At 40.0% G+C, this 138,625-nt stretch overlaps 4 protein-coding genes and 5 pseudogenes across 7 annotated transcripts; 3 read left to right on the top strand and 6 right to left on the bottom strand.

Moving 5' to 3' along the window:
* Nucleotides 1-30,881: 30,881 nt before the first annotated feature.
* LOC130743982 (uncharacterized) lies at nucleotides 30,882-32,180 on the bottom strand (annotated as a pseudogene).
* Nucleotides 32,181-32,390: 210 nt separating this feature from the next.
* LOC130743981 (uncharacterized) lies at nucleotides 32,391-33,669 on the bottom strand (annotated as a pseudogene).
* A 2,262-nt stretch (nucleotides 33,670-35,931) lies between these two features.
* Nucleotides 35,932-38,405, bottom strand: LOC130709533 (uncharacterized). 3 transcript variants are annotated; one of them, XM_057558919.1, is made up of 3 exons: nucleotides 37,827-38,405; nucleotides 36,811-37,143; nucleotides 35,932-36,302 (listed from the first exon to the last, which is right to left on the bottom strand). In XM_057558919.1, exons 2-3 carry the CDS (start codon nucleotides 37,039-37,041, stop codon nucleotides 36,198-36,200), a joined length of 336 nt encoding a protein of 111 aa, XP_057414902.1. In that variant the 5' UTR covers nucleotides 37,042-37,143; nucleotides 37,827-38,405; the 3' UTR covers nucleotides 35,932-36,197. The 3 variants fall into 3 exon arrangements, with proteins under 3 accessions (XP_057414902.1, XP_057414901.1, XP_057414903.1); XM_057558918.1 differs by having other exon boundaries at nucleotides 36,811-38,405; XM_057558920.1 differs by having other exon boundaries at nucleotides 35,932-36,299; nucleotides 36,811-38,402.
* Nucleotides 38,406-66,001: 27,596 nt separating this feature from the next.
* Nucleotides 66,002-85,768, top strand: LOC130743980 (uncharacterized; annotated as a pseudogene).
* A 4,049-nt stretch (nucleotides 85,769-89,817) lies between these two features.
* LOC130743979 (probable pectinesterase/pectinesterase inhibitor 7) lies at nucleotides 89,818-91,333 on the bottom strand (annotated as a pseudogene).
* Nucleotides 91,334-106,739: 15,406 nt separating this feature from the next.
* Nucleotides 106,740-109,151, bottom strand: LOC130743978 (probable pectinesterase/pectinesterase inhibitor 7; annotated as a pseudogene).
* A 3,999-nt stretch (nucleotides 109,152-113,150) lies between these two features.
* LOC130749388 (mitochondrial uncoupling protein 1) lies at nucleotides 113,151-118,190 on the top strand. The gene is made up of 9 exons (XM_057602736.1): nucleotides 113,151-113,344; nucleotides 115,344-115,562; nucleotides 115,665-115,743; nucleotides 115,922-116,055; nucleotides 116,157-116,255; nucleotides 116,346-116,450; nucleotides 116,597-116,671; nucleotides 117,049-117,135; nucleotides 117,785-118,190. The coding sequence occupies exons 1-9, from the start codon at nucleotides 113,261-113,263 to the stop codon at nucleotides 117,818-117,820; spliced, it is 918 nt and encodes a 305-aa protein (XP_057458719.1). The 5' UTR covers nucleotides 113,151-113,260; the 3' UTR covers nucleotides 117,821-118,190.
* A 1,117-nt stretch (nucleotides 118,191-119,307) lies between these two features.
* LOC130749875 (serine/threonine-protein phosphatase 7 long form homolog) lies at nucleotides 119,308-123,181 on the top strand. 2 transcript variants are annotated; one of them, XM_057603239.1, is made up of 4 exons: nucleotides 119,308-120,188; nucleotides 120,796-121,832; nucleotides 121,917-122,677; nucleotides 122,770-123,181. In XM_057603239.1, exons 2-4 carry the CDS (start codon nucleotides 120,800-120,802, stop codon nucleotides 123,103-123,105), a joined length of 2,130 nt encoding a protein of 709 aa, XP_057459222.1. In that variant the 5' UTR covers nucleotides 119,308-120,188; nucleotides 120,796-120,799; the 3' UTR covers nucleotides 123,106-123,181. The 2 variants fall into 2 exon arrangements, with proteins under 2 accessions (XP_057459222.1, XP_057459221.1); XM_057603238.1 differs by lacking the exon at nucleotides 119,308-120,188 and having other exon boundaries at nucleotides 120,433-121,832.
* A 1,144-nt stretch (nucleotides 123,182-124,325) lies between these two features.
* Nucleotides 124,326-126,712, bottom strand: LOC130742430 (uncharacterized). The gene is made up of 4 exons (XM_057594535.1): nucleotides 126,148-126,712; nucleotides 125,747-126,057; nucleotides 124,802-125,664; nucleotides 124,326-124,696 (listed from the first exon to the last, which is right to left on the bottom strand). Exons 1-4 carry the CDS (start codon nucleotides 126,684-126,686, stop codon nucleotides 124,511-124,513), a joined length of 1,899 nt encoding a protein of 632 aa, XP_057450518.1. The 5' UTR covers nucleotides 126,687-126,712; the 3' UTR covers nucleotides 124,326-124,510.
* Nucleotides 126,713-138,625: the final 11,913 nt, after the last annotated feature.

The following is a 138,625-nucleotide window of genomic DNA, read 5'->3' as shown; positions in this document are numbered from 1 at the left end:
CCTAAAAGGAACGTCCCCCATAGTTTATCTCCCGGCGGGAGGCGTACAATTAAAATTCATAGCCAAAGTAGTAAAAACTTGGGGTTCTCGTTAAAAAAAAAAAGGGGGAGAGACCCTTGGTACAAAGTTAATCTAAGGACTCCTAACATTTTTAGCTGGCTCTACGTGTTCTTCTGTCAGGAAACGCTCGGCGACGAAGCCTGAAGGATCGTCGTGCCCTACCAATCTCGTGGGTGTAACCCTCTTGAATGCCCCCATCTGGCTGAGATCAATCAGAGGATGGAGATGTTTGACTTGGGCTTTGGCGAGGAAAAAGCCTCGGCCGCATTCAAAAACGGCGGCAACAGCAGCCTCTGACCTCAATTTTTCTTCTAAGGCCTTCGCGTCAAGTTGAGCTTGAGTCTTCGCTGAAGATAAAAGCTCATCTTTCTTCGCCAGGTCAGATCGAAGGTTTCCAAGGTCGGCCTCCATCAAAGCTATTTGGTCTGCCCTCGCGTTCGATTCTAGCTGCGCTTCCTGCCGCAGCTCTGCAAGAGTTTTCTCTAATTCATAAATCCTCTTATCTTGAAACTCTAAGCTAACCTCAGCACGAGTGGACTGCTTGGCTAGCTCTTTGGAAAAGGAGGTTTCCTTGGCGATCAGTTGAGCGGCGAGCACTTCGCGATCCTCAGCAAGTTGGGAATTGAGAACGCGGAGGCGCGCCACTTCGGATCGTAACTCGTCAGCATCCTGGGCGGAGCGCCTATAGTAGTGAAACGCGTGGAGCACTCCCGCCACGGCCCCTTTAGAGACATTATCCAAACCACACTGCTTAACAACTTCGTCCATTCGCGCCATTTGAGCTGATGTCAAAGTTAAAGAGTACGGGAATCCCCGACTCACAGACCCTGAGGAGGGGGCAGAAGTATGAGTAGGTGGAGGAGGGGCGTTGGCGGAAGACGTTAGGTTTGGACCAAGCAGCGATGAGATAACTGTTGGACGGGAAAGTGAGCCGTCGACAAGACCGCTTTGGGCTGGAATCGTCCTTGAAGGCTCGCTGGAATTCAACCTTTTCGGGGAAGGGCGAGAATCCTCCTCGCCAAGGGGCCGTTTTCCGCTGGCCTGAATTCTCAACAGAGACGTCTTGTCGCCTTTCAAATTTATTTGAGGGGAAAAGGAGACGTTACTTTTCTTCTCAAAGGCCGCCAGGAACTCCCCATTGGCATGGTGAATTTGTCCTAAAGGTAAAAAAAGGAAAAGATAAGCTGGTAGAAAATAGAAAGAACGAGAGGGGTAGAGGAGGAAGATTTACCAATCACGCGAGAGCAGTCTGAAACAGCGAGACGGGCCAGAAAGTTGATGACAACCTTATGTTCAGGAGTGAGGGAGTCCTCAGGCGGGTCAATTACTTGGTGCGCGCCCTGAGTCCAGTAGAAAGGAAATCGAGCGGTGCCATCTCTGTGCGTAAAAACCTCAGGATATTCGTGGGACACCACAACCCTAAAGAATTTTTGGGCTAAATCGATGGTGATGCTAGGCCAGATAGGGTTGAAGCGCTGACGACCGGGCCTAGCTTCCAGGGAAACCCAGCTGCGCTGCGGGGAGGGCTGGACAGATACGCGATAGAAGTAAAAGAAGGTCGAAGGTTCAGGTTCCTGGTGAATTGCGTCGCAAAGAATTTCGAAACACCGGAGGAAGGCCCAACTGTTGGGATGAAGTTGCCTAGGAGCCACATTGATATTGTGAAGAACGGAGCAGATAAAAGAGGAAAAAGGAAATTTAATCCTCAAATTTGTGAACATATACCCATACACGTAAAAGAAGTGGGGAACAGCCACGAAGTCGTCTTGAGGACGAAGCCAAGGGCGTTCAAGGGATGAGCAGGCACTGACATACAAAAGTTTGTCAAGAGGCTTCTCATGACAAAATCCGCCGGATTCTGTGGAAATCTCCCAAATGGTCGATTCCTTTTCTAAACTTGACCGTTGGTTAGGCATTGTCCCGGCGGGCAAAGCCCTTGCGGCGGGAGTTCCTAAAGATTTCCAAGTCCTCGTTCGGAAGGCAATGACGTCTTTTTCTTCGAGAGGAACGCCTCTTGGAGGGGGCGGGAGAACATGAGGAACACACCGTAGAGGGGTGGCGACGACGACATTACGTTTGGAACTTTTGGTCTGGCGCTTCGGAGTCATTGCAGAGGGAATGCAAGGAATAAAGGTTACTTTGACACTGGACAAGTTCGCGCAAGGGTGGAGAAGCAAAGGTTCGTAATTGTAAAGGAATGAAAGGGGTTGTTAAGATAATATTGTTATAAGCAGGGAGTGACGTACTGGAGGAAACGTGTAAGAAGAAGTTGTGGAAGGTTACCGAGAGATGTGGAGGAAAAAGAGAGGTTGTGCCCCATGACGTCAAAAAATGACATGATTGCAATTGCGAAATTCTGGGGAGTGGGAAAGACGCATTAAATGAAAAGCTGCAACGGTTGCTGCCGATTGGTTAAAATTCAAATTGTCAAAGTTGTGACGTGACTGGAAAGGACATGTCAAAGGTAGCGGTTGAGATTCTGTGGATTCACTGACCCTGGCGTCACTTCAATGCACGACGCGTGGGATGGACACAACACGTGACAAAATATCACGATTCAGGGAACGTGCATAACTATGCTGAGGCGGGCGAACTAAAAGTCGTCGCCACAAGCCTGCCTGTGGACTTGGGTCACCCGGAAGAAGAGGACGCGGCTGGAGGTTCAAAGTGTTGATTGCAAAAGGCTTTATTTATTAGGCCATGTTGGCCATTTTTTTTTCACTTCTAGATTTTAAGTTTTTAAGTTTTAGTCAGCATCCTTAGGGCTCTCGCCTTATTTCTTACTTAAAGACACACTTAGCTCTCATACTTCGAGCTCGGTGTCTTGTGAACTTGTGGACTGGGCGAGACCCCAGGGTCCCTCGCCCAGGAAACTCAACCTTGGGCGTGGGATGTGTCAGGACCTTGGGCCTCCCTTCCCGAGGCCCAACTGGCCCATTTAGATAGGTTAAGGGCGCCAAAGCCCAACTCTACCTCTATAAATAGGAGGGGAATACCAATTGTAAGGGACTCTTGACTCATTTGAGAAATAATAACATTGGAATTCAGTTACATGTTCTCTCTCTAAGCGGTTAGAGTTTCTCTCTCTAAGCATTCATATCACTTTCCTCACACTTTGGGTTCTACCTTCCCATTCTATGCTCTAGCACAGAACAATATGACACATAGTTATTTATAGGTAAATCAATCAGGACATATTGTTCCAAAGAGTTTAAGGAACTGGTCACCTCCACTGCTATTTCTAGTACCCCTCCTTTCCTTCTCATGTAAAGTGACATTGAAATCACCTCCAGTTGCAACAGGGCCATGATGATTGTTTAGGTGTAGACCCAATTCAGCAAAGAAATATCCCCTCTCATCTGAGTTAATTGGTCTGTAAACATTGATCAGCAGGCAAAGGTCATTTCAGATAGGAAATTTCACAGTCATCACTAGAAATCTTGGGTTCTTCACAATGCTTATCAGGAAAAAGTAACCATTCTTCCACATCGTTGCCAGACCGCCCACTGACGCAATTGCTGGTACCATTTCAATTTCAAGGTTCATACCCCTTGCCCAGCCAACCAGTAAATTCCCATTATTTTAATTGATTTTTGACTCCTGTAGCATAATCAGAGAGGGTTTAATCTTATTGAAGGCCATTTTTTATGCATACCTTTTTTAAGATTGCTCTAGGCCTCTAACATTCCAAGTGACCCAAGCCTTTTCCATCGAAGCTACATCCAAGAAGAGGGACCACGATAACAAGACCAGGAGATAACACTAGGATCTTAGGGACCCAATTTGGTCTATCAGACCTTGAATTGTAGCTTCGTCAAAACAATCATAGACCATCCCCATATACACCCCCATCCTCCAAGTACTTCTTCCTCTGGTAGTAATGCCCAACGCTCCTTGATCATCATGTGGAATCACTATCAACTCATTGACTTGATTTGATCCTTGTGGCGTATCAGAACCCACTGTACTCTTCCTTGGTCTGCCTCTACGAGATGGTGAAGAGGAGGGTCGTCCATGAGAGTTGTTTGGTGTAAGGGAACCATAACCTTGTGCAGTGGGAATTAGGGTATGAGTTGGGGTAATTGTCCCAGAGAATGTCTCAGTATTAGGTTTCAAAACATTGAACCGTCCCCTTAGAGTTTGAGCGCAGGTTCTGGGTGTGCGCGGGGTGGGTGCACAACCCGACCCGACTTTACTAATTTCTTTTTCTGGTCTGCCTCATCCCCTTTTTTCCATCTTCCTTCCTTTCGAAACAATCTCTGGATAAAGAGACCAAGAAACTTTAATATTCCAACCTCTGAGCACTCGACCATTCATTATTTTTTGGCTGATTCTCCCTCCTTGCTTGTTTTAAATCTGATAAATCCAAACTTTAAGGCCCGAAAAGGCTTCTTCTTCCTATGCACATTTATACTCTCCAAGGTGCCAAATTCACTGAATATATCTCTAATATGGTTATAATGGACAAAGTCTGGCAACCCATCGATGAACAAGGTATTGTTCTGTTTTAGTACTCTTTGGCTTGCTCTTGACAGAGATATTCCCATAGCCATCCACATAAGTTGGACTTCCTTCCAAGTTTCCCCATCCTCTAGAAAACCTCCGGCAGCCAAAACCTTTCTTCGATCCTTCTCCTGATAGATTGGTACTTGCCTTTTCCTTATTCCTCTCTAGAGAGAAGTTGGAGCCCTTCTCTCTAGCCATCCATATTAGAAGAAATGTTTATGATTTATGATTACTTGATTTTTATGTTTTTAAATAAGAAAAATATTATTTATAACTTTTTCTTTACGGTTGTTGATGGCCACTCCTAGGTATCCCCGAAGTGCAATGGAGAATTCAAAGCCACGTTGTTCCGGCGGAAAAAAGAGTTTGATATTTTTGTGTTTTTGTTTTATTATTTTTTATCTTGAAAAATACTTGATTTATGGGATTGCCTTGTAGAAAAAAAATTTGGAAGCTGAAGAAGTTGTATTTTGGAAGCTTGAAGAAGCTAAAACTTGATTTTGAAAGATTTAAAGAAGTCAGAACTTGATTTTAAAAGCTTGGGAAAGCTAATTTTTTAAATGATGTTTTTGCGATTTTGATATTTTGAATGTTTTTGGAGTTTTTAAATATTTTATTTTTGGACAACTAACCCTAAACCTAGGAACTGGGTCAGATGACCCAAACCAAATTTTATTGGAAAAAACCTCTTTATCAGAACACCAAGGAAGAAGGGTACTAGAGAGTAGAGACCATTGCTACTAGAGGAAGGAAGAAAGAGAGAGGAACTGACCTGAGAGTATCATGAAGAGGGCTCGAGGTGGATTAAGAGGGAAATGGAAGAGCAGCAGCGATCTGGTTCTCCACAACTTTGATTGTGGTTTGGGGTTTGTGTTAATGTTTTACTGTGGTGGGAAGTTGATGGCCACGGAGATTTTGATTTATTGCTTAATTGCAACTTTAGTCCCTGAAGTTTACTAAAACCACAATTTTAGTCCCTCACCTAATTTAATTACAAGAATAGTCTTTCACATTCTCTCCCGTTTGCAACGTTAGTCCTTCCGTCTAATTGTTAACAGAGAAGGCTTATGTGGCAACGCACATGCCTCTCATGTGACCAAGAAAAATGATTTAACTGCACTTTTTGTCCCTGACTTATACACATTATGTAGTTTTGGTCCTTAAAGTTCAAAAATTGCATTTAAATTCATATAAAAACAAAAAAAAAACCGGAAAATTATAAGTATTCATATTCTTCAAATTTAATTACATATTTATTAAATCATAATCAGCATAATATTAAAAAACTTAATCTTAAATAATTAGAAATATATGTATTGATTTGTTTATACTTTATAGAATAATAAAAATATTTTTAATCAATACATTCAACTTAATGTAAAAGATATCGAAAAAAAAAACATAGAGGATTATATATAAATAATTATAATTTAAACTAAATAGGATAGAAAGAGAAACAATTATGATTGTTATCAAAACATTACTGAATAAGAATTTAAATAAGTATTTTATAAAATCATAATCAGGCATAGCCATAGTAAAATATATTTAAATTTGAGGGCAATTTTTGAAGAAGATGAATAGTTATCATTTCTATTTCTTTATTGTTTTTTATTAACTTGGATGCAATTTTTGAACTTTAAGGACCAAAACTACACATTGTGTATAAGTAGGGGACCAAAAGTGCAGTTAAATCAATTTTCTTGGTCACATGAGAGGTACGTGTGTTACCACATAAGCATTCTCTATTAAAATTTAAACGGAAGGACTAACGTTGCATACGGGAGGGAACGTGAGGGACTAGTCTTGTGATTAAATTATGTGAGGGACTAAAATCATGGTTTTTGTAATCGTCAGGGACTAAAGTTGCAATTAAGCCTTGATTTATTTAATGGTTGTTCTAGTATGTGAGGTCGTAAGGGTATGGTCCTCTGTTTTGAGCTTGAGGCTCTGGTGATGGTTTCCAATGAATGGGATTCATAGTGGTTTGAAGGTGAGGGATGAGAGTGTCATGGATTTTTGTTGGAGGAAGATGTGGATTGGAGAGATGAGGAGTGTTGGTCTTTTGATGATGGTAGAAGGCGGTTTTTTAGTGGTCCAAAGTTCAGAGGTGAAATGAAATATCACTAGATTTTTCACCCGTGCATTGCACGGGAGAGCATATATCAATCAATTCATACTTTATAAACAAATAAGTAAGTATAAATCAGCGCAACAATATGACGACGGCTTTTAAAACGACATAAATTTACAGCAATTGACCAAAATATTTAAACGGTTTCTAGGAATAGAAGAGCATACACCTGTATAAATTAAATCATGCAATGGTATTCTATTGAACGGCGTTTTGTTAACCATATTTCTAAAAGATTAAACAACTTTATTGGTTAAAAAAACGATCCAGATATGATATTATATTTAATTTTGTTAGATATGATTGGTGGATGTTTTTGAATTTACGTTTGAATGAATAGGTCCAACATAAAATTTTATGTTGGTTCCTTTACTAAATCAAAGATTTCCAAGGAATATCTAATAGACTATCAAGTGTAAGATTCATCAAATATTTCAAATAATGACTAAATATTTTTTTTAATTGGACAATTTCTGGTTAAAAAGACGATCCAGATATGATATTATTTTTTATTTTGTTAGATATGATTGGTGGATGTTTTTGAATTTACGTTTGAATGAATAGGTCCAACAATAAAGTTCATTTTACCCCTCCATGTTAAAATTATCAACAATAATTATGAACTTAGAGTATCAATTCATTATGGGGGAGTTTCAATCTAACAAACAATTTAAAGGATAAGGGTTATGAATAATTATCAACTTAGAGTATCAATTTAATATAAAAAGATATAGATATAAAATTTCAGTTAAGTCCATCATTCTATTTTTTTTTTAGTTAAACATGCGTATTCTATTCAAAGGATAAGGGTTATGAATAACAATAACAATAAATAATAATACAAACAGGGTAAAATGGAATTTGAGACTCAAAATAACTTCTTTCATTCAATTCATTTTCGTTCAGACCAAAAGACAACAAATCAAAGACCAGAATAAACTACTCTGCCATACCAAAACATACTACTAATAGGCAGATTGAACATTAAGATTGAAATGAAACTGAAAAACGGAAAACACCACACTGACGAACTAACAAACATCCAGGACTATGAAGGTATGAAAAACGGTAGAAAGGGGGGGTTTGAATAACGTTTTCGGTACAAAACTACCACCTTAAAGATTTTGACAAATCTTTCGAGAACTTAAGTGCTAAAGATAAGAGATAGAAAAGCACACAAGGATTTTATCCTGGTTCACTTGATAAATCACTCAAGCTACTCCAGTCCACCCGTTAAGGTGATTTCTTCCTTCTTAGAATGAAGGCAATCCACTAATCAGGTAAGAGTTACAACTGCACTTGAAACCTACAAGTGACTAACAATTACACTGACTTAGCTCACACTAAGATTCACTCTCTTAGTCTTCTCTAGGATCCGATCAACCTTGATCTCCTAAAGGAACTAAACAAACTGTTTATCAAAGAAATGTTTACAAGAGATTTGCTTCTAAAAAGCTGATAGTAAACACAATGAATTTCAGATGAAAGAAAGCTTAGAATATTTTGAATATGTCTTGCGCGTGTGTTTTTCTTCTAGCCGCTTCTTTCAATCTTCAGCCTCTATATATACTCCAAGGATTAGGGTTGAGCGTTGCATGGGAAATGCTACCGTTGGAGGGCAGTTCTGGAAAATCCAGCTTCTGCTGTGGCTGAGAACGTTAGGTAGGTCGTCAGGAAGGTACACTTGCTTTTGTACTTGGATAGCGACTTGACCTTTTAACCTAGGAGACTTCTGATCAGGGGAATACTTCATATTGGAACTTGTGAAGCCGGTTGATCAGAGTCAGAGGGAAAGCACAGATCCTCTGACCATTGTATCTTCTGATTCTGAACTCAGAGGGAAGAACATGGCCTTCAGAGTTTCTTGCTTCTGGACTTCAGAGTTTCCACTATTCAGCTTCTGGATCTTCAGAGTCTTCTACACCATCAGAACATCTGAACCTTCAGTGTTTCTTGGTTATCAGAACTTCTGGATCTTCAGAGCTTCTAGCGACTGAGTCCACATCAGAGTTTGTATAGCTTCAGAACTTCTGAAGCTTTTCCACTGTTCATACTGAGCATGGTGAATGCGAAAGCGTTGCTTGGGTTACCCTTTATACACAGTGCTTCTGATTTGTGTGAGATTGAGTTGAGGTCAGAGTCTGTAAGTAGCACACTCAGAAAAACACGTTAGAGTACCACAATTGTTCATATCAAAAGGTTAACTTGTAATCATCAAAACATAGAGTTGTACTACTAGATCAAAACTTGATCTTACAATCTCCCCCTTTTTGATGATGACAAAACTAAGATTTTTGATGAACAATTCTTAAACATTAAACTGAATTCACTCAGAGTTTAGAGATATAGAATAAGACTTATCCTGATGTGAATAGTTTATCTTGCTCATTCTGAATTCAAGTCACTGCTTGATTCTGAGCTTAGCTCCCCCTGAATCTAATACTTGATGAAAACGTTAGTAAAGTCTAGATTCTGAGCTAAATGATATAAGAGTTCAGAGTGAAAAACTTATGACAAAGATGAAAAACGAATAATCAGAGCGCATAAGTGATCAGAGTCATGGACAAGGTATCAGAATCTTGGGTATCAGAGTCAACTTAGAATCACTTCAGAAGAAGTGAAATGTATTCCTTGTATTTGCCCAGTGACACATCTATGGTCATGAAGGTGGAACTCTTAAAATCTCCAAAAGAAAAATAAGTCACACTAACACATCTTACACATCAAAAACTGGGTTTACTCCCCCTTTTTGTCATAAGCAAAAAGCTTGGGGTGTGAAAAACTTAGCTTGAAGTACAAGGTACTCCCCCTTAGAGAAGGTCTAAGTTTAAAAGAAAATGAAAACGATGTAAGAATCAGAGTTAGGCGAAAATAAATAAAGGAGTTAATGCAAGGGATGAACGTTTACCACCGGTCAAGTGAGTAAATAGAAGGGTCAGAGACCAAGAACTTAACCTCGAGAAACTGTAAGAGCATTAACTTTCAGAGAGAAAGTGAAGCCTATAAAAAGCGTTGGAGAGAAAGGTAAGCTTCACACCTCGAATAATTTTCAGTAAAAAAATGGCATCATACAACGTAGCACTAGAAGAGCTGAGGAAGAAGGCCTTTGAAGAGGACTTGTTCCTGAACATCAGGCATCCAGAGGGTGAAACTACCATCGCGGAGCTGACACAGACACTGCTGGAAGAGGACCTGCGTCCAGAGTTGGAGAGAGACCTGAAGGAATTTCTTGCCTTCGTGGAGGAGGTGCAAGAACTCAGCCGGCTTGAACTCAAGCTGCTGGAAGAAAAAGAGAGTTTAGAAGAGAAGCTCAAGACTTCAGAAGAGATTCTGGAGAGGGAAGAGCTAAAGATCAGGCTCAGCAACATCCAGCATGTACTGGAGCGTCTGGAGAAGAATAGGTCAGAGCAGCGCCAGGAGTGCAGAAGAATGAGGAGGGATCCTCCATTCTAGATTTATATGATGTAAAGAAATATGATGTAAACATAGAACAATTATGAATAAAACAAGTTTGCAAACATATGTGACATAAGTATATAGTTATGCATATATAATCACAAACGAACAAAAGAGAATAAATAAATAAAAAAGAAACAAAGTTTAAATAAAACAACGTTAGATAAAAAGAAGGAAAAAAAAGAGATCCTAAAACTATGGTTTGTCAGTGCGGCGCAGAAGTTCCATCATCATTTGCTTCATCTCAATCAGCATGGATTCATGAGTGTCAAGACGTTGTTCCATGATGTCGAGTCTGGATGAGCTTGTCTGAGTAGAGCTGGAAGGAACGTTCTGAGCAGCTTGAGGTTCTGGAAAGGAAGCAGAAGCAGCAGGAGTAAACATAACTGGTGCAAGTCGCTCTGCCTCAGCCTCAGCTTCAAGACGCTCTGCCTCAAGTCTGGCTTGTTCAGCCTGAGCTGCTGCTTGACGTGCAGCTTCTTCTGCTTGGTCTTTCTTTCTCTTGGCTTCTTCAATAGCTTCAAGAAGCTTATTTCTCTGTTCTAGTTCATGAAGAGCCACCCGTCTAGCAAACCGTTGCTTGGCAGCCTCAATCCTCTGACTTCCCTCTGCATGCAGGAGCTGCATCATAATTGGAAACTGAGCCACTAGCCAAGTGCTCAGATTGTTCCACTCATCAGCCACATTTTCAGCATTCTCACTGAGGTCAGTCTGACCGTGCACATTGCGGAGCCTCAAGGAGGCTTCATGATAGAAAATATTGATGCACTCAGAGAGAGATGTGGGTTGGAGGTGAGTATAGGGAATGATGGAGAGGTTGGTTTCAGGAGAGGCTGGGTGATTGCTGCTATGAGCTTCAGAGGCACCTTGTGGAGAACCAATGTTAATCATGGGAGCATTGGGTTCAGAGGTTCCACGGTGAGGATCTGAAGTTTCAACCAGAGGGTGAGGCGATCTAACCGAGGATTGGTTAGACACTGATTGTTCGGGTTCAGGGTCTGGTTGAATTGGCTCTTGTTGGTCAGGGACAGGGTGAGCTTGTTGGACTAAGGGGTCTGCCTCTTGGATAGGATTGGCCAAGATAGGTTCATCTGGGTCAACTAGACGTTCAGGTCTAGGGCCAGGATATCTCCTAGGGCTTGGACAGGTAAGGTAATACTCTTCCAAGGCAGACACCTTCTCTTTCCTAACCTCCATGAATTTTCTAATTGATTCAGAGGTATTGGAGGGAGGAGAGTCAATAACATTGATTGGAAAGGATACAGGTGTGAAGGCTGTTGAAGAGTCTGTATCCGTGGTTCTGGCAGCAGGACGTGCTGATGCTCAGGGAGCAGAGTGATCAGACGTTCTGGGTTGTGGTTCTGTTTGGTTGGGCTCGGGTTGGTCATGGATGATGGGTTCAGAAGATAATGGGTCGTATGGAATGGTAAGGAGAGAGGTTGGATCTTCTGACCTAGAGGTTGGGTTCTGAAGCAAATTCCAGAGAGGTGCTTCAGTAGGAGAAGGTTGAAAGAAGGAAGATCTTGGGGAATGTGGTGGAGTGGTGGTTTGTGCGGCTGGCTGGGATTCAGGAATAGGAGTGAGGGGATTTGAGGAGTGTTGAAGCAAGGCAGAAATAGGGAGTGCATCAAATAAATTCAAATCATCATCAGAAGCAAGTGCAGGCTTACTTGAATGTGCTGATGATCGAGTCACTCTGACAGGAGGTTCAGTCCTTCTGACCACTGCAGCAGCTGGTTCCACCCGAGTAGGCTTCACCACGATTCTGACCTTCTTCTGCTTCTTCTTTGGAGGACCATCCTCACTATCACTATCATCACCATCATCAGGCTTGCTCTTCGGCTTCTTGACCAGAGGGACATCAGATTCCTCTGAGGATTCTTCCAGAACCATCTTCCTCTTGGTTTTCTTCTTGGGAGGAGAAGGAAACTCTGGAGCTGGTGGAAGTCTGCTGACGAAATCATCAAGGTCAATCTCGAATCCTTGAGCCCTGAGGTCTTCAACATAGCATCTGATGGCGTCAGGATGGTCTGCTTGAGTCCACAGAGGGTAGTCATTCAGAGGCATTCTTCTTCCTCTGATCTCAGAAGATGTGTCTTCATGAGCAGGAGCAATCTTCTTCTGGATTAAGCCCATCTTCTTCAAGGAGTTTGCAGTGAAGACATCATTGACAATTGTGCTCAGATCCTCTGTGCAACCAGCATTGATCAAATCTTGCACCAAGTTGCTTTCAATTAGAAAGTTTGAGAGCAGCCTCCCAAAAGGGATATATTTGATTGCAGACTTGATGGAGGCGGTGGTGCGAGACTTCCGGATGCATTCCTTCAAGTAGGAGAACAGGAAGTAGGGAAGGCAGATCTTCTCCTGATCTTGGATGAAAAACAGCATCGCCTTCTGGTTGAAGTTGATGTAATCTGGAGAACTGCCCTTCGGTCTCTGATTGATGCAGTTGAGCAGGATCTTGTGCCAGATCCTGAGTTTGGGGTGAAGGTCCATCACCTTGTAACTCGTCTTACCCGGTTTGAAGGTGGTGTACAGGGCCTGGTTGATTATGTCCTTGGTGCTGGGTTTCAGCTTCGATTCCGTCAGTTGGAAACGATACCCATAAGCAGTATCTGCACCTAGCAGATTCACGAATGACTTCTCAGTGATAATGATCTTCCTGCCAAGAATGTGAGAGACCACCTGAGTGTCATCGCAGTCTGCGTGCTTCCAGAATTCCTTTACCAATTTCTCGTACACCGGTCCTCGAAGGCGGTTGAAATAATTTCCCCAACCTTGAGCTTGGACTTCAGGACGAAGATCAAAACCATTTGCAGCCAAGTTATCGAGGTTGAATCTCCATTCTGCCAGGACTTGGAGTTCCTCAGGAGGATAAACACAGTGAACGGCACAGCCCCGTTCTGCAATAGGAACAATCTGCTCTTGAGCTTGAACTTGTTCTTGTGCCGGGTTCTTAGAGCCCCTTTGACCCGTTGCCAAACCGACTACCATGTGAGGGAACTGAGGTGCATCTGCAGTAGATCTTCTGGTTTGTCTCACCATTTTGAAGAGGTTGAAGTTTTGAGGTAGAAGATGAAGTTTGAAGGATGAAGAGAGATCGAGAGAGAAATCAAGAAAGAGGCGGTTTTGAAAAGCAGAGAGTGCGAGAGTGAAAACCGGAAGTGAACGAGAACGTGTGTGTATAGTGGGTTTTATCAAATAACCGTTGTTGATTCAGAAAGCACTTTAAGATCAACGGTTGAAAATTAAAGATAGATAGTAACAGTAAAATACACAATCACACACAGGAGATAAGCATATCTACGCGCAATCATAACAGACTGTTGAAGGTATGAAAAACGGTAGAAAGGGGGGGGGGGTTTGAATAACGTTTTCAGTACAAAACTACCACCTTAAAGATTTAGACAAATCTTTCGAGAACTTAAGTGCTAAAGATAAGAGATAGAAAAGCACACAAGGATTTTATCCTGGTTCACTTGATAAATCCCTCAAGCTACTCCAGTCCACCCGTTAAGGTGATTTCTTCCTTCTTAGAATGAAGGCAATCCACTAATCAGGTAAGAGTTACAACTGCACTTGAAACCTACAAGTGACTAACAATTACACTGACTTAGCTCACACTAAGATTCACTCTCTTAGTCTTCTCTAGGATCCGATCAACCTTGATCTCCTAAAGGAACTAAACAAACTGTTTATCAAAGAATTGTTTACAAGAGATTTGCTTCTAAAAAGCTAATAGTAAACACAATGAATTTCAGATGAAAGAAAGCTTAGAATATTTTAAATATGTCTTGCGCGTATATTGCTTCTTCTATGTTTCTATTCTATTCTAGCCGCTTCTTTCAATCTTCAGCCTCTATATATACTCCAAGGATTAGGGTTGAGCGTTGCATGGGAAATGCTACCGTTGGAGGGCAGTTCTGGAAAATCCAGCTTCTGCTGTGGCTGAGAACGTTAGGTAGGTCGTCAGGAAGGTACACTTGCTTTTGTACTTGGATAGTGACTTGACCTTTTAACCTAGGAGACTTCTGATCAGGGGAATACTTCATATTGGAACTTGTGAAGCCGGTTGATCAGAGTCAGAGGGAAAGCACAGATCCTCTGACCATTGTATCTTCTGATTCTGAACTCAGAGGGAAGAACATGGCCTTCAGAGTTTCTTGCTTCTGGACTTCAGAGTTTCCACTATTCAGCTTCTGGATCTTCAGAGTCTTCTACACCATCAGAACATCTGAACCTTCAGTGTTTCTTGGTTATCAGAACTTCTGGATCTTCAGAGCTTCTAGCGACTGAGTCCACATCAGAGTTTGTATAGCTTCAGAACTTCTGAAGCTTTTCCACTGTTCATACTGAACATGGTGAATGCGAAAGCGTTGCTTGGGTTACCCTTTATACACAGTGCTTCTGATTTGTGTGAGATTGAGTTGAGGTCAGAGCCTGTAAATAGCACACTCAGAAAAACACGTTAGAGTACCACAATTGTTCATATCAAAAGGTTAACTTGTAATCATCAAAACATAGAGTTGTACTACTAGATCAAAACTTGATCTTACAATCTCCCCCTTTTTGATGATGACAAAACTAAGATTTTTGATGAACAATTCTTAAACATTAAACTGAATTCACTCAGAGTTTAGAGATATAGAATAAGACTTATCCTGATGTGAATAGTTTATCTTGCTCATTCTGAATTCAAGTCACTGCTTGATTCTGAGCTTAGCTCCCCCTGAATCTAATACTTGATGAAAACGTTAGTAAAGTCTAGATTCTGAGCTAAAAAATATAAGAGTTCAGAGTGAAAAGCTTATGACATAGATGAAAAACGAATAATCAGAGCGCATAAGTGATCAGAGTCATGGACAAGGTATCAGAGTCTTGGGTATCAGAGTCAACTTAGAATCACTTCAGAAGAAGTGAAATGTATTCCTTGTATTTGCCCAGTGACACATCTATGGTCATGAAGGTGGAACTCTTAAAATCTCCAAAAGAAAAATAAATCACACTAACACATCTTACACATCAAAAACTGGGTTTACTCCCCCTTTTTGTCATAAGCAAAAAGCTTGGGGTGTGAAAAACTTAGCTTGAAGTACAAGGTACTCCCCCTTAGAGAAGGTCTAAGTTTAAAAGAAAACGAAAACGATGTAAGAATCAGAGTTAGGCGAAAATAAATAGAAGAGTTAATGCAAGGGATGAACGTTTACCACCGGTCAAGTGAGTAAATAGAAGGGTCAGTTACCAAGAACTTAACCTCGAGAAACTGTAAGAGCATTAACTTTCAGAGAGAAAGTGAAGCCTATAAAAAGCGTTGGAGAGAAAGGTAAGCTTCACACCTCGAATAATTTTCAGAAAAAAAATGGCATCATACAACGTAGCACTAGAAGAGCTGAGGAAGAAGGCCTTTGAAGAGGACTTGTTCCTGAACATCAGGCATCCAGAGGGTGAAACTACCATCGCGGAGCTGACACGGACACTGCTGGAAGAGGACCTGCGTCCAGAGTTGGAGAGAGACCTGAAGGAATTTCTGGCCTTCGTGGAGGAGGTGCAAGAACTCAGCCGGCTTGAACTCAAGCTGCTGGAAGAAAAAGAAGTCTTGGAAGAGAAGCTCAGGACTTCAGAAGAGATTCTGGAGAAAGATGAGCTAAAGGTCAGACTCAACAACATCCAGCATGTACTGGAGCGTCTGGAGAAGGATAGGTCAGAGCAGCGCCAGGAGTGCAGAAGAATGAGGAGGGATCCTCCATTCTAGATTTATATGATGTAAAGAAATATGATGTAAACATAGAACAATTATGAATAAAACGAGTTTTGCAAACATATGTGACATAAGTATATAGTTATGCATATATAATCACAAACGAACAAAAGAGAATAAATAAATAAAAAGAAACAGAGTTTAAATAAAACAACGTTAGATAAAAAGAAAGAAAAAGAAGAGATCCTAAAAACTAAGGTTTGTCAGTGCGGCGCAGAAGTTCCATCATCATTTGCTTCATCTCAATCAGCATGGATTCATGAGTGTCAAGACGTTGTTCCATGATGTCGAGTTTGGATGAGCTTGTCTGAGTAGAGCTGGAAGGAACATTCTGAGCAGCTTGAGGTTCTGGAATGGAAGCAGAAGCAGCAGGAGTAAACACAACTGGTGCAAGTCGCTCTGCCTCAGCCTCAGCTTCAAGACGCTCTGCCTCAAGTCTGGCTTGTTCAGCCTGAGCTGCTGCTTGACGTGCAGCTTCTTCTGCTTGCTCTTTCTTTCTCTTGGCTTCTTCAATAGCTTCAAGAAGCTTATTTCTCTGTTCTAGTTCATGAAGAGCCACCCTTCTAGCAAACCTTTGCTTTGCAGCCTCAATCCTCTGACTTCCCTCTGCATGCAGGAGCTGCATCATGATTGGAAACTGAGCCACTAGCCAAGTGCTCAAATTGTTCCACTCATCAGCCACATTTTCAGCATTCTCACTGAGATCAGTCTGACCGTGCACATTGCGGAGCCTCAAGGAGGCTTCATGATAGAAAATATTGATGCACTCAGAGAGAGATGTGGGTTGGAGGTGAGTATAGGGAATGATGGAGAGGTTGGTTTCAGGAGAGGCTGGGTGATTGCTGCTATGAGCTTCAGAGACACTTTGTGGAGAACCAATGTTAATTATGGGAGCATTGGGTTCAGAGGTTCCACGGTGAGGGTCTGAAGTTTCAACCAGAGGGTGAGGTGATCTAACCGAGGATTGGTTAGACACTGATTGTTCGGGTTCAGGGTCTGGTTGAATTGGCTCTTGTTGGTCAGGGACAGGGTGAGCTGTTTGAACTAAGGGGTCTGCCTCTTGGATAGGATTGGCCAAGATAGGTTCATCTGGGTCAACTAGACGTTCAGGTCTAGGGCCAGGATATCGCCTAGGGCTTGGACAGGTAAGGTAATACTCTTCCAAGGCAGATACCTTCTCTTTTCTAACCTCCATGAATTTTCTAATTGATTCAGAGGTATTGGAGGGAGGAGAGTCAATGACATTGATTGGGAAGGATACAGGCGTGAAGGCTGTTGAAGAGTCTGTATCCGTGGTTCTGGCAGCAGGACGTGCTGATGCTCTGGGAGCAGAGTGATCAGACGTTCTGGGTTGTGGTTCTGTTTGGTTGGGTTCTGGTTGATCATGGATGATGGGTTCAGAAGATAATGGGTCGTATGGAATGGTAATGAGAGAGGTTGGATCTTCTGACCTAGAGGTTGGGTTCTGAAGCAAATTCCAGAGAGGTGCTTCAGTAGGAGAAGGTTGAAAGAAGGAAGATCTTGGGGAATGTGGTGGAGTGGTGGTTTGTGCGGCTGGCTGGGATTCAGGAATAGGAGTGAGGGGATTTGAGGAGTGTTGAAGCAAGGCAGAAATAGGAAGTGCATCAAATAAATTCAAATCATCATCAGAAGCAAGTGCAGGCTTACTTGAATGTGCTGATGATCGAGTCACTCTGGCAGGAGGTTCAGTCCTTCTGACCACTGCAGCAGCTGTTTCCACCCGAGTAGGCTTCACCACGATTCTGACCTTCTTCTGCTTCTTCTTAGGAGGGCCATCCTCACTATCATCACCATCATCATCATCAGGCTTGCTCTTCGGCTTCTTGACCAGAGGGACATCAGATTCCTCTGAGGATTCTTCCAGAACCATCTTCCTCTTGGTTTTCTTCTTGGGAGGAGAAGGAAACTCTGGAGCTGGTGGAAGTTTGCTGACGAAATCATCAAGGTCAATCTCGAATCCTTGAGCCCTGAGGTCTTCAACATAGCATATGATGGCGTCAGGATGGTCTGCTTGAGTCCACAGAGGGTAGTCATTCAGAGGCATTCTTCTTCCTCTGATCTCAGAAGATGTGTCTTCATGAGCAGAAGCAATCTTCTTCTGGATTAAGCCCATCTTCTTCAAGGAGTTTGCAGTGAAGACATCACTGACAATGGTGCTCAAATCCTCTGTGCAACCAGCATTGATCAAATCTTGCACCAAGTTGCTTTCAATGAGAAAGTCTGAGAGCAGCCTCCCAAAAGGGATATATTTGATTGCAGACTTGATGGAGGCGGTGGTGCGAGACTTCCGGATGCATTCCTTCAAATAGGAGAACAGGAAGTAGGGAAGGCAGATCTTCTCCTGATTTTGAATGAAAAACAACATCGCCTTCTGGTTGAAGTTGATGTAATCTGGAGAACTGCCCTTCGGTCTCTGATTGATGCAGTTGAGCAGGATCTTGTGCCAGATCCTGAGTTTGGGGTGAAGGTCCATCACCTTGTAACTTGTCTTGCCCGGTTTGAAGGTGGTGTACAGAGCCTGGTTGACTATGTCCTTGGTGCTGGGTTTCAGCTTCGATTCCGTCAGTTGGAAACGATACCCATAAGCAGTATCTGCACCTAGCAGATTCACGAATGACTTCTCAGTGATAATGATCTTCCTGCCAAGAATGTGAGAGACCACCTGAGTGTCATCGCAGTCTGCGTGCTTCCAGAATTCCTTTACCAATTTCTCATACACCGGTCCTCGAAGTCGATTGAAATAATTTCCCCAACCTTGAGCTTGGACTTCAGGACGAAGATCAAACCCATTTGCAGCCAAGTTATCGAGGTTGAATCTCCATTCTGCCAGGACTTGGAGTTCCTCAGGAGGAAATACGCAGTGAACGGCACAGCACCGTTCTGCAATAGGAACAATCTGCTCTTGAGCTTGAACTTGTTCTTGTGTCGGGTTCTCAGAGCCCCTTTGACCCGTTGCCAAACCGACTACCATGTGAGGGAACTGAGGTGCATCTGCAGTAGATCTTCTGGTTTGTCTCACCATTTTGAAGAGGTTAAAGGTTTGAGGTAGAAGATGAAGTTTGAAGGATGAAGAGAGATCGAGAGAGAATTCGAGAAAAAGGCGGTTTTGAAAAGCAGAGAGTGCGAGAGTTAAAACCGGAAGTGAACGAGAACGTGTGTGTATAGTGGGTTTTATCAAATAACCGTTGTTGATTCAAAAAGCACTTTAAGATGAACGGTTGAAAATTAAAGATAGATAGTAACAGTAAAATACACAATCACACACAGGAGATAAGCATATCTACACGCAATCATAACAGACTGTCACACGGGCACAAGGAACTATGCATCAGAAATTCTGACGCACGTGTTGTTGTCTCAGCTTCAGAGTCAGTACCAGTGGGCACACACACTCTGATTGAGTTACCTTCTGGACTAGACATCTTCTGATCAAGAAGTATCATAGTCAGAGGTTCTGATCCATCTTCACTCTGGACAAAAGTCCATGTTTAGATTTTTCAGAATAAAATTAAATCTATCTTCAGCTAAGGGCTTTGTAAAGATATCTGCCCATTGATGGTCAGTATCAACAAACTTCAGAAGAAGTACGCCCTTCTGTACATAATCTCTAATAAAATGATACTTTACCTCAATGTGCTTTGCCCTTGAATGCAAGATAGGATTCTTACTCAATGAGATTGCAGCAGTGTTATCACAATAGATTGGGATATTGCTCTCAAGGATCTGATAATCCTCCAGCTGATGTTTCATCCAGAGCATCTGAGTGCTGCATATTGCTGCTGAGATATATTCTGCCTCTGCAGTTGATAGTGCAATGGTTGATTGCCTCTTGCTTGCCCATGAGACTAGATTGCTTCCCAGAAATTGACAATTTCCAAAAGTACTTTTTCTCTCTGTTCTATCTCCAGCATAATCAGCATCACAATAACCTGAAAGCTTATACTCTGATATTTTCTTATACATCAAGCCAAGGTTAGTGGTGCCTTTCAGATACCTTAGGATCCTCTTAACAGCAGTTAAGTGGGTTTCCCTTGGATCTGATTGGAAACGAGCACATAAGTGAACACTAAATAGTATGTCTGGCCTAGATGCAGTTAAGTATAGAAGTGAACCTATCATGCCACGATAGAGCTTCTGACATACTTTACCACTTTTATCTTCTTTCTCCAAAATGCATGTAGGATGCATTGGAGTCTTGGCCACTGTAGATTCCAGCATATTGAACTTCTTCAGAAGTTCTTTAGTGTACTTTCTCTGATGGATATATGTTCCTTCTGGTGTTTGATCAACTTGTATTCCCAGAAAGTACTTTAATTCTCCCATCATACTCATCTCAAATTCAACCTGCATCATCTCAGAAAATTCTTTGCAAAGAGATTGATTAGCAGAACCAAATATAATATCATCAACATAAATTTGCACAATTAAGATATCATCTTTATAAGTCTTGCAAAAGAGAGTTGTATCTACTTTACCCCTTACAAACTCATTCTCCAGAAGGAATGAGCTAAGTCTCTCATACCATGCTCTGGGAGCTTGCTTCAGACCGTAGAGTGATTTCTTCAATTTGAACACATGGTCTGGTTTCTTTTCATCTTCAAAACCTGGGGGTTGATGAACATAGACTTCCTCTGAGATATAACCATTTAGGAAGGCACTCTTTACGTCCATCTGATGTAGAACTATGTTGTGATTTACTGAGAAAGAGATCAATAGTCTGATTGCCTCCAGTCTTGCTACCGGAGCAAATGTTTCAGTGTAGTCTATTCCTTCCTGCTAGCTGTAGCCTTGAGCAACTAGCCTTGCCTTGTTTCTGACTACATCTCCTTTCTCATTTAGCTTGTTTCTGAATACCCATTTCGTTCCAATAACATGAACATTCTCAGGCTTCTTCACTAAGCTCCAAACATCGTTCTTGGAAAATTGATTCAATTCTTCCTCCATGGCCAGAATCCACTCCTTGTCCTGAAGAGCTTCATCTATGGACTTGGGTTCAATTAAGGACACCAATCCTTTCAGACTCAGCAAGGTCTCTTCAGAGGGTCTGAAGGCAGATCTGGTTCTGACTGGTTAATCTTTGTTGCCCAGAATCAATTCCTTAGGGTGAGCTGCAGTGATTCTGCTCTTCTTCAGAGTTAGTGAGTTAGAGGGACCAGCTTCTTCCTCTGGTTCATCTTCCTCTGGCTCAGCTTCCTCTGGAGCTTTGCCTTTGTCAGAAACATTAATGCTTAAATCTGCAAACTTTTCAACTAGCTTTGACTGGTCAGAGTCAAGCTTATCATCAAATCTAACATGAATAGATTCTTCAATAGTCTTAGCATCAGTATTATAAAATCTAAAGCCTTTAGATCTATCAGAATAACCAAGTAATAGACACTTAGAAGACTTAGCATCAAATTTATGCAATCTATCCTTAGTATTGAGAACATAACAAACACAGCCAAAAGGATGAAAATAAGAAATGTTGGGTTTTATGTTCTTCCACAATTCATAAGGAGTCTTATTCAGAATTGGTCTCACAGAGATTCTGTTCTGAATGTAACATGCTGTATTTACTGCCTCTGCCCAAAAGTGCTTAGCCATGCCAGTTTCTTGGAGCATGGTTCTAGCCATCTCCTGAAGAGTTCTGTTCTTCCTCTCAACAACACCATTTTGTTGAGGAGTTCTGGGACAAGAGAAATCATGTGCAATTCCATAGGAATCAAACAGACTCTCAAACTTATCATTCTCAAACTCTCCACCATGGTCACTTCTGACACGCACAATTCTACAAGCCTTCTCGTTTTGCACTTGAGCAATGAAGGTAGAGAACACAGCATGAGACTCATCCTTGCGGGTTAGAAACTTTACCCATGTCCAGCGGCTATAGTCATCAACGATAACCATCCCATATCTCTTGCCACCTATAGACTCAGTTTTCACTGGTCCAAACAGGTCGATATGCAGAAGTTCTAACGGCCTTGAGGTTGAGACAACATTCTTTGCCTTGAAAGGGACTTTTGTGAATTTGCCTTTCTGACATGCTTCACAAAGAGCGTCTGAAGCGAACTTCAGATTGGGTAAGCCCCTGACAAGGTTTAGCTTGCTCAGCTGAGAAATCTTTCTCATACTGGCATGCCCTAACCGTCTATGCCATACCTACTGCTCTTCATTAACAGACAGAAGGCACTTCACATTCTGAGCCTCCAACTCAGATAATCTGATCTTATAAATGTTGTTCTTCCTCTTGCTGTTAAACAGAACAGAGCCATCGATCTGACTTACAGCCCGGCAGGACTTTTGATTGAATATAACATCATAACCCTTGTCAGCTAATTGACTTATAGACAATAAGTTATGTGTTGAGCCGTCTACCAATAAAACATTATCAATGCATGGACTACTATCTACACAAATAGTACCAGTACCAATAATTTTACCCTTTTCATTTCCTCCGAAGCCAACTTCGCCTCCAGGCTTAAGTTTCAGCTCTCGGAACATACGCTTTTCTCCCGTCATGTGACGCGAGCATCCACTGTCCAGATACCATGATTGGTGTTTCAGTGGAGCTATCAAGGATATCTGCAACATAGATAATCTTGTCCTTAGGTACCCACTTTCTGGGTCCTCTTTTGTTAGTTACCCCAGAGGTTCTGATCACCTTGGGTGTCTCAACATAATATTTTAAAGGAATGTTTGCATGATATTTAGTCATAGAGAAAGATCCCTTTTTAAGAGGGTTTTTAGCAACTTTAGCAGGTACAGGATCAGGCAATATGGTACCAGAGGGAACAAAGCATTCATACAAAGATTTAGCTTTAGACACAGAAGGCTCATTTCTAATTGGTTTAGAATAGCCAATGCCATGCATTCCATTTCTGCTTACGCCATAGATCATTGAAGCCATTAAGCTTCTATCCACGCTTTTAGCTAGGAATCTTTGAAAAGACTTTTCATACTTAGATTCATTTCTACAATCAGAGGCATCACAGGCAACAATTTCTTCTAACTTAGCAATCTGGTTCTTAAGCACAGAGTTAGAATTTACCAAAGCATGATTTTCATTTTTCAATTCAGAAATAATTTTCTCATGTTCAGAAGGAGTCTTGGAGACAGCAGATAAGTTCTTTTTCAACTTTTTATGCTTAGACAATAAAGAGTTATACTTATCCATGATATCAGACAAAGCATGTTTCAGTTCAGAGGTAGAGAAAGAAGCAAATACCTCATTTTCATCGTCTGAGTTAGGATCTCCTTCTGATTCTGAGTCAGAGTCAACAGCTTCCTTTGACTCTGCTTCTTTGTCTTTGACAATGGCCATGAGTCCTTGGACTTCACCATCAGAGTCAACATCCTCTGACTCTGATTCATCAAATGTCACCATCAGACTCTTCTTGGTCTTGAAGTGCTTCTTTGGCTTCTTGTCCTTCTTCAACTTTGGACAATCACTCTTGTAATGCCCAGATTCTTTGCACTCAAAACATGTGACTTCCTTGATTGAAGACTTCTTCTGACCTGAGGATTCAGACTTTTCTCTTGCCTTTCCAGAGCCTTTGTATTTGCTCTGCCTGTGCTTCCAGATGCGGTTGAGTCTCTTGGAGATCAGAGTCAGCTCATCTTCATCAGAATCTTCTGATGCTTCTTCAGATTCTTCTTCTTCAGCTTGAAGAGCCTTTGACTTCTCAACCTTAGCCTTTTCAGATTTGGATTTCAAGGCTATGGACTTTTTCCTCGGATCTTGCATCTCTGAGCGTTTCAGCTCATGGCATTCCAAAATGCTGATGAGTTCTTCTAAACTCATATTCTCAACGTCTCTCGTGAGCTCTATTGAAGTCACCAAAGGCATCCAACTTTCAGGAAGACACCTGATGACCCTTATGACATGATCTTTTGTTGTGTAGCTCTTGTTGAGAGGTCGTATGCCAGCTACAAGCAATTGAAATCTGGAGAACATTTCTTCAATGGACTCATTTGGCTCCATGATGAAGGATTCATACTTTTGGATCAAAGACAATGCCTTTGATTCTTTGACTTTCTTGTTTCCTTCATGAGACATCTTCAGAGATTCAAAAATGCCTTTAGCAAACTCACGATCTGTAATCTTCTGGTACTCCTCATAGGAAATAGCACTTAGAAGAATTGCTCTTGCTTTGTGATGTTGTGAGTACAGCTTCTTTTGATCTGCAGTCATCTCTGACCTTAGGATCTTCTTGCCATCTGCATCAACTGGACGTTCATAGCCATCCACAATAATATCCCAGAGATCTGCATCGAAACCCAGAAAGAAACTTTCCAGTCTATCTTTCCAATATTCGAACCTTTGACCATCGAACATAGGAGGCTTTGCATTGTAACCATCTCTTTGAGTTTCACTGGTGGTGGCAGCCATTGTTTTTCACACCGGCCCGGATCACTGAACACTGTTAGGTGTGGTAATCAGAACTTGCGCTCTGATACCAATTGAAGGTATGAAAAACGGTAGAAAGGGGGGGGTGTTTGAATAACGTTTTCAGTACAAAACTACCACCTTAAAGATTTAGACAAATCTTTCGAGAACTTAAGTGCTAAAGATAAGAGATAGAAAAGCACACAAGGATTTTATCCTGGTTCACTTGATAAATCCCTCAAGCTACTCTCCAGTCCACCCGTTAAGGTGATTTCTTCCTTCTTAGAATGAAGGCAATCCACTAATCAGGTAAGAGTTACAACTGCACTTGAAACCTACAAGTGACTAACAATTACACTGACTTAGCTCACACTAAGATTCACTCTCTTAGTCTTCTCTAGGATCCGATCAACCTTGATCTCCTAAAGGAACTAAACAAACTGTTTATCAAAGAATTGTTTACAAGAGATTTGCTTCTAAAAAGCTAATAGTAAACACAATGAATTTCAGATGAAAGAAAGCTTAGAATATTTTGAATATGTCTTGCGCGTATATTGCTTCTTCTATGTTTCTATTCTATTCTAGCCGCTTCTTTCAATCTTCAGCCTCTATATATACTCCAAGGATTAGGGTTGAGCGTTGCATGGGAAATGCTACCGTTGGAGGGCAGTTCTGGAAAATCTAGCTTCTGCTGTGGCTGAGAACGTTAGGTAGGTCGTCAGGAAGGTACACTTGCTTTTGTACTTGGATAGCGACTTGACCTTTTAACCTAGGAGACTTCTGATCAGGGGAATACTTCATATTGGAACTTGTGAAGCCGGTTGATCAGAGTCAGAGGGAAAGCACAGATCCTCTGACCATTGTATCTTCTGATTCTGAACTCAGAGGGAAGAACATGGCCTTCAGAGTTTCTTGCTTCTGGACTTCAGAGTTTCCACTATTCAGCTTCTGGATCTTCAGAGTCTTCTACACCATCAGAACATCTGAACCTTCAGTGTTTCTTGGTTATCAGAACTTCTGGATCTTCAGAGCTTCTAGCGACTGAGTCCACATCAGAGTTTGTATAGCTTCAGAACTTCTGAAGCTTTTCCACTGTTCATACTGAACATGGTGAATGCGAAAGCGTTGCTTGGGTTACCCTTTATACACAGTGCTTCTGATTTGTGTGAGATTGAGTTGAGGTCAGAGCCTGTAAATAGCACACTCAGAAAAACACGTTAGAGTACCACAATTGTTCATATCAAAAGGTTAACTTGTAATCATCAAAACATAGAGTTGTACTACTAGATCAAAACTAGATCTTACAACTGTCACACGGGCACAAGGAACTATGCATCAGAAATTCTGACGCACGTGTTGTTGTCTCAGCTTCAGAGTCAGTACCAGTGGGCACACACACTCTGATTGAGTTACCTTCTGGACTAGACATCTTCTGATCAAGAAGTATCATAGTCAGAGGTTCTGATCCATCTTCACTCTGGACAAAAGTCCATGTTTAGATTTTTCAGAATAAAATTAAATCTATCTTCAGCTAAGGGCTTTGTAAAGATATCTGCCCATTGATGGTCAGTATCAACAAACTTCAGAAGAAGTACGCCCTTCTGTACATAATCTCTAATAAAATGATACTTTACCTCAATGTGCTTTGCCCTTGAATGCAAGATAGGATTCTTACTCAATGAGATTGCAGCAGTGTTATCACAATAGATTGGGATATTGCTCTCAAGGATCTGATAATCCTCCAGCTGATGTTTCATCCAGAGCATCTGAGTGCTGCATATTGCTGCTGAGATATATTCTGCCTCTGCAGTTGATAGTGCAATGGTTGATTGCCTCTTGCTTGCCCATGAGACTAGATTGCTTCCCAGAAATTGACAATTTCCAGAAGTACTTTTTCTCTCTGTTCTATCTCCAGCATAATCAGCATCACAATAACCTGAAAGCTTATACTCTGATGTTTTCTTATACATCAAGCCAAGGTTAGTGGTGCCTTTCAGATACCTTAGGATCCTCTTAACAGCAGTTAAGTGGGTTTCCCTTGGATCTGATTGGAAACGAGCACATAAGTGAACACAAAATAATATGTCTGGCCTAGATGCAGTTAAGTATAGAAGTGAACCTATCATGCCACGATAGAGCTTCTGACATACTTTACCACTTTTATCTTCTTTCTCCAGAATGCATGTTGGATGCATTGGAGTCTTGGCCACTGTAGATTCCAGCATATTGAACTTCTTCAGAAGTTCTTTAGTGTACTTGCTCTGATGGATATATGTTCCTTCTGGTGTTTGATCAACTTGTATTCCCAGAAAGTACTTTAATTCTCCCATCATACTCATCTCAAATTCAGCCTGCATCATCTCAGAAAATTCTTTGCATAGAGATTGATTAGCAGAACCAAATATAATATCATCAACATAGATTTGCACAATTAAGATATCATCTTTATAAGTCTTGCAAAAGAGAGTTGTATCTACTTTACCCCTTACAAACTCATTCTCCAGAAGCAATGAGCTAAGTCTCTCATACCATGCTCTGGGAGCTTGCTTCAGACCGTAGAGTGATTTCTTCAATTTGAACACATGGTCTGGTTTCTTTTCATCTTCAAAACCTGGGGGTTGATGAACATAGACTTCCTCTGAGATATAACCATTTAGGAAGGCACTCTTTACGTCCATCTGATGTAGAACTATGTTGTGATTTACTGAGAAGGAGATCAACAGTCTGATTGCCTCCAGTCTTGCTACCGGAGCAAATGTTTCAGTGTAGTCTATTCCTTCCTGCTGGCTGTAGCCTTGAGCAACTAGCCTTGCCTTGTTTCGGACTACATCTCCTTTCTCATTTAGCTTGTTTCTGAATACCCATTTTGTTCCAATAACATGAACATTCTCAGGCTTCTTCACTAAGCTCCAAACATCGTTCTTGGAAAATTGATTCAATTCTTCTTCCATGGCCAGAATCCACTCCTTGTCCTGAAGAGCTTCATCTATGGACTTGGGTTCAATTAAGGACACCAATCCTTTCAGACTCAGCAAGGTCTCTTCAGAGGGTCTGAAGGCAGATCTGGTTCTGACTGGTTCATCTTTGTTGCCCAGAATCAATTCCTTAGGGTGAGCTGCAGTGATTCTGCTCTTCTTCAGAGTTTGTGAGTTAGAGGGACCAGCTTCTTCCTCTGGTTCATCTTCCTCTGGCTCAACTTCCTCTGGAGCTTTGCCTTTGTCAGAAACATTAATGCTTAAATCTGCAAACTTTTCAACTAGCTTTGACCTTTTCATTTCCTCCGAAGCCAACTTCGCCTCCAGGCTTAAGTTTCAGCTCTCGGAACATACGCTTTTCTCCCGTCATGTGACGCGAGCATCCACTGTCCAGATACTATGATTGGTGTTTCAGTGGAGCTATCAAGGATATCTGCAACATAGATAATCTTGTCCTTAGGTACCCACTTTCTGGGTCCTCTTTTGTTAGTTACCCCAGAGGTTCTGATCACCTTGGGTGTCTCAACATAATATTTTAAAGGAATATTTGCATGATATTTAGTCATAGAGAAAGATCCCTTTTTAAGAGGGTTTTTAGCAATTTTAGCAGGTACAGGATCAGGCAATATGGTACCAGAGGGAACAAAGCATTCATACAAGGATTTAGCTTTATACACAGAAGGCTCATTTCTAATTGGTTTAGAATAGCCAATGCCATGCATTCCATTTCTGCTTACGCCATAGATCATTGAAGCCATTAAGCTTCTATCCACGCTTTTAGCTAGGAATCTTTGAAAAGACTTTTCATACTTAGATTCATTTCTACAATCAGAGGCATCACAGGCAACAATTTCTTCTAACTTAGCAATCTGGTTCTTAAGCACAGAGTTAGAATTTACCAAAGCATGATTTTCATTTTTCAATTCAGAAATAATTTTCTCATGTTCAGAAGGAGTCTTGGAGACAGCAGATAAGTTCTTTTTCAACTTTTTATGCTTAGACAATAAAGAGTTATACTTATCCATGATATCAGACAAAGCATGTTTCAGTTCAGAGGTAGAGAAAGAAGCAAATACCTCATTTTCATCGTCTGAGTTAGGATCTCCTTCTGATTCTGAGTCAGAGTCAACAGCTTCCTTTGACTCTGCTTCCTTGTCTTTGACAATTGCCATGAGTCCTTGGACTTCACCATCAGACTCAACATCCTCTGACTCTGATTCATCAAATGTCACCATCAGACTCTTCTTGGTCTTGAAGTGCTTCTTTGGCTTCTTGTCCTTCTTCAACTTTGGACAATCACTTTTGTAGTGCCCAGATTCTTTGCACTCAAAACATGTGACTTCCTTGATTGAAGACTTCTTCTGACCTGAGGATTCAGACTTTCCTCTTGCCTTTCCAGAGCCTTTGTATTTGCTCTGCCTGTGCTTCCAGATGCGGTTGAGTCTCTTGGAGATCAGAGTCAACTCATCTTCATCAGAATCTTCTGATGCTTCTTCAGATTCTTCTTCTTCAGCTTGAAGAGCCTTTGACTTCTCAACCTTAGCCTTTTCAGATTTGGACTTCAAGGCTATGGACTTTTTCCTCAGATCTTGCATCTCTGAGCGTTTCAGCTCATGGCATTTCAAAATGCTGATGAGTTCTTCTAAACTCATATTCTCAACGTCTCTTGTGAGCTCTTTTGAAGTAACCAAAGGCATCCAACTTTCAGGAAGACACCTGATGACCCTTATGACATGATCTTTTGTTGTGTAGCTCTTGTTGAGAGGTCGTATGCCAGCTACAAGCAGTTGAATTCTGGAGAACATTTCTTCAATGGACTCATTTGGCTCCATGATGAAGGATTCATACTTTTGGATCAAAGACAGTGCCTTTGATTCTTTGACTTTCTTGTTTCCTTCATGAGACATCTTCAGAGATTCAAAAATGCCTTTAGCAAACTCACGATCTGTAATCTTCTGGTACTCCTCATAGGAAATAGCACTTAGAAGAATTGCTCTTGCTTTGTGATGTTGTGAGTACAGCTTCTTTTCATCTGCAGTCATCTCTGACCTTGGGATCTTCTTGCCATCTGCATCAACTGGACGCTCATAGCCATCCACAATAATATCCCAGAGATCTGCATCGAAACCCAGAAAGAAACTTTCCAGTCTATCTTTCCAATATTCGAACCTTTGACCATCGAACATAGGAGGCTTTGCGTTGTAACCATCTCTTTGAGTTTCACTGGTGGTGGCAGCCATTGTTTTTCACACCGGCCCGGATCACTGAACACTGTTAGGTGTGGTAATCAGAACTTGCGCTCTGATACCAATTGAAGGTATGAAAAACGGTAGAAAGGGGGGGGGTTTGAATAACGTTTTCAGTACAAAACTACCACCTTAAAGATTTTGACAAATCTTTCGAGAACTTAAGTGCTAAAGATAAGAGATAGAAAAGCACACAAGGATTTTATCCTGGTTCACTTGATAAATCACTCAAGCTACTCCAGTCCACCCGTTAAGGTGATTTCTTCCTTCTTAGAATGAAGGCAATCCACTAATCAGGTAAGAGTTACAACTGCACTTGAAACCTACAAGTGACTAACAATTACACTGACTTAGCTCACACTAAGATTCACTCTCTTAGTCTTCTCTAGGATCCGATCAACCTTGATCTCCTAAAGGAACTAAACAAACTGTTTATCAAAGAAATGTTTACAAGAGATTTGCTTCTAAAAAGCTGATAGTAAACACAATGAATTTCAGATGAAAGAAAGCTTAGAATATTTTGAATATGTCTTGCGCGTGTGTTTTTCTTCTAGCCGCTTCTTTCAATCTTCAGCCTCTATATATACTCCAAGGATTAGGGTTGAGCGTTGCATGGGAAATGCTACCGTTGGAGGGCAGTTCTGGAAAATCCAGCTTCTGCTGTGGCTGAGAACGTTAGGTAGGTCGTCAGGAAGGTACACTTGCTTTTGTACTTGGATAGCGACTTGACCTTTTAACCTAGGAGACTTCTGATCAGGGGAATACTTCATATTGGAACTTGTGAAGCCGGTTGATCAGAGTCAGAGGGAAAGCACAAATCCTTTGACCATTGTATCTTCTGATTCTGAACTCAGAGGGAAGAACATGGCCTTCAGAGTTTCTTGCTTCTGGACTTCAGAGTTTCCACTATTCAGCTTCTGGATCTTCAGAGTCTTCTACACCATCAGAACATCTGAACCTTCAGTGTTTCATGGTTATCAGAACTTCTGGATCTTCAGAGCTTCTAGCGACTGAGTCCACATCAGAGTTTGTATAGCTTCAGAACTTCTGAAGCTTTTCCACTGTTCATACTGAACATGGTGAATGCGAAAGTGTTGCTTGGGTTACCCTTTATACACAGTGCTTCTGATTTGTGTGAGATTGAGTTGAGGTCAGAGCCTGTAAGTAGCACACTCAGAAAAACACGTTAGAGTACCACAATTGTTCATATCAAAAGGTTAACTTGTAATCATCAAAACATAGAGTTGTACTACTAGATCAAAACTTGATCTTACAGACTACAAAACAACACACTTAATATCTTGAAAAGACAACCACATTAACAAAACATCAAAACAGCCAACACAACAAAAAACAATCTTCAGATCTTCTCCTTTTTCACAACTTTCAGGGGTTTCTTGTCAGCAACTGAGACTCCAACAACTTCAGCATCAGGGGGTGATGGACGCTTGGAGGGAGGGGAAATCGTGCTTTCAACAGATACATCCACTTCAGGCTCTTTAGCAGTTTCAACAACTTGGATAGCTTCAACAGATTCATCACCAACACTCTTCTTCTACAATAAAAAGAGACATGATAACGATGCAATTATTTTGCTGTATATAAAGCCACAAAAAAATTAAATAGAAAACAGAAATATCTTTTATAAACCTTTTCCTTAGACTTCAAATATGTTTTAGTAGATTTCTTAGTTGAACTAAGGCAAGCAAGAGGAACAGCAGTTGCCCGAGGAGATTGCTCGCCACTGGAACCATCAGAATCAACAGACTTATTGATGTCCAATTCACCAGCTGGTTCAACCTCTTCTAATGCCATATCATGTTTTGCAGACTTATCTCCAACAATCTAGAATAGAATACATAAATATCAATGTACAAAAGAGAACTTAATAATAAACATAAATTTAAGAAGCATATTTATAACTTATAAAAAATTTACTTTAGCATTTGGAGTTGGATCAGAAGGGACAGGAGAGATTCGCTGAGTATCCGAACTCAAGTCAACAACAGGAGAATTAGAAGTCTCCACAATCTTGGAATTTCCAGCATTAACAAACTCGCCATTAAGATCCTAAATTTATTTCAAAGATTAAATTAACAATCATTGAAGCAATTACATCAAAACTGAAGTTGAATCCAAAGTAAAGTTTACCTTCACTATAATCAGAGATGAAGATTCACCCTTCAGCACTGAAGTAGGGGTCCCCATAATCAACAATGGAGCCGAACTCTCAATAGAGGGAAGGGATGCCTAAAACTGACACATAACCTCTGAGTCAGAGCAGATTTTCTTAACTCGGTACGATGGTTCAAATATCGAGTATGAGCTGTTATTGACTTCAATTTTGAATAGAAATGTTTGATCAATGAGTTCCAAAACATCAGCAGGAACTTCAAAATCAGCAAGATCCTATAAACTGAAAGAATGAATAAACATCAGCCCCATAACAAATTCATATAAATAAAAGAGTTAATAGGACATTACTTACCTTGGTTGGATCTTTGACCAAAGCAGCACATGGTTTATTCAGAAGGACAGATGCCTCTTGATCAAAGATATCAAAGGTTGTTGATTCTGTGGTATCAACAACTCTGACTTGCAGCTTATATCTGGGGATCGGTAAAACCATATGGCAAACATAGTTCTCACAGAAAAACATTCCGTCTGCGGAATACACCTTCTTGTTACACTTGCATGTGGGATACCACCAAGGACCTTCAGGAATAAACTTAACTGTAGCCAGCACAACACATGTAGACTTCTGAAGAATAGAGTCATTTAGGAAAATTAATGTCAGCATAGTCAGAATTAATAAAAATATTACAATCAACTTTAATATAAGAAAAAATACCTCTGTTAAAACTTTTATCTACTCAATTGTCTTCCCTTCAATAAGGTTCAAGAAATCTTCAGCAATGGGAACTTTGTAAGAGTCTTGTAGCTGACTCAAGACTTGGGATGCAGGGTCAGTCAGTGCAAAAAATCTGCAAGGAAAAAATCCGCATTTCAGTTACTATACTGGACAACAAATGAGAACCAATGCTTTCAACAATAAATAACCTTTCACAAAGTGGAGCTGCCTCTTCAACATCAGGATTAAACAGGATCTTTGTAGCTCCATACACATTTTGAATGCTTGGTATCCCTGACATAAAAAACACATGTTAAAACAATATATAAATTTAGTACAGACTACCTAATAAGCAAATATTGCATGTGACAACCTCTGAATGGTTTCATCTTTGCAAATTTCACAATAACAACTGCATTAGTCATATCTCCGGATGCTAATTGTCCAAGAATCTCTGGTACATATTTTCCAAAAAATGCACACTCAAGACGAACATTGCAAATCGTAAAGGTCAAACATTAGTAAAGAACATATATAAAAAGCAACAGGAAAACCAATAAGTTTAATAAATTATAGGAATGTCGCCTCACCCATCTTGAAAAAGCTCAAGAGTAATTCGCTTTTGCAGTTTTCCATCCTTTTCAAATTCTTGCTCGCCACTGGACCCAGTAAGAATCCCAATAACATCTGAAGTAAAAGGTTGTTAAATAAATGAGAACCAATAATAGAAATTTCAATCAAAAAACAAAATAAGCGAATTCAGAGTTTGCAAAAAGATTTTAACCTGTCAGATAAGATGAATCTAGTACATTGAACCGGATGTCAGAAAGAGGAGTGAAAGAATAAGGACTCATGGTTATCGGAGTGTTTGTGGCCAATCTGACAGTGGTGTGCATCTCAAAGTTAATCTTATAGGTATGCGTTGTTGTCCTGAACTCGCCACCATTTTCACCAACACTAAAGGACGATATCTGATAGACACGAGTACACGACCCTCTGTAATCAAAGGCTGAAACCTATACACCAGGGACTTCCGGACAGTAGCATGGATCTTACAGCCCTAGAATAATATTTGAATTAAATCATATACAATACAACAAAGGGGAATGAAATTATAGCAGAATGTCAACTAATGAATTAGATGTACCTTAGCATCCATGAAAACTAATTCCATTAAGAACGGCAGCTTTGATCCACCGAAGCAAGGACTGACCCACATCCGGTTCACTTTCACAATAATAGTCCAAGTATCCTTTGAAGGGTTAACAACTGAAACATCATCAACCTTGATAGCCATTGAGAAAGAACGCAAAAACAGAAGTAAAGCGATATGAGGAAATAAGAGGCGGAGGATGATGGATTCAACAACAGAGATGGTCCTTAAATAGGGAATTAGAGAGAGGATGGTAGAACCCCAAATTCGAATTAGGGTTTAATGAAATGAATTAAGGATTTAGAGTTCCGAAAACTAACCTCGGGGAAGGTTGAGGGGCGGCTGGAATCAAATAAATGGCCACCTTGGGTAAACATCCACAGGATTTGGATCGCCATACTTAGTGAGAAGCATCACGCGTGTTTGGGTTGATTACGGGAAAATGATGGTGGAGAAAAAGAAGATAGAACAATGCTGTGTTTAATGGCTGAGTGCAGCTTACGTTGGGGAGAGAGAAACGTTCAGAATGGGCCTGGTTCAACGATAAATAATCAATAATCATCAATAATACTATTAAAATATTATAAATTTATTTAAACCCATAAAATTCTGAAAAGTTTGAGATGTAACAAACTATTACGTGAATCACATCTGGAAAGTTTGAGATAATTTTGTTAATTAACAAAATATCATAAATTTATTTAAACACATAATTTCAGAAAGTTAAAAAGGATCCAAATATTTTATTATATAAAAGATACTTTCAAAAAACTAATATAGAAAAGATTGATACATAAAAAAATAATGGATTGAAAAATAATTTTAAATTATGAATTAATTAGTACGAATAAATGGGGTAGCAATTAAATTCAAAGAGAATAATGAGAGAGAGAGGAGTTATTAATAATAATGGGGGAGAGGAAGGAGAGGAGACGTTTAAAAAAAAATCAGAAAAGTTAGGTAAATGCCACATGTACAGTGAAGATGTGAGAAGGGTTGTTAGTTTGACATGTGGAATTCCACTAATTCTAAGAATGCATGAGAGCTTAGATTGCATGAGGAGATGACATCTCAGCATTTGGTCCTTTGAACCTTTGCTCTTTTAATAGTATTATTGATTTCCCCTTTTTCTCTAGATGGGTGTGGTTCTTTTCCTCCTCCTCTTCCTTCAAAAGGCTTCTCTTTCCTTCAAACCTCCTTGTGCAGCATTGGAAAATCTTGGGCAAATTAAATCGTCATCACTTTAGCATAATGCCAAAAACTTTGCTGTGCAAAGTTGTTCATCATTTATGTGGAGATTGTAACATCCCTAAATCTTGGGCTCATTTTATTAATCTTTTTCGAAAATGTGGGTAAATTTCAGCCGAAATAAAAACCTTTTCGAAACATAGCCTACAAATAAAAAGTAGTAACTGGAGAAATAGACTGAATAATTCATTTCATTAGTAAAAGCTTTGGAAGCGTACAATGATTCTTTCAAATTAAAACATAATGATTAAACTAGGAATCGACCGCCCCCGAGCCAACACAACAAGAAGGTCACTAGGTTAGGTTCGAACCCTATAAACAAACTCGGCTCACCCCCAAGTACAAACTCAATTATCACACTCAATACCCGACTCATAGATCGCGTGCCTTCCAAGGCCTCCTCCAACGCTCGCCTCATATCGTCTCGCATCCTCTGCTCTCGCGAATCCCATAGTTGAACCATCAGTCCCGCGGTCGATGTCTCGAGCCTTGTCGTCGTTTCAATCAAGCAGGTATAGGGCCGCATCTCGACTGATCACACGCATGCTTGTTGTCTAGGCGTTAAGCGCCCCAAACTACAACATTTTTTGCCTTCAACCGCGGACGGAAAACCGCGGGGCAATGTGAAAAAACCGTGGCAAAAAGCTTACGCCACGGTTCTGCCACGGTTTCCTTGTCACGGGTTATGTGGCCGTCGCCAAGTTCAACTGCCACGGTTTTGCCAAGTATAAGCCACGGTTAATTAAAATACGTAAGGCCGCGGTTTATGTAGTACCGCGTGTCTTAAACCGTAGCTTTAGACATTTAGCCACGGTTTACACACTACTCTAATGCCACGGTTATTTTCTCACCACCAATTCGTAACCGCGGCCTATATATTTCTGCCACGGTTGTACATTAACTCTAGAGCCACGGTAATATTTACTCCACTTGTTTGTAACCGTGGCCAATAGCTTTAGCCACGGTTGTTGTGGAAGCTTAAAACCACATTTTGGGAACCATCTGGTTTGCTTCCATAATATTTTAATAACCTAATTTATTAAAGTATTATAACAATAACAAATGTACTCATCAACTAAAATAATTACAATCAACTTTTCTTTCATAAGTTGATTCATTTAAAAGAAGCACAAGATTAGTTCAACCAATATCAAGAGATAGAGTCGTTACAAAAAACTGAATCGCATGAAACTAAGACCAAATCTTAATTAACACAAATATTGTATTTAGAACACAAAGAGCCAAAAATAAAGGTACTACAAAAAAAAATGGCAATGTCTAATCATGTTCAACTTGACAGCTTCTAGTCAATTCGTGCCAATGTTAAAATCAACATAAGCATCAACAAAATAAAATCTCAACATGTCATACTAAGTTCCAAACAGCCTTTCAAAATAAGAAAATACTATCAATTCCAAAAGCAATCAATATTCTTTTTCTCCTTCTCCTTCTCCTTCTCCATCTCCATCTCCATCTCCATCTCCATCTCCATCTCCTTCTTCTTGAAAATCATCATTCTCCCCATTCTGCTAAAATGAAACACAATACACATAAATTAGTGAAATAGACAATCCAGATAATCATTTCATATTAGTGAAGAATATAGCAACCAACCAATGGAGAAAAACAACAAATTAGTCAAGAAAAGCACAAAGGCAAAGAACACAAATACAAAATTAAAGAAATAGCTAGATAGGCAGCCCTTGCAACATGATGAGACAACCCAAGGTGAGTAAATAAGCTTCGGGCAGCAACAAAAGCAGGGAAAAACCAGCAAACCGCACCGAGTGCTTAAGGTAAGGCCAGAGAAACAGTAAAAAAGAGGACAGCGACAACATAACATACTTGAACCAACCAACATCATGTAACACTAATCAACACAAACCTGATCTACTAAAGAGAGCCACAAGGTAGCCAAGCATAGAGAGCAAAAACAGCAGGGTCGATGCAGATGAATGAAAGTACATTAAACACCCCCTTTTTGGTGCAAATTTTCCCACAACATACCACAAATTTTAGAAAATTAAACAAGTATACCTTTTCGTGAGGGGGAACATAGATCGATGCAGACGAATGCGGAGCTACACTATTTTCATTGCCTAGAGCAGCTTCCATCATATTAGAGATCTCTTCTTCATCTAAATTTGGGTGTTGTAACTTCAGCATGTTCCTTACAAGTAATGTTAATCCATCCATCTGCCTCTTCATACCAGTCATTTCATCTTTATGTTGCTTCTTAATAGCAGAAATTTCTTCATTTTTTTTCATCGTGGATGGTGTTAACGTTCTTCCATAGCAGCGAACTCGACCAGATTTTTCCTTCCCAAACAAAGACTTAAACGTCTTGGATTCATTTGTGTTATGAATTGGCTTATCCTCACAAGACAAAAATTTAGTTAAAACGAACGAGCCCTCAACTTAAAAATAGGGAAACAAAAATAAAATAACAATTAAACCCCAACACTGAAAAATCATTTAAACCCCACCATCACATTTATCATCAAAACACCAACCCAAAGTCTATTTTGTTCATTAGGAAGGAATAGTTTAGAAGCATATTTACTAATCTTTATTTATCCTTTTTCTTTGTTAAGGCAGATATCCACTTGTTCCTGACAATACTAATATAACATATAGCTTCTCTATGGTGCAAATATAGCAGCAAAATTGACAATGCACTGTTTCCATGAACTGACTAGAAGATTAAATTTCAGAAAAGAACTGGCAATCCAAACAAGAATGCAACAATGTCAGTTCATGGCCAAAAAAAATAAAAGGATCAGCAGCAATATTTTCATATAGCCAGTACCAGTTTTTACAGCAGCTTCAAATTGACTAGATCATTGGCTTATCCTCACAAGACAGTTTATTTTCCCTTAATAGAAAATACCAGATTTTGTAATAGAATGAGACAATGCTGTAGATCCTCATGCTACAAAATTTATGAACATATTCTCATGCAGCAAAATTCTATGAACATGTTAGAGAGCAAACAGAGACATTAGAACCCAAACGCAGGTTAATCAACATGAGAAAAAAAGAGAGGGCTGCACCTATGAGAAAAAAGAGGGCCCAATATACTAATGTTGCTCTGCTTGTCTTTTTGGGGGATTTCGTCGAACACCTGCTGTGCAATGCGAAGAGAAAATTTGGAAAGCGTTAAACAGAATCCTGCGAACACTCGCAAATAGGGCAAAACGTGTTGTAGAGCAAACGCTGAAGCATGACTCGAAAACACCCACAATCTGGGCGTAAAACAAGGTTGCATGACTCCCAAACGGCGTGATGAATGACACAATTTTCAGGTTGAAGGGCGCGACCGGCGAAGGTTTCGATTGGGTTGAAGGAGAACTGGAGCGCAGAGAGGACGATGGAGCCCGAGAAATGCAAGGACGGAGAACAGAGGGCGGGAGGAACCCTGCACACGATAGACAACGCCTGGACAATGAAGGGCAGCGCCGTGAAGGTGGAAATTGGAGGCGTTGTTGTGGGTGACGGCGGCGCTAGGGTTGCAGAGAAGCAAACGATGGCTGCTGGCCCCTTGAGCTATACAGTATATGATTTTTTATGTTTTTTTAATGAAAATCAATCCTAGTTGTGCCAACACTCTAAACACACGCGCGGGATTCACGAAATTTTGGCGGAAGGAACTTTTTTAGTGTTAGGCCCAGTTTAATTAATTAATTAAGATGAAGATTTTTATGCCACGGTAATATTTGTAGGTTTAGGTTGCCGCGGTTGGAAAGCTGTAGCCATGAACCGTCCACAATTGTGGAACCGTGGTATACACCGTAGATTCCACGGTTTTTTTCAGCTGTGGTTATCATGTGTCCACAATTTTTGAACCGTGGCATATACTCTAATTAGACCACGGTTTTTTCTCCGTTGAAGAAATTACCGTGGGCTAAAGTGAAAAATGCTGTAATGACATCACACAAGCAAGGGTCAACTTCTAACACACGCATATCATAAGTAGAGTATACTACCCTATCAATCACAAGTTCTTCCCTAAGCTATCATTCACAAATAGGGGAACTATATTAAGTCCTAAGTTTCACAAGTATAGGGAACTATCTCATAGTTCTAAGTTATTGTTAGTCAATTCTCGTGCACATGCATGCAGACGCTTTGGATATCCATAAGCCAATCCCTCTTGGAAAGGTTGGACGAACACGACTCCACGATCGGGGCTGGACTTCTCCAACGCACCGCTGCCCAACAGCTTCATGATCGGGGTTGGACCTTCCAACGCACTGTCGTTTCACGTTCGTCCTTATTCAGGGCCTCCCCTGAATGTCACCATCGACTAGCCCAGTCCAGGTCACTAGTCGTGGCCATCCAAGCCCAGTCCAGGTCACTTGGTCCACAATGCATGCCATGCAAGTCAGTCATCATCACTAGGCCCTAAGCCTCACATATCATAGCATAGTAACTTGCATGCATATCAATAAATGTAGCTAACACCCTAGGCATATAGGCATGTTCATAATAACACTAGCTAAAATTTATTGCATTATTATCACATAACATATCTAGCATATATATCATCGATAGTCCTAACATCATGCTTTCTAACATTCACAACCACAAGTAATTTATCTAGGCCGAGGCCGAAGTGCCCTTACTAGCATATTCATATATCATAAGGTCCTTAACATTTCATAGTCATACAACTACAATCAACCATAGCCGAAGTGCCCTTACTAGCATGTTCATATAACATAAGGTCCTTAACATTTTCTAGTCATACCGTCACAATCAAGAATCATAGACCATAGCCGAAGTGCCCTTACCTTAGTCACAACAGAACACGTCCTAGGACTTTGGATTTGATGAGATTACGCTCACTTCGAACTTCGGCTACAATAGGGAGAGCTTTGTGAGTTGGTGTGAAGAAATGACAGGGGGAGAGGGTCTATTTATACTAGAGGTTAGGGGATAAAGCATTGAAGGGGTAATTGAATACATTTTTCCCTCCTAAACACTTGAAAAATTCGGCCAAAGCTTGGTCAAACTAAGGGTCTCTTTGCATATTATTTTCTAGTCCAAAATTCCCTTTAAAACCATGCTTTAATCCTTCATATAATTGAAATTAAAACCTCAACTTTTAAGCATTAAAAAACAAGTCATTTTTTACTTTAAATGAAGGAATCTTTATTTTTAAAATAGTCCTTTTAAAATCAAAACATTCAAAGACAAGTCCCTCCATGAAAGCCTCAATTCCTTGATTTTCTCCTCCTCCATAAACACCATAAATCACCTTAAAAACATGAAAAAGACCTCACCTTTCTTCCTCACTCCTCTTGGCCGCCCATTCCCTTCTTCCCTTCAGATTTTTCTCTCAAAACCCATTGAACACAAAACCAAGTCAAGGACATGTGATTAAGTGCATTAACCACCATGTTTTCCCTCTTAATGCACCATAAAACCTCAAATTTGAATTCAAAGGTCTCTTCATCTTTTTCATCTCCAAAAATTCAACCAAGCCTTCATTAAGGCTCCAAAAATATTTACAAAAATATTTATTTAATAAACCATAGGTTTAAAATAATTAAATACATTTTATTTAAATAAAAACCTATTTAATTTAAATAAAACCCTCAAAAAATAGAAGAAAGGAATATTCCCTCCTGGAATATTTTTAGAAATATGCCCAGCACCTACCCATGAGTTATGGCCCACGAAATCGTTTTCGCCGACTCGTTTCGCCAACTTATCGCCTTTGTCGGGCCGATTTTGACCTAAAAGTTGTCGTCGCAGAACCCTAGCAATATTACAGTCAAAACACTCGTAGAGTCGCGTACATCGACGTACAGACATTACTAAAACCTAATATTTCCTCTAATAATAAATCACCTTTTATAAAGGCATCATATCACATCTAGCACAAGTAATTCACTGAAAATTATTAAATAATATTATTTAAATAATAAGCCCTAAACCGGGTCTTACAGAGATCGACTTGTCCATGAAATGTTGTATTGGCGACTTGGTTAGCACCACGAAGGCAAGAATGAAAAAAATCACACAAAGTAGTTCAACCCTTGTTTGGAAATGATCAAATGCAGCCTTTTATCCTTTTGTTTTTGTTCTATTTGTTATTTAGTGTAATATTGTGAAAGAGTGAATAGTGTGTGCAGGAGTGGGGATTGGGGAATTTGACACTATAGAAGTTGTAAGGGAGAAAGAGAGGAATTGCTTGGCATCAATAAGGAATACCAAAGAAACAATGTTGCACAAATGCTCAAAAATAGCAATGCTCAATGTATCACTTTGTCTTTTGTCCTCTTCTATTATTTTTTTTTGAAAGGTGAAATATATATATAAATAACTGGAAGGTCAATAAGCTTGGGAACAATCTCTCCCAAGTGAGATAAATAAGAAGAGAAACAGAAACAACAACAAAGGAAAAAGAAAGATAAGCAACAATAGGAAACAAAACAGCAATGAAAAACAACAAACTGGAAACTAACAGAAAAATAAACAGCAATCAGAAAGCAAAATAACTACAGCAGCACCAACAGCTGGAAAACCGTACACAAGTCTCCAACAATATGCCAACGGTCAAGGCACTACCTTCAGCCTTGCAACCAAGTTGGTCCACACAAAGACCATAAAAACAGCCAACAAAACTAATGCAGTAGGGAAGAAGAACAGTGGGTGAGAAAAATGGAAACAGCTCCAAGAAACCAGATGACTCAATGAGCCCGTTAGAGGCAGCAAAAAGCAAAGAACTGCCAAGTGAAACCAGCCAAGGGACAATATGCAGCTCCATGATACCAGCTTTCACATTAAGCCCAATATTCCCATAAGGGTTATTCTCTATCACAACCCAGTTTCGCGAGGTAATCAGCCATGGAGTTTACTTCTCTATAAATATGACCAATCCCTAGACAGCCCACATCACTCACCAGCCAGTCTATAGCATTTAGCTCATTCAGAAGGGCCCAAGGTCTGTTAGCTTTGCGGTTTACCCACCCTACGACTAGCGAGTAATCACTTTCTATGTAAACGTGGGAGGTGGCATATTCCTTGCAGAAATTTAACGCCCGGTGAATGGCATTAACCTCTGCTTGATAAGCCCAAAGAACCCCGGTAGCCACAACGAACATACCAATGATCTCCCTATCCTGTTTCGTCAACACACCGCCAATGCCACTAACGCCAGGAGAGCCTCTTGTTGACCCGTCAACGTTGAATTTGACAGAATTAGCAGTGGGTGGACACCACACTTGATTTCTGTAAGACCTGGATTTATAGAGCAAGTTAATTTCCGACTCACGCATAGAATCAGTGTAAGCGTGACAGGAGTTTGATGTTTGAGAAAGATTAATGAAGAAGAAAGTTCAGGAATTGCTTGAGGAATGTTGCGTAGTCGTTTTAGGAATTAGTGCGAGTCGTCTGCACACCTGCCTTATGGCGAGAGTGTCCAGAATAGGCTAATTTCGCTTTTAGAGCAACGTATTAAGTGAGATTTCAAATCCTTGGAAAATTTAAAGGTTCTCTTTATTTTTCCTTCGACCAGTGTTTCATTTCGGAACTCTGGACTGTACGCACGATAGTATTCACTTTTCGGAAGTCCGACGACGCTAAATTCTTTGCTTCGGAACCCTAGATTCAATCGCTGGATGAAGACTTTTTCTATTCGGAGCTTTTAACGAAGTTTCCGTCCGCAATGCCAGATTTGTTTCGACGTTTCCAATCTTTCTCCAAAACAAAGTTTTGTCGTCCGACATTCACAGCAAAAAGTAGTTTTTCGGGACAGATTAACTTGCACCGCTTTTGGGATTTTATATATCGTTTTTCCCAAATGTTAGAGATTTATTTTGAGTTCTGGAATTATGTCGCCAGAATCTCTCTTAGAATTTATCGATGAACGTGCTGCAAAAATCGGAATCGCGAAATTTTCATTTTCCCTCGATTTCACCTTCCTATAAATAGCTGAAAAATCAAAATATCTTCATTTTTCTTCCATTTGGGGCCGCGGTTCAAGGAGAGAAAAGGGAGAGGAGATTTTTCGCCGAAACTTGACCGATCTTCGCACAGTTCGTTCCTACTTCAAGGTATCGAGGTAACTAGCTTGATTCTTACCTTTGATCATCGTTTATACTGCTTTTCCTTAGTCGTTTCTGTGCTCAAAGTTTCGAGTTTTTTGTAAAACTGTCCGTTTTTCCCGATTTCTCTGTTGGGGTATCTTCTCTACATGCCCAAGAGCCTAGAACCTTCGTCGGTATTCGCCGATTGTGATCGAGTTGTCAAGGATCTGAAAAACTGTTTCAAAACCCTTTTTGGCGCACATTTCGAAACTTTATTGTCGAAAAGTCGTAATCTGACTTCGTGCCTTTAGGATTAGTTGTTACGAATGTCGTTAGGATCATTGCTGTCAAATTTTTTTTCCGAAGTGATAACTTTGAGGTTTTGAGCTTTTATTTTGGACCAAAACGCCCCTGGATAGCCGTATTTTGATCCGATCGTCCGAAAATTTTTCCGACAGTTTCTTTGCCTTAGTTTTACCCTAAAACTACCTTGTAAACAGATTTGATCGAAGAAAAAGAGCCGAAGCTCTTTTTCCTTTATGGCCGAGAGCTATTTCAAGGGGGGGGAGTTTTTCGTTTTCGAAAACTTGTCTTTTCGTACTTGATTGTTGTATTCTGAAACTTTAATGCTTTGTCTATCGTTAATTCGCTGTATTGTGATCGAACTAATCGATTTTGTTTGGATTCTGCTTTGTTTTCTCCGAGGTTCAGTTGAAGGAACTTTGGGTTTTGCAGAGCATTTGTGTGAAGGAGATTTAAACCACGAGGTTGGAGCAGCTCGAGGTTAGGGCAACTTACCTATTAGCTAATATTGCATGATAGGCGTCGATAAATTCGACTTATGCTTTACTTTGATATTGATTATGATGATGAATTAATGTTATGATGTTTTTCCATAACTTATGATATTGTGATGTTGTTGAATTGTGCGTTCTGACGCGACTTCGGAGTGGGGAATCATTGAACTGGTGATATTTGATAATTCGGGTTGGATGAACAACCCTAGGCAAGTCCAAACTCAAGGGTTGAGACTTAGCCATTTGTTTGTATACTTAGACTTTCTCCGGGAATTTCTTTTGGAGGGCTTTCTTTTGGAAAACTTGGAAAATGGATTTTGAAAACTAGAGACTTTGGGAAACTTAGACTTTGAGAAATAAACTCATAACTTGACTAATCCAATTCGAAACGTTTTTACTAAACGAATAAATATAGGGAACCTCAATGGGAAAATGATTGCGAAAGACGGGGAAAAGTCGACTTTGTCATGGGTTGTGGGGAATTGGGGAAAGCCACTGAGGCGATCCATGGTGATGATTGAAAGTCACCGAGTACTCTAGTACTCTTGTTGTTGGAGTTGTGTTGTATTGACCAACACTAAACTCTTATTCTCGTACTCTTGTTGTTGGAGTTGTGTTGTATTGACCGACACTAAACTCTTATCCTAGTACTCTTGTAGTTGGAATGTGTTGTATTGACCGACACTAAACTCTTACTCTAGTACTCTTGTTGTTGGAGTTGTGTTGTATTGACCGACACTAAACTCTTGAGTTTTGAGATTGAGTTTTGAGCTAAACACTTATGTTGTGAGGACAATTCGATGTTTGGCTAACCATATTGCATCATGTATCATTTGGTGAATAACGGGAATGGTTCACCAATGCATCATTTGGTGAAGAACGGGAATGCTTCACCGATGCATTATTCGATGAGGAACGGAAATGCTTCATCATGCGGTGAATAACGGGAATGGTTCACCAAGAGTGAAGAACGGGAATGCTTCACCAGTGACGAACAGGAACGCGTCACAAATATCCGGATCATATTGATTGCATTTCACGCATACATTCACTCTGACTGGAATTGTGTGCTGTTTGATTTATTGAAGCATTGTTAGGGCCAATAACATGCTAGGATTGCTTATATATATATATATATATCAACATATATATCTATACCCCATATCACATGTTGAGTGTATATCTACTTATTTCCGTGAGTTGACCCTAGCGCCTTGGCTTTGGTTTCATGTTTGTGTTTGGGCGGTCGACCTGCTGCCAGATGTCGACGGTGGTTTGGGTTTCGATGGTCTCTCCCTCGGGGGGGGATCAGGTTTGAGTTGGAGGACCGTACTGATGAGCGTGGACGTCTAACGGAGGGAGTTCTACGACGCATGGAGCTGAGCTTCAACTTGCCGTCTTCAGTTCGCTGTGGACTCGGTTATGTGAGCAGTAATGGGAGGGTAGGTTTAGGCAGGCGTCATATTTTGTGTAGAGCTCTGATTCGTCTTATTTTTGGGACAGGGTAGGTTCCCGATGCATGGCTTTTTGTGTGGTTCTCTTGCTGAGGATCACAGAGAGTCTGTCGGACTATAGGGGTCTTGTGTTGAGGCCATTTTGGGGCCGACTTTCTCATTGGATGGCTGTACGTATGACTTTTACTTACACTACTGGTTCTGTATATATTTGCCTACGGGCACACTACTTGGGAGTCACTGCGAGTGCACGTGACGTGGGAGTGCAGCTGAGGCTGTACATGTCTATATATGTTGTACATCGGTTAGTTTAGTTGCTGGGTTATGTCTTTATTTTCTATCGCTTTAATTTTAAAAGGAATCGAACAAAAAAAAATATACCGGTTTTCGCGTAAAGTTTATTTTTGAGTTACTAAAGTGACACCTGGAAATCGGGGTGTTACATTGTGGTATCAGAGCTTAGTCGAGTCTTTTGGTAGCCTTTGGGGAATAGGTCTTCTGTGCTAGGTTGTGTGACTCTGCAAAGAGTAAATATTGATTGCCTGCAGAGCGATTTTCGCTCTAATTGTTTGCGTTGCTACTTAATCATATTGGGTGGTTTGTCTGGTACTACCTTATGGTCAGTACTAATTGGACGTTTGATGAGACATAGGATGGTGGACCTTAACCGGATGGCGGAGGCAATAGCTATACTGATCGAGGCAATGATGAACCAGGCTGCGGAAGACGCTTACATGCGCGCTGAAGAGGCTGCACGTGAGTATCACCAACGACTGCTGATACTGGAGGGAAGCCAGTTGGTGACAAAGGGGTGACATGTTTTCGTTGTGGAAAGTTTGGGCATTTTGCTAACAAGTGCTCAGGGATTGGACAGAGATGCTTCAAGTGTAACCGAGAGGGGTATCTAGCTGTGAACTGCAAGACACTCCAGGGGGGAACGTCTGACGGTAAGATGAAAGGGAATGATGCTACCGGAGGGACAAGAAACAAGACTTCGGGAAAAACAGTGACGTGTTACAGGTGCAGGAAAGTAGGGCACTACAATAACAAGTGTCCAGACGGGGGACCTCTATGCTTCAACTGTGGGGAAAGAGGGCACTATGCCAGTAGGTGCAAGATCAAGGGAAGTCTATGCTTCAATTGCAACCAACCAGGACATTTTTCCAGAGATTGCAAGGCACCCAAAGGCGAATCATCAGGGCATGCTGGAAAAGGAAAGCAACTTGCTGCAGAGGAAGAGGTTTACACCAAGGAGGGTGCAAGAGCTGAGGAGTTGAACGAGGAAGAGCGTGGGGACGACGGTAATATTTTAACTGTTCTCTTATTCTAAAATAACTTACTCTTTTATCTTCGAAACGAGTGTGACGTGCCTATCTTGTGTTTACTACTTAGACTATGATCTTATGATTATTATCCCTAGTAGGACCTTATTCGAAGTTGCTCGTGATTTAACTATAGAAGTTACACGAGGTCTAGAATAGCACGCTGAGCTAGGAAGTTGTTTTACCGATACGTCGATAAGGAAGCTAGGATCTCAGGGAAATTCCTTATGGGTACGATACGTAGGATTTTGGGGCGTTTAGTTCTGAAGCGGAGTCGTCAAGGATCTAGAGGGTAGGAGAGACTCAGATGTGCATGGTATTCCAAAGATTCGAGATTTTTGCTGATATTGTTCTGAAGACGTACCTGGACTACCGCTAGTGCGCGATGTAGAGTTTGTGATCGACATTGTACCCGGAACCGGACCGATTTCGATTGCACCTTACCGTATGGCACCTGCAGAGTTAGTAGAGTTGAAATCTCAGTTGGAGGATCTTTTGGCAAAAGGATTCATTCCACCAAGTGTTTCACCGTGGGGAGCGCCAGTACTTTTAGTCAAGAAGAAAGACGGAAGGTCGAGATTGTGTGTGGATTATCGACAACTGAACAAGGCGACGATCAAGAACCGATACCCGTTACCGAGGATAGATGATTTGATGGATCAATTACGAGGGGCTGCCGTATTTTCCAAGATAGACTTGAAGTCAGGCTATCATCAAATCAGAGTGAAGATTGAGGATATACCGAAGACTGCTTTCAGGACACGTTAAGGACACTATGAGTACCTAGTGATGCCGTTTGGAGTGACAAATGCACCTGCTGTTTTCATGGATTACATGAACCGCATCTTTCATGAATTCTTAGATCGGTTTGTGGTGGTGTTTATTGATGACATACTGATATATTCAAAGGACGCGAAGGAACATGAAGGACATTTGCGCCAAGTTTTACAAGTGTTGAGAGAGAAAAAGCTGTATGCGAACCCTTCCAAGTGTGAATTCTAGCTGGAGGAAGTCAACTTCTTAGGCCATGTTATCTCAAAGGAAGGCATAGCTGTGGATCCAGCGAAAGTGGAGACTATTTTGGCTTGGGAGCAACCGAAGACAGTGACAGAAACCAGAAGTTTTGTGGGTTTAGCTGGATATTATAGACGCTTCATTGAGGGATTTGCCAAGATTGTTGGACCTTTGGCTCAACTGACGAGGAAGGATCAACCTTTTGCATGGACTGAGGCGTGTGAATCAAGTTTTCAGACACTAAAAGAACGTTTGACGACGTCACCTGTGCTTATTTTGCCACAACCGGAGGAACCTTATGAAGTTTATTGTGATGCTTCGTATCAAGGCTTGGGATGTAATATCAGGATATTTGTGACTACTGGAGGATAGGAACTCATTGTCTGTTCCAGTGGGTTTTTCTAAATTTTCACCTTCGATATATTACGCCTGATCAACTTAATATTGAGGGGGTGATATTCGGAATCACAGCTGGCAATGGACTCTGATAGAAGGATGTGTGAGATAAATTTGAATCGATCGAGGATTAGTCTCGGGTTTGGGAGGAAAGTTCGTGTTAAGTAATTGATTTTCTTTGGGAAGGAGTTGTCGTTTTAAGAAATGAATATTCATTTAAGAAGTGTTGGAGAGTTAAAGGATATTAGAGGTCCAAACTTAGTGAAGGTTTAGATTTTAAGCCAATTGATTTGATCACGAACGCGTGAGACATGAAGTCTTGTCAGGTTCTGATCGAGAGACTAATTATTGGATTGATTGGAGGATGATCAAGTTATAGAAAGAAAAGTGTTAGTATTAAGATGAGTATTTGAGGTTTTTATATTTGGACAAGTTTCGTAGAGTTTAAGAGTGAATGAAACTTTGCTATGGATTTCGGTGATGCATACTGGAGTTAGCAAGTGAATTTTGCTAAGTTGAATGAGAATCTTAGGGTTAAGATTGACTTCAGGAGTTGAAAATCATGTACGAATAAGAGATTTAGTGGTGTTGGCAGGTTACGATAGTAGTTAAATCTCAGAAGGTTGAAGGATCGGATGATAAAATGACTAGTTAAGACCCTTGAGGTATAGTTATGATTTGATCTTCTAGAGGATAAGTCTCGATTTATGCGAAGTGTTAGGGATTTCAGTAAGTGTAAATTGGTTGGAGTGAGGAAAGTTTTGAGGACGGAGACGATAATAATGGATTGTTAGATATTAAGATGAAGATTAGCTTATAAGTTGTTGATAAGTTAATGTTAAAGGGAATGAGTCTTGTGATGCACAAGGTATTAAGACTCAAGTCGAGTTTTAATTTGAATGGTGACTAAGTAGAAGATTGATTTCATGGTGCGAGTGATGATAGTTACGAAGTTGGATGTGACGTTAATGGACTATTAGATTCCAACGCAATATTTCGTCTAGGAGTTATCAAGCGATCAAGTTGAGTTTTGGATCATGAGTGAAGATCAGGAGGATAGGTTGAACATTCACTTTGAAATGGCAGAGATGTACCGAGTTTAAGAAGAATTTCAGACGACCGAAGGTAAAGAAGCAAGTGGTTAAGATTGTGCGACTGCACGAAGTGCCAACTACTATTATTTCAAACGGAGACCCGACACAAGTGGTCGACCCGGACAACATAGAGCTGAAGAATGATATGTCTTTTGAGACGCCACAGGTCAGCATTGAGGATAGAAGACTGAAACAATCAAACGGAAAGCAGATTGCGTTAGTGAAAGTGATATGGAACAACAATACGGGAGACGCTACATGGGAATTGGAAGACAAGATCAAGGAACTGTATCCCAAACTTTTCGCAGAACTCTGAGTTTCGAGGACGAAACTTTCTTTTTGGAGGGGAGTATTTTAAGACCTGGATTTATAGAGCAAGTTAATTTCCGACTCACGCGTAGAATCAGTGTAAGCGTGACAGGAGTTTGATGTTTGAGAAAGATTAATGAAGAAGAAAGTTCAGGAATTGCTTGAGGAATGTTGCGTAGTCGTTTTAGGAATTAGTGCGAGTCGTCTGCACACCTGCCTTATGGCGAGAGTGTCCAGAATAGGCTAATTTCGCTTTTAGAGCAACGTATTAAGTGAGATTTCAAATCCTTGGAAAATTTAAAGGTTCTCTTTATTTTTCCTTCGACCAGTGTTTCATTTCGGAACTCTGGACTGTACGCACGATAGTATTCACTTTTCGGAAGTCCGACGACGCTAAATTCTTTGCTTCGGAACCCTAGATTCAATCGCTGGATGAAGACTTTTTCTATTCGGAGCTTTTAACGAAGTTTCCGTCCACGTTGCCAGATTTGTTTCGACGTTTCCAATCTTTCTCCAGAACAAAGTTTTGTCGTCCGACATTCACAACAAAAAGTAGTTTTTCGGGACAGATTAACTTACACCGCTTTTGGGATTTTAGATATCGTTTTTCCCAAATGTTAGAGATTTGTTTTGAGTTCTGGAATTCTGTCGCCAGAATCTCTCTTAGAATTCATCGATGAACGTGCTGCAAAAATCGGAATCGCGAAATTTTCATTTTCCCGCGATTTCACCTTCCTATAAATAGCTGAAAAATCAAAATATCTTCATTTTTCTTCCATTTGGGGCCGCGGTTCAAGGAGAGAAAAGGGAGAGGAGATTTTTCGCCGAAACTTGATCGATCTTCGCGCAGTTCGTTCCTACTTCAAGGTATCGAGGTAACTAGCTTGATTCTTACCTCTAATCATCGTTTCTACTGCTTTTCCTTAGTCGTTTCTGTGCTCAAAGTTTCGAGTTTTTTGTAAATTTGTCTGTTTTTCATGATTTCTCTGTTGGGGTATCTTCTCTACATGCCCAAGAGCCTAGAACCTTCGTCGGTATTCGCCGATTGTGATCGAGTTGTCAAGGATCTGAAAAACTGTTTCAAAACCCTTTTTGGCGCACATTTCGAAACTTTATTGTCGAAAAGTCGTAATCTGACTTCGTGCCTTTAGGATTAGTTGTTACGAATGTCGTTAGGATCATTGCTGTAAAATTTGTTTTCCGAAGTTATAACTTTGAGGTTTTGAGCTTTTATTTTGGACCAAAACGCCCCTGGATAGCCGTATTTTGATCCGATCGTCAGAAAATTTTTCCGACAGTTTCTTTGCCTTAGTTTTACCCTAAAACTACCTTGTAAACAGATTTGATCGAAGAAAAAGAGCCGAAGCTCTTTTTCCTTTATGGCCGAGAGCTATTTCAAGGGGGGGGAGTTTTTCGTTTTCGAAAACTTGTCTTTTCGTACTCGATTATTGTATTCTGAAGCTTTAATGCTTTGTCTATCGTTAATTCGCTGTATTGTGATCGAACTAATCGATTTTGTTTGGATTCTGGTTTGTTTTCTCCGAGGTTCAGTTGAAGGAACTTTGGGTTTTGCAGAGCATTTGTGTGAAGGAGATTTAAACCACGAGGTTGGAGCAGCTCGAGGTTAGGGCAACTTACCTATTAGCTAATATTGCATGATAGGCGTCGATAAATTCTACTTATGCTTTACTTTGATATTGATTATGATGATGAATTAATGTTATGATGTTTTTCCATAACTTATGATATTGTGATGTTGTTGAATTGTGCGTTCTGACGCGACTTCGGAGTGGGAAATCATTGAACTGGTGATCTTTGATATTTCGGGTTGGATGAACAACCCTAGGCAAGTCCAAACTCAAGGGTTGAGACTTAGCCATTTGTTTGTATACTTAGACTTTCTCCGGGAATTTCTTTTTGAGGGCTTTCTTTTGGAAAACTTGGAAAATGGATTTTGAAAACTAGAGACTTTGGGAAACTTAGACTTTGAGAAATAAACTCATAACTTGACTAATCCAATTCGAAACGTTTTTACTAAACGAATAAATATAGGGAACCTCAATGGGAAAATGATTGCGAAAGACGGGGAAAAGTCGACTTTGTCATGGGTTGTGGGGAATTGGGGAAAGCCACTGAGGCGATCCATGGTGATGATTGAAAGTCACCGAGTACTCTAGTACTCTTGTTGTTGGAGTTGTGTTGTATTGACCGACGCTAAACTCTTATTCTCGTACTCTTGTTGTTGGAGTTGTGTTGTATTGACCGACACTAAACTCTTATCCTAGTACTCTTGTTGTTGGAGTGTGTTGTATTGACCGACACTAAACTCTTACTCTAGTACTCTTGTTGTTGGAGTTGTGTTGTATTGACCGACACTAAACTCTTGAGTTTTGAGATTGGATTTTGAGCTAAACACTTATGTTGTGAGGACGATTCGATGTTTGGCTAACCATATTGCATCATGCATCATTTGGTGAATAACGGGAATGGTTCACCAGTGCATCATTTGGTGAATAACGGGAATGGTTCACCAATGCATCATTTGGTGAAGAACAGGAATGCTTCACCGATGCATTATTCGATGAGGAACGGGAATGCTTCATCATGCGGTGAATAACGGGAATGGTTCACCAAGAGTGAAGAACGGGAATGCTTCACTAGTGGCGAACGGGAATGCGTCACAAATATCCGGATCATATTGATTGCATTTCACGCATACATTCACTCTGACTGGAATTGTGTGCTGTTTGATTTATTGAAGCATTGTTAGAGCCAATAACATGCTAGGATTGTTTATATATATATATATCAACACATATATCTATACCCCATATCACATGTTGAGTGTATATCTACTTATTTCCGTGAGTTGACCCTAGCGCCTTGGCTTTGGTTTCATGTTTGTGTTTGGGCGGTCGGCCTGCTGCCAGATGTCGACGGTTGTTTGGGTTTCGATGGTCTCTCCCTCGGGGGGGGATCAGGTTTGAGTTGGAGGACCGTACTGATGAGCGTGGACGTCTAACGGAGGGAGTTCTACGACGCATGGAGCTGAGCTTCAACTTGCCGTCTTCAGTTCGCTGTGGACTCGGTTATGTGAGCAGTAATGGGAGGGTAGGTTTAGGCAGGCGTCATATTTTGTGTAGAGCTCTGATTCGTCTTACTTTTGGGACAGGGTAGGTTCCCGATGCATGGCTTTTTGTGTGGTTCTCTTGCTGAGGATCACAGAGAGTCTGTCGGACTATAGGGGTCTTGTGTTGAGGCCATTTTGGGGCCGACTTTCTCATTGGATGACTGTACGTATGAATTTTACTTACACTACTGGTTCTGTATATATTTGCCTACGGGCACACTACTTGGGAGTCACTGCGAGTGCACGTGACGTGGGAGTGCAGCTGAGGCTGTACATGTCTATATATGTTGTACATCGGTTAGTTTAGTTGCTGGGTTATGTCTTTATTTTCTATCGCTTTAATTTAAAAAGGAATCGAACAAAAAAAAAAATATATCGGTTTTCGCGTAAAGTTTATTTTTGAGTTACTAAAGTGACACCTGGAAATCGGGGTGTTACAATTTCTCACCGGTCTCACCAAAGATTTGTATTTCAATTTTTCAAAATGTTGGGTGAAATCATGAGCAGAGTAGGGACATTCCTCCCACGAAGCTTTAGTCCACCACATCATCCTCATTAGATGCAGGTCCCAAATAGAGTCAAAATTAAACTCCTTTTGTCCGAAAACTTGATTATTACGAGCCATCCAAATGGACCAAACCACCGCGGTCGGAATCAGATCTCACAGGATCCTATCTGATTTGAATCGGAGCGCTGGCCATTCCTCCAAAACAGCAGAAAAAGATCCCGGAATGCACCAGACAATGCCCACTCTCACCATAGTTAGATACCAGAATTTCCAAGAGACATTACACCACAAAGCCAAATGAGCAACCGATTCCAGCACAAGACCACAAGAATCACACAACCCACCGTTTTCAATTGCAACTCCTCTTTTGATAAGATTCTCTTTGACCGCCACACGATTCTCCTTTAGCTGCCTAACAAACAAACATACTTTGGGTGGGATTATTTTCCGGCAAAGCTTTGAGAATAGCCAAGGTATAGTCCCATAGACTCTGAGTTCACCTGCACTATAACCGTTTTCTACGGAAAAAATACCATCGGGGGCCCCGGTTCAAATGATAGAATCTAGATCATCGCAAGGAATCACCGAGTTGATCACAACCATCAATTCATTAAATTCAGGAAGTTCCCAATCGAATAGACGACGTCTGAGACCCAAGTCTCATTGCCAAGTCCCATTTTGAAATGATCCCAAGTCCCCCACCAATGCATTTTTATTTAGGGCCAATGCAAAGATTCATGGGAACCTGAAATGAAGCGCCATCATGTCCACCCACGGGTCGTGCCAGAAGCGAACCCTTGAACCTGAACCAATTGTGCAGCAACAACCTTCTCTAAAGACTTTAGCCATGACAGAATCACCTAAAACAATCTTGAGGATGTCACGAATTAAGATGGAGCAATGGTTGAAGTTTAAAGTCGCCAAATGAAGGAGAATTCGTTGCTCATCCCACTTGTATTTAATGCAAATAACCTTTCTCCAAAGCACCCTCCTTTCCACATCAAACCTCCAAGCCCATTTGAGTAGTAACACTTTGTTTTTCCACCCCAAAAACCCAACACCCAAACCACCAACATCCACACTTTTGCACACTTGTTCCCATGCGATCCAAGGTATTCCTCGACCCCCCTCCGCTCTCTCCCATAAGAAAGATTTCATTAGTTTTTCCATCTCCCCAATCACACCTAAAGGAGCCAGAAAGAGAGACATATGGTAGATGGGGATTGCGCTCAAAACTGCCTTCAACAAAACTAAGCGACCACTAAGAGAAAGGAACTTTGAGCTCCAAGATCCAAGTCTAATTCTCATGTCTTCAATAACCGGCTGCCAGAATCTTTTCTTTCTAGGATTATCACCAAGGGGGGGGGCACCAAGGTATTTAATTGGAAGCTGCCTCACCTCCACATCTAGCACTGTTGCTTCCCGGATCGTATCTTCCGGGCTGATATTGCAACCGAACAATTGTGATTTGGAATAATTCAGCTTCAGTCCAGAAATGGCAAGAAAAGCCTCCAACACAGCCGCAATATTCTCCAGTTGAAGCATGTCATTTGAGCAGCTAATCAAGGTGTCGTCCGCGAATTGTAAGTGATTAATCCATAGGTCATCCACAAGACGAAATCCACAAGGCGCATCAAAGCTGAGTAGTTTATTTAGCATGCATGCAAGGCCATTCACATAATTGTTAAAAAGGAGGGGAGACAATGGGTCACCCTGCCGTAAACCTTTATCAATGCTAAAAAATTCAGTTGGGGAGCCATTAACAAGAACCGCTAGTTATGTTGTGGATACACATTCCTCAATCCACTGAATTCACCTTCTACCAAATCCCATTTCCTCCAACAGATTCAAAAGGAACAGCCAATCAATATTGTCATACGCCTTAGCAAAGTCAAGTTTCACAAACAACCCCCCTCGCTACGATTTTCCATCGAGTGAAGAATCTCATTAGAAATCAAGATACAATCATCTATTTGTCTCCTAGGGGTAAATGCGAATTGATTTTCTGTAATAATGAGTGGCATAACTCATTGAAGACGTGCCGCCAAGACCTTGGAGATTAGTTTATAAATACTCCCGATCAATTCCCAAGGGTAAATGCGAATTGATTTTCTGTAATAATGAGTGGCATAATAGTGATTCCATCGGGCAAAAGTCATAAACAGAACTAGGATTCCCGGTTTTAGGGATAAGAGCAATGAACGTCGTATTTATTCCCCGAACCAGCTTACCATGTGCATAGAAATCCTAAAAAACTTTCAACACATCACCTTTGAGCATTTCCCAATATACTTTAAAGAAATTTAGGTTGAAGTCGTCCGACCTGGGAGCCTTATTCCCGTCACAACCTTTCAACACATCCCATATTTCTGCCTCTAAGAAGGGTTCCTCCAACATAGCTTTGTCTTCCATGGGAACTCTAAATAGATTGTCACATTTCAGCTTGGCCTCCCACCTTTCGTGTCTTTTAAAGAATGAACTAAAGTGATTTAAAATGGCATCCTCTAAAATTAGATAAAATAAAAATTAGAAAACCGATCATGTCGAAATAAACAATGCTAAAGAATATTGAAGTATAAAATAAATAATTTTATGGCCTTAGGATCCGAAATGCATACACATTCAAAAATCATATTCGCCAAGTTATTATGCGACTCTCTTACTTTACAAGCTTTGTGGAAGAAATGTGAATTGTTATCACCCAATTTAAGCCATCTTAACCTGGACTTTTGCAGCCACATACAATCTTCAGCTCTATACTCCTTCCAAAGGAGATTAAGGACTTCGAGCCTCTCTTTCCTTAAAGCATCTGAAACACCTTCTCTCTCCATTTTCACCACAATCTCATGAAGCTTGTCCTCCAGAATTTTGATTTTCTCTAACCCCTGTTGACCCGGGGATATAAGGGTATTTTTGTGGGTCTTTTATTTTATTTTTAATTTATATTATGAGTTTTAATTAGTTTTTATGGTATTTTTATTTAATTTTCGTATTTTTAACCAATTTCAGATTTTAGAAGTAGTGATGTTGAACACAATAAGTAACACAGAAAATTAAACAGATTTGAGAATTCAGTTGGGAAAAATAACACTCGGGTATGTTTCACATATTTGTCATATGTGAAGGTATGAAAAACGGTAGAAAGGGGGGGTTTGAATAACGTTTTCAGTATAAAGCTTCCACCTTAAAGATTTTGACAAATCTTTCGAGAACTTAAGTGCTAAAGATAAGAGATAGAAAAGCACACAAGGATTTTATCCTGGTTCACTTGATAAATCACTCAAGCTACTCCAGTCCACCCGTTAAGGTGATTTCTTCCTTCTTAGAATGAAGGCAATCCACTAATCAGGTAAGAGTTACAACTGCACTTGAAACCTACAAGTGACTAACAATTACACTGACTTAGCTCACACTAAGATTCACTCTCTTAGTCTTCTCTAGGATCCGATCAACCTTGATCTCCTAAAGGAACTAAACAAACTGTTTATCAAAGAATTGTTTACAAGAGATTTGCTTCTAAAAAGCTAATAGTAAACTCAAAGAATTTCAGATGAAAGAAAGCTTAGAAGAATTTGAAATTGTCTTGCGCGTATGTGAATGCTTCTAGCCGCTTCTTTCAGTCTTCAGCCTCTTTATATACTCCAAGGATTAGGGTTGAGCGTTGCATGGAAAATGCTACCGTTGGAGGGCAGTTCTGGAAAATCCAGCTTCTGCTATGTCTGAGACTGTTAGGTAGGTCGTCAGGAAGGTACAGTTGCTTTTGTACTTGGATAGCGACTTGACCTTTAAACCTAGGAGACTTCTGATCAGGGGAATGCTTCATATTGGAACTTGTGAAGCCGGTTGATCAGAGTCAGAGGGAAAGCCCAGATCCTCTGACCATTGTTTCTTCTGATTCTGAACTCAGAGGGAAGTACATGGTCTTCAGAGTATCTTGCTTCTGGACATCAGAATTTCACTAATCAGCTTCTGGATCTTCAGAGTCTTCAACACCATCAGAATATCTGAGCCTTCAGTGTTTCTTGGTTATCAGACTTTCTGGATCTTCAGAACTTCTAGTGACTGAGTCCACATCAGAGTTTGTATAACTTCAGAACTTCTGAAGCTTTTCCACTGTTCATACTGAACATGGTGAATGCGAAAGCGTTGCTTGGGTCGCTCTTTATACACAGTGCTTCTGATTTGTGTGAGATTGAGTTGAGGTCAGAGCCTGTAAATAGTACACTCAGAAAAACACGTTAGAGTACCACAATTGTTCATATCAAAAGGTTAACTTGTAATCATCAAAACATAGAGTTGTACTACTAGATCAAAACTTGATCTTACACTATGCTTCAATTCTAACAATATTTATATGAAGACAATAAACCTCTCTTCGGCGATCTAACCTTTATTCTAGGATGTTGATAACTCACACGCCCTAGACTTCGAATTCAAATACTAAGTCTGTGTGTTGATCTGGGGATATAAGAGTATTTTTGTGGGTCTTTTATTTTATTTTTAATTTATATTATGAGTTTTAATTAGTTTTTATGGTATTTTTATTTAATTTTTGTATTTTTAATTAATTTAGGATTTTAGGAGTTTTTATTTTGATTTGTTAGATTTTTGTGGTTTTTATCTATCTTTAATTGTTACCTTTTTGAATTTTAGATTTGATTAGGATTTAGTTTGTTTATGTTTTATTATTATGTTTCTAGGATACCTTTATTCTAGGATGTTGATAACTCACACGCCCTAGACTTCCAATTCAAATACTAAGTCTGTGTGTTGCCCCTACTGTTCCTCAGCCCGTCGTCGATACGTCGCCGCAAACTTCGAAACCTCCAGCGATCGTGTTAGCTGCTTCAACCGTTCCTTCGCCCCCGCCGCTATCAGTTTCTTCAAACTCCTTCCCCATCGCCGCTCGCGGCCGTCTCGCCTTGATCAGCTGCCTGATTTGACCCTTCAGCATGTAACAGTTGGTGGTGTTATGGCCCTCTAAGTTGTGGTACTCACACCACCTCAGCAGATTCTTCGCCTTGCGTCCGGGGTCCATTCTGCGCTCGCCGACTCTGTTCATGTCATCAATTTCCGCCTCGAGAAGTAACTTTGCTAGCTCCTTGTTTGAGCATCCCTGCGACCTCATTCGCTAGCTTACCTTCGCTTTTCCGGGAGAGCACCAGTGCTCTCTATCCCTCGTTCTCGGGCGGAGTAGCTTTCCTTTATTCTCCTTTATGAATCGGCCAGATTTCCCAAACCTCTGTTCGCGACTCGCTTCCTTGTCCTGTATCCTTTTCCTTGCCAGCGACACCTTTGTCGCTCGCTCGCCCTTTCTCTTGTGCGCTTTAATTTCCTCTCTTAAGATGTAGTCATGTGCTCGGGCGCGAACTTCCATCATTGAGCATGCCAACTCCCTACTTAGTTCGCAATAAAATTTTCCCCAGGACAGACCGCCTTTGAAAGCGCACACGCACACGCGTGGTTGCAATCCCTCGAACCTCGCGGATATGGCACTGTATCGTTTCACATATTGTTTCAAGGTTTCACGTTCCCCCTGTCGAATATCAAACAGATCCTCGATCGTTCTCGCAGAGAAATGGTCAAGGAATTTTGATGAGAAATCGCGGAACTTAGCTATGGATCCCGGAGGCAAATTCGTGAACCATTCCTTTGCCGCGCCTCGAAACGTTGATGGAAGCATCCTGCATTTCACAGCGTAAAAAACTGCGTACATCGCCATCTTCGCATCAAAACGAGACAGATGATCCTTTGGATTGGTTTGTCCGTCGTAAGCCTCCAACATGAGGTTCGTCATGTCATCTGGTATAGTCACCTCTCGTACTGCCGCCGAGAAATGCTTGGTTCCGGCCGTTGTCGCAGCCTCCTCCTCCTCTTGATTCCACTGCCGGAGGTGATAGTACCTCAACTGCTCCTGTAGACACTCATTTTGCATTTTTAAGTCGCCACTTAGCGCTCGACGTGCTTCTACACAGCGATTTCTATCGTTCCTTGCGGTGCGCGGGGAAGAGACGTCGTTGCCACGTCGTTCGCGAGGCGTCTTCATCAGGCTTCGCAAATGAAAACAAAAATTTCGCCAAAAATCTTCGAATTACGGAGAATCTCTTAGAGGATCGAACTTCTCGAAATCAAATCGCAATAACCTGGGAATCAAGTCCGGATGAGGAAAATCGTACAGAAAAAGCAAGCTTCACTCCACTGAATCACGATCCACGTAGTCCGGGAATAGAAATCTACCGTTCCCCACAAACGGCGCCAATATTCCGTGCTAGAACATAGAATAGGAAGGTAGTACCCAAAGTGTGAGGAAAGTGATATGAATGCTTAGAGAGGGAAACTCTAACCGATTAGAGAGAGAACATGTAACTGAATTTCAATGCTATTATTTCTCAAATGAGCTAAAAGTCCCTTACAATTGATATTCTCCTCCTATTTATAGAGGTGGAGTTGGGCTTTGGCGCCCTTAACCTATTTAAATGGGTCAATTGGGCCTCGGGAAGGGAGGCTCAAGGTCCTAACGCGTCCCACGCCCACGGTTGAGTCTCTTGGGCGAGGGACCCTGGGGTCTCGCCCAGTCAAATCTATCTTTAATTGATACCTTTTTGAATTTTAGATTTGATTAGGATTTAGTTTGTTTATTTTTTATTATTATGTTTCTAGGATGTTATTTTGATTAATTTATTTTAATTTTATTTAGGATTTTCGAAATAAAGAGAAAAGAGAAAATTAGGAAAAAAGATTTGATCCTGCGCTGACGGTCCACTCAGCTATCATGCACACGCACAGATCGGACGGTTGTTGTTTATGTCCTTGCCACGTGATTTAATCAAGCCGAGGGTCTACTGAAAGACCACGCACCCGCAAAGCACTGGAATCTTCACTTAAAGCTTGGACCAATTGTTTGCTGACACGTGGCAGAGTTTTGTCTTTTTCTCCAAAAGTGATACCACGTGATTTTAAACGGAAAAAGCAGTACTATATATATATATATCTATATATATATATATTAGTAGAGGGTTTTTGTAAAAGAAAGTTTTTGGTGATTGGAATTGAGCACAAACTTCTTAGGGTTTTGAGAGCTTTTGCAAGGTTCCTCCTAGAGATTTTAGGTGCTATATTTTCTTTCTCTTGAATTCTTGATTATGGTCATGCTTGGCTAAACTTCTTTTAGTACTTGGGTTGTGAATCCGTTTTGAAATATGTTTTGATTTGAATTTTTATTTATATGAATTCTCTTTTTCAATAATCTTCGTAATTGTATCAATTTATATTGTTTATTCTTGAGTGCATGCAAGGAACTTGCTAATTTCTATGAGAGCAGAAGTTGATTAGGAATTAGGGAAATAAGGATTCGATTTGATTAGGCGTTCCCTACTTCTTGATTCATGAGTAGAACCTAGTTGCGTTGGCTAGTTTAATTAGGACTTAATCTTCAATTCTCTGGTCTAGGTGCTCGTAAAACAGACTTAGTATTTGAATTGGAAGTCTAGGGCGTGTGAGTTATTAACATCCTAGAATAAAGGTTAGATCGCTGTAGAGAGGTTTATTGTGTTCATATAAATATTGTTAGAATTGAAGCATAGGACAACTAGGTGAAACATACCCGAGTGTTATTTTCCCCAACTGAATTCTCAAATCTGTTTAATTTTCTGTGTTACTTATTGCGTTCAACATCACTACTTCTAAAATCTGAAATTGATTTTTATTTTTATAAGTCTAAATAAGAGAATTAATAGTAACTATTATTGAATCACAATCCTTCAGGGATCGATTATTTATTACCACGGGCAACTTTGTACACTTGCAAAGGAGCTATCAAGTTTTTGGCGCCGTTGAGCTGAAGAAAAAATAAAACACAATCACAACACAAGAAAATTACGTGGAAACTCCAAAACCGGAGAAAAAACCACGACCGTTGTCTAAACCAACAACCAGAGAAATATCACTATGTGAAAATTGTTACAACACATAGACTTCTCTCACTCTCACCCCAATGCCCCAGTACAACCACACTCTCACAAAGCAAATATTTAAACTAAGTCAGATATAAGCTTAAAGCGCTACTGACTGGTGCATCTAAAAACAAAGAACCTAGGTCCAATATATAGCATTGGTCTCCCCCTTGCTTCACCACACTAAGCGATGTGAGACTTCTCCAATAGCTAATTTTTAACCCGGCAACGGCGCCAAAAGCTTGATAGCACCTTTGCAAGTGTACAAAGTTGCCCGTAGTAATAAATTATCGTTCCCTCAAGGATTGTGATTCAATAATAGTTTCTATTAATTCTCTTATTTAGACTTATAAAAATAAAAACCAATTTCAGATTTTAGAAGTAGTGATGTTGAACGCAATAGGTAACACAGAAAATTAAACAGATTTGAGAATTCAGTTGAGAAAAATAGCACTCGGGTATGTTTCACCTATTTGTCCTATGCTTCAATTCTAACAATATTTAGATGAACACAATAAACCTCTCTTCGGCGATCTAACCTTTATTCTAGGATGTTGATAACTCACACGCCCTAGACTTCCAAATCAAATACTAAGTCTGTTTTACGAGCACCTAGACCAGAGAATTGAAGATTAAGTCCTAATTAAACTAGCCAACGCAACTAGGTTCTACTCTTGAATCAAGTAGTAGAGAACGCCTAATCAAATCGAATCCTTATTTCCCTAATTCCTAATCAACTTCCGCTCTCATAGAAATTAGCAAGTTCCTTGCGTGCACTCAAGAATAAACAATATAAATTGATTCAATTACGAAGATTGGAAAAGAGAATTCATAGAAATAAAGATTCAAATCAAAACATATTTCAAAACGGATTTACAACCCAAGTACTGAAAGAAGTTTAGCCAAGCATGGCCATAATCAAGAATTCAAGAGAAAGAAAATATAGCACATAAAATCTCCAGGAGGAACCTTGCAAAAGCTCTCAAAACCCTAAGAAGTTTGTGCTCAATTCCAATCACCAAAAGTTTTTCCTTTACAAAAACCCTATACTAATATATGAGTAATGATATATACACACCTCCTTATTTATACACTTCATTTCCACCTATTTTTATTTCTATCTCTCTCCTCTTATCATCTATCACATCTTATACTTTCTCTTTCTTACTTTTTCTTTTTTTCCTATCTCTCTCCTCCTCCACTTCTTTCCACCTCAATTTAGAGGTGTGGACAAATAATTATTGCTAATATATATATATATATATATATATATATATATATATATCCCTATAGTACTGCTTTTTCCGTTCAAAATCACGTGGTATCACTTTTGGAGAAAAAGACAAAACTCTGCCACGTGTCAGCAAACTATTGGTCAAAGCTTTAAGTGAAGATTCCAGTGCTCCGCGGGTGCGTGGTCTTTCAGTAGACCCTCGGCTTGATTAAATCACGTGGCGAGGACATAAACAACAACCGTCCGATCTATGCATGTGCATGATAGTTGCGTGGACCGTCAGCGCAGGATCAAATCTTTTTTTCCTAATTTTCACTTTTCTCTTTATTCCGAAAATCTAAATAAAATTAAAATAAATTAATCAAAATAACATCCTAGAAAGATAATAATAAAAAATAAACAAACTAAATCCTAATCAAATCTAAAATTCAAAAAGGTAACAATTAAAGATAGATAAAAACCACTAAAATCTAACAAATCAAAATAAAAACTCCTAAAATCCTAAATTAATTAAAAATATGAAAATTAAATAAAAATACCATAAAAACTAATTAAAACTCATAATATAAATTAAAAATAAAATAAAAGACCCACAAAAATAACCTTATTTCCCCGGGTCAACAACCCCAAACACCCTTCTTTTTTCTCCAACTCTTTATCTCGCCCTTAAGACCCTTCAGTTTTTGTTGCAACATGAAACCTGACCACCCTTATAGGAGTGTCAAGTTCCACCAATCATCCACCGGTTTATTGAATCCGTCCTCCAACAACCAACAGTTATAAAAGAAGAAAGGTTTAGGGCCGAAATCTTGAGAGCCCAGGTTGAGAGTGACTGCCCTGTGATCTGAGAAATCCCAGTCTTCAGCTGATTGGTTGGCCCCTCCAAACCTTCAGATAGCCTCATCATTTAAGAGTCACCGATCAATTTTAATCTAGAGGCCCTGGTTTCTAGTACTGTGCCAAGTGAAAGCTCTGTTCCTTAGTGGCAGATCCACGAGCTTCCAATTCTCCAAAAAGCCTTTAAAATTTGCATCCCCCAAATTATTAACCCCACCACCTTGTCTTTCACCATCATTGAGTATAGCATTAAAATCTCCACCCAAGATGACTCGACCAGTAACTGCTTGCACTTCAGCACCCAACTCCAAGAAAAAAGACAATATATCCCCCTCATTGTTTGGCCCATAAACGTTGCCCACCACATTCAAGACAGTAGAGTTATCAAATTTAACAAACAATAGGAGGAACCTCTGATTTTTTCTTACCTGAACCACCTCAAAAGTTGACCTCTTCCAGAGACTCACCAACCCACTTGCCGCCCCGTCTGCAACCACAAAATCAAAGTCCATATCAAGGGATTTGGCCCAGCTCCTGATTGTTTTCCTGCGGGTGACGTCTAATTTCGTCTCTTGTATCAAAATCACCTCTGGTCTTGCTTTTCTCAAAGCCATCTTTGTATCCCTCCTCTTTGTGGATTTTCCAAGGCCCCGAACATTCCAGGTTACCCAGCTTTTTCCCATGGAAGGTACCTACTAAGACCTTTGCCTATGAGACAAAATCTGTTTGGAGAAAGCCTCAATTGCTTGTTCTTCTGAGCAATTAAAAACCACCCCCACCGCCGCGCCTACTAAGAAGGCACGCTCAGCTCTCGAGCGAATTGAAGAAGTTGCAGGACGGTCCAGCTCTGGAGCCACTGATTGGGGCACGCTTGTTGCACGCGGCCTCCCCACTACAACAGAAGAGAAAAACGTTGCCCTCACCACACCGCTATTGTTCTTCCTCCCACCCACCGGTGCGACGAAAATTAGCCTCTTGGATCTGGTCAACCGATGGTGACTTAGATTTCTGTTCAGGAATGGTTTTGGTTTTCTCGACACGGAGACATGAGAAGAACTTGCTGGTAACGAGGTAGTCAATATAGCTTGTACGACGTCGTTTCCAAACACCAAGTTACTATTTTCTCCTCTTAAAAAATCACGTGCTCCACAAATATTATTGATACCACCAGTCCTCTCGTGGTTCACTTGTACAGCTTGGGCCGGCCCAAGATCAACAAATAGGGTAAACCCACAATCCATATCCATGACCCTATTCCTAGAACCGCATACCTCGTTGGATTCGCCACCCACACGTTGAACCCATGTCCTGCTCTACAATAGTGACCTTTGATAGTTGTTAAAAAGCCTTTCTAGGTTGACTCTATCAAAGGGGATAGACAGGCTAGGATATAAGCCAGAGGATAGCACTAAGTTGTGAGAAGTGCTCCCCCCAACCCGGATTACAGAGAGCACATGGAAGATACCAACTTGCTTCCCACCCCCTACTTTGTAGACATGATTTGAATTTGAAAATAATCTCACAAGAGGTCAGCAAAAGAGGATCCTCCAAGCTATGAACCAGGTGCTTTTTACTCATATCAACGTTGTCACCCTTGTCAACGTTGTTTGCACCAATAACCATACTACCGGCTTGCACCGTCCCATCATCCAGACTGCCCAAAGAGTCCTCCGAGGTCAACAGCGTCTCCAGGACCATCGTCCCATATTTGCAGCAAGAATCCCCTCCGATAGGAGCTGAATTAGTGGACCACGTAGGTTCATCTCTCATTTGTACGTCCACACCCAAGGAAGGTTCTACCTCCAACCAAATACAAATGGTTTCTCCATCAATAGTTGCATCAATAACCCTATTTGTAATTCTTGGCAAAGAAGATGTGATCAATAGATGAGCATAATCCAAGCGATTGCGAGAGCTCGTGTTCTCATCAAGACACACAAGGCTTCCCATCAAATTCGCCACCTTTGTAAAGAAAGTCTGATTCCAAGCGGCAAGTGGAACATTTCTCAACTTCACCCAATAGAGGTGTCTCGTTGGTACCGAAAGCATCGATGTTGGTTTGATTACCTCACAGAGGTCAGCTAGTATATTGGAATTATTTTTGAGGAAGTGCATCTTATGCCGATTGTCTTTAAACTCCAATGCTACCTCCTTGGCACCCATGGCCCTCACCTTTGCCGACACACCATAATTGTCTAAGCACCTTTGAATATCCTCTACCCTCTGACCATCTTTGACCGATGCAATCAGCAGTGCCTCCACCTAGTGACGAATTTGCTTAGAGTAAGGGTGGGGAAAATGCCCCCACGTGAGTTTTGAAAAAATTTACATACTATACCATATTTATTAATATTATATTTAAATTTCCCCACCATAAAAAATAAATGCCCCTATAGCTACACAACATTACCTCTCATGCCACTAAAAGCTTAAATTTGTCCAACTATGATCTGATTTCATTTCTACTTTTTGTTTCTTTTCTATTTAGATTAGTGCAACACCTATTGCCTATTGGATAATAGAATGAAACAAGTAGCACATACCCATTAAATAATAAAAACAATTTCACCTTTACTTTCTAGTGTTCCAATCCTTTCAGCAAAGCTTTTCTTCTCCAAGAAGCTCTTCCACCAGACTTGTGGCTGTGTGCAGTGTGTTGAAAGCTTGAGAAGTTGAGTTGCATTTAATTTTTGTTGGTAAGTATTTTAAATTTCTAATCATTTAAGCCTATTTCTTTATGATTGTATCCCTTAGTGCCTTTGCTCACGAGTTTCAGAATTTTGCTGGGTTGAAATTAATCATTGAAATTAATCATTGTTTGGCTTTGGTGGGTCGTCTAAATTAATGCATAAATAGTGGGGTTTATGACTTTGTTTTTTGGGCTGGTTACTATCTAAGTATCTATCTATTAGATGCATAAACAATGTGTATGTATGTGTAATGTGTTGGTTGATTTGATTAATATTTGTTTCATTGTTTGTGAGAACAAATGGTTGAGGAAAAGTGGTTTTGCCATTTCTTTACTCTGTTTTTATACTAGACAAATGGTTGAGGAAAAGTGGTTGTGCCATTTAATTTCAGATTCATAACTTTAGGAGAAGTGGTTTTAATTATGTTTATGTTGGTTTAACTCTAGGCTCTATCAATGGAAAAAATTTACAAAAGAAAATCAACATCGGATTCGGAGCAATTGTCTTCTCAATCTCAAGCTCTTGAAAAAACTTCGGGTCCATCCACAAAAAAATGATTTTTGGAATTTGATTCAGAACAACTTCCTAATGATTCTGGTTTAAGGCCAAGAATTTCATGTTATCACCCACATGATAGAGATGAAATTAGAAGATATTATCTACAAAAGGATCCTTGTCAACCAAAAGAGATTAGTTTTCCACAAAGACAATTTGGAAGTGCACTTCGTAGGTTCAACCTTGATTGGTATTTAAAATATGGAAATTGGTTAGAATATGGTCAAAAAGAAGATACGATATTTTGTTTGTGTTGTTATTTTATGAGATCTGATGTTGAAGAACATAAAGGTAGTGGGAATACATTTATAACCGAAGGTTTTACAAATTGGAAGAAGAGTGATAGGTTTCAAAATCATGTTGGAGGCACAAATAGTCCTCACTATCAAGCTTGGAAAAATTGTGAAGCTCTAATGAAACAAGCACAACACATTGATGTTGCTTTGTGTAAACTGTCTCATCAAATTAAGGAAGACTTCCGAGTTCATTTGACTGCTGTAATTGATTGCATTTGATTTTTACTGCGCCAAGGGTTAGCTTTTCGTGGTAATGATGAGTCGGTGTATTCAAGTAATAAGGGAAATTTTCTTGAGCTTCTAGATTTTTTTTCCAACCACAATGACACTATTGCTCAAGTTTTGAAGAATGCTCCTAAAAATCTCAAACTAATTTCTCCTAGTATACAAAATGATATTGTTAGAGCCGCTGCTAATGAGACTACTAGAGCTAAACTTGATGATTTGTGAGATAATTTATTTGCTATTTTGGTTTCTGAATCTCGAGATATCTCAGTTAAGGAACAAATGGTTGTGGCTTTGCGTTATGTGAATAATAAAGGACAAGTTATAGAGCGTATTCTTGGTCTTGTTCATGTTTCTAACACTAATGGTTTATCATTCAAGTTGGCTTTGAATTCATTGTTTGCAAAATATGGGTTAAGCTTGTCAAGATTACGTGGACAAGGATATGATGGAGCAAGTAATATGTGTAAGATCAAGTTTTGATCGAGTAGTACAACTCTATGTTTTGATGATTACAAGTTAACATTTTAGTATGAACAATTATGGTACTCTAACGTGTTTTTCTGAGTGTGCTATTTACAGGCTCTGACCTCAATTTAATCTCACACCAATCACAAGCACTGTGCTTAAAGAGTGACCCAAGCAACGCTTTCGCAACATCTATGTTCACTCTGAACAGTAGAAACGCTTCAGAAGATCTGAAGCCATACAAGCTCTGATATGGACTCAGTCACTTGAAGTTCTGAAGATCCAGACGTTCTGACAACCCAGACACTCTGAAGGTTCAGATGGTCTGATGGTGTAGAAGACTCTGAAGATCTAGAAGCTGAAAAGTGGAAACTTTGATGTCCAGAAGCAAGATGACTCTGAAGACCATGTACTTCCCTCTGAGTTCAGAATCAGAAGATACAACGGTCAGAGGATCTCTGCTTCCCTCTGACTCTGATCAACGAGCTTCACAAGTTCCAACATGAAGCATTCCCCTGATCAGAAGTCTACTAGGTTTAAAGGTCAAGTCACTATCCAAGTACAAAAGCAAATGTACTATCCTGACGACCTACCTACCATTCTCAGCCACAGCAGAAGCTGGAATTTCCAGAACTTCCCTCCAACGATAGCATTCCCATGCAGCGTCAAACCCTAATCCTTGGAGTATAAATAAAGGCTGAAGATTGAAAGATGCGGTTGGAAGTATCTCACACGCGCAAGCTATATTCAAACCTTCTAAGCATTCTTTCATCTGAATTCATTGTGTTTACTATTAGCTTTTCAGAAGCAAATTCTTTGTAAACATTCTTTCTTAAACAGTTTTTTAGTTACCTTTAGGAGATCAAGTTTGATCGGATCCTAGAGAAGACTAAGAGAGTGAGTCTTAGTGTGAGCTAAGTCAGTGTATTGTTAGTCACTTGTAGGTTTCAAGTGCAGTTGTAACATTTACCTGAATGGTGGATTGCCTTCATTCTAAGAAGGAAGAAATCACCTTAACGGGTGGACTGGATTAGCTTGAGTGATTCATCAAGTGAACCAGGATAAAATCCTTGTGTGCTTTTCTTTCTCTTATCTTAAGCATTTTGTTCTCGAAAGATTTGTTAAAATCTTTAAGGTGGAAGTTTTATTCTGAAAACGTTATTCAAACCCCCCCTTTCTACCGTTTTTTCATACCTTTAATTGGTATCAGAGCGCAAGTTCTGATTACCACACCTAACAGTGTTCAGTGATCCGGGCCGGTGTGAAAAACAATGGCTACAACCAGTGAAACGCAAAAAGATGGTTACAATGCAAAGCCTCCCATGTTCGACGGTCAAAGGTTTGAATATTGGAAAGATAGACTTGAAAGTTTCTTTCTGGGTTTCGATGCAGATCTCTGGGATATATTGTGGATGGCTATGAGCGTCCAGTTGATGCAGAAGGCAAGAAGATCCCAAGGTCAGAGATGACTGCAGATCAAAAGAAGCTTTACTCACAACATCACAAAGCTAGAGCAATTCTTCTAAGTGCTATTTCTTATGAAGAGTACCAGAAGATTACAGATCGTGAGTTTGCTAAGGGCATCTTTGAATCCCTGAAGATGTCTCATGAAGGAAACAAGAAAGTCAAAGAATCAAAGGCGTTGTCCTTGATCCAGAAGTATGAGTCCTTCATCATGGAACCAAACGAGTCTATTGAAGAAATGTTCTCCAGATTTCAGTTGCTTGTAGCTGGAATACGACCTCTCAACAAGAGCTACACAACAAAAGATCACGTCATAAGGGTCATCATAAGTCTTCCTGAAAGCTGGATGCCCTTGGTGACTTCAATAGAGCTTACGAGAGATGTTGAGCGTATGAGTTTAGAAGAACTCATCAGCATACTGAAGTGTCATGAGCTGAAGCGCTCAGAGATGCAAGATCTGAGGAAGAAGTCAATAGCCTTGAAATCCAAATTTGAGAAGGCTAAAGCTGAGAAGTCAAAAGCTCTCCAAGCTGAAGCAGAAGAATCTGAAGAAGCATCAGAAGATTCTGATGAAGATGAGTTGACTCTGATCTCTAGAAGACTCAACCGCATCTGGAAGCACAAGCAAAGCAAGTACAGAGGCTCTGGAAAGGCCAAAGGAAAGTCTGAATCCTCAGGCCAGAAGAAGTCATCAATCAAGGAAGTCACATGTTTTGAGTGCAAGGAATCAGGGCACTACAAAAGTGATTGTCCGAAGTTGAAGAAGGACAAGAGGCCAAAGAAGCACTTCAAGACCAAGAAAAGTCTGATGGTGACTTTTGACGAATCAGAATCAGAGGATGTTGACTCTGATGGTGAAGTCCAAGGACTCATGGCTATTGTCAAAGACAAAGGAGCAGAGTCAAAGTATGTTGTTGACTCTGACTCAGAATCAGAAGGAGATCCTAACTCAAACGATGAAAATGAGGTATTCGCTTCTTTCTCAACCTCTGAACTGAAACATGCTTTGTCTGATATCATGGATAAGTATAACTCTTTATTGTCTAAGCATAAAAGTTGAAAAAGGACTTATCTGCTGCTTCTAAGACTCCTTCTGAACATGATAAAATCATTTCTGATTTGAAAAATGATAACCATGCTTTAGTGAATTCTAACTCTGTGCTTAAGAATCAAATTGCTAAGAAGAAGTTATTGCCTGCGATGCCTCTGATAGTAAGCATGAATCTAAGTATGAAAAATCTTTTCAAAGATTCCTGGCTAAAAGCGTAGACAGAAGCTTAATGGCTTCAATGATCTATGACGTAAGCAGAAATGGAATGCATGGCATCGGCTATTCTAAACCAATTAGAAATGAGCCTTTTATGCCTAAAGCTAAATCTTTGTATGAATGCTTTGTTCCCTCTGGTACTATATTACCTGATCCTTTACCTGCTGAAGTTGCTAAACCCCCTCTCAAAAAGGGATCTTTCTCCATGTCTAAATATCATGCAAAAATTCCTTTACATTACCATGTTGAGAAACCCAAGGTGATCAGAACCTTTGGGGTAACTAACAAGAGAGGACCCAGAAAGTGGGTACCTAAGGATAAGATTATCTATGTTGCAGATATCCTTGATAGCTCCACTGAAACACCAATCATGGTATCTAGACAGTGGATGCTCGCGTCACATGACGGGAGAAAGGAGTATGTTCCAAGAGCTAAAACTTAAGCCTGGAGGCGAAGTTGGCTTTGCCACAATTTTTGGTACTGGTACTATTTGTGTAGATAATTGTCCATGCATTTACAATGTTTTATTGGTAGACGGCTTAACTCATAACTTATTGTCTATAAGCCAATTAGCTGACAAGGGTTATGATGTTATCTTCAATCAAAAGTCCTGCCGGGCTGTAAGTCAGATCGATGGCTCTGTTCTGTTTAACAGCAAGAGGAAGAACAACATTTATAAGATCAGATTATCTGAGTTGGAGGCTCAGAATGTGAAATGCCTTCTGTCTGTTAATGAAGAGCAATGGGTATGGCATAGACGGTTAAGGCATGCCAGTATGAGAAAGATTTCTCAGCTGAGCAAGCAAAACCTTGTCAGGGACTTACCCACTCTGAAGTTCTCTTCAGACGCTCTTTGAGAAGCATGTCAGAAAGGCAAATTCACAAAAGTCCCTTTCAAGGCAAAGAATGTTGTCTCAACCTCAAGGCCGTTGGAACTTCTGCATATCGACCTGTTTGGACCAGTGAAAACTGAGTCTATAGGAGGCAAGAGATATGGGATGGTCATTGTTGACGACTATAGCCGCTGGACATGGGTAAAATTTCTAACCCGCAAGGATGAGTCTCATGCTGTGTTCTCTACCTTCATAGCCCAAGTGCAAAACGAGAAGGCTTGTAGGATTGTGCGTGTCAGAAGTGACCATGGTGGAGAGTTTGAGAATGACAAGTTTGAGAGTCTGTTTGATTCCTATGGAATTGCACATGATTTCTTTTGTCTCAGAACTCCTCAACAAAATGGTGTTGTTGAGAGGAAGAACAGAACTCTTCAGGAGATGGCTAGAACCATGCTCCAAGAAACTGGCATGGCTAAGCACTTTTGGGCAGAGGCAGTAAACACATCGTGTTACATTCAGAACAGAATCTCTGTGAGACCAATTCTGAATAAGACTCCCTATGAATTGTGGAAGAATATAAAACCCAACATTTCTTACTTTCATCCTTTTGGTTGTGTTTGTTATGTTCTTAATACTAAGGATAGATTGCATAAGTTTGATGCTAAATCGTCTAAATGTCTATTACTTGGTTACTCTGAGAGATCTAAAGGTTTTAGATTTTATAATACTGATGCTAAAACAATTGAAGAATCTATTCATGTTAGATTTGACGATAAGTTTGACTCTGACCAGTCAAAGCTAGTTGAGAAATTTGCAGATTTAAGTATAAGTGTTTCTGACAAAGGCAAAGCTCCAGAGGAAGCTGAGCCAGAGGAAGATGAACCAGAAGAAGCTGGTCCCTCTGATTCACAATCTCGGAAGAAGAGCAGAATCACTGCGGCTCATCCTAAGGAATTGATTTTGGGCAACAAAGATGAACCAGTCAGAACCAGATCAGCCTTCAGACACTCTGAAGAGACCCTGCTTAGTCTGAAAGGATTGGTATCCTTAATTGAACCCAAATCAATTGATGAAGCTCTTCAGGACAAGGACTGGATTCTGGCTATGGAAGAAGAATTGAATCAATTTTCCAAGAATGATGTTTGGAGCCTAGTGAAGAAGCCTCAAAGTGTCCATGTAATTGGAACCAAATGGGTGTTCAGAAACAAGTTGAATGAGAAAGGTGATGTAGTCAGAAACAAGGCAAGGCTAGTTGCTCAAGGCTACAGTCAGCAGGAAGGAATAGACTACACTGAAACATTTGCTCCAGTAGCAAGACTAGAAGCAATCAGACTACTGATCTCCTTCTCAGTGAATCACAACATAATTCTACATCAGATAGATGTTAAGAGTGCCTTCCTAAATGGATACATATCGGAGGAAGTCTATGTTCATCAACCCCCAGGTTTTGAGATTGAGAAGAACCCAGACCATGTCTTCAAGCTGAAGAAATCTCTTTATGGTCTGAAGCAAGCTCCCAGAGCATGGTATGAGAGACTCAGCTCATTCCTTCTGGAAAATGAGTTTGTAAGGGGTAAAATAGATACAACTCTCTTTTGCAAAAATTACAAAGATGATATCTTAATTGTGCAAATTTATGTTGATGATATTATATTTGGTTCTGCTAATCAATCTCTATGCAAACAATTTTCTGAGATGATGCAAGCTGAATTTGAGATGAGTTTGATGGGAGAACTCAAGTACTTTCTGGGAATACAAGTTGATCAAACACCAGAAACATATATCCATCAGAGCAAGTACACTAAAGAACTTCTGAAGAAGTTCAATATGCTGGAATCTACACTTGCCAAGACTCCAATGCATCCTACATGCATTCTGGAGAAAGAAGATGCAAGTGGTAAAGTTTGTCAGAAGCTTTATCGTGGTATGATAGGATCACTTCTATACTTAACTGCATCTAGGCCAGATATATTGTTTAGTGTTCATTTATGTGCTCGTTTCCAATCAGATCCAAGGGAAACCCACTTAACTGCTGTTAAGAGGATCCTAAGATATCTGAAAGGTACCACTAACCTTGGCTTGATGTATAAGAAAACATCAGAGTATAAGCTTTCAGGTTATTGTGATGCTGATTATGCTGGAGATAGAACAGAGAGAAAAAGCACTTCTGGAAATTGTCAATTTCTGGGAAGCAACTTAGTCTCATGGGCAAGCAAGAGGCAATCAACCATTGCACTATCTACTGCAGAGGCAGAATATATCTCAGCAGCAATATGCAGCACTCAGATGCTCTGGATGAAACATCAGTTGGAGGATTATCAAATCCTTGAGAGCAATATCCCAATCTATTGTGATAACACTGCTGCAATTTCATTGAGTAAGAATCCTATCTTACATTCAAGGGCAAAGCACATTGAGGTAAAGTATCATTTTATTAGAGACTATGTACAGAAGGGCGTACTTCTTCTGAAGTTTGTTGATACTGACCATCAATGGGCAGATATCTTTACAAAGCCCTTAGCAGAGGATAGATTTAATTTCATTCTGAAAAATCTGAATATGGACTTTTGTCCAGCATGAAGATGGATCAGAACCTCTGACTATGATACTTCTTTATCAGAAGATGTCTAGTTCAGAAGGTAACTCTATCAGAGTTTAAGTACCCATTGATGCTGACTCTGAAGCTGAGACAGTAAACGTGTGTCAGTATCTCTGATACATAGTTCCTTGTGCCCGTGCTGACAGTTTGTCGTAATGAGTGTTGATGTGCTTCTCTCCTGCGTGTGATATGTGTATTAACTGTTACTATGATGTCTTTAATTTTTAACCGTTGATTTTAATTTGCTTTTTGATCAACAACGGTTATTTTCAAAAACCCACTATACACACACGTTCTCCTACACTTACGGTTTTACCTTCTCTCTCTTCAGTTTTTCAAATCCTTATCCCCACGATCTCTCTCTTTCTCTATTCATCCTTCTTCCTTTCTACCCAAAACCTTCAACCGCCTTCAAGATGGTTAGACCCAATCGAGGAGAAACTGCAGATGCAACCAGATTTCCTACTATGGTAGTAGGCCAAGCTACAGGTCAATCGGGTCCTGAAACTCAAGGCCAAGCTCAAGCTCAAGAGAAGATGATTCCAATTGCAGAACGGGGTTGTGCCGTTCACTGTGTTTTTGCTCCGGAAGAACTCCAGGTGCTTGCTGAATGGAGATTCGACCTGGATAATATAGCTGCTAATGGGTATGATCTTCGTCCTGAAGTTCATGTTCAAGGCTGGGAAGAATACTTCAACAGGCTTCGAGGTCCAATCTATGACAAATTGGTTAAGGAATTCTGGAAACATGCCGACTGTGATGACACACAAGTGGTTTCTTACATTGCTGGTAGAAGAATAATCATCACTGAGAAGTCTATTGTTGATCTTCTGGGTGCACACACTGGAACTGGGTATAGATTCCAACTGACGGAATCAAAGTTGAAACCCAGAACAAAGGAAGAAACCAACAAGGCTCTTTACACCAACTACAAACCTGGCAAGAGCGACTACAAAGTAGTGGATCTTCATCCCAAGCTGAGGATATGGCACAAGATTCTGCTTCACTGCATCAACCAGAGGCCAAAGGGAAGCTCTCCTGATTACATCAACTTCTGTCAGAAGGCGATGTTGTTCTTCATTTAGGATCATAGGAAGATCTGCCTTCCTTTCTTCCTGTTCTCTTACCTGAAAGAGTGTATCAGGAAATCCAGAACCACTGCGTCCATCAAGTCTGCTATCAAATACATCCCTTTTGGGAGACTGCTTTCAGACCTCTTCATTGAGAGCAAATTCATAGAAGATCTGATCAAGGCAGGATGCACAGAGGATCTGTCGACAATTGTTAGTGATGTCTTCACATCCACATCTTTGAAGAAGATGGGATTGATCAAGAAAAAGGTTGCCCCTGCTCATGAAGATACTTCTGATGAAGTAAGACAAAGAAGGGTGCCTCTGAATGATTACCCTTTGTGGTCTCAAGCAAATAATCCAAATGCAATCCTGTGTTACATTGATGATCTGAGGCAACAAGGGCATGAGATAGATGTGGACGAGTTCTTCAGAAAATTGCCACCAGCTACAGAGTTTGACTCTCCACCCAAGAAGAAAGCTAAGAGAAAAATGGTCTTGGAGGAATCCTCTGAAGAGTCTGATGATCAGAAGAAAAAGAAAAAGGCTGACAAATCCAAGAGGAAGCACGAGGAACCCACCAAACCAGATGCTCCATCTGATGGTGATGATGGTGATGCTCCTCCTCCTAAGAAGAAAAAGAAGCAAGTTAGAATTGTGGAGAAGCCAACTCGTGTGGAACCTACTGCTCAAGTAATCAGAATGGAGACTTCTGCCAGAGTTACTCGGTCTGTCGTGCGATCATCAAGTAAGTCTGCTGTTACTGAATCTGATGATGATTTAAATTCACTTGATGCAGTCCTCATCTCTACACTCCTTAACCGCACTGCCACCCAACTCACTCCTATCCCAGAGTCTAAACCAGCTGACCAACCCACTTCTCCACCAAATTCACCTAGATCTTCATTTTTCCAACCTTCCCAACAAGAAGCACCTCTTTGGAACATGCTTCAGACTCCTAGACCCTCTGAACCAACCTCACCCATAACCATTCAATACAACCCACTAACCTCTGAACCCATTATTCTCGAACAACCACAACCTGAACCCAGACCTTCTGATCACTCTGTCCCCAGAGCTTCAGAACGTCCTGTTCGCAGAACAACTGATACAGATTCCTCAACTCCCTATACTTCTGTATCTTTTCCTACCAATGTTGCTGACTCCTCACCTTCAAACAACTCTGAATCTAATCGCAAATTTATTCAAATTGCGAAAGAGAAAGAGTCTGTCATTCCAGAGTACTACCTCACAGTACCTAGCCCTAGGAGATACCCTGGACCTAGACCAGAACGTCTAGTTGACCCAGATCATCCTATCCAGGCTGACCCTTTACATGAAGCAGACCCTTTAGCTCAACAAGTTCAACCAGACCAAGTTCAACAAGAACCCATTCAACCAGAACCAGAAAACTCAGTGTCTAACCACTCTTTGGTTAGATCACCACACCCTCAGGTTGAAACCTCTGAACCAAACCTTGAGACCCACACTTCAAATGTCCAAACTTTAGATGTTGGTTCCCCTCAAGGTGCCTCTGAGGCAAATAGCAGCAACCACCCCACCTCTCCTGAAACCAATCTCTCCATTGTTCCCTACACCTACCTCAAGCCAAACTCTCTTCTTGAGTGCGTCAGTGTCTTTAATCATGAAGCATCACTGATGATTCGCAATGTGCAAGGTCACACTGACCTTAGTGAGAGCTCTGACTCTGTTGCTGAAGAATGGAATCGTCTGAGTAATTGGTTAGTTGCTCAAGTTCCTGTTATGATGAGTCATCTCACTGCAGAAAGGGATCAGAGGATTGAGGCTGCAAGTCAGCGGTTTAACAGAAGAGTTGCTATGCATGAACAACAGCAAAGAACTAAGTTACTTGAAGCTGTTGAAGAAGCAAGAAGAAAGAAAGAACAAGCAGAAGAAGCTGCACGTCAAGAGGCTGCACAAGTTGAAAATGCAAGATTAGAAGCTGAGAGACTACAAGCTGAAGCTGAAGCTCTTAGATGTCAAGCCTTTGCACCAGTGCCGTTCACTCATGCTGATTCTGATTCCACTCAAGCTCCTCACTCTGCTCAGAATGTTCCCTCTACCTCTACACAGCCAAATTCTTCCAGACTTGACATCATGGAACAATGTCTCAATTCTCATGAGATTCTGCTGATGGAAATGAATCGAGCTCTTAAAGAACTTCTGCGTCGCTCTGACAAGCCCTAGTTTTTAGGATTTCTTTCGTTTTTCTTTCTTAACTTTATTTTCCTTTTTATTTAAGATATTTGCTATATTTTGCTTACTCGTTGTTTCTCATTGCATTTATATATATGACTTTGTGTTTGCAATTTTTTTTTCTTTATTCATGTTAATTCATAATCATTACATCATACATTCTTTCCTAAATCTAGAATGGAGGATCCTTCCTCATTCTTCTGCACTCCCGGCGTTGCTCTGCTCTTTCCTTCTCCAGCCGATCAAGCGTATACTCTATGTTGCCAAGATTGATGCTCAGCTCGGTCTTCTCCAGACTATCTTCTATAGTTTTGAGTCCTCTTTCCACTGACTCCTTCTCTTCCAGAAAATTCAGTTCTAGCTGGCTGAGCTCTTGAATTTCCTCCACGAAGCCAAGGAACTCTTTCAGATCTTTCTCCAGCTCTGGATCAAGATCCTCTTCAAGCAGTGTCTTCGTCAGCTCTTGTATCATTCGTGTACCATCAGGGTGCCGTATGTTAAGGAACATGTCTTCCTCGAAGGCTTTCCTTCTGAGCTCTTCCAGTGCAACCATGTATGAAGCCTTATCTTTTTATGGTATTAATCTTGTTGTGAAGCTTACCCTCTTCTTACTCGCTTTATATAAGCTTCGCTCTCTCCTTGGAAGTTATTACTCCTACAGTTTCTCGAGGTTAAGTCCTTGGTAACTGAAGCTTTTCTTTACTCCCGTGGCCGGTGGTAAACGTTCTTCTTTTCCATTAACTCCCTTCTTTAATTCGCTTAACTCTCATTCATGCATCGTTTATTTCTCCATCGTTTTTAAACTTAGACCTTCTCTAAGGGGGAGTACCTTGTACTTCAAGCTAAGTTTTTCACACCCCATACTTTTTGCTTATGACAAAAAGGGGGAGTACACCCAGTTGTTGATGTGCGATTTATTTTTTTCTTTTGGAGAATTTAAGAGTTCCACCTTTATGACCATAGATGTGTCACTGGGCAAATACAAGGAATACATTTCACTTCTTCTGAAGTGATTTTATTTGACTCTGATACCCTTATTGTTGACTCTGAATACTTATGCGCTCTGATTTTTTTTTTATTTCATCTATGTCATGCGCCTTCACTCTGAACTCTTATATTATTTAGCTCAGAATCTAGACATTTCTAACGTTTTCATTAAGTCTTAGATTCAGGGGGAGCTATGCTCAGAATCAAGCTGTGACTTGGATTCAGAATGAGCAAAATAAACTATTCACATCAGGATAAGTCTAATTTTATATCTCTAAACTCTGAGTGAATTCAGTTTATTGTTTAAGAATTGTTCATCAAAATACTTGGTTTTGTCATCATCAAAAAGGGGGAGATTGTAAGATCAAGTTTTGATCGAGTAGTACAACTCTATGTTTTGATGATTACAAGTTAACATTTTAGTATGAACAATTATGGTACTCTAACGTGTTTTTCTAAGTGTGCTATTTACAGGCTCTGACCTCAATTTAATCTCACACCAATCAGAAGCACTGTGCTTAAAGAGTGACCCAAGCAACGCTTTCGCAACATCTATGTTCACTCTGAACAGTAGAAACGCTTCAGAAGATCTGAAGCCATATATAAGGCCCAAGTTTTTAAGCTTATGCTAAGTGAATAAATTTCTTATTCACGATTAGGGTTGATGTAATGTGAAGGGAAACCTGAACAAAAGTTCATTAAATAAAATATATTTATGAAGGAGAAAGTTCAGGAAAAGTTCAAGGATTGCATTATGATCGATAAAAGTTATAGCACGATCGTTATACGCTTGACCTAGGTCAGAAACCCAAGTATATAGCTAATTTTCACTTTTAGGCACGATGGGAGTTAATTCCAAAAATCTTCAGAGAAATGTTAGAACTTCTCTTCTTCCATATATCACAATCGTTTCGAGGCGAAACTCTAGGATCTACGAACGTCCGATTCCAATCATCGGAAGTTTGCCGAAACCGAAACCCTGGTATTTCAAAACCCTAGAATTTCTCGACAATGAAGACTTTATCTATTCAGAGCTTCAAATGAATATTCTACACGCGTACACCCATTTCTCTTGATGATTTCAATCTTTCTTCAGAAGGAAGTTTTCCATTCCGACATCCGATGCAAAAAGCAACTTATCGGGTAAAATAGTTTTATACCGACTATGCTTTAGTTGCCAAAAAATACAAGGAGACATCTTTTTAGTTTTGGAATTCTTTCGCCAAAACATATCTTAGAATTCACGGAGAATGACGCCGGAAAAATCAGATTCGCGAAACTTTCATTTTCCCGCGTTTTGCCAACCTCTATATATAGCCAAGAAAGGAAGAAAAAATCAAAAAAACTACCCATTTCCCCACCCAAACCCGCGGCCACAAAGAAGAAGAAGGAGGAGAAGATTTTCTTCATCGCTTTCTTGATCGTCGATCAATCAGTTGCTGCTTCAAGGCTTCGAGGTATAGTCGCTAATCCTTACCTCCGATCGCTTTTTCCATAGCTTTTCTGTAGACTTTTTTGAGCTGATAGTTTTGAGGTTTTTGCAAAACTATCCTGAATATTTCATTTCTGATTCTAAACCTCTTCCTTATGTGCCCAAGATCACTTCTGCCGGGTTAGATTTTCCGTTATGTCGCCGGAATTCCGCCGGAATCAATTTTAGCCTAAAATACCCATTTTTGGAGTTTTTGAAGTAAAGCTTCAACCTTTAGGCTGAAAACTATCGCCTTAGCTTAGTGCTAGTAGGATTAGTTGTCATAAACGTCATTGGTGACATCCCTGTCAAATTTTATTTTTGGGATTTCAGTTTTGAAAATTCTAAGTTAAAAATCATGACCAAAATACCCCTGCGACAGTTTTTGATCCGATAATTTTTCCGAGTTCAGAATACCCTTAGTTACGGCTAATGATAGCATAGGAACCAAGTTTGATCGAAGAAAAATCGAGTCTCCTAATTACCTAAAGTGGCCGAGCCTATAGGGGGAGGAGGAGGAAAATTTCCTTTTCCGAAAACTTGTCTTTCGCGCTAGATTATCGTACCTTAGAGTATAGATTACTTCGGGTAACCTTAGTAAGTATTGATAGCATAGTTTCCGATAGATTTTGATTGATTTCTGTGGTTTTGTTCTAAAAGGTGCTTTTGAAGAGTTTCCCGAGGAACAAGGCTTTGCTTGCGAGGAAGCGTTAGACGATCATTCTGGAGAACCTACAGGTGAGGGCTTCTCACTGAATCTCTAGTTAATGCTTAGGGTCGATGCTTTCGACATTGTTTACTGTTTATGCACTGGATTGTGTGTGATTGGAAAATGTTTTCTGAGGCTTCGGCTGACAATGTAGATGATGCATCTACTGAATGTTTTTGATGAGTGAATTACATGCTAAGTGCTAATTGGGTAATTTAGGATGTGTGGTGCATGCCTTATATGCTAAGTGCTATGTGGTTATTGCTTAATGTAATGATATATGACATGTTGATTGGTTGTGCTGAGTTATTTATACTTATGCAATGAGATCTGAGATCTTGAATGGTGAGAATAGCGGGCAGGTCATGCCGATTTTATTTTGAGAGTTTTAAGGAAGTTTGATAGGACGAATGAGATTCGGACCTTGTTATGATGTGTATGGATCGAGACATTCTCTGGAGTCATTTGGGGATTTGGAGATCCTGAGAACTTATAGGATTTGCGATAATACTAAAAAGGATAGTATTTTGTAAAGAAAACTCATAAGACATTAAACAACCTCTAAATCTTCAATTAATGATAATAAACTCGAAAGGAAGCTTCGGATGCAAATCTTAGTCTTTGGAAAACGAGAAGTGTCGTCGGATCCAATCGTTGAGGAAGCTGAGAAGTGTGAGTATGTTGATGCTCTTGTGCTGTTGGAGCAGCTATGCGTTGTTGGGCTATCCTGGGGATAAGTCCGGGAAACCGTTAGTTTTCCGAGAGTGTAATACTCTGTGCTCGTTGAGCAGTTGTGACCATCGGATTGAGATGAGTCGGATGATTTGGAGATCATCATGAGTTACCATGTTGTTGTGAAGAAATGTCTTTTGTCGCAGAATCGACTTTACCTTAGGGTAAGCTTTTAGAGACTTTAATTTACCTAGAACACGTGGCGACGTGTCGAGTGAGATTCGGAGACGTTGTTTGTCTAATCATCCTGCATTCATGCAACATTAATGAGGTATTAACACAGGACGTACTCTGGACCTCGTCGGATTCCAAAATGGTCATAAGACCCGGATTTCCGTGTAAGAGCGTCTGTAGACGTCTCTTGTAGCAAACCGAAATGGCAGACCTACGGGTTACGGCTGATCTGACTACCGATGTCGTTGGAGTAAGAGGCACGCAGGCCGAAATGGTCCCACCGTGGCTGGTGCTAGGGCTGATCCGTTGATGTCCATCCGTTCCGGATTGCATATTGGTTGACTGGGTTAACCTGCATATCATTTCATGCAACATGCATACTGACTTAGTTGATGAGTGTGTGTGATACTTGTTAATTCTATTTGAGGCATGTTAACTGTGATTTACTGTCGTTTATGTTCATTGTGAAATATGCAACCCTAGGATGTTATCCCTAGCTATAAGCCTAAGTGGCTATTCTATTATCTGTATCTATCGATGCTATTATTTATATAATTCTTTGGAGTTGACCCTCGCGTCTTCTGTGTGTGCTTTGGCGGACAAACGCCCTTTGTCAGATGTCCATGGCGGACTAGATCATGATGGTTCACCCTTCGGGGGAAACTAGAGTTGAGATGCTGGAACAGGAGCGCATCGCGGTAGCGAGAGGAGGACGGATGGTGTACATAGACTAGGTCGTTCTGGATTCTGGTTCAGACGACGATCATGCTAGCACGTAGGACTGAGTGTTAGTGTGAGCTCCTCGGGATGGGATTAGTGTAGGAGTAGAGTCTTAGCTCTGAACATCATTTGTTTTCTTTGGGAACAGGGTAGTTTCCCGCCGATAGCTTTTTGTGTGGTTTCCTTACGGGAATCACAGAGAGTTGGTTGGACTTAGGAGGTCTTGTTTCAGGCCGATGGGCCCGCTCATTCTCAGTTTTGAGGGATGGTGTTGCGGACACCTCACCCTTTTCTTTTGGTTTGTATATATTGCCTACGGGCGTTACACTTTTCTTTCCGTCACTGGAGGTTACTCGTGACGAGGTTGTCACTTACAGCGGGGGCTGTTATATATATTGTATATTAGTTTTATTGCTTTTCGCATTTGGGTATTATTTAATTCAGTCTTGTCTTAGTTATTATCGGAAAAAAAAATATCCACGTTTTTCCGCATTAAGTTTACTTTTGGTTACTAAAGTGACGCCACCGAAATCGGGGTGTTACACCATACAAGCTCTGATATGGACTCAGTCACTTGAAGTTCTGAAGATCCAAACGTTCTGACAACCTAGACACTCTGAAGGTTCAGATGGTCTGATGGTGTAGAAGACTCTGAAGATCCAGAAGCTGAAAAGTGGAAACTCTGATGTCCAGAAGCAAGATGACTCTGAAGACCATGTACTTCCCTTTGAGTTCAGAATCAGAAGATACAACGGTCAGAGGATCTCTGCTTCCCACTGACTCTGATCAACGAGCTTCAAAGGTTCCTACATGAAGCATTCCCCTGATCAGAAGTCTACTAGGGTTAAAGGTCAAGTCACTATCCAAGTACAAAAGCAAATGTACAATCCTGACGACCTACCTAACATTCTCAGCCACAGCAGAAGCTGGAATTTCCAGAACTGCCCTCCAACGGTAGCATTCCCATGCAACGTCAATCCCTAATCCTTGGAGTATAAATAGAGGCTGAAGATTGAAAGATGCGGTTGGAAGTATCTCACACGCGCAAGCTATATTCAAACCTTCTAAGCATTCTTTCATATGAATTCATTGTGTTTACTATTAGCTTTTCAGAAGCAAATTCTTTGTAAACATTCTTTCTTAAACAGTTGATTAGTTACCTTTAGGAGATCAAGTTTGATCGGATCCTAGAGAAGACTAAGAGAGTGAATCTTAGTGTGAGCTAAGTCAGTGTATTGTTAGTCACTTGTAGGTTTCAAGTGCAGTTGTAACATTTACCTGATTAGTGGATTGCCTTCATTCTAAGAAGGAAGAAATCACCTTAACGGGTGGACTGGATTAGCTTGAGTGATTCATCAAGTGAACCAGGATAAAATCCTTGTGTGCTTTTCTTTCTCTTATCTTAAGCACTTTGTTCTCGAAAGATTTGTTCAAATCTTTAAGGTGGAAGTTTTATTCTGAAAACGTTATTCAAACCCCCCCCCCCCCTTTCTACCGTTTTTTCATACCTTCAATATGCAAGGTGAATTTAATGGGCTCAAAAGTTTGATATTGAAAGAGAATAAATGTGCATTCTATATTCATTGCTTTGCTCACCAACTCCAATTGGCTCTTGTTACAGTAGCAAAAAAACATGTTGAAATTGCATTGTTTTTTAGTATAGTTGCTAATTTGTCTAATGTTTATGGAGCTTCGTGTAAGCGTTGAGATATTCTTCGTGACAAACAAGCTACTAAGGTGAAAGAATTATTGAAAAAAGGAGAAATCTCAAGTGGACGGGGCTTGAATCAAGAAATTACTATCAAGAAGGCCGGGGATACAAGATGAGGCTCACATTGTGGTACATTACTTAATACAGTTACTTTGTTCTCTTCAATGATTGATGTTCTTGAAATTGTTGAGGAAGATGGCCCAAGTTTGGACCAAAAAGGCGAAGCATGTGGTTTGTTGATTTCTATGCAATCTTTTGAATTTGTTTTTGTCTTGCACTTGATGCAACATATTTTTGGCATTAATAGTGAGTTATCTCAAGCATTACAAAGATGTGATCAAGATATTGTAAATGCTATAAAATTGGTTACGGTCTCAAAGCATAAGTTGCAAGTTATGAGAGATGATGGTTGGCATTCTTTGCTCAATGAAGTTTCGGTATTTTGTGAAAAGCACAATGTTTTCATTCCTAATATGATGGATATCTTTCAAAAACATGGAAGATCAAGGCGCAAAATGAAGAAGGTGTCTAATTTGCATCATTTTCAAGTTGAATTATTTTATCAAGTCATTGATCGACAAATTCAGGAGTTGAACAACCGTTTTACAGAAGCGAATACTGAGTTGCTTCTTTGTGTAGCTTCCTTGAGTCTAAGAGATTCATTTGTTGCATTTGATAAGGAAAAGTTGATTCGCTTGGCTCAATTCTATCCTTTAGACTTTTCTCCCATTGAGCTTTTGGCACTTGATAGTCAACTTCAAAATTATTTCATCGATATATGCTATGACAGTGCATTTTCAGAAGTAGGTGGAATTAGTGATCTTGCTACAAAACTTGTGGAGACCAAGAAGCATTTTGTATATCCATTGGTATATTTGCTATTGGAGTTGGCTTTAATACTACCAGTTGCAACTGCAACAGTTGAAAGAGTTTTCTCTGATATGCATATTATCAAGAATCGAATACGAAATCGTATGGGAGATGAATGGTTGAATGATTGCTTAGTTACTTATATAGAGAGAGGGAAATATTTGATAGTGTGGAGAATGAAAAAATTGTGCAATGTTTTCAAAATATGAAAAATCGTAGAGAACAAATATGATGTTTAGTGAGATGTTTAATAGTAATATATTATGATGTCAGTACTATAAATTTTATGTGTATATTGCCCCCACGACTTAAACTTCCTGGATCTGTCACTGCCTCCACCCATCTTCGATCATCCACACTTAATCGATATACGAATTCTGAACCGGCCTGGTTTTCTGGCCAAGCCTTCTTCTTTACCCAAACCTTCTTCTTTGTTCCCTTTGATTTGCCTTGGGGTTAGTTCTGAGTTCTCTGTTTTATGTTATCAAATCTAGCAGAAGAGGGAGACGTGGCCACCGTGACACGAATGCGTTTCTCCGCTAAGAATAAGGAGTTCATGTTCACCAAGGCAGCCATCGCATCCTGCCTGAACTTGAACCTCACGAACCCAAACTTTGATCGACGATTAGAAAACCTTATTTTCTGTACAAAAACTCCATGTATGCTGCCAAACTTGCAGAAGGCTTCCCGGACCATTGAGAGTCTGCCCCTGCTTCTTCTTTCTTTTTTTTTCCTTTCCCTTTTTTTAAATAATAATAATAAGGGAATTGTTATTCAGACCCCCCATAACTATTCAGACCCCCCAAAAATCTGGGAAATGTCAAAAATACCCTTAATGAAAAGAGAAAATTTGAAAAATACCCCTCCCTCCATCCTAACCTTCTTCCTAATGCTTTGTTCAAACCCCTCACCCCCCTCTCACCACATTCTCTTTCTTCTCAACTTCCACACCCACATTGTTGTCGGCCACCGCCTCCACCACCCACGCCACCGCCGCTGTCGTCCTCACCCAACACCATCACCAACGCCGCCTCCGCCGTCGTCATCCTCACCCGACTTCTCCTCCCTCGTTTCCGTCGTCGTCTGTGAAGGTACTGCACTAATCCCGATCTAGATTTATCGCACTTTTAATAAGCGTTAGCACCGTACTCTTTGTGTGCGTTAATGTCGCTCTCTGAAAGTGCGACAGAGACGAACACTGAGAGTGCGTTTTTTTGTTATTATTATCCCGACGCATTGTTAAACTACATCTCTGTCGCACTTATAAAGTGCGTTTGTGACGCGATTTCAAAGTGCGATTTATACAGTTCTGGCCTGTAACAGAAACAGTAAACAATTTGCAATTTTCGTTTTGCATTTCAGAATGAGTCTCCCTAAGTCATATGAAGTGGACATGCCATAAGAAAGGGTGGAAGAAAGGCAATCCCAAAGGCAATTAGCCAATGTAGAAGATTGACATGATGTGCCAATTGCAGCGGACTACACAGAACAATTTAGCACAGAAGGGTATTTTCATAACCAATGAGTGAGTTTATGTCAAATAAGTTGAATTTATATGTGATGCGTATATGTGTTAATATTCTGTAGGTTTTTGCTACACGGGATAAGCTTTTGGATTGGGCTAAGAATGTAGGAAAGCAACTAGGCTTTGTGATCATTATTAGAAGGTCTGATTGTGGGAGCAAGGGTCGTGGGAGTAAAGGCAGACAATTGGCTATTTTGGTGTGCGAGATGAGCGACAAGTACAAACAGTACAAGCCTGTGTTGATGCGGAAGGGGACAGGAACCAAGAAATGTGATTGTCCGTTCAGGCTCAAGGCGAGATACACATCAGAAGATGGTTTGTGGAGTTAACTGTAGTACGTGGAGACCACAACCATGCGCCAGCCGAGACTCTGGTTGACCATGCCTATGTCGGTCACCTTACAAGTCAAGAAAAGGATATGGTGGGTAAAATGGTTGATTTTAAAGTCAAGCCAGGTAACATGTTACTGGCATTGAAGGGTGTCAACCCTCAGAATCTGACTACCATAAGGCAAGTGTACAATGAGAGGATGGCACACATTAGGGCCAAGAGGGGACAATTGTCAGAGATGCAGCACTTGATGAGGTTGTTGGAGGAAGACAAGTACATGCACTGGTCCAGAACTGAAGAGGGTTTCACGGTGATCCGGTCCTTATTCAGGGCCCATCCAGTTTCCATCCAACTGTTCAACCAATTTTCTACTGTTGTCTTGCTTGATAGCACGTACAAGACCAACAAGTATAGGATACCATTGCTGGAGATGGTTGGTATGACATCACTTGGATTCACATACACCATCGCTTTTGGCTACATGTGCAATGAGCGTGAACCTGAAGTTACATGGGAACTTCAAAAACTAAGGGGCTTGCTACTTAGGGAGGAGGACATGCCTAAAGTCATGGTTACTGACAAAAACACTTCTTTGATGAACGCAGTTACAGCCACATTCCCTACAACAGCTCACTTGCTATGCTAATTCCATATTGCTAAGTGTGTGAAGGCAAAGTGCAAGCTCACTATCAAAGACAAGGAGATGTGGGATGATGTCGGGGACGCATGGAATAAAGTAATGTATGCCGAGTCAGCGGAGGAGTTTAATGCGAGCATGAACTTCTTACGTTCACTTGTTGGACGTCATGCATTACAGTAAGGAAATTTGGTTGCCGTTTAAGCACAAGTTTGTGAAGTATGCGATTGATCGTTATATGCACATGGGTAACACAACTACAAACAGGTACATTCTTAGACACTGACATTTCATTAAGTATGCTACATTCATTAAGTATGTATTAATGTTAATGTTATAACTTTGCACAGGGTTGAATGTGCACACGCAAAACTAAAAGCGTGCATCAAAGATAGCAAGAGTGACATGTGTGCGGCTTGGGCAGCTATACATAGGTGCACACTTCTCCAGCATACAAGGATTAATGCTGCTTTTCAGGCAAGTATCTTTATCAGAGAGCATACATTTAAGGAGAAGTTGTACGACAACCTGCGTGTGTTCGTGACCTTGTCGAATCGGGGGGGGGGGGCGCCACCTACTTCCCTCTCACCGGTCTAGTGCTACATCCGTCAGAGCACCAGATTATATGTTTACTCCTTGTCAACAACAACCACTGGGTGAAGGTACTGATCAATATTACATTTAGTATGAATTTACCTTACATTACATGAACTTTATGAGATACTTAACAATATAATTGATCATTTTGTATGCGCTTATTTCAAGTGACTTTCCTTTGCCAACGGTTAATCCACAATGGATGTATCATTGTACTATTGAATCTCGTGGTTGGCAGGTACTATACCTAGATCGCATGACCCTATTCAACGAACTCTCCCAAAAAGCAAATGTAGACATACATAAGATCGATGGAATCATAAATCTCGCTGAAGATTAGTTTCGTGATGTTGTAGTAGTCAATTTGAAAATTTTTGTATTAGTTGTAATATATCAACGATAGATTATAATGTAACATTTATGTTTCTGTTGAACTTTCTGTTTCTGTTGTGTTAAAGTTTTTGTTTCTGTTGGAGTTTCTGTTTCTGTCAAGTTTCTGCAAAATCTCGCCCTATAAAACTGCGTGACCAACGCACGTTCAGTGTGCGATGGTAACGCCTATATAAAGCGCGACGCATACTACGCACTTTGCAACGGCGCGACTAACGCAGTTCACTAGGTACGTATATGTGCCTTTCCTATGTATAGTCAGACACTAAGACATCAACTATGGCACTGCTTAATCGCACCTTGAACGTGCGCTCGCAAGTCGCAACGCATGTTCAAGGTGCGTCTACGTCGCACCATGGGTATGTGCGATAGACACGCACTACAAGGGTGCGTTCGAAATGGGCGTTTTCGGATTTCCGGTTTTTCATTGGATCTGAATAGCTGGGGGGAGGGGGGTTTGAATAAGAATTCCCTAATAATAATGGGATAAAATTGGGGTTGACATTACATCATTCAATTCATTAATTGGACGGTGTATATCTAATCTAATCTCCATGTAAAAAAAAGTATATCTAATCTAATCTAAAATATTATAACATTTTAAAGTATTTCAGAACTTCCAAATGGATAAAATGATGATGCACTTACCGTGTAAAATATTTTAACACCATCATTAATCAAATAGCTAGATTTTAAAAATGTGCCACTAAATAAATAAAAAAATAGATTTTCTGATATCATTAAAATTTGATTAATTGATTAAAAGTTTTACACCATAAGTGAATAAAAATTAAACTCATTTTAAATTTGCCACGTGACAATAACGTTATTATCCAAGAAGACAATTTTTCCACTTATTATCCATCCACAAATTTTCTTTCGATTTTCGTCATTGATTTTTGTTTACATGGGAAAAATAAACAAGAGCAATGACGTATATTAAAAGAATTTTTTGTTCATCGAAAAAAAAGTTTTTTGTTATTATTTATTTTAAATAATAATTAGTAACATAGGTGTGGAAATGAAATATAACGGGAAAAAATCCATCTCACCTCAATAAACTTCACCGAAAATTAAACATTGGATATATTTTCTTAAACGGTGGATGATTTTAAACTTTACTCTAACAATTGATTACATTTAAATTTCACTTAAAGGACCAGAAACATAATTTACCCTAAAGTAATTATGGAATATAATTTATTTTCTATATTTAATACGAATAAGAACTTTCCAGAACTTAACATTGAAAAATATTATCACTTTCGTACAAACAATATTATCCTTTAGTTTTTTTTCACACTATTAAAAATGAAAAAACTAAAGGATAATATTGTTTGTACGAAAAAAAAAACTAAAGGATAATATTGTTTGTACGAAAGTGATCAGATTCACAAAACGCAAGAAAACTTGCATCTTTTGGTTTTGATCACATCCTCACATGCATCTTTTTTAACATATTCATTTCTTCAAACATTTTAGCGTGCCACATTTTTTAACAGGAAAATATTAATAGTTAATTGTTAGTAAGTTAGAAAATCCTCTCAAATTACTCTTTCAATGAGTTTAGCGTGCCACATAATCACATCTTGCATTTCCGGGATAGATAGCATTGCTCAAAACTAAATCAAGCGGCAGAGGAGGTAACGCCCCCTGGTCAAGACTCAATAAATGGTGACACTCCCCAAAGGGGGACAAAAGAGAATGAAAACCAAAAGGAAAACTAATCGCAGCCTAAGCTAACCAATCCGCAACTGAGTTGCAAGGCCTAGAGATGGAGCCAACATGGATATCCCCATGAAATGGCATGTGATTTGCTTATGAACCATAATATATGGCATGTGATCTCTTCTTTTTATAATTTGCTTATGAACCATAATATATGGCATGTGATCTCTTCTTTTAGAAATAAAAAATCATTACATACGTATACATTAATTGGTTCAATCAATTGGCTCACAAGCTATGAAAATAAGGAAATTAAAGCAAATTTGTGAATGGAGGAATGAATATGTATTATATAGCATGTGATCTTCATATCTTGTAATTAATTTGGAATGGATAATCATGATGAGTTCATCAACATAATGGAAATTGCATGCCGTGGCTATATACCAGTTAAAAACCTACTAAATTAAAAAAAGATCAATTTAAAGTTCATTATTCATAAAGAGGTGGCTATGATAATCATAAATTGCTATATATATGCAGATCCGAGACACTTAAATTGCAGAAAAGTTTATTAATTATTCAGAAATATATACAGACCCGACACTTACGTACAATAACACATGCAAATTGCAAATGTGATTTACTGAAGACAATATAAATCTAAAAATTCATAAATTATTATATATATACAAACCCGACCTTATTATAATAACACAAATTTCATAGAAGAATTATAAATCTAGAAATTATTAATTAAGTTATAAGTCCAGGAGTGTAAGGCACTCCAGTTCGTGGCAACCATTCATTGCCTTGCAGAAAATTGGCCACGGTAAAGTGAGCTGCATCAGTAGCATTTATGACATGGTAACCAGGCCATGCCACTCTGCGGGAAGTGTTAGCCCCAGGTCCCCTGTTGCCATACTCTGCGAAGTACAACGTAGAGTATGTAGATAATGGCTTACCATCCCATTTAGACCAACCAGCTGGGTCAATTAGATTGCCCAAGAAGGATTGCATAACAATGGTTCTCGAGTAGTCCTTCCAGGGCCTTCCAAGATAGGTCTTCACACTATTAATGTGCGAAGCTAGATCATCGGCAGGTTTAATAATGCAATTGTGAATCGAAATGCCTGTGTTGGTTTTTGGCGTTGTTCTTCCCTGAGCAGCGATGACATTGAACTGATTGGGTAAAGGAAGATGCAGATATATATTGCAGTTTTGCAAAACAACCGTAGCGTCTCCAAATATGAAATCTATTGTTCCATATATGTCACACTCTCTATAGAATTGTCTATGTTCATCAACAAGGAGAGTATCTTGGTACCCTTCAAAGCTGCAACGGTAGAACGTGGACATATCTGCTCTATTTCTTAATGCAACTGCTTGTCTGTTGCTTGGCCCAGCAGTGTTTCGAAATGTGATATTAACAGCTAAAAATCCGGTTGCCATCACGTCTAAAAAAACACACGGTCAAATTTTCATATATAAATCAAAGTGCAATTGTTATTATATATTTTATTTGGTAAATATTAAATATATAAATATAGAATGAAAAGAAAAGATACAAGGTGTACCATGAGAGCAAAATATATAGCATAATTAAGTACAAATATTTAAATTGAGCTAGCTAGCTTAATACTGATTTTTATTACCGAATTTTTATTTTTATACAACGATAATGATAATTAAAAAGCTTTTCCCAAAACACGTACGTACAGATATTTCAATTGATACTAGCTTAAAGAATATATATATAGATTGCATGACTTGAAATCATTTGGTCTAATGAAAGAAAGAGGTATATAAATTGAGTAATGCATGATATGTGTACATAAAAAATACATGTGTAAGTAATATTTTTCATATAAATTGCACTTTCTTACCAAATGTTGAAGAGCTAGATGTTCCAAATCCACCACCATAGCTGTGGTTGCCAGTAATGATTGATTTGTTGATTCCCTGTCCAACCATCATGAGATACGGTTTATTGGCGGGGATCGACACATACTCTTCATACCTCTTTGATATTAATTAAGAAATAACCACTTCTTGGATTTCTGTTATTTGGTGCAGCAACCACAGCTTGGTTGATACTGGTGAAGTTTCCGCTTCCATCTTGACTAACGATTACACTGCCATTGATCAAAACAGTAGTGCCATATACATTGAGACTCTCATCATTTCCTTTTACCAAAGCTAGAAATCCAATGAAGGAAAGAAGTAGAAAGAAATATGAGAAAGTAGCCATGGAAGAAACTTTCAAATTCATTATCATGCATGAATGAATATGATGAGCAAATTAACAACATTCTATCTCCTTATATAGCCATGCATGCAGTGCTTTGTTTCATTGTTTCCAACGTGGAAGTGACATTGAGATGGTATATATTGATTAAATTTCTTGGATAAGCATATCAAGTATTTTGTCAGCTATGTTATTTTTGGTATTTTCGTGTATCCATCCTATGGAATTAATATTTAATATCATATATAGTGCATACCTGACACGGTTAAAAATTCCCAAATAATTAACGTGTTATTTTTTCTTTATGCTCTTTAGTCTTTATCTTTATTATACACTGCTGGAAATTAAATCAATCCACAAAATAGCTCGATCAATTAAATGTGTGATATATAGTGCAATTAAATGTTGAGATTATCAATGATAAATTAAAATAAATCTCCTTATACAACTGATGAAATGAGATTAATATGACTTGATGTAGTCATAGTATCGTGGGATATATAGTAGTGATCAGAACAACTTCATTCGTTCTGTAATCCTATGGATGAACTTTAGCTTCAAGTCGATAAGTGCAGAATTTCGGCATATTTAAGTCTGTGCATGTAACCAATAGCTACAATCAGCTCTGCAAAATAATAAATTTGATTTCTCACTCAATCATTTTGTACCCTCTCGTTCACAACCTGCCACATCACTCTTTTTTAGAAAGAAAAAAAATTAATTTTTATGCACTGCTGTGTAAAAAGTTTTATACAGTCATTCAATCACATCCTTTCATTTTATATTTAAAATATTATTAAATTTAAAATTAATTATGGGTTACCAAAATGGAAGGATATAATTGGATAATTATATAAAACTTATTTACACTTTTTGAGTGCATAGAAATTAATCTCCGAAAATAATATCTTCTCTGTCAATTTCCTTGAAGGGTGACACTGATACACGCACAACCCTTTTATGCAGTTTTATCTTTCAATATATCAATTGAATTGAGCACTTAATTTTATGCATAACACCTTCAAAAAAAAATATGCAGTTTTATTCCAAAAGGAACGAATCTTTCCTTTCAATTCCAAACATCATCTTGAGTGCGTGATTTTATGTTTCATTCTCCGCTCCATATTGATGATTTTATTTTTTAAAATGCTTTGGCGCTTGATACAAAGAATTTAAAGATGGAAATTAATATGCTCTTTTAAAATCATTATTTTTTACCACTACAAATAGCACTCGTTGGGTCACAGCGATAAAAATGGTTAGTTTAAATTTAATCTTAAATGATATATTGTTACGAATTTGATTTAATATCTATTCACGGAGCTACAATAAGAATTAAAATCATACTTTCATGATGTAATAATAAGGATCATAGTAAATAAATAAGAATTTTAAAAAGATAAAAATAATATAATGATATACAAAATTTAATATAAAAATTGGATAACTAAAATAAGTTGAATTACAAATAAAGATGTAAATTACTGTAGTTATTTATTTAAATAATAAATTACCTTGTGCCTGTTCAAGCTGAGTTTTGTCTTTTGGATCAGGACCACTTCAGGATTGAGCCTCTTAATAGCTTCCTTAATTAACAAACTCTTCTCCACACTACCGAGCCTACGCACGTTCCATGAGACCTAACACCTTTCCATGTTTAGTTTGGTTATTTGTTTCACTTTCCTCAAGCTTTATAGATGGGCTCAAAACATGACCCAGAGAGTAGAGAGTGCACTAAGTTATACTATTGGCCTGGCAAGGGAACTTTGGGCCCAAACCACTATCCCCATGTCCTTGGCCCACTCAACACTCTGTTAAAAAAATTATTTGTTGTCTCACTTGGCCCTTTTGACCATTGACTGTTGAAACCCACAACTAGAGACTGAAGAAAACCACAGGGACACAATAAAGGAGTTGGATTGTGTCTATGAATTTAATCGAGATTTATAGAATCTTCATAGTTCCTACCGAATGCGTTAGAGAAATACATCGTCTGTTGATGCAGTGGGTAGGCATAATTGAAAAATAAACAAATTGAAAAAAATTAACCGTCAATATTAAAACCAAATTTTAAACCATCACAAAAAAAATTACTTTGAAAACCGCCTTCTTCTATAAAATCCCCATGTATCTTCATAATTCATCCATCACTCTTCCATTTAAAAATTGTCATGGCTCTTAGACTTATTATTGACAATGTCTCTTCCATTTCAAGGGAAAATGATACAAATCACATTGGGGTCACATGTGGTCTTGTGTTTTTGTAAAAAATATACTTTTGGTAAAATGCTCATAGTTTTTAACTGCATTTACCTATGATTGAAGGATAGAACTAAAAAAATTTGGCCACACTGCATAAATGACCATTAGCTCTCTGTAGTAGTCACGTGATGATAAATTGGTGGTTATTTGGCTATTGGTGATTCAAAGGGGTGTCCTTTCAATTGTGATCAATTTCTTTTGATTAATTTCTGAGGCAGTGTTAGGACTGAGAGGGGGGGCTTTATGCCAATTTGCCTTTTATGGTTGTGTATTTGGCTCTTTTTACGTGTATCTTCAAGATTTCTTCTAACCTCCTAAACCTGACATTGAACATGGTAGGCTTGCATTGCTTACCCCAAGTCTGATGTTATTGAGACCCACAAGGAGACGGAGCTCACTGGTTAATTCAATAACTAAGTGGTTCCATTCATTGCTTTTAAGTTTCTTCCTGTTTCTCTCTTTCTCATGTCTGTTACATTTAATTTTGTTCTTGTTCCACCAGAATGGGTGACTTATGGATTTATTATTCCTACCTCTTTAGTAACAACTGAACTTGATGCAGCTTTAATTATGTTTTCCTTATTTTTTTTTTTCTGAATTTAGTTTGTGACTTTCTGGTTTTGATATTTGGTCTAATTTCCTTTCTCATTTTTGTTTTTCTGGTTGTTTCCAATGTACAACCAGAAGATTAAAACAATCAATGTTTTAAGGTTTTCATAAGTAGATTGGACACACTGCAAAATATTGTCCTCTTTACTGATTTTGTGTCATGCTATTACTTTGTCTAGGTAGAATCAGACAAGAAAGTTTAGCAGTTACATGAAATCTAATTTTCCTAAAGCATAACACATTTTACACATTCTGATTCATATATCATTGTTTTCTTTTTGGTTAAACCTATTGCTATACTTATAAAAGGTTGATTGGCCAAAACCAGATTTGCGTAGTTGTGACTGTGTCTTGCAAGGACTGGTGAAATATTGCACACATTAGAACTATTACTTATATGTGCTGCTACTTTGTTTCCCTTAAACTCTTCTATCTTAAGCACTTAAATGAAATTCTGAGCCATTTGCTATTGCTGGATGTCCCCAAAAGTATTATAGATAGGTGAGTCGGTTATTAGTTGTTTGAGTAGTTGGATAATATACTATAAATCTATCCTAGTTCAATGATGAAGATGATCAATCACTTCTGGAAATTGATCAATTTCTTGTTTTTTATGGTATGTGATTGGTGTATATAGGCTTTTGCATACTTATATAGGTTAAGTTTTCAAATAACAGATAGTTTCAGAAGGACTTAAACATGACCTTTGCGATTTCATTTGCTGAGCTTCAGGGCGATGATGAACATGCATTCAGGAAGATCAGATTGAGAGATGAAGATGTTCAAGGGAGAAATGTTTTGACAAATTTCTGGGTATGATAGGTTTCTAAGGCTTCTTTTGATCATTATATTTGTCTTACATTATTCTTATCAAATCTCATGTGGATGTGAAGACCACTGATAATTAGGATGTTTTACATTGGATTTGCCAAGAGGATAACTAACCAGATGAAGATAACTTCTTATACACAATCAAGCCAGATTAGACACGTATTATCCACAATGTTCGTTAGATTCATACATTGGTTTGCTATCAATTTGTCCTAGTTCAGTGATGCTTTTGAGCATTAATATTAGAATTATGGAGGCCTAACTCAACCCAAAAGCTAGCTCAAGAGTTGAGGTTTGCACTATCATTTATAAGTGCTTGATTGGTCACATCTCTAGCCAATGTGAGACTCTAACACACCCTCACACGCCCAGGGTTGGACATCTGGAGCGTGGAATGAAACGGGTGACCCAAACATGGGGAGTCAACAAATGGATCTAGGATAGACTCTAAAACCATATAGAATTATGGAGGTCTAACTCAACCCAAAAGCTAGCTCAAGAGTTAAGGTTTGCACTACCATTTATAAGTGCTTGATTGGTCACATCTTTAGCCAATGTGAGAATCTAACAATTAATCTAAGCGTTTCTTTACTAGTTTAGAAATATTTCCACTTGGTTTTTTTTTGTCAGAGAAATGGAATGCATAGTGAGTCTTTTCTTTGAACAATATCAGATATTAATTTCAGCATGTTCCCTATCTCCAGAGTTGTGCTCATAAGGTGTCTTAAGAGTTGCTCTTAATTAAGGTGTACCCGATTCAGTTGTTAGAATCCATTTTCTTTCCACGTGTAGAAGTTAATGAACCTATAAACATGCTGCATTTTAATGATAATATTTAACATGGGGTTATTGCTGCAGCAATTCATGATGACTTAAAGGCACTGCTTGACGGAACGCTTTTTCAAAGTATGAGACCGTTATGGCGGAGGTTCACGGGGGGTTTGCGCCAGCCACATAGGAGGAAGATCCCTGGCAAGCAAGGTCCTCAGGGCGGGATTTTACTGGCCCACAATAAGGAAAGACTGTGCATAATTTGTAAAGATATGCGAAAAGTGTCAAATGTTCACAGACTTACCCAAAGCCCCGCCAGAGCAGCTGGCCACGATAAGCTCGCCATGACCCTTCGCCATGTGGGGAGTTGACCTTGTCGGACCTTTCCCAACCGCCAGGTCGCAGAAGAAGTTCATCCTCGTGGCAGTGGACTACTTCACCAAGTGGGTAGAGGCCGAGCCCCTGGCAAGTATTACCGCACGCAAGATCGTAAACTTCTACTGGAAAAGAATCGTGTGCCGGTTTGGGATCCCAAGGGCGATTGTCTCTAATAATGGAGTGCAATTTACGAGTAATCAAGCAAGGGAATTCTGTGAGGAAATGGGTATCCAGAGAAGATTCTCTTCAGTGGAGCACCCTCATACCAATGGGCAAGCAGAATCAGCAAATAAGGTAATCTTGCGGGGTTTGAAGCGCCGACTATTTGAGGCAAATGGAGCTTGGTTGGACGAACTCCCAGTTGTGATCTAGTCCTATAACACAACGCAACATTCAACCACAGGGGAGACTCCTTTCAGGATGACCTACGGGGCGGACGCCATGCTACCCGTGGAGATAGACAACAGCTCTTGAAGGACAATGTCGCAGTTCGAGGGCGAGAATCCTTCCAACATGACAGTGGAGCTAGACTTGTTATTTGAAACGCGAGACGAGGCTCGTATCAGAGAAGCCGCGATGAAGTAGCGAGCCGCAGCTAAATATGACACGAAGGTCCGCCCAAGGGCGATGCAGGAGGGGGACTTGGTGCTTAAGAAACGAACCGGGAACACAGGGAACAAGTTGAACTCGATCTGGGAGGGCCCTTACAGGATTTGGAAGGTATTAGGAAAGGGGGCCTATCACCTCAAGATCTTAGATGGGAGGCGAGTGTCGCGATCTTGGAATGCGGCAAGCTTGAGGTGCTATTACAGTTGAAGATTGAGGAAGAACCTGGCTTGGCACGAGGGCGAGCAGCTGAGCGCGACTCATGAAGACTGTCGGATTAAAAACGAAGAAACACATTCTTGTTCTCCACCTCGGGAGTTTGTTGGCAAAAACGCCTAAATAGTAAAAACAAAGACACGTTCTTGTTCTCCATCTCGGAAGTTTGTTGACTATAACGTCTGATTGAAAATACAAAAATTGTATCAAGCCATTTCAATCACACTGAATTGCGGCAAGAGCTAGGTGGGAAAAATTCCCTGAAGGTGGCGATCCCTACACGACCTTGATGTCTGGGGATCGCTCCGGAAAAGCCGACGCAGCTTGCCGTCACTCGTCGGCGATGTGTGCGGATAAGCTTCTTATCCATACAGCCTCCCCGAAACATGGGCGAGCAAACCTAACTAGGCTAAGTCTCGGGCAAACCATATGGCCATTGGGAAAGCTTCAGTTCAAAAACTGAGCAAAAGTCCTAGTTAAACCCAGCACACCACCAATGTCGTCAAACGTAATTCAGGAACAAGGAAACTAAGGGGGGTGCGAGAGAAAACTTCGGAAGCGTTAAAACAGACATAGGAAATAAAACTGAATTGACTAACTTAAAGTCGAAAATACAACGATCAAACAAAGCAAAAGAAGTAGCATTACAATTATTCAAAATAAGTTAACATCATATCTCTTTCTCTTGTTCCACAGCGTCTCCGAGATCAACATGAGCAACTTCCGGTAGGTCTTCAGGACCCTCCAACCCAGCGGGGGTAACCCTTTTAAAGGTTCCCAAGGAGTCAAGGTTGATAGTAGGATGGAGGTGCTTGACTTGAGCTTTGGCGATAAGGAAGCCGCGGACACGCTCCTTGGCCACCGCATGGGCAGCCTCCTCCCTTATTTTCTCTTCCAAGGCGGCGGCTTGGGCCTCCTTATCAGCCAAAAGTTTACACTTGGATGCCAAATCCGACTAGGCCTCGACAAGTGTCTTACTCTTGCCCGCTAGTTCCTTACGCAAGACAACGATCTCCTTGTCTTTAGCGGCAAGGATTTCCTCCTGAGAAGCAGCAGTGACCTCCTTGGCGTCAAGGTCCCATCGGAGCCCCTCAACCTGGGCCTCAAGTTTTTCCTCCTTCTCGTTCGCCGTTATCAGCGCAAGTTTCGCCTCCTTGAGTTTCTGTCGCATCTTCTTTGTCTTACCCTCCTCCGCCGCCAACTGGTTGGATAGCTTGGAGCAGGTGTCATTAGCCCGAAGGTTATCACAGCGCAGCTTTTCCACCTACTGGCGAAGCCCAGCAATTCCGGAAAGAGGTCGCGCTTACCAGGCCACTTGGGCGAACAGACAGCCGGCGCGGAGAAGATTTGACACAGCTTTCTGGGCGACATCTTGCGGGTTCTGGCTGGGAGCCCCCCTCAATTTCTCAAGATAAGGGTGGAAAAGGAGGAAGGAAAAAGGATATGGGGAAGAGCTGCTGGAAGGACCCTTCGGGCGGGCCGTAGAGAGATTCTCTCCCTCACCACCAACCCCGGGAGAACTAGGGGCTGATGGACCGAGGGTCGTCTGGACGGGCGAAGGAAACGGCGGGCGGATGGAAGAGGGTGATTGTTGACCTTCCATTGGGGTCACGGGGCGAAGGGCATCTGGAGTCTAGGAAGCACTCGTCTCGCCATGACGGCCGGACACCAAAGGATCGCGAGCGCTATCCGCAACAACAGGATCAGGCGCGATGGGCCCTCCGCCTGCGCCAATCAAAGGAGTAGCTTGAGGGTTTGGCTCGCCTAGTTTTCTCCTCTTAGGCAAGCAAGCGCTCACCGGCGAGCTTTGTCTTTTTTCTCCAACCTGGGCCGAGGAGGGCGCCTTAACGTTCCCAGAGGTGAAGGCCTTCAGTGTAACATCCCGATCTGACGACTGGCCTCACGCTAACAACACGAGTCTTTTTAGCGCGCTTTATCCTCACTTACGCGCTTCCCGGGAAAACTTCCCAGGAGGTCACCCAACCCAATATTACTCCAAGGCAAGCACACTTAACCATGGAGTTCTTATGAGTTGGGCTCCCGAAAAGAAGATGCATCTTGTTGTCATGAGTAGTACCAATCAAATCTCTTATGCCCTCCGCAACTGTATAGTCCATCCTTATACAGTCTCGGAATACCTCTTGTTCGGGTGTGAGATCGGTTCATTCATGTGCCCCTCCGCCTAGAAGCCTTCCAGGAGCCGCTCCTTGTCCGTGCCTCACTGCACCGGCGATCACTTCCCGCCCTCCTCGGTCCCGGGCATCACATTCAGCAGATCGGCAGTAGAAAACTTCATATTTCCTGAAAAGAAAAAAGAAAAATTTGTCAGCAACGGGAAGACCAAGAGGAAGGCTTGAAGGAGACGTTTAGAAGGGAAACCTAATCGAGGGAATAGTTTGGAGCCTGGAGGATCGCCGAGTAATTCAGCACAACTAAGGCGGGGAAGCCGGGATAGGACCCCAAAGGTAAAACTTTCTCCGGAAGAGGGAAACGCTTTAGGGGGGTCGGCTATGGACTTAGGACATTGGGTCTATTAAAACGGGAAGAGGGCTTGCCCTTCCTTCTGCATGAATGTCAAGGGGTAAGTGGGATGAACGACGACCCGAAAGTACCAGCGAGATAAATGGGGTTCGGAACCAACTTGGTATGGAACAAACCGTTCTGGACCTGGTCAGGGCGCCAGAACAACCCAGCCGTAGGCCCCAGGGATCGGGAATCCACTTCAAAGAGAAATGAAAAGAGGGCAGGGGAAGGCACTACATCGACACTGCTGCAGAGAATTCCAAAACACCTTAGATAGGTTCAGGTGTGGGGGTGAAGTTGGCAAGGAGAAACGTTGACATCACGTAGCACTTGGGCGAGAAATAGGGAGAAAGGGAGTTTAATGCCAAGATCAAGAAACAAATACTCGTATACGAAGAAGAAATGGGAGTACTTGGGGTTATTGAACGCGCGGTGTTGTCAGGGGCGGTCTTGGTCCCGGCATCCGGTGGTGCGAAGGAGGTTCTCTAACAACGGGGTGCTACAGAGACCGCCAGCCCTGCGGGCAAGGTCGGAAATAGAGTCGCCGGTAGAGAGCTCTGATGGCTGGTAAAGGATTCCTTGGTTACGAGCATCCTGGACGGGGAAGGGAGAGTGGCGAAGGTTTCCAAGCGATGAGCTTTGATTTCCTCCATGGAGGAAAAGGCTCCTGTTGAGGGCATCGTAAAAAAAAAAGATGAAGAGAGAAGGGATGAAGAACTGACCGGAAAAAGGCTGTGTGAAGGGGAGCAAGAAGGGTCGGAGTTTGCAGGGTCGTTGAAGGAAGCCGGTACGAGAGCCAGGAACGAGTATGAGGGAAGTTGCCAATAAGTGGTGAATGATAGGGTAAGGGGGAATTTAAAAGTTAGGGTGAGTAGCGGTTGGGAAATCGTGTCCCATCGTGGCAAAATGAAATGATTACTCAGGGGAGCGTGATGCGGATTTTGAGGAATAGGAACGGCACATTAAATGAAAAGTTACAACGGCTGAAGCTCATTGGTTTGAATTAAAATTGATAGGCTTTATTATGATTTGAAGGGACATTTCGGAGATAGCGGTTGAGATTCTACAGATTCGTTGACCTTTGTATTATTTCAGTACATTACATGTGGCTTACACGCGTCAAGTCATCATGGTCCATGGCGATCACTGCTGAAGCGGGACGAGGGAGCCAAGCACTGTCGCCACAAGCCCACTTGTGGACTCGTGGGACCGAAGGAACTTGCTAGGGAAACCAAAAAATTAGTCTTAGGCTTTAGTTACCGAGCCATGTTGGCAATTGTTTGAGTCATTAGGCTTTAGCGTTAGTTAGTTTTCTCATAATCGTCGCCTCAGGTTTTTTCTTAAAGACACACTCAACTCTCATACTTCGAGCTCGGTGTCCTGTGGACTTGTGGACTAGGCGAGCCCTAGGGTCCCTCGCCCAGGGACGCTAGCCCGGGGTGACGCGCAAGCCAGGAAATTGAGCCTTCTCCCGGGAGGCCCAGCTGGCCCATTAAGAGAAGTTAGGGGGCCAAGCCCAGCCCCAAATCTATAAATAGGGGACGGTTACCAATTGTAAGAGACTCTTAGCTCATTTGAGAAATAACAAGATTGAAATTCAGTTACTTTCTCTCTCTAAGCGGTTACGTTCTTACTCTCTCTAGATTCTCACATCACGATTCTTTCACTCTAGGTATCGTACCTCATCTCTATGTTCTTGGATAGAACACATTTAATGCTAGATCAGGGTTTGACCATTGTGATTGTGGCTCTGGGTTTTACTTGCTATTATTGCAGTATGTTTACGTCGCTTCCTTTAAGGGGCGAGCTTGGTTTTGGATTTTGCTATGTTATCATTGGGGGACTTCACTCACATTGTTATGTGTTGACTGTAATATAGATCATTTTCCATCTAATAAAAGCTTCTATTTTAAAAAAAAGAAAACCCCCGCAAATAAACAACCTCTAAATAACACCATGTCCAAGGGGTTGTGTAAAACCGTCGCGGTATGCGTGTGACGAGTCTAATAGGAGCAGTTTTTAAAACCCCGCTACACGACCTGTGGGGGTCGAAAACGCCCACTAAACATAAAAAATAACCCCCCACTAAACAACGTTTTTTGTAGTGTTATATGTAGTATAGTTGTAAAAAAAAGCATTGCCAAAGAAATTATTTAATTGAGATTTATAAATAAATAAATAACCAAACCGAGAATGCATTATTTCTTCAAAATCAACTAAAAGTCAAAACACTGAATTATTTTATTGCAATTTCATCCAAATATGATTGAAAAACATCTTATCAAGTTCCTTTCAATAAAAGTGATGATAAGACACAAATCATATCAGAAACATCGTAGATAACATCAGCGTATTTTGGAAGCAACGATGTATCATGAAAAGGAGATCGGTTTGGGTCTGGTCCGTCATCTCCTAAACGACAAGCATCAACATGTCAGTAGACTTCACCTGCACTCATATTCACACCAAGATAATCTCTCTTGTTTAAATATTGTTCAGTGTTTTCAATAGCATCAACAGCTCCCCCACCTCCATCGACGACAAAAATAACTCAAGCAAATTTTGTAATGGGCATTTGCTTTCGGATCTGCACAACTTTTTGCAATCAATGATTTGATTAAAGTAACTGTCTTGGTCACGTAGGCACGATCTACATCAATTGTATACTAAGCAAGGCTAATAAGGTCTTTCCAACCAGATTTTGAGTTTAGAAGAGATGAACAAATTGAATGGTTTCTGGTTTGCTTGCAATTTTCACTCACTTCCACTACTTTGCCTGCATGGGAAGACGCGACAAATAGCAAAAACCCTAGCAGGAAGGGTGAGAAATACATAGACAACATTGTAAAAAATATATAGTTTTGTAGTTTGGTTTATTTGCCATGAGTGATTTTATAGCAGTGAAAGCAAGATAATATATTAATTAATTTTCAGATATTTTATTATTTGATATAGATTGATTATGTTGTTCAAACTTTCCAAGTTCACAAAGAAGACTGGGAATAACAAATGATATTTTATTATTTTATATACATTTGATTTGACGCGGTTGGAGATTTAGGAAATGGAAAAGCCAAAAAAAAAAAAAACCAATCCAGTCAATTAATGTTTTTAGTTACGATCCAGTCAATTAATTTGACTGCTTTTTTTTTTGGGTGAATATTAATTTAGTAATTGCTAATCACTAATCAGCATTGAGGAAATACTTTATATTATGATTTTTTTATGGTACTCGTTTGAATCCATTTCATATTGATGTGCATGCTCCAAAATGAATCCTACACACATACCTAACCTTTTTTTATTTGAGTTTATCAAAACTTGGTGCGTCCGACTTAGCTAAACTTTAACCTTTTGGTTTGGATCCTCACTTGCATTGACTTTTTCCTAGACTGAAATGATTTATATTGATAGTCTTTTAAAGCAACATGAGTCAGCAGGTAGTAGGCATTACTCTCGAATTCAGTTGGGTGTGTCCTAATGCCCTCAGAGCTCTTTGAATTTGTATGGTAAATGGTTAATGGGATAAATGGGAATTTGCGATTTATGTTTGTTTTTTAGAGTCCGTTTTGTGGTTAGAATATGATAAAAGTACATATGATGAAGAGCTGGATAAGGGCATATAGGATATGAACAACAAAGTAGACTTTTCTTTTTTAATAAGTGCATGTGTATACTTCTTCTCTTCTTTTACCCATGAGATAATGTGTTTTATCCTCAAAAGTTTAAATATTTGTCTCCAGATCCTCTATGGGAAAAACTTAGATACGGTACTATGTGTACTGTTTGTACTGTTCTCAAATTATAATATGACACCTGGCTCACCCAACCTTTTCTTTCCCCAACCTTCTCTTTCCCCGATTCTCTTCTATCATGAAAGAGATATGCAGGTGGCTGCATCAAACCAAACCTTCATGCCCATAACTCCAAGTGCTAGAAAACTTCAAATTCACAATCACTTCCAGCAAGCACGAACCCCTAACCTTCATGAGATGAGTCCATGGGCACATAAATCATAGCAGGCCTCCCCTTTTATTTTTTTTCATCACTGCGTGAATCCTCCGGGACTCTTCCCCTCCCTTTTCTGGCTCGCAACCAATGTTGTTAAGCACCCAATTGCGTGGCCAGATCTCTGTGGGTGGCACCGGTGATTTAAGTTCCTTAAAGCACAGGAAGATTCATCGCGAGAATTTCGTGAAAGAAAGTAAAGTTAGTGTCAACAATTCCGAGTTCGAATGGAGTTTTGGAGGTGGGATCTAGTTGTTGTTGTGTCTAGAAAGGATCTGCAAGTGATCAGATATTATGTTTGAAGAAAAATGGAAGGAAGGGGCTCAAGAATTGAGAGAGAGAGGTCGGGTGTTGGAGTGTGGAAAATTCAAGTCCCCACATTTATTCCCATTATCCACGTGTTTTGTTCTAATAGGAGAACAGTACCAACTGCATATATAGTACTGTTGGTAAGTTTTACCCATCTTCTATTTCTCCAGAATGATGTTGTAATATATAAATCTATATATAAATAAGATTTCATAATAAATTTTAATATACACTAATTTTTTTTTCGAAAACAGAATTGAATTGATAAAAGGTGAGGAAAAGGCACAAAAGATACCTTCCTCAGAGGGATACACAAGTCGCGACAAACAAAGCGAAACTTCAAAGCCACAAGCACCCAAACCACAAAAGCCCGCAAACACAGCCGCAAGAACAATAGAAACAAGCGCATAAATTGTATACTCTAATTTTATCCAACTATAGCCCCCTAATTGTAACAAAAAAATATTTAATTAAAAAATTTAAATATAAATTGTTTAAAATTTATTTAGAGAAATTAATTTAGTTTCTACATTTTGATGAATGAATTTTTTTATATCAATATATTTTCAAACTAAAATTTTAAAATTTTCTTTACTCAATAAAATAGTGCAATAATATTCTTATATAAATAGTTGTTCAATTATTATTTATTTAATATATAAGCAATAAAAACTAAAAATTAAATTTATAATGGGATATAATATATAATTCAGGATTTACATTATTTATGTGACCTATGTCTCATACCAACATCATTGGTATTTATTAAATAATACTTTTTTGACAGTCATATTAAATAATACTTATATAATACATATCAATAAAAACTATATGAACTAATTTAAATCTAATATCAATAATTTCATAAATCACAAAATATGAGATTACTTATTTCAGTTCTACAACTGATATACAAATTTAGATTCAAGTGTTCATATTGAACAAAATATATCTTTAATTTCAGGTCTCATGGCTTCAACATGCTCCCCATTTGGCCTTACATTGGATTTTATGCTAACCGAGAGTCTGTTCTTGAGGTGGAATATCCAGATTTGTCACAATGGGGTTTATATCTCTAGTTTCTGAAATACATATTCTTTTGTTACATGATGGGTGGAAATCACCTCCGACTTGCAGTAATTGTGGAGGATTATAGCGGCCTTAGTTCAGTTTTTATCACCAAGGGTGGCTTTGTGGGTTTGTTTTTTCGATTCCCTTTGGATTGTGTCTTCTTTTGATTATTATTGAATAATCTCTTTTTGCTCTAAAAAAACAGTTTTTATCTCATGCAGTTTGGTTCATGTGAAGTTGTTCGCTAATGTGGTGAAAACCTATATATCAAAGTTAGCTTTGTATAATTATGTCCATACAGGAGTTGAAGAAGGTCCTCCGGGTTTATTTCCTAATTTTACAAACAATCCTATATCGCTTTCTGATTAAGAAAGTTTTACTTTACCCAAAAAAATGGTTTCTAAATGGACTGGGCGAGACCCTAGGGTTCCTCGCCCAGGCGCGCCAGCCCGGGGCGACCCGCGAGCCAGGGAGTTGGGCCTTTTCCTGGGAGGCCCAACTGGCCCATTAGGAGAAGTTAAGGGCGCCAAGCCCAAACCCCGAATGTATAAATAGGGAGCGGTTACCAATTGTAAGGGACTCTTAGCTCATTTGGGAAATAACAACTTGAAATTCAGTTACTTTCTCTCTCTAAGCGGTTACGCTCTCACTCTCTCTAGATTCTCACTTCACGATCCTCTCACCATGAGTACCGTACCTCATCTCTATGTTCTTGGATAGAACACTAAAAATCATGTGCATTATAAAAAAAAATATGAAAGGTTTTACGGGGCAGATAAAATGCATATTTAAACTCTTAAATATTTATTATAGTTAAATAAAATATAATAAAATTAATCTAAGAAATTATTGACAAAACTTACAAATAATATAAAAATTATTATATTTTTAACACTTTAACAACATGCAAATGTTATTATTAAAAAATACAAATTTGAAGTCTTATAATTATTTGCTGCGCTAAAAAGTCATCATATAAAATAAGCACTATCTTAGTTCTGAAATAGTTAACTAATTTTATCCTAAAAATTCAAATTTAAGATAACAATTCACTTTTTTAACTTTTTAATTTATTTTATTTTATTTTTCATCATGTTATGTTATGATATAAATTCAACATAATATATATATATATATATGTATGTATATATATATATATATATATATTTAGTTTCTAAAAAATGTTCACATAATTTTACATAAACCATCTCGAAAGATAGCGAAACCCAGTAAAAAGTAAAACCAACCCCGAAAAAAATCAGCCAAACACCAAAAAGAACAAGAAAAACCAAAGACCAAAAAACAAACAAAACAAACCAAACCAGCAACATCCTAGGGAGCAACTCCATAAAAAATCCATAAATATACACAACAAAAATCAGCAAGCAAATCAAACCCCTGTTCGACGTTTGCGAAATTTACCGTGGTCAGCAAGTGACAAAACATGCTCCTCTTCTGAATAAATGCATGTCATGTCAATTTTACAAATTGATAATGATAAAAATAATTACCAAGTAAATTTATCATTCTAACCCCTTGATGTTATTTATTTATTATTATGATTTTAAATTGAAATATCTTACGTTAAATTATGATCCAAAAGTTTTTCTCAATTAACATTAACATCTATAATTTTGAGAATACAATAATATATGAAATGCATCAATAAACAATTTTTTATGGCATAAAAAAAAATTTTAAATATATATATTTCTAACAAACATTTATATATTTGTGCAATTAAAAAGTTCTTAGAAAAAATATTTGTGCAATTAAAATTAAAAAAAATAATGGTACACAAATTTAATGATAAAGTCACTCGTGCATTGCACAGGTATTCAACTAGTTAAGGAACAAGTCCAGGAGTGTAAGGCACTCCTGTTTGTGGCAACCAATCATTGCCTTGCAGAAAATTGACCACTGTAAAGTAACCTGCATAAGAAGTATTTATGACATGGTAACCAGGCTATGCCACTCTGTTGGAAGTGTTAGCCCCAGGTCCCCTATTGCAATACTCTGTGAAGTACAACGTAAAGAGTGCAAATGACGTATCATTCCATTTATACCAACTAGTTGGGTCTATTATATTGCCCAAGAAGGATTGCATAACAACGATTCTCGAGTATTCCTTCCAGGGCCTTCCAAGGTAGGTCTTCACATTATCAATGCTCGAAGCTAGATCATCGGCAGGTTTAACAGTGCAATTGTGAATCGAAATACCTGAGTTCTTTGTTGGGTTTATTCTTCCCTGAGTAGCGATGACATTGAACTGTCCAGGTAAAGAAAGATTCAGATATATGTTGCAGTTTTGCAAAACAACCGTAGCGTCTCCAAATATGAAATCTATTGTTCCATATATATCACACTCTCTATAGAATTGCCTCTGAGAATCAACATTGAGAGTATCTTGGTACCCTTCAAAGCTGCAACGGTAGAAGGTGGACATATCTGCTTCATTTCTTAATGAAACTGCTTGTTGGTTGCCTGGTCCAGCAATGTTTCGAAATGTGATATTATCTGCTAAAAATCCTGTTGCCGTCATGGCTAAAAGAGCACACTTTCGAAAGTTGATTCTTTCACATTTTTAATGATATTTTTCTCTTCATATATAATATAAAAACACAGCTAGTTAGAAAATTTCATATATAAATCACAGTGCAATTGTTATTATATATTTAGTAAGACAAAGATTAAATATATACATATAGAATGAAAAGAAAAGATACAAGGTGTACCATGAGAGCTAAATATATAACATAAGCACAAATATTTAAATTAAGCTAACTAGCTTAAAGAGTATATGTGTGTGCGCGTGCAAGTGCGTGGTATGTGTGTGCACGCGCGTGCATGTGTGTTTGTCTATGTGGAATCACTTGAAAGAGCCAAAGAGGTATATAAATTCAGTAATGGATGATATGTTTACATGCAATATTAGCGGTTAAAAACTATCACTATATATATGTTCATTGCATGTCTATAAAAAATACATGTGTAAGTAATATTTTTCATGTAAATTGCATTTTCTTACCAAATGTTGGAGAGGAAAATGTTTCCCTTCCACCACCATAGATGCGGTTGCCGGTAATGACTAATTTGTTGATTCCCTGTCCAACCATCATAAGATACGGCTTGTTGTCGGGGATCAACACATACTCTTCATACACTCCTTCTTTGATATTAATCAAGAAATAACTATTTCTTGCATCACTATTATTTGGTGCAGCAGCCACGCTTGGTTGATATTGGTGAAGTTTCTGCTTCCATCTTGACTAACTATAACACTGCCACTGATCAATACACTAGTGTCATAAGCATCGAGACACTCGTCCTTAGCTTTCCTTTTACAAAAGCTAGAAATCTGGTGAAGGGAAGAACAAGTAGAAAGAAAAATGAGAAAGTAGCCATGGAAGAGACCGTAGGACCCTCAATTTAAAATAAATGAACATTATTATTAATATTTTATTGAAAGGAAATATTATTATTTATATTAATATTTAGTAAAATAGTAATAATTGTTGACATTGCTTGTTGTTGTTGACCTTGTTTATGTTGTTTTGTTGTTGACTGTTATATTTGATTGATTGAGAATATTTCTGAAATGCAACATGTGCATGATAAAAAATTATTATTTTTCCTATGGAAAACTGTATTGGATAATTCTAGAAGCAAAACGTCTGTCGTGTTGACACGTGGCAAAAGTTTTCTTGGAGTCATTTTTCTTTATAAATTATAATATATAGTGGAAAAAAATTATTGAAAAATGGTTTTCTTAATTTTTTTAAGAAGATGTACCCAAAGATGGGTTTTTATTCTTTCAAAACAAAAATATTTTTCTTGATGCGTTGAAGAAGATGAAAATTACTGGAAAATGTTCAAAAAATGTTTGTTGGAAAAGATGAATGTTATGAAAAATTTGTTTGAAGAAGAAGAATGTTTGAAAAATGTTGAAGAAGATAAAGAGTAGTGTTTAGAGAATATTATTATGTGTACGAGGGAGATAGATCTGAGATGAAGATGTTTGTGAAGATGAATGAGGAGGATGAAGATGAGTTGATTGATTTTATTATTTTTTTAGGTGCCCACTAGGGTGGACCATTAATATTTTGGTCTACTGATGCACCAAGGGGCATTTTAGACTTATTCTCTTCCTCTCCTTCTCCCTCTCGCTATCCCCTCCCTCCTTGCTGTCAATCCCGTTCACCCCCACAAACACCATATTCATCACTTCAACCATCTCCAACAACACCCACAACACCATCTCCAAGAGCGCTCACAAACGCCATTAGCACCACCAACAAAGACAAAAAGACAACCTTACATCCAATCTTGTTGAGAAAAAGGGGGAAAAAAGGAGAGAGGAGAGAAATGTGATGGCGTTCATGTTTATTCACAGAACTAGGCATGGCATCGGGTAGGGTAGGGTGCGGGTTTCAGTGTTTCACCATTCCCAAACCCGAACCCGAAATAGCAAACCCGAACCCAAACTCACTTCGGGTGCTAAAGCACCACCCGCACCCGATGGGTTTCGGGTTTCCACACCCGAACCCGAAACCCGTTGAGAACTTGTGCAACATTACATTAAATTACATTCATAACAAAGTTTCTAAACTTTTACAATTAAAATTAGATAACTAAGGTTCAATGCCAAATAGCATCATAATTCAAAGTGGAAAAAACAAAAGCCTAACTAGCTTAAACCTAAATCTACAAAACAAAGTGGAAAAAACAAGAAAAAAACAAAGAAACAGATCATACTGGAAACCGGAAAAAAAAAAACAAAAGATCTGCAACTAGCTAAATAATACTACCAGATGCAAAACCCATCCACGCCCAAACCAAATTACAAATAAAACCGCAATACCACCCCACAAGCTTAAACCCAAATCGACAATAGCCTGCACCGAAGGAAGCACGGCGAACAAAAAGAGTACCCTCCGTATTCCAGTAAAAGCGTCCTTTTATGTCATATATATATAAGGTTATTTTTATAAATACATACATAGAATCGGGTTCCAGGTTTGGTCGAGTGCGGGTTTCTTCAAACCCAAACCCGAACCCGAACTGAGGTTTCAAAATCGGGTGAAACCCGAACTCAAACACATTCACCTCGGGTTTCACCCGTTATTCCGGGTCGGGTACCCGCAGGTGCGGGTTCCGCTTACATCCCTACACATAACTCATGGCAATTGGGATTTTGTAATCAATTTGATTTCTCTCTTTCCTTGTTTTTTTGTTTCAATTTTGATTTGTTGTTCAAATTTTAATTTCTTTTTTTTATAAGTTAAAGCGTTGTATTTAAATAAAGCACACCCAAATACAAAAGCGCTCACAAACGCCATTAGCACCACCAACAAAGACAAAAAGACAACCTTACATCCAATCTTGTTGAGAAAAAAGGGAAAAAAAAGGAGAGAGGAGAGAATTGTGATGGGGTTCATGTTTATTCACAAAACTCATGGCAATTGGGATTTTGAAATCAATTTGATTTCTCTCTTTCCTTCTCTCTTTTTTTCAATTTTGATTTGTTGTTCAAATTTTAATTTCTTTTTTTTATGAGCCAAGCATTGTATTTAAATAAAGCACACCCAATTACAATGAGATAGAGTTTCAAATTGAATCGAAATCCAAAACTAAAAAAGTAACAGAAAACATATAGAGTATGCAAGAAAATAAGATAAAAGGATAAGTAACAAAAGCCAAGCAACAAATAATCAAATCTTTGACGCTTCCCATGCTTTTAAAAAAGAGTGCCAACATCCCTCCACGCATAAAAGCCAGGTTCACCTCATATCCAAGAGCAACCACCACTAACCTATCATCCTTCAAAGAATCAACACAGAGTCCTTATGCAACAGAAAGGATTCATAGTCCATTCATAATGCGACATAGAGAAATTCCTCTCCCTTGCTTTCAGCCAAAGCCAAGCCTTGAAACCCAGGTTTGTGTTCATGGATGCTGAACCAGAGATGCTGAATCAATTCATCGATGCACCTTGCTCTTCATCTTCCCCAACCCACCACCCCACACTCCCTGCAAATTTATTGAACAACAAGAACAAAAACTATTCACTTCCCACCCTAAACCCTCAATCCTTCTACATTTCACCCAAATTCACAACCCAGATCTTCAAATCCAAACCAGTATTTTCAAATCACATCCTAGAAGGTTTAAATCAGAACCCAAAAGCTTCGAACCAAAATCAACCATAATCGCAACATCATCTCCATATTTCCATTTCCAGATCTGTGGTGCCACCACCTCTTATTCCTGTTTACGGCGTCGTTACCTCCTCCCTCTTCCTCTCTGTCCAAATCGCACCACCACAACATCCTCTCTTCCAAATCTACCACCACTGAGCTTTCTCTTCCAAGTCAAGCGAATATACAACACCCTGACCAAACCAAAATCAAAAAGCCCTATACAGCCCAACACCTAACTACCTGAAGATACAAACCCCTGTTGGAACCAAGTGTTAGAGTCAAGTCTCACATCGGAGAAGACAAAGTAAGAGGGAGAGTTTATAAGGATATGGACCCATAAACCTAATGCCTTAAGGTTTTGGGTTAATATGTGGTGTCCAAGATCTCCTTGGTGTCTCCCCTTGGCCTCGACCCATGGATCCTCGCCGTGTCTCTCCCCAACAATTGGTATCTGAGCCGATGGTTAGTAACCATAGTGACGGCTGATAGCTTCCGCATACGGGAGGACCATGAGTGATGTGGTTGAGGGACTCACACTTGAGGGGGAGATTGTTGAAATCAAGTGTTAGAGTCAAGTCTCACATCGGAGAAATCAGGGTAAGAGGGTTAGTTTATAAGGAGATGAACCCATAAACCTATTGCCTTAAGGTTTTGGGTTAAGATGTGGTGTCCAAGATCTCCTTGGTGTCTCCCCTCGGCCTTGATCCATGGATCCTCGCTGTGTCTCTCCCCAACAACCCCAACACCATACAACCCAGGAGATAGATCTCCTTTGTAATGGCCATTTGCTTTGGATCTGCATCGCTTTTTGCAATCAATGATTTGATTAGAGTAACTGTGTTGGTCACGTAAAAACGATCTACGTCAATTGTATACCGGGCAAGGCTAATAAGGTCTTTGCTACCTGGTATTGTTCATTTCATATTAATGTGCATGCAACTACTCCAAAATGAATCCTACATACACACACACCTAACCCTTTGGATTTGAGTTTATCAAAACTTCGTACATCCGACTTAGCTAAACTTTAACCTTTTGGTTTTGATCCTCATTTGCACTGACTTTTTCCTAGACATAAATGATTTCTATTGATAGTCCTTCAAAGCAACATGAGTCAGCAGGTAGTATGCTAATGATAGACTCTCAATTTCACTTGGGTATGTCCTTATGCCCTCTGAACTTTTTGAATTTGCATGGTAAAAGGTTAATGGGATAAATGAGAATTTGCGATTCATGTTTGTGTTTTATAGTTAGAATATGATAAACAACTGGATAAGGGCAGATATGATAAGAACAATAAAATAGACTCTTACCCTATCTGACTTTGATAATGACAGAACATGATATAGAAAGAATGAAGCTTTTCATGGAATAAACTTAATTTTAAATTTTCGAAAATAGAAATAGAAATATATATAAATGATGGAATAAGGCATTAATACACAACCCTTAAGAAAGGGGATAAGACCATCCAAAAAGAAGTAAAACCAAGGTCCAAGGACCATCCAACAAAACCAATTGCCCGTCAAACACCCATAAAAAGCGATAAGACGAAAACCCCCAACCTATAACTATCATAATGGAACAACTAATAAGTTATAAGACCCTAGACATAATCAAAACCCAAAAACCTCACTACGACTATCCTCTCGCAAGAATCTGGGCCGCAATTTGGTTTAAGGCAACATCATATGTACAATCATGAACTAAGCCCAAACGTTGACCCATCAAAAGAGCACTCCGCGCCCAAGTCATAACACTCCTAGACTCGGAAAACTCCGGCGGCAAAAACATCAACTCCCTCCCAGCAGGATAAATATCTTCAGCTGCCTCTGTTATATAAAATTTAAAGTTTCTAAATTTAAATTTTTTAAAAATTAATTAAAAGAAATTACCTAAAATTAATCTAATTTCTCCATTGATATCATGATAAAAATTAAAATGACACCATTCATTGGATGGAATATATATAATCTATTATTGCCTTGCTTAAGAAAATTTCCTAAATTATATAGACAAATAATGATTCAGAATAAATGGTTACAGGTCAGATACAGTCACAGCACCTGAAATTGAGACTTTGAAAAAATAAAATAAAGATCAGAGCAAACTGCAAAGCAAAACAGAGGGAAAGGAAAGGAAGGGATCCAAATTGTCTCACGCAACCATGGTGGCGGATTCCAAGTCAAACTCCGATATCTCCTTCGCCAAAACCTTCGCTAGCAGCGCTTTCTCCGCCTGTTTCGCTGAGGTGATCCACTCTTCTTCTGCGAATGTCTCCGCTTGTTTCATGCTATTTGGTTTCTTCCTTTTGTTGCTAGGGAGGGATTCTCTGTTTGTTAGTAATGTGATGATCCTGTGTAGGACTCATCTTTTGGGGTGTTTGTTATAGTGATGGATCTGATTGGCATTGTCACTGTGCTTGATTTCCTAGTAAAAAAACTATTTTTGGTGGTTGTGGCAGAGCAGAAAATTTGGATGATAGTGAATGTTTTTGTGAACTTGAGTTGAATGCTGGGGGGATCATGGTCTAAAGGTGTTCAGTGATATATAATTTTCAAAAGGGTAGGCTTCAAATTGGGTCTACCAGTCTTTTAGTCTTTGTTAGATATAAGGGGTGTTTCTGTTAGTCTTTTGGATCTGTATCTTAGCTATATGTATGTGTTACTGTATTATATTATTTTTAACTTTTGTGTTAAGGCTTGTTAACTTAGGTGTATTTACTTCATCAAAGTCACAGTAAAGGTGTCTGAATAAGACATGAACTCCAATCTTTTCCACCTTTGGATTTATCCCTTTGTGCTGACACTCTTCATTAGTCAATGGTGGTCACAGTGGATTTTGACCACTCTGATGTGATGCAAGGCAGGGACTAGTGTTTGTTTTTCCAAGCAGTGTTGTCAAATCGCGATCACAGACCATCGCGGTGAGCCAAAAATCCGCTATTTCGGCCGCTATTTAGAGGCGAATAGCGGGATTAGCGCGCTATAGTGGGCAATATTGGCGTTGCGATTAGCCAAAAATCCTCTAGCCGCTATATCGGCTATTTGATCACACTGTTTCCAAGGATTAATGGGGGTGAGGAGTGTTCCTTTCTTCCTAATTTGTACATCTTGGAATTGCTGGGACAAAATATTAAACTTGGATACCGTAATGATCTGTATCAGGCTTTTTAATAGCGCGCTATAGAGGCGCAATAGCGCTATAGCGTAGCGCCCTGGGGGTTCACCGCTACACTATTCACCACTATTTGCCGCTAAAGCGCTCGAAATAGCGTTTTTTGGGCTTGCCGCTATGCTACGCTATCCGCCATTAACAACCCTGATCTGTATGGCTGAGAAAACTCAAAACTCTGATATTTTTGTTAATGGAGAAATGGGAAGGGCAGGAATGGAACAAAGACATCTTTTCTTTTGTATACTTTTAAGGGAACGGAATGGAACTTCATTACCCCTGAGTTCCCTCCTTTCTACCTCTTGAATTATTTTCCCTTCTGGTCTATGTTAAAATTCCCAAGTACCAATTGAGGAACTTGTTTCTCTTGCCGTCATGCCCTTTTTTCCCCTCATTACCCGTCATCCAATTACATTATGCAGATCGAGCTGTTTCGTGTTTGAGCTTTGCTGGCAGTAAACAATTACACACTTTAAGAATTGAATAATATTCAAAATTGTCTCCTAAATGCAACAGATTTAGCATTATTTAAGGTATACCTAATGACAGTGTTCCTTGAATATGTGGATTTAGGTCCTGATTTGTGCTTTTATGAGTGGAGAATTGGAGATTGATTTGGCTTATTAATTATTATATATTTGTTCGAAATATAATATAAATATCATTCAAGGCTCCTAACCTATAACTTAAACTTTATGGAGAATTGGTTCACGAGATGGTATTAGAAGCTTTATAACCAAGTGGCCCTGAGTTCAATCTGCCGCCCCCATTCTTCTAATAAAAAGTTGAATTTAAGAACACTTAGGTGAGTTTGTGCATTGTTTACACTTCTAGTCCAAAGAGTTTTACATAAGGGGGCGTGTTAGAATAATGTAAAACATTTATATGTCTTTTCCTAGAACTAATTTAAGGTTTTGGAAAAGTGGGCCCATGATAATATTTATTACAAAGATTACTTATTGCATTTCATGTGTCACGTTCACTTGTTAGTTCTCATCCTGCTTCTTTAAGTACTCATTTGCATCCTTACTTAAAGTTTTTACACAATTGTCATTAAGTCTTTGTGATTGAATTAGGTGTGTACTATACCTTTGGACACTGCTAAAGTTAGGCTTCAGCTTCAAAAACAAGGTATAGCTGGGGATGTAGCCTCCTTACCTAAATATAAGGGTATGCTTGGAACAATTGCAACCATTGCCAGAGAAGAAGGTGCTTCAGCACTCTGGAAGGGCATTGTGCCAGGGCTACATCGTCAATGTCTGTATGGAGGTTTAAGAATTGGGTTATATGAGCCTGTGAGTTTTGAATCTTGTTGCTGAATCTTATTCATTTTAGTTCATATAAATATACTGCTTGCTTATTTATCTCATGCTGTAAATAACATGGATTTTGAACAGGTTAAGGCTCTCTATGTGGGGAGTGACCATGTTGGGGATGTTCCATTGTCAAAGAAAATTCTTGCTGCATTTACAACTGGTAAAGCACAATGCTTGAAGTTGTGCAAATAGTTCTTTATGTTCTATATGAATTGCTTTCCTAGTCTTTGGTTTATTTACCTTTTCCTAGCTGGAACTTGTGTTAAATTTTATCTCTTTCTAGATACTAATTACAAATAACTATAATCACGATCACCTTCACTTTGTTTTGTGAACAGGTGCTGTGGCAATTACAGTGGCAAATCCAACTGATCTCGTCAAAGTTAGGCTTCAAGCAGAAGGAAAATTGGCTCCGGGTGTTCCTAGGCGCTACTCTGGATCTTTAAATGCTTATTCAACAATTGTGAGACAGGTATGTACTAATAGCCTGATTCAATTTATGGAATAGATAGATGGAGCTGGTTTGTTTTATTTTACAATTAATTTTGTTTCAAACCTGTACCTAACACACAGGAAGGAGTTGGGGCACTTTGGACTGGTCTTGGCCCCAATATAGCAAGAAATGGTATCATCAATGCTGCTGAACTAGCCAGCTATGATCAAGTGAAACAGGTACTTTAAAATTTACTATAGGCTTGCTTTGTGAAACAAACTTTTGTTCATCTTCCTCTATATTTTTAAACAACTTTTTTTTTATTGCAGACAATTTTGAAAATTCCAGGATTCACCGACAATGTTGTAACTCATCTCCTTTCTGGTCTGGGGGCAGGGTTTTTTGCTGTCTGTATCGGCTCCCCAGTTGATGTGGTAATTTTTCAGTATTTACTTATGAAAATCTATTGTTCATTCTTCATTTGGTTATGAAGAATCAAGTTTAAGTGAGCTTCTTTCCTGTTTGACCTTGCCATTCTACTAATTCACTTGTTCTATCTTCCTTTCTGGTGTATATGCAGGTTAAGTCTAGAATGATGGGAGATTCTACTTACAAAAGCACCCTTGATTGTTTTGTCAAAACCTTAAAGAATGATGTATGTAGCTTTCCACTGTTACGATTTTCTTTTTTTTAAGAACATTTACCATCATTTAGCTTTAAGTACAACCTTTAACTGCTCGTGGATCATTTGTTGTTGAGATGGGTGCATAAAATTCTTCAAAGCATTTGATCATATTTTATACTAATCGTCTGTGGTGGGCGTGATATGATATGCTAGCATAGCCGGCTGAACTAAATTGTCAAGTTTTTCCTTTTTCCTTTGGGGCAGGGGTGTTTATTTGTGTCCGTAAAAGGAGACATTTACATACCTTTTCTGTCATTTTACTTTGAATGTGGTAAAGAAAAAGGGCTACATTGCCAATTAACGTCCTATATCCTAACTGATTGATTGTGTAATCTGATGTTTTTCAGGGCCCCTTCGCCTTTTATAGAGGCTTCATCCCAAATTTTGGACGGCTAGGATCTTGGAATGTGATCATGTTTCTAACCCTAGAACAGGTACAAACCAATTTCTCTATGCTACATTTCCATCATACATTCTTTCCTTTCTGTCAAAATCCTGCCATGAATTCCTCATTTATTTTGATAGCCTATATGTTTGTTTTGGTAGAGATGAGAAAACCTCAATATTTGCCAAAGCAGGATTTCTATATTTAATATTCAACAAGCTGAGATGTCAATAATGGTATCGGAGAAAGCTTCTTAGGGTGTGTTTGGAAGAGCTTATTTGAGCTTATCGAGTGAAGTGATTGGTTAAAGCCTATGAAATAACTTATGACCTACATATGAGCTCTTTTGAGCTTATTTTCATAACTTTTTACATTAACTTATAAGGAAAACTTATACATATTTTTAATGCTATTTTGAGCTTATTTTATAAGTTTTTTTTTTTTAAAAAAAAAAAACTTATGAATAAGCTCTTAATTAAGCTATTTTCCAAATGCACCCTCTAAGTCAACACATTGAGCAGCATTTTGGTAACCTCTTCCCAGCTTCATTTGAGATAAAAACCCTTCCCAGAACAACACTAGGATAATAATATCCAGCATGGTCATTGATTGTTTCTTCTTGCATGGCCTTCTAAAAAACCGATTTATCTTTAAATTTGTGTTTGCTTGCTCACTTGTAACTTTTGTTCTCATGACAGACTAAAAAGTTCGTCAAAAGTTTAGAATCATCCTGAGTTCAATCAACTACATGGAGGACTCTCTAAGGAACTGATTGCAACTGCAAATGCAGTGGAAATTGTAGAAAATAAAGGTCTACCTCTTCATTTTGCTAACTTGGTCGCACACAATCAAGTATTTGTTTTTTCGAGGGTGAAAAGACAAATGAAAGTAAAATAAATGAGAATACTTCTTATATACTAGCCTTTTAGAATTGTGAGATCTGTAGGAATTGCATGCTGTTTCCATGTAATTCTCTTCAAATTTTATTACGAAACAAGCTTGGACATGAGATTCATTTCACATATGGTGGGGTTTAAGCCTCGGCCTATGTGGATATTTATAAATTTAAACACAACGTTGCCCTTGCCCCTTGGACAAGTTCAATTCTGTCTTCTATGGGGGCTCATCGTTCCTCTGATTCTTTTTGGGTGGAGGAGGTTCCTCTTGAGCTTGTTGATGATTCGGCGTGGTGTCCTGGCCTTAGAGCCTCATTTTTGTTCTTGATTAATGCATGGTTATGTTAAAAAAAGAAACAAAAATATATTGTTACCCCGTGGTTATTATAGTAATATTGCAATAACAAAGTTGAAATCAGATTCGTGGGATAATCAATTAGGGTGCACATTGATATGTTTTTTTATTACAAAGGTATTCCATGCTCCGGTATTTATCAACTGTGTTGAAACTTGCTAATTTTATCATAATGTTATTCATTTACTATTTAATCAAATAATTAAGGTTGCACTACATGTTTCGGACCAAATCTGAATAAGTGAATATCATCCCTGACAAGTACTATTCATTTTCTTCTTTAAGCTGCGTAATACCTTGCTGCAACATATCTCCACATCCTTACGACCTTACCCTTAGTAATTTGAGATTGTTAAGTTAGTTAAAAGGAAATTATTGTAAAGATTTCAAAACTTAGATAATTTAGATAAAATGTCTATTTAACAACCAATGTTGTTCTATTTCTAATTGTGTTTGGATGAGGGATTGTAGAAATTCAGGAGATTTTAAATGCTAGGGAATTCAATTTAATCAATTGAATTCTCGAGTTTCAAATTTTATCGTTTGAATAATATGGTGAAATTCTCTCAATCGCAAAATTCTTTGTTTGGGTAATATAATTGAATTTCGGGTTAATCGTCTACTTGGTCTCTGTCTTTGTCTCGCCGTCTGAAATTAGTCCCTCCCCGGAATTTGTGTCCTCTCGTTTGCAATAAATCTGGAGCAGGTCATCGCCGGAGCCCAGAGCTCCGGCGAGTGATGAATATGCATGCTGACTAGATAAATGAGGCTGACGTGACAAGAGAAAAAAATTTAAAAAATTACATGTCAAATTAATTACCCAAATAAACCCTAAATTAATTAACACATCAGAAAATTAAATAAAATTAACAAAAATAAACAAATCGACAAAATTAACCATAATCTAATTAACAACCCCAAACTAGTTCATTTTCATCATTCTATAACCCACAAACCCCTTTCCATTACATCAAAATCAAAATCCTGGTCTTCATGCTCACCAACACTTGCGGCTCCTATTCTCCTCACTGGTACCACTATGACACCTTCAGGTGACTAAACTAAAACTAACTCCATTTCAAAATTCAAACCAATTTCTCAATTGAAATGAAGAAAAATTACTGAAATCCGTTCAGATTCGTCCTGGCTGCGAATGTGAAGGTGGTTAGATCTGGGTTTTTCATGAGCCTCTTGATGCCGCACCCCTCATCATGGCTGTCATTGGTTCTTATTTATGGGTTTTCTGGGTTCTAATTTCACCCTTTCACCAAAGCCCAAGTCAATTTCTCAATTTTCTCAATCTCATCTTCCTTCGCCTTCAGCTTCATCATCACGCCCATTTCAACTGCTTCAATTAGCCTCTCTTGCGTTTTTCATCTACTTCCATTCTCACCTTCTCCATCTGAAAAATCAATAGAACAGAAACAGATGAATGAGAGAGAGAGGAAAGAGGGACATGGAGCCATTGAAGAAGAAAGAAGAAAGCTTTTGTGTTTCTGAGTTTGAAGAAGATGAAGAAAATGAGTTGGGGGATGGAGGAGGGGAATTGGGTTTAACACCCCAGCCCTTAGGCTTCCCGCCCCACTTAAAGTGGGGAAATTACCGGAAACCCTCAGGATTAATATCGGTAAATGATTTTCCGATACGTATCGGTTTATCATTTACCGATTCGTATTGATATAACAGCATCAGATAGGTTTTGAAACATAATTTTCAAAACCCATTTCCCTCCCCAAATCACTCCCTCTTCAAATCTCTCCCAAACTTGCGTTCCACCACTCCAAGCTTCGGTCCCATCATCATCAAAGCTTCCTCAAAGCACCGGAACTCCCATTCCATTACATTCAAAAGGTAAGTTCCATTTTTATTGATTCTCTCACATTGATTGATGATTAGAGGTAGTTGATGGATTATTAGGTGAATGTTGAACACTAGGGTAGTTGATTATTGATTAGAGGTAGGTTTTATTGACTGAAATGGCATGAAACGGTCATGGGCACGAGTGGGTCGTTTCCAGTTCTGGTTTCTGGGTTACTGTAAAATCGGAAAAACATTTTCCGATTCTGTAATGGAAATTTTTTTTCCGATTCTGTAATGGGAAAACATTTCCCGATTCTAAACCAGTTTAAGGCAGTTTAAGGCAGTTTTTTTAAGCCAGTTTTTTTTAGTTTTCCTCCATCTATTGGGCTGAATATTTTGTACAAATTTTCAAATATTTTAGTGTCATGACACTGGGAAAGGGTGTTGATGGTATCGGCTTATTAGAACTAGGGAACTTCCTTAATGTTGCATTTTAGTTATCTAGATTGACAAATTAGAAAGGGTGTTGATGCTATATGAGAGATGTTTGTTTCTATATGAGAGATGTTTGTTGCTATATGAGAGATGTTTGTACAAGTTGTAACTGTTAAAGTTGTTCAAGTTGTAATTTGATGTTAAATTTGTTTGCTTTTCATAGGAGAATGAAGGGCGGGAGGAAGAGGTCTCGATCTTCTACAGTCGATGATGCAGAGGGTCGCCACGAGCGCTTGCATGCTTCTACGTGGCGCGGCGACCATCGAGCAGCTAGTCAGGCGGTTGAGGCTTCGGCCCCGTCTCCGTCTCCGTCTGCTACTCCGGCCGGGGCTCCGTCTCCGTGTCCGTCTGCTATAGCTCCGTCAGGTGGTCCATCTACTACAGCTCCGTCAGGTACTCCGGCTGAGCCTCAGCCTCATCCTACTCCGGTCTCTCCGATGGTTGAGTTACCTCTTGAGGAGACATCTGGCGAGCAGTCTTCTTCGGAGCCCAGTGGCGAGGAGTCTGCTTCTGAGACTGCTTCTGAGGCCAGTGGTGAGGAGGAGGAGCCTCTTATTCTCCAGGAGGAGATTGATGCTGCTGATGTTGTGCCAGATGTGGTGCCAGAGGGCGGTGTAGAGGGCGGTGCAGATGACGACCTCATCCAGAGGGTGGCACTGTTTCCCGGGGGGCCTGAGGATCTGTCGCTTCTTGCGCATTATTCTGACCACAAGGCTCCTTGGACGTGGCAGGCACTTCTTCGCACAGACCCGCGGTACGTGGACCGTCGGACATTGAGGGTGGCCACTGTTGGGGGGAAGGTATGGAACCTCCCCTGTGATGGCGATTCAGAGGCCCACACAGCTGTGCGACAGCTGCTGCAGCAGACGGGTTTGTATCACCTGCCTTGGTGCGGGTTACCGGAGACAGACCCAGCTGTCGTACTGGCCCTTGTTGAGAGATGGCATGAGGAGACGAGTAGCTTCCACATGCCGTTCGGGGAGATGACTATCACCCTGGACGATGTGTCGGCTATTCTCCATCTTCCCACAGGGTCGAGGTTCTACACTCCGGGCAGAGGGGAGCGAGACGAGGTTGCAGCGCTCTGCGCCCAGCTCCTGGGAGGATCTGTTGCTGCTTATCTGGCTGAGTTTGAGGCGGCGGGTGGCCAGAACATTCGGTTCATTACTTTGAAGACCATGTACACGTCTGCTATGGATGGTATGTCTTAATAATTACTTTATTAAGTTGTATTTATTTTTAGAGTATTATTAATAACTGTTAACTTAATTCATTTCATTGTAGGGGGACGCTATGAGGATGCTGCTAGGATCTGGCTGGTGAACCAGCTTGGTGCCACCCTCTTTGCCAGCAAGAGTGGTGGTTACCACACTACTGTCTACTGGATCGGGATGCTTGAGGACCTCGGTCGCGTGTCGGAGTACGCGTGGGGTGCGATTGCGCTGGCTTCGTTGTACGAACAGCTGAGTCGTGCTTCCCGCAGGAAGACAGCGCAGATCAGTGGGTTCACCTCCCTCGTGCTGTCATGGGCGTATGAGTACATATCCAGCAGCGTCATTATCAGGACGGAGGTCCCCGGCTACACACAGGACCAGCCTAGGGCGCAGCGGTGGTCCACGTCTCGGATCGCGCATTCCGGACTCGATGAGAGACGGGTCATGCTCGATGAGCTTACAGTGGATGATATCACATGGACCCCTTTTGAGGACCATCGAGATGTTCGACCGCGGGATCCCAGGGCCCTCTATTCCGGCTACATCCGGACACCTTACGGCCGGTCTGTGAGCCTACATCTACCAGAGCGGGTTATGCGCCAGTTTGGCTTCATACAGGACATCCCTCGACACCCCTCTGAGATCCAGACGACGGGGTCCCTTGCTGAGACCGCAGATGCTGCCTATGCTGAGTTTGAGCCGCACCTCCGCCCTCAGGGGATACCTGCTACGTATCCGAGAGAGGCGGTGGAGGGTTACATGAGGTGGTATAGCAGAGTGTCACATGTGTTCATCATCCCTGAGGATAGGAGGGAGGAGCTTAGTGCCGTGGTAAGTTTGGATTCTAAACTTGTATATTATTTTTATTCATTCAATTGTGATTTTTGTTAATGAAATTATTTTTGTATATTATTTTTATGCAGTCTGTCATACGTAGGGGTGTGGAGTTGTTGGAGCAGTCCCTAGAGGTGCCAGGTGCTTATGCTCCAGGGACACAGCCCCGGATCCTCACGGAGAGGGCGCTCGATCTCTTTCGACGGAGTTCCTTCGTTGGTACCCAGGGAGTTGCCTTTTCTGCTATTCGAGGAGCCGCAGCTGCGGGAGGCAGAGCTCGTGGAGGCAGAGCTCGTGGAGGCAGACCCCGTGGAGGCGGAGCTCGTGGAGGCAGAGCTCGTGGAGAGGGTGATCCTGGAGAGGGTGTTCGTGGAGGTCGAGCTCGTGGACCCAGAGGTCGCAGGGGGCAGGGTCGGGGAGAGTGATTTTATTACACTTGTTATGTGGGATCCATTATTATGTATATGTTAGGACTTTTTATGTTATGTTATGACTCTTTCCTCTTTTTATTTGCATGTGTTATATTTTTAGTCTTAATATTATGACTCTTATAATGAAAAAAACAGAAACAACGACAACATATAAATAATTCAAAGCATGTAGTAATCCATGACAATAAGTTAAACGGTTACACAACCAAATTAAACATAAGCAACACCGAAAACAAAATTATTCCTCTGTGATATCGATGAAGTCATGGGGTCCGCAATCTTTTGGGAATACCTTCACTAGGTTGGGCAATGTTATATTAAGATAACAAACAGTTCCTCTAGGTGCAAACACAGCAACCTGCAAGTGAAATGTATACTTTAATTAAACCATGCTTAACTGTCCAAAAAATGAAGCAAGTTTCATGTTTAGGTTTCAGACCTTTTGGAGAACGAGAACAGATCCAACAGTTATGTCATTCGCAAATTCATTGTGAGTAAATGCCTTGCGGTGGATGCTAGCATCAACGGCACCCGTGGGGTCCTAAATTTTTGAAATCGTTTGAGAAGTAAATTAGAACGGTTAGTCAAGGGGGACAAAAAACAAGGCCTTACAAAACCCAAACTCAAGACATACCTTGAGGGTAACTTTCGCATCTCCAAATCCATTGGGAGTGCAAGATTTGATAACAGCAACAACATTCTCCACCCTCTCAACGTTCGCTGTCAGAGAGCCCAGCGGAGTGGCTATTCCCCACTCTTGCAGGGCTGATAGCCAAGCATGTGAGTTGAAATCAGGATCGGTTTCGGTTGATCCATGATCTAGCACACGCCTCACGATTTCCTGGGTCGGAATGAGTGGTGTGTTCGGGGTGGATCTACGGGCATACATGGCAGCCTGGATGGTGCCAGCCGGGCCAGGAATGAGAGGACGAGAGCTGCCAGAGTTGTTGCTTTGACCTTTGCAATGGCGGAGGAATGGATTTGGGTCTTGTTCCATTGTGTAGAATGAGGAGTAAGAAGAAGAGTCAAGACACAATAGACTGGAAGATGAGGAATGAAGAGTGAGAAGAAGAGGCAAGACACAACATAGATTTATAGCTCAGGAGTGCGGTCAAAACATTTAAGGTGTACTGGTGGATGGTAGAAGAGTGGTTGGGGCTGGTGGTTGAGAGTAATGTCAGGGTTGGTGGTGGAGGGTAATGAAAATGAAAATGACAAGAGTACATCAAATTAACATTACCAAAAGTACATCAAATTAACATTACCAAAAGTACACGCATGAACCTGCCAATCTACGATGATGTCTAGGTTTTCATCATTAACAACAACCTGTGATAAGGGCCACATTCTACCAAATTACAGAGAGTTTACAAATTAATATTACACAATACAAGAACATTCAATCTGTGGTGATGTCCACATAGTCCGCATGACCACTAAAAGCACCAAGCCAAGCATGGAATTGTGCATCATACATGTCTAAACGTGGACGATATAGGTTCCTCCAGTATTTGGAGGCAAGATCAGCGTGCCAATCCCACTGGGGAGCAATAGTCGGCATAGGATGTCCAGCAGTTAATTGGAGCTGCATTTTAGAGAATAACCATAAAATTAGATAACTTCCACATACAAAAATTAATCGACAAGCTAGTAGGCAACTAAAATATTAGTGTATTTGGTCAAAATATACCTGTACCCAGTGATTTATCACATGTCCAATAGCTATAACAGAATGCTCATCTCGTGGGCCGGCTCCTATCAGTGGAAAGTATGTGTTACAACCCATAGAGGATAAGGATACGAGAACCAATTGGTACTTTGTGGCAACAAGGTATCCCATCTCTGGCAGTTGAAACCATTTGTCAGGGGTGGCCGGGTCACCAATAGGAAGAGTGAGACGATTATGTAAGGCATTAACAACATCTGTGCCCCACATCCTATTATACATTAACACATTGGTCTCAAGTTCTTGTATCAATGTAGCCCTAACCCAAGGCCAACCGTCCTGACCGGCGGAATGCCCCATTAATGCAGCAATGGATCTATAGCCACAGTTACCATCATCCTCAACATCTGTAATTGTGCCAATATATGGATGGAGAAAGGTTGGAAAGTTACACATGAAATGGCTTGTATCAGACTTCTTCACACGCTTCTTCCTCTTTGCTGGTTGTGAAGACTTCATTTCCTCTTTAATCTTCTTGTCAGTAAGTTCAAACGCTGAAGGATCACAAGTCAAGGATCCTATTGCTCGACCCTTGGGTTGTTTGCTCTCCTTCAACTTAGGAGTGCGGTTGGACTTTATCCGAAGCTCAGGAGTACATAGTGTACTCCTTTCAGGACAATATATCGCTTGAAGCTTCCTCCTTACCATACTCTGCCCTCCAGTATCCAAAGAATGGAAATAACGTGTCAGTGCCTCAACTTCTGGGTGCATCTCTCCATGGTTTAGTCCGCAAATATCTGAGCTGCCAGTATCTGCAACAGGTACATGCTCCCAACTTAGGCTCTTCCAGAATGGATGAATGGCCTCGTACGGAATCCTCTCATAATCTGCAAGTTCACAGACATGTTACATTGAATCACAAATATAAATAATTGGAAGTAGTTGAGAGGAGAGTGGTTGACCGGTAACCTGCAAGTTGACAACCGCAAGGTAGTCCATGAGTCTCTCTCAATAAGCAATCGCATCTGCCGCCGGAGGCTCGCATTCTTGTCAGTTCAGCATCAATGAGTTTCAGGCATTTGATTGACACAAATCCCCTAATATTTGTGTAGAAAGGGGTCTTGAAAAGGTGATCAATTTTATTCATACTGCGCTCAAACGATGCTACTATCTCAGTGTGGCGATTGGTGGTCAAACTATGCGACGCATCCCATGATGTGGCCAGGTCACCCTTACTGTTCCGCAACATCAACTTCAAGCTGGCATGTGCACCTTCAGCCCTGCAAACCAACAACGCACATGTAAGAATTAATACTGTAATAATCTATGAAATGAAATACATATAACAAGTCATAACATAATTTTTGTACCTGTTACTTGTTGTTGTTCCAAAATGCATCACATGATTTGTCCATGCCTTGGCAAATTTCTGCTTGTGGACCAACCATGTAGTAGAACAATAAGTGGCAAATTTCAACTTGTGTTTATGCTTGCACATGTTAAACAATTCAATCCAATGAGCTTCAAATTCTGGAACTGTTGGAGCATCTACCAATTCGGCCCACTTGTCCATAACCTCTTGAGCAAAATCATCCGTGCCAACATACTCTTTGCACTTTGCCAAAACACACTTGTTGATGTGCCACAAGCATAGTAAATGGGTGGTGGTGGGAAGGCTTTGTGAAGCAGCACTCAATAAAGCAAGATCTCTGTCCGTCACAATCACTCTAGGCAACCTGGATTGGTCGGAAATCAGAGACTTCATACACTCCAATGCCCAAATGTAGTCCTCTGTGGTCTCACTGCCAATGTAACAGAATGCTATTGAGTATGTTTTATCCGTGGAGGTCAGGCCAACAATCTCGAGCAAGGGTAGTTTGTATTTGCTGGTCTTGTATGTGCAATCCATGATCACTACATATGGGAATGTGTTGAAAAGTTTGACGGCATTCGGATGAGCCCAAAATATATCTCTAATCACTTCCGATCCGGGTTCATTTCGTTCGAAGTGAACATACTTCTCACCGTCCAACTTCTTCAGCAATTATTGTATCTCTGTCAGTGACCCACGAACGGATTGTCTGAACCGCTTGCAAACACCATAAATTTGTTGGATGGTAGTCAAGTTTGAAGGATCTTTTTCCTTCAAGGACGCCAACATCTTTCTAGGTGGAACCCAAGTCTTAGCCTGATTTATCACGTCCTCCTTCGCCTCACTATTCAGTCTACCAGCGTAATTGTGGCCAACTAGTGACTCAGCTGCGAGATGGATGTGTCTACCGTCCATCACCTTCAACCACCAACCTTTATCATCTTTCGTACGTCGTCCTTTTAGCCTAAAAGGACAACCTGTCTTTTGTGTTGACGTTCCTTCAACAAGATCCGGTTCTCTGTAGGGAATATACGCACCATGCTTCTCACACCCCAGAATGACATATTCTTTTCTTCCCTTCGCACCACTATCAGACTTTGTTGTCACCAAAACAAAATTATTTGCCATAGAAATGTCGCGAACCCATTTCATAAGATCATCTTTCAAAGGGAAACGTTGTTTCAGGATAAACAAGGCATAAGGCATAAAACAAGGCATAAACAAAGCAAACAAAGCATGCAAAAATTTGTGCAGTGAGTACCTGATCAGTATGATACAAATGAGAGACATCTATAGATATAATCGGAGGTTCAGCTAGTGATGGTTGCTCCTCTGGATTATCATTTTCCAATCCAGCAGCATGTATCAATTGTGATTCACCAAAGAAAAATGACTCTGTCATCCCTGGAACAAAAACGGTAAATCAATAACCGACCATATAACGGTAAATCAAATTCCGACCCTATAACGGTAAATCAAATTCCGGTACTATAACGGTAAATCATTTACCGATTCAGTTCACGATTCAACAGCCTAAATTACCAACTTAACTAACTAAACTAACTACTTAAACTAACAACTAACTACTTAAACTAACTATAAATAAAGTACCAAAGCTAACAACACTTACCAGAAGTTAAAAGCTTTCCCTTGGTGGTGGTGGTGTTGGTGGTGGTGGTGGTGGAAATGTGGAGATGGTGGTGGTGGTGGGAAGGTGAAATGTGAGGGAGGAGTGGAGTAATGGAGAATAAGGTAGTTTGGGCGAGTTATGGGGGGCTGGTGGGGGGTTGTTGGAGGGAGGAGTAATGGTGGAGGGGTTGGTGGAGGGAGGAGTAATGGTGAAAAGGTGATCAAACTTCCAGATTACAAATCGGTAAATGATATACCGATACAATATTAGAATCGGTTAATTATTAACCGATATTGTTCTTCGTGTTCTGGGTAATGGGATGAAGGTGTTCATACTGAGGAACAATAACGGTAAATGATTTACCGATTGGTATTTTGACATCGGCAAATCATTTACCGATGGGTAGTTTTGGAATAAAAAAAAATGCTGGGGCGCGTAGCCTAAAGGGTGGGGTGCCAAACCCAAATCCCATGGAGGAGGAAGAAGATCTGGGGTTTTGGTTGGGGGTGGGGGTGGAGGTGGAAGGAGGAGTGGGAAAGAGAGATCCGATTTGCAGGTGGGGGTTGGTCTTTCTCTGTTGATCTTTCCTTCTCTTGATTTTGTGAAGGAGTAAGTTAGCACGTAACACCTTTTCATCTTGGACAAAAAACTCCAACTCTCTTTCTTCTTTAAGACAATAAAGTGGGGCTACCAATGTAATTTTGGTTACCAAACTTATTTAATTTTAAATCTCAATTTTTCTCTCTCCTCATTTATCACCTTCTTTCACCTTTCTTTGTCTTCAATCGATTCCCATTTCTCTGCAACTGCTACCTCCAAGAACCACCCATTTTTATTTATTGGCAAAAGGTAAAAGGCTCCTTCCACTACTCATTCTTGTTTCTACAATTCAATTTTGGGTTTTAGGAGCCCCCTTGCCATTCACGTCATTTAGGAGCCCCTCCCAATTCTCTCTCTTCAAGCCATATCTGCAGTTCCATTCAGTCTTCTCCATCATTCCATTTAAAAAGAAATCCAGCTTATTTTCCTTCTTCAAAATGAATCTAATTGAAAAAGAGGATAAGGAATTGAAACATTCCATAAATCTGTCAAAACCCATGAAGTTCACGAAAACAATGAACGAATCAACGGAATAAACGATGCGATGACGCTCTCTTTCAACGGTGGCGAGACGGCGCCAACGAAGGATAAAACGACGTGAAGGTGGATTCAAAGTAGGAGAAGGAGAAATGGAGAATGGAGAAGACCAAGAAAGAGAAAGGAAAAGAAGCAGGAGAACGAGAGAAAAAACAAAAAGAAAGAGAGGGGTATTAAATGATGAGAGAGAATTTTAAGTTTTAAAATTAAATAAAAAAAATTTGGATAACCAAAATTACCAAAAACCTAGAACTTAAGTATTTTTAAATGTGAGAAGAGGAGGGTAGTTTTTGTCCAATAGAAAAGATGTTAAGTGCTAACTTACTCCTTCACAAAATCAAGTTGGAGTAAGTTAGCATTCCCCATATATATATATATATATATATATATATATATATATCAACTATATAACTACTGTAAATATTAGGTTCTTCACCTACGAACAACCTTCAAACACAAACACATTACAACAAGCAATCCACTCACTCTTCCTTCGATTGACACCCCATCAATCGATCTCCGAGTTCAAACATCTTAAGCAGACAAGTCTACCTGTAACGCCCCGGTTTTCAAGGGTTACTTAGTGATCCAAAAGTAAATTAATCATGCTAATAGACTTTCGAAAACATAAAAATGCAGGTATGTATTTTTTTTCTTTTAAAACATAATACCTTGTAATACCTTCCAAAACATGCTCTAACAAATGCATACATAATACCCATCATAATAAATACCCTTACATCAACGAATATAATCACAACATAGACTCCAAAAGGAATATAAACTAAAAGCCTCATATGCCCATCGAGCTCCCCGCAATCTCCACACGACTAATCTCTGAATCGGTAGCTCGTCGTCCCACCATTTCTCGGCAATGTCTCCTCTCCTGCATCTAACGGTCTCTTGCTCATCCTTTAGAGCGGCGTCGTCGAACATTCATAAGAGAGAAAAGGTGCAAGGGTCAACTTCTTATACCACAAGGCCATAATTAGGACGCACACATACGAGCAAGTAAGAGCATGCATATTCACATATATAATCACCTATCAAGAATCTTACCAACGGCATACTAATACATCCCTAAGGAATTCTAGATGTAACATAAGATAAGGAAGACACCTCAACAAGCAAGGCACAAGGCTCACAACCACACGACGCACCTTATAGGGCATCCATTCATCAAACGCAGATCACATGGCAACAATCAATGTTCTAACGTCAACGACGTTCAAGGGAACCTATGTGTCTCTATATTGTTAGCCTATGCAATATGCTTGATGCTCAATGCACACCATGATCCGGATAAATGCCAACTCCATACCAGGCAGGAGGAACAAGGACCCTTCCCATGCAGTCACTTGCCACTTATCTAATGACCATTCCCATGCAGTCATTAGCCAACACCTCGGTTTACCCTATCCAAGCGGTACCCTCGGTCAATGCAATGATATGCTTCATGATTATTCATACAACGTAGTTATAGTCTTTTGTCGTTCGATGACGACTTCACCGCACCTCAACATGAGTGGTCGGGATCACCAACTCATAGGTGTCATCAGCTATCCGTCGCCACGGCAGCCCAACCATCTTAGATTCCACATTCGATTTTCAAATGATCAACATCGACCACATAACGCATGTCATTCGATAAATATCAAGGCATACTTCATCAAGCATCATATGCTCATAATACAACGCATATATTCATCATGGCTATCATAAGAGTTCAACACATCATGTTCAGCAAGTAATCATGTTCTCAACAAGTATTCATGTTCTCAAACATCAAGGCATTTAGTCATCTCATCATTCTCATTCATGTCATTCAAAAATCTAAGCATATAAGCAATCCCTAACTTATCTTCATAATCAATTTATCATATTAATCAAGCATTCTTAACTCATAAACTTCATGTATATCATGCATATTATTCAAGGCAACAAAACAGCAGAAAAATGGGGGAATTAAAATTGAAAACTGTATTAAAATAGAAATCTAAAAAATTATGAAACTTTCCCAGATGGAAGAAATTTAAGTTAGCTTTTCAATAAAATTGTTTTCACCCGATTTGGACTCATATCCAAGGAGTTATACCCAAAACAATACAGACTGTCCAACTTACTCGGCAGAAGAAAAATGGGTGAAATAAAATTTCAAACTGTATTAAACTAGCAATCTAAAAATCATGAAACTTTTACAGAGTGGATAAATTTAAGTTATCTTTCAAATAAAATTGATTTCACCTGATTTGGACTTATATCCAAGGAGTTATGCCCTAAACAATACAGACTGCCCAATTTACTCGGCCAGATCAAGGTTCCTCTAAACATTTCAAACTTCATTCATTTCTTTTTGTCCAAGTGTTAACCTCTTAGTTTCCTAACATGGTTATAAAGTTCATGCATCATATCAAGCACATTTCCATTAGCCTTTCAAGGTTTTTAACATGTTCATCATCATCATATAAGTCTCATGCAATTCCTAGCAAGCAATTTTGCACGCTAAAGTCCAAGACCCGAAGTACCCTTACCTCGATCGTTGGCTTCTCCTTAACTTCTCTAGCTAGTCTGATTTCCTTCAAGGTGTTCTTCACCTTGACACAAACACACAGTGCACACAACCATCAATCACCAAAATCAAATAGAAATCACACACGCTCTTAACTAAGTCTAGCACTTCTCATGAATTAACTTAGTCTTAAGAGCTCAAGGGTTTGAGTTTGAAACAACACTTTGAATGATCTTTGAGAGTTAAAAACTGAACTTTTAGCCTCAAGTCTTCTAAGAAACAAGCTTGAAAACCTACTCTTGAAGTCTTTCCTTCATGAGAACATTAAAACATCAAGATTCTACTTTTTGAACGAGAAAAGGTTTTATGATGAGTAGTTTTCTTCCTTGGCCCTCCATTTTCGAAATCTAAGGTTAAAAACACAAGAGATTGAAGCCTTAACATCAAGCTTCAACCTTTTTCCAAAACTCTTTTCGCAAACAAGAAGTCAAGGGGGATCACAAGCTCACCACAAGCACACAACAACAACAACAACAACTCGGTTTTTAGAAAAGATGAAGAGAAAGATAGCTCCTTTTTAAATTTGGAAACCATCACCATGATCATCACCTTGAATGCTAACTCTTTGGTGAAGGAATGGAAGACAAAATATGATTTCTTAGTGGTGTTTGAGAAAGATTTGTGTTAGGGTTTTTCTTGAAGATGAAGAAGATGATGAACCTTCTCTCTAAACTCTCTCTCACTTATCTCTCTAAAATCCTCTCCTTTCCTTCCCTTTGGTTCAGAAATCTGATGGGAAGCCCTTATGACAAGGTGATGGACAACTCCCAAGGTGAAAGGATGGCTTGTACTTGTGGTTTTGGTCCGTTTTCCCATGCACACTACTTTTGCAAAGTCATCATGCTACTAGCCTTTTTAGTCTTTGTTCATGAGCCTATCCTATTAGCTTTTCCCTTCAACACTCCAAATCTGAGCATGCAACCCCACAATCAGATATTATCTGACCAATTTCGTGCTTGGCTCGTTTACGAGTCGAACTCGACTCGTTTTCGAGCCGAAAACACTACCGGGCGAGTTTTTTCACCCTATATCGATATTACAGTCAAAATTCTCGAAATTACACGTAGATCATCATAATGATAAGGAAAATATTTATTTTACACTCGAATAATGATTCGATGGCAAAAAGACGCTCTAGGCGAAAACGCATCAGTTCGACCGTTTTCCGAAGGGCAGCCGAATTCTCCGAGGAACGAAGAATGAAACACTTGGAAAATATCTTCGATATTAATAATCAAAATATTACTTCCATTAGATGAAATTCATCACACAAAGCCACACACCCAAAGATCACATAAACAAGCATCAAAGTACTAAACCGAGAAATTAACCGAGTTTATTTCCCTTTCTCATTACGGGTCTTACACTACCCAAAAGCTCTGGTTATCTCAATCAAAGCTCTGATACCACAAATGTAACGCTCAATTTCTCAACCGGGGATCACGTTAGTAACCCAACAATTATAGGGACTAACTCGGGTTTTTGTTTTCCAAAGGGTGACATTTCGAAAACAAAAGGCCCATCATCACCTAAGCAATGGCCCGAGAAGTTCCCAGGTAAGTTGGTCGGGCACAATGCCTCATTGAAAGCACTCCTTACCTAGACAGAACGACCCGATTTCTTACTTGAACTCAAATGAGGTTTTTCGATAACATTTTCAAATCTTTTCCAAACGATTCAATTATCAGTGAAGTTCAAAATCTGTTGATTACTTTTATCTTTATCAACTTTCAAAATTTAAATCCATTTAATCGTTTGATTTTCAAAACTCTTATGATTAATAATATTCCAAAAATAATTCATCATTTATCGCGTAATAACAATACCCCCAAATAATAGCTAAGATAAAAACTGATAGCGTAATATTCAAAAAGAAATAACGACACTTGACGATATAAAATTCACGGTTTAAAGATAACAACTATTTCAAAACGTTGCTTTGCAAGCCTTCCTTCTTCGCCGCTCCTAAGCCTCGTCGCCCAACTCTTCTTGTCTTCAAGAAAATCAGACCTCACCACTTAACAATTGTCCACTAAAGCATTAGCGCCCACATAGACAAGTAGCAAACACTAAGGGTTTTAGCTCCGTAAAAAAATATTAACCAAAACTCTAATTCAAAATCAAGATAAGATATCCAATTTTGAATTCGATTCTCAAGACAAGATAACAACTTAAAAATTCGTTTTAAGATAACAACATTAAAATTTCTACCTCTATCACTTAGCAACAAACTTCACATAAGTTCAAAATTTAAATGAGCAACAACCTTATCAAATAAAAACTTTATCTTCAAAATTTAAGATACTAACAACATATCTTCAACTTAAAACAAAATAACAACATATCTTCTACTTTAAAATAAGATATCATAATACAACCAATAAGATTAATGTCTATCCCCTTAATCAAACAACAAGCAACGACAAGATTAAGGTCTATCCTCTTAATCAAACAACCAACAATACGATTAAGGTCCATCCCCTCAATCAAACAACAACCAACAATAAGGTTAATTCCATTATTTTTTCAACAACAACATTTAATCTATATTTAATGATTCAACAAAAGAAAGCATGTTGTCAATATAGAGAAAAACACAACAACCAAGACAATTATTCAACCAATTCAGCGCCATAAATACCTTCACTTCACGTATCATGCAAGAAAATAAAAATCAGGCACACTCACGCACTAAGAAAGAAGCTACCCTTACCTTGGCCTAAAATAATAAGCAAAGTAATATTATGGTTCTTCCAACGGAGTCCCCTTTTTTTGATGAATAAAAGATGAACACAAGGAACTTCAAGCCTCTTGCTCCAAGCTTTCCCTTCACCACCAATATAGATGATGAACTCGCACCCCCCCCCCCCAATGGAAGAAGACAAAATTTGAGTCTTCCAAAGAAAGAAGAAAACTCAAAGAGAGAAGAGAAAGAAAACTTTAAGGGCAATGCTTCCTCAAAGAGAGAATTTGAGAGTGAGTAGAGAGTTATGGATGAAAAGAACAAAGGGTCTAGCCTCCTTATATACTACTCAAGATGCCTTTAAAATACCCAAAACGTCCCCAAAAACTTTACCTCTAAACTTGGGCTCCAAGTTTCCTTAAACACATGTGAGTAAATTAATTAAAAACAAACTAAATTAATATATATATATATATATAATTATAATTATATTTATATATACATGTACGTATATATAATCTTTTTTTTACAAAGTTTTTAATACTTTTATATTTTTATACTTAATATCAATAAATCACATAAAAAAAAATTTATTAACAACCTAATCAATAGTTATCATGTTCAGGTTTCAACTCAAAATCTTATTCAAGATTTATCTATTTTTAATTTTCTATCAATATCACTTAATTCAAAATCATATTTTAGTTAAAGTCTGAGCAAGACTACACATCTAAAATTAGTCTAAATAATTCGAGATTAATTTCTTTAACTCTAAATAATACTCTGAACCTATATTTTCAAATCAATTTTCGAAATTAAATTAATTTTAATTAAAAACCAACTTATCTTTATTTATCTCTTAATTAAAATAAGAGGCAATCCTATTTGTTCCAAATAAATCACAAAACAAATATCATTATATTATCAATAATATCTACAACTATTATCTCTGAATGTAATTCAACATTAATCCCTCCTATAATTTTCCACCCTTTTGTCCTAACTTTACAATAAAACAACTTTATCTGCAAAACTAAATTTTAAACTGTGGACTGGGAGAGACCCTAGAGGCCTTCGCCCAGGGATGCTCGCCCCAAAGCGATGCACCAGCCAGAGGTTTGGGCCTCCGCTGAGAGGCCCAGCCAGCCCACTGAGGACAGTTAGACATGCCATGCCCAACCCCCAGCCTATAAATTGGGGCTGTTACCAACTGTAAGGGACTCTTAGCCAATTTCACGAATAATAAACTCAAGATTCAGTTACACACTCTCTCTAAGCAGTTACACGCTCTCTTTCTCTCTCTAGATTCTCTCATTGCAATCCTCTCACTCTAGGTACTATACCTTCCTTCTATGTTCTTGGCTAGAACATTTGGCGCCGTCTGTGAGGACCTGTAGATTTCAATTCCCAGACTACGTGGATTGTTGTTTTTGGTTGAGAGAAGTTCGAAATTCTGTGCAATTTCTTCTGATTCTCGCGTTTTTTGGTTGAATTTCTGGTTCGCGATTGAAATCTGATGGAGACTCGTCGTCGTCGACGTAGCGAAACGTTGAAGCAGAGGCACAGTTCATCACTGCATCGTATGAGGGGAAGGTCGTGTCGTAAGGAGGTTCGTCGCGAGCAACCTGTGCAACCGACTCCTCCTCCACCTACACCGCCTCCTCCTCCTCCTTCTCTGACGCCTCCATTACCTACTCCACCGTCCTCACCTTCGCAGCAAGGATCTCCAGCAAGCTCGCCGGAAGCTTCAGGAGGCGGATCGTCATTCCCTCAGGCTCCGATCACTCACAGAGATTGGAGACGTTTGATCTGCAACGTTGACAACAAACGGCAGCGAAATGATTACTTGCAAGAGCAGTTGGACTATTATCGCCTTGAGAAACAGGACGAGGGAGAACGAGAGGAGAAGGGTGTAGCGAAGTTTGAGCAATTCTCGGCGACGGTAAGTTATTATGCGATGATATGTTGTTCATAAGAGATGAACGTGATGGGCTTAGGGCCTAGTGATTATGACTGACTTGCATGGCATGCATTGTGGACCAAGTGACCTGGATTGGGCTTGGTTGGCCACAGCTAGTGACCTGGATTGGGCTAGTTGATGGTGACATTCAGGGGAGGCCCTGAATAAGGACGAGCAAGATACGACGATGTTGGAGAGGTCCAACCCCCGATCTTCAAGCTGTTGGGCAGCGGTGCGTTGGAGAGGTCCATCCCCGATCGCGGAGTCGTGTTCGTCCAGCCTTTCCAAGAGGGATTGGCTTGAGGATATCCAAAGCGTCTGCATGCATACTTACCCCACATTGACTAACTATGACTTAGAGACATGATAGTTCCCTTTATGTGAAAATGTTAGCCTAGGGCTTACCTATAAATACTTGACAAACACAATACTTGACTTGAGTGGTTGCTTTCTAGAAGTTGACCCTTGCTTGTTTGTTTGCTTGTTGTTTGGGGCGCTTAACGCCTAGATGGATCGCTGGAGAATGGGCCTCACTCTGCATAGCATGGATGATGACACCGCCTGGGAGATAGACCACTCCCTGGACTGGTATGTGTATAAAGGCTTCATGTTTCTATCGACCTACAACCCGGACGACACTCATCGGAAGGTGACAGGCTTCGAGGGCGAGATTCGGATGCCCTATCCTCCCGCACGGTTCGCACCACCTGACGACGAGGAGTCCACTATGGAGACAGACCCTTTGGAGGGTTCATCACCACCGGTCGTGTTCACACTGCCCCCACCTGGGCCTGATTCTTCGGATTACTCCCCGGCATCGCCTGTACCTGACCCTCATATTCTAGAGGCTCGCATGGAGGAGATGTTCGGCAGGGTGATCGAGCGCCAGGAGTAGAGGCTTCGGACATTGATCAGGGAGGCCGTAGATGAGGCATTCAGGGCCAGAGGCTTCGTCTGAGTCGGGTTGGGAGAGTGTTGTGTCTGTACTTGGGGTGAGGTCGAGTGTTGTTTTAGGGCTCGATACCTTCATAAAGCCATCGTGTATGTGGATGAGCTTAAGTAAGGTTGAAAGCACTAGTTTCCTTCTTTGAGTCTTGATGTAATAAAGAAAAAGCCTTGGTCTATTTAATAAAATGAAGTTTATTCAGCATTCTTTCTATCTTTTATTTATCATCATTAAAAGTTTTTATTTCGACAAAAATTTACGCACGTTTTTGAAAAAGGTTACTAAAGTGACCCTCGAGAAATCGGGGCGTTACAAGCCCAGTTGTTGGGATGACGTTGAGAAGGGGAGACGTTGATGTCGCGCAGCACAGAGCAGATAAAAGGGGAGAAAGGAAGCCTAATTTCCAAGTCTGTAAACATGTACTCGTTCGTGTAGAAAAAATGGAAGTTGTTTGCATCATTGTGGGGGCGATGAAACCATGGGCGCTCGGTAGCCGAGCAACCGGCGTAATAGAGGATGTTGTCGAGAGGTGTCTCATGGCAAAGTCCACCGGATTGGAGGAGAGGTCGGAAATTAGTTTCCACCTCTCGAAGTAAGATGGTTGGTTAGGGGTTGTTCCATTCGGAGGGCCCCTCGGGATGGGGGTTGGTAAAGAGTCGAAGGACTTCAGTCGGAAAGCGGATATTTCCTTTGTGTCGAGGGGGACTGCCCCAGGAGGGGGAAGGTTGATCGGAGGGGTGCACAGCAGGGGAGTGGCCACGGTAACACTGCGGAAAGAGCTTTTCATCGGCGTCTTGATGTCATGAGGGAGGGAAGGTGCGAGATCTTGGAAGAAATGAAAGTGACTTTGCGGGTCTAAAAACTCACCGGGAAGAGGAGCAGCGGGGAGACAACTGGAAGAAAGACATGCGTCGTGGGCGCCGGAATGGTGGTTTGTTACCTGGCTTTTCTGTGTAAAAAGGGTCACTAAGAGTTGGGGGTGCGGAAGTAGTGAAGGGTGAGGAGACAACATCTTTCTAGGAAGGGGGTGACTGTTGAGAGGGGATGCGTGTAAGGTTTTTGTTGGTGGTTGCTGATGAATCGTGCACCATGATGGCAGGGGAAATGATTACTGTTGAGAAAATTGCGGGTTTTGGGGAAATGAGAGCGACACATTAAATGGGAAGTCACAACGGCTGATTGGTTTAAATTCAAAATTGGCAGGCTTTATTGTTATTTGAGGGGACGCTTTTAGGACAGTAGTTGGGATTCTGCAGATTTGCTAACCTTTGCATTTCTTCAGCATGTTACACGCGACCTCCACGCGTCAAGCCACTGTGACTCACGGCGGTCACGACTGCAGCTGGGTGAGTGAGTCAAGTGTTGTCGCCACAAGCCCACTTGTGGACTAAGAGTGATCAGTCAAGCAAGTCAAAATTTAGCTTTAACTTTAATTACTATTCCATGTTGGCAACCTATCTAGTTCACTAGCCTTGACATTAGTTAGTTTTTCTCATGCTTGTCTCCTTTGTTTTAAAGACACTTTTATCTCTCATGCTTCGAGCTTGGTGT

Source organism: Lotus japonicus, chromosome 3 (assembly GCF_012489685.1).
Source record: "Lotus japonicus ecotype B-129 chromosome 3, LjGifu_v1.2".
Lineage (NCBI taxonomy): Eukaryota > Viridiplantae > Streptophyta > Magnoliopsida > Fabales > Fabaceae > Lotus > Lotus japonicus.
The sequence above is the reverse complement of the archived record's forward strand: the minus strand, read 5'-3'. Positions and strand labels throughout refer to the sequence as shown.

Bases quoted from the DNA above. Each gene is read 5' to 3' on its own strand.
- LOC130709533 (XM_057558918.1), bottom strand. From the start codon at position 37,041: ATGAAAAAAAATGAAGAAATTTCTGCTATTAAGAAGCAACATAAAGAT. The intron at 36,303-36,810 runs GTATACTTGTTT...GTTTCATTTTAG, and splicing joins ATGTTCCCCCTCACGAAAAG to CAGAATGGGGAGAATGATGA.
- LOC130749388 (XM_057602736.1), top strand. From the start codon at position 113,261: ATGGTGGCGGATTCCAAGTCAAACTCCGATATCTCCTTCGCCAAAACC. The intron at 115,744-115,921 runs GTAAAGCACAAT...TTTTGTGAACAG, and splicing joins TCTTGCTGCATTTACAACTG to GTGCTGTGGCAATTACAGTG. The intron at 116,256-116,345 runs GTACTTTAAAAT...TTTTTATTGCAG, and splicing joins GCTATGATCAAGTGAAACAG to ACAATTTTGAAAATTCCAGG.
- LOC130749875 (XM_057603238.1), top strand. From the start codon at position 120,770: ATGTTAAATTTGTTTGCTTTTCATAGGAGAATGAAGGGCGGGAGGAAG. The intron at 121,833-121,916 runs GTATGTCTTAAT...ATTTCATTGTAG, and splicing joins GTACACGTCTGCTATGGATG to GGGGACGCTATGAGGATGCT. The intron at 122,678-122,769 runs GTAAGTTTGGAT...ATTTTTATGCAG, and splicing joins GGGAGGAGCTTAGTGCCGTG to TCTGTCATACGTAGGGGTGT.
- LOC130742430 (XM_057594535.1), bottom strand. From the start codon at position 126,686: ATGGATTGCACATACAAGACCAGCAAATACAAACTACCCTTGCTCGAG. The intron at 126,058-126,147 runs GTACAAAAATTA...GTTGGTTTGCAG, and splicing joins GGAACAACAACAAGTAACAG to GGCTGAAGGTGCACATGCCA. The intron at 124,697-124,801 runs GTATATTTTGAC...TCTAAAATGCAG, and splicing joins TGATAAATCACTGGGTACAG to CTCCAATTAACTGCTGGACA.